The sequence below is a fragment of the Acinonyx jubatus genome, chromosome C2 (genome assembly GCF_027475565.1).
Source record: "Acinonyx jubatus isolate Ajub_Pintada_27869175 chromosome C2, VMU_Ajub_asm_v1.0, whole genome shotgun sequence".
NCBI classification, from domain to species: Eukaryota; Metazoa; Chordata; class Mammalia; order Carnivora; family Felidae; genus Acinonyx; species Acinonyx jubatus.
In genome coordinates, this window is record NC_069384.1 from 2,431,277 (window position 1) to 2,572,644 (window position 141,368).

At 58.1% G+C, this 141,368-nt stretch overlaps 1 protein-coding gene across 4 annotated transcripts; it reads right to left on the reverse strand.

Moving 5' to 3' along the window:
* Positions 1-4,170: 4,170 nt before the first annotated feature.
* On the reverse strand, positions 4,171-87,413 carry AGPAT3 (1-acylglycerol-3-phosphate O-acyltransferase 3). 4 transcript variants are annotated; one of them, XM_027041486.2, is made up of 9 exons: positions 87,261-87,413; positions 26,248-26,474; positions 18,876-19,045; positions 16,337-16,498; positions 15,072-15,225; positions 14,397-14,499; positions 11,795-11,870; positions 6,872-7,070; positions 4,171-6,268 (listed from the first exon to the last, which is right to left on the reverse strand). In XM_027041486.2, the coding sequence occupies exons 2-9, from the start codon at positions 26,423-26,425 to the stop codon at positions 6,180-6,182; spliced, it is 1,131 nt and encodes a 376-aa protein (XP_026897287.1). In that variant the 5' UTR covers positions 26,426-26,474; positions 87,261-87,413; the 3' UTR covers positions 4,171-6,179. The 4 variants fall into 4 exon arrangements, with proteins under 4 accessions (XP_026897287.1, XP_053076467.1, XP_026897289.1 ...); XM_053220492.1 differs by lacking the exon at positions 87,261-87,413 and adding an exon at positions 69,842-70,830; XM_027041488.2 differs by lacking the exon at positions 87,261-87,413 and adding an exon at positions 50,932-51,144.
* Between the last annotated feature and the right edge of the window lie 53,955 nt (positions 87,414-141,368).

Consider the following 141,368-nt stretch of genomic DNA (forward strand, 5'->3'; position numbering starts at 1 on the left):
CACTCGGCACACACTCCGGGCTTTTATCCTGCCCACGTGTCACAGAACGTGCTCCTTGGCGTGACGTGCCTACGGGCGTGACGTCCTGCCCACTAGCTGCCAGGGCTGGACCTGGATCTAGTGACCTCACCTGCAGCCTCGGAGATGTCACAGGACAACTTTGTTTCCTCACTGAGTTTTTAGCCTTTAGGGAGCACTTTCTTCAAGACGACTTTTCTTTCTTTTTTTTAAATTTTTTTAAATGTTTATTTTTGAGAGAGAGAGACAGAGCATGAGTGGGGGAGGAGCAGAGAGAGAGGGAGACACAGAATCTGAAACAGGCTCCAGGCTCCGAGCGGTCCGCACCGGAGCCTGACGCGGGGCTCAAACTCACGGACCGCGAGATCGTGACCTGAGCCGAAGTCGGACGCTCAACCGACCGAGCCGCCCGGGCACCCCTGGGGTTGTTCTTATATGAGCACCCCGTGTTTCCCCTTACAGTCCGGGGTGAGTGTATACCTCTGCGTGTTCACATACATGTGGTGGCCCGTGCACGGAGGCACACACACACGTGCACAAGCTGACATATGTGTGCACGCATGTGTGTGTGCTGGCACACGTGTACAGACGCGCGTGTGTGCTGGCACGTGTGTGCACACGTGCTCGTGCACACTCACTCACACTTCTCATTGCCTCCGGCGGCCAGCGGCCGACGCCCACACACGGAGGCTCCCCCACAGAGCCAGAGCAGAGCTGGGACGCGGGCCCGCAGAGCAGGCGGGGCTCATGGTCGAGCAGGGCCCAGGTGTCCCAGGTGTCCCTGAGACTCCAGGGGAGGAGCCCGTGGGCGCATTCCACAGCCACCCGTCTTCGTCCGTGGCCAGTCATGTCCAACAGGACCGAGCACACGGACAAAGCAGAACCGCGCGCGTAGGTGACAAGGGTCTGGCCGGACCCTGTCGTTCCAAAAGACCAAGCGGAACGGGTTTTGCCTCCTGGGAAGATAGCATCGTCCCACCCCAGGTCCTGCGCCTGTGTTTGTGTACGTGTGCACGGATGTGCGTGTGTACATGTGCGTGTGCACAGGCTGGTGCAGGGGTGCTCTGGGGACCAATTTTTTAAAAACGAGTGTAGACGTGGGGCTTTTGGGAGAGCCCGAAATGTGAGCCTGGCCTCGGGTGGCCTGAGCGGAGCGTGGACGTGGACGTGGCCCCACCCCCACACAACAGAAAAGCACACCGCCGGGGGGCCGTTCCGGAGAACAGGGGACACCGTGATTCTTTCAGCTCAGTTTATTTCCACAAGACAGACACATGAGAACCTAGAATAGGTTCTAACAAGAGTCCGTTTCTTTATAAAGAAGAAAAATTGTTCCTTGGTTTTCTCCACAGAATGAATTTGTTCTTACAAAAAAATAATTTTTGATATATACATGCCTACATTGGAAAACCTTTTGTTCTTGATGGCTTTTGAGACCCCTTTTGAGGCAGAGGGTCACTTAGCACTTTATGCACCTGCCGACTTTCTCCTTTGCCCTTGCCAGATGGTCACCCTCCTTTGCAGTTTCCCCTTCCAAAAGCATCTTCTATGAAATGGAGAAGCTTGAAAAGTGCAGCCAGCAGGACAGCCTCAAAGAGAGCGGCCCCTCAGGGGGTGGCGTGTGCGGGTGGCCGGCCCGCGGGGAGGTCCGCCGCTTCCCCCCGGGGCGACCCGGGCTAGAGGCAAAGGAACAAAAGGAGGCCGAGGTCGCTCTCATCTCTACTGTGGAGGTTTCGTCCTTCTCTGGGACAGCAGCATGGCGCCTGCAGCATTTTCTCTAGAAGGTACCATCACTCAGGCAGGTTCGCACATGCCTGTGTACAAAGTGATCTTTACGGAGCGCGGCAAACACAGCCAGCTGTTTTGGGACACACGCTTTTAAGATCTAAGGTAGCTCCCCCAAGCCCCACCCCACCCCCACAGGCTCCCAGAGGCCAAAAATACCACTCTCCTCAACTACATACAGCTTGTGAGTAGCAAAACTTGTAAAAAAATGAAGTGTACAAAAGGAAACATTCATATAGTACATTTGCACCCTGTATATAACGTATCACTCTTCGAAACTGGCCGACAGTCAGGTGTGATAGGTCATCGGTGATGGAAGAAGAACCCTAGCGCCCGTCGCCTGCACGAGTCAATGGTTTGCGTGGTTTTTCCCGAGAGAGAGATTCCCGTCACAGTTACAGTGCTTATGGACGGTCTTTACGTTCAAGAAGCCAGTTGAATTTCCCGGCATCGAGGCAAGTCACGTCTGATTGTCACAGCGCACGATTCTGAGACAATAAATACAAGCCGAGCAGAGGTGCGTCTCCACTGAATCAAGTCGCTCTGGCTCAATTCAACCAGCCTAATTCACTCAGTGCCTTTCAGTGCCTCGTTCGCAGTGTGACTTCTGTCCCCTTTTGCAACAGAAAGAAACTAAAAGGTTTATGAACAAAGAGACAAAAGGCTTAGAACCGTTGAGCAATCGTCTTTGAAAAGCATATTCGGCTGGTGGCGGGGCTGACCAGTGTCAACTCCTCCAGCCACCTCCTGGGTCCCCAAAAAGTGCTCTTGTCCTCTCACGTCCCCGAGCAGTTTGTGGGAACGTCACCGGTTTCACCAAACTGGACGGCGGCAAATGCCTGCGGTGACACTCGGTGCATGTGTGTCCATCCCCCAGCCAAGCGGAACGGAGCGTCACATCCTCCGCCCCAGACCCGACCCTGTGTGTGTGCGCGCGTCTGGGCCCCAAGAGGCGAGGACGTGGAGCCCGGGGGGTGACGTCCGCGTGCACCCTGGTGGCCCCGGGTGCTCACGGAGGCTCGCTTTTCTTCAGGAGCTACCTCACGAGAGAAAGGGGCGGCACATGGGCCAGGGACGTGCCGTGTCCAGAGGAAGCAGGTAGGCGTGCGGGGCCCTCCGTGTTGGCCCTAAGCCTGGTTACACCGCGGAAGGGTTAGAAGCCACATCACACCGCTAAACACCGAGTGCCGCATGCCGGGGAAAGCATGCAGGTCTGGGTGCAAAATCTGAAGCGTGAGTTTACACACGAGGTTGAACGGTGCGGCTGAAAACCAGCAGGCTGGAAAGATCCTATTTGGCTGGTCCTAGAGGCGTCTCGGGCAGAGACAAAGCAACATGCAGAGAGTTACTTATCCGTCACCCCAGAGAGGACACAAATCGGTAGCCACGTGGGCCCGGACAGACGGGAGCCTCCCGCACCGCACGTGACTGAGCCCAGTGCTGTTTCTTCAGATCGGCCTCAACCCTCGGGAACTACATGGGCGGAAGGAAGGGTTCCCGAGCCACGGTGCACGAGGAGGTGTCCCGGGGACGGACAGCTAGAGACCCAGCACGCGTCAGTGAGCATTCCTGCCCTGTTTACAATGGAGTGCTGCTCACGCCGTTTTCTGTTGCTCTTTAGCGGTCTGCGGATGCAGAGCTCATGTCTACGAGAGGCTGTGCTTCCTGAGGACGGGCTGGAGGGGACACAGGAAGGACGCGGCCACCAGGCCCAGTACGGCCGTTGCCACTTCTTCCTTCGGATTAATCGCAAACGAGGACAGGCTCTCTTTCTGACCGGCGAAGCCCTTCCCCAGGGCCTCCTCGCCTGCATGCAGTGGGGACCATCACTGATGCCACCAGAGTCCCCGGGTGCTGCTAGCTGCCACAGAGTCACCAGGAAGTGCCACAGGCACCTTAGAAGCCCCTGGAACTCGGGGGGGGGGGGTGGCGGGCAAAGAATCTGTGGTCCTCTCCCCAGCTGGACACGGGGGGGGGGCGGGGGCGCCCACAACCCAAACTCCACTCGCCGGGCGGGGCGGACCAGACGCGGCACCTGGTGCCTGAGAGGCAAGCCGCCCGCGGTCCCCAGGCTTGGAGCTCAGCCTGTGGGGTGCTCGCGGGGGGCCTCCCGCCGCGCCTCCAGCGAGGGGGGGCAAGGGCTCCAGAGGCGCACGGAGCGGCAAGCTGGCCCGGCAGAGGGGGTCTGCCCACGTCGCCCACGCTCCCCGGCCCACCGCCCCGCGTGGAGGGCGCCAGAGTCCGGGCCCTGAGCCACCCCCCCCCGCGGCCGGCTGGCACCGTCCAAACACGTGGCCTCCACGTGGATGTGACGTCAGCCACCAACGATGTTGAGTTGTGGGCGTGAAGGAAAAGAAAAGAAGAAAATCACTATTCTGCGATTTATTAATTTTGAAAATTAAAGGAGCCCCCTCTCCCTCTCCTTCTAAAGCGGACGTAAAGCAAAATCCATCCCCCTCCAAAAAGAAACAAAAAACAGAAAAACAAAAAACACCCCCCCCCCCCAAACGTCCATGGTGAGGTTTGCTTGCTCTCAAGTTCTGGGCACCAAATGCACGGGCTCATCTGTGTTAGATCAGAAGGGAATCACCGAGACTTAAGACCTATGCCCGCCCTCAGCCTCCATCGTACCCGGACCCCGCACGGCCCCTCCAGTGGCTCTGGGAGGAGGGTGCCCGGTACGTAGTCATTTCAGGGGGAGAGAACTTCTCTGGCCAAGGAGAACCATGAATTACAAGGTACAAGACCTAAACCTGGGCCTTCTAGGGACCGCATGCACACAGGAGTGCCCTCCCACCGTTCTCAAGATGCTTTAGGTGTTAGTGAGTTAGCACAGGACACAAACACGGAAGCCGGGAGCAGCATGCCACAGGAGAGCAGACTAACCCGCGGTGGCCCCCCCTGCAGCAGGGGGAGGGCGGGGTGCTCTCACCCAGAACCCAGCAGCGTCCTCGTCCTAGAGACCGCGTGCTGTCCCCAGAGAGCCTCCCAGAATACACACTTAGGGCTGATGCAGAGGCACTTGTCCAATTTAGTCTATATTTTCTCCATGCCTCTTTCCTCCACCTTTTCTCCTAGAAAACCCAACCTGCCTCTATTCGGCACGCTGGCTCCAGTGCACCAGGGCTAACACCCGTTACTTTTCCTTCCTTTGCTAAAAAGAGGGGGAAAAAAAAAGGCGAGGGGGGTGTGACTTGAAAACAGCACGCGGGAGGTTTAAGAAAGAAGTCTGATGCAAGCGAGTGGACAGCGGGATGCTTGAGCCGAGCCTGGGGAGAGGCCTGCTGGGGAGCCCCACGCCCAGGGCTGCAGCGAAGTCGGGACCCTGGCAGACACCCCCCAGCAGGGGGAGCTGAGGCGGGGCAGTGCTCCCAGGCTCCCGGGCGAAGCCTGTGCAAGGAGGTGCCCAGCCCCACCCCGGGCACCCAGGCACCTGCTCGGGGAAGGGAGGGGGGGCCACCACCTCTACTTCTCAGGGAGACGAGAGCCACGAACAGACCAACAGTAAAAATAAAACCCCTAGGAGCCGACGAGCTCCCAGGGAACAGTCTCCAACCGCCTCCAGAAGAGAGGAGGTCTGGTGGGGACGTTCTTTGAAACCAACATACAAGAGGCCCGTGGGCTGCAGGGCAGCTGTCCCCGGGGCTGGCGGCAGGGGTGTGGCCCAGTAGAGGGGCTGAGGACTAAGCAGGGAAAAAGAGGGACAGAGGTCTCAGGGGGCGGATCACTTTAGAAACAGATGTAAAGTGCTTCCACACAGGCTCAGGGAGGAGCCAGGCAGCCGGGGTGGGGCGTCCCCACCACCAGCTGAGGGGCACCTGCCCGGCCACCTGGCGCTCGGCCCGCCCTGGTCACCCGAGAACACCCGTATGTGAAGACAGGATGGGCAGGTGCTTTGTGGGCCTGGGGGCTGACATGTCCTCATTCCCGAGAGGGCTGGGGAGGGTTTGCTGGGGTCAGGGGAGGAGGCGGGGGGGGGGGGGCAGGGGGAGTTCCCAAAATAACTGGTAAAAACCAAAAATGGATCTAAGTTTAAGAAGAGAAAGCGGCCGAAGGCTCCCTCTGGCAGGCAGAATTCTCGCGAGGTCGCGGTGGGGTGGGACCCGGCCCCCCGCAGCGGTGGGCCCGCACGCATGGCGCCCTCGGAGCCTGGCTCGTGGGACCCTGGGACCCTGCCCGGGGTGCCGCTGGCGTCTTCGTCCGCAGGCCTTCCGACGGCTTTGCTCTTGGCTCAAGGTTTATTGGTTGATATTAGTCACCAGTTAATAAGAAAAATAGTTTCTAAGTGTCTTTTCCTCCGATCTGGGTGTGTGGTTCTGTTTTTGAGTTAACTGGACACAGCCGTCGGGTTACGTGTGCACAACCGCAGCCAGGAATCACTCCTTTTTCTTAAATTCTTGGTTTCCGTAGCTAGAGCCTTTTTCTATTTCAGTTACTCCTATTAGCCGGCGGACTCCAAAGGAAGCTTTGAAATAGGAAAGAGGCAAGGTCAGACCCATGGCTTGGCCGTCCCACGAGGGAACTCGCTACTGGGCAGGGTCCCGAGGGGATGGCAGGCCAGCCCTCTCCCCTCCCCTGGCCCCTCCCACTGCCGTGCTCAGCCCGTCTGGGGGGGAGTGATGGCCTCTGCTCCTCCAGCGACAGGAGGTGGGTGGGGGCCTGGTGGGGGCTGCACTGCCCTGTGAGGTGCCCAGGGGCAGACTGGGTGCCCGTCCCTCCGACAAGGATACCTAGGGAGTCCTGAGCGCCCACGATTCTGTTCGGGACAGTAATGACCATGTCCTCAGAGACCCTCAGACCATCAAGCCCCCCCAAGCCTCCCAAACCCGAACGCAGACAGAGTAGCTCAGGGACTCCCCACAGGCGCCTGCCCAGTTCAGCACAGGATGCCACGAGAGCACGTGGCCCCGGGACCTGGCTGTGGTCTCCACGACCCTGTGGCTTAGCGGACAGAGCCCGCTCTCTGAGGCCAAAAGGGCTCCAGGCGCACCCAGCTCCCTGCGGAGCTCTGCGGCTGGCGCTCAGAAGATCCCCGACCCTGAGCTGTGCTATCATTCGCGTGCGTTACCTGCCCCCACAAACCCCAGGAACGTCAGGATCAGGAGAGGGGAACCACTCGCAAAGACGCCGAAGACACAGCTGAAAAGAGGAGACAGCAGGACCGTGGCCCAGAAGAGGAAATTCAGAAGCGTCCACGGCCTTCTGGCAGGTTTGAACTGCTCTCCTGGAAACATGCCCTTCTGGTTATACATCTCCTGCAACGCGTCCTGAAAGAGTCAACGACAGTGGCCGCTGTACTGACCGGTACTGACCACGGAAACGGACTCAGCCTAAAACAGTTCCTCGTAAAGAAAGCGGCGAGCCGTGAGCGCGCGGCAGATGCAGGACGGTGTGTCCTTTGCGGAGCCCCTCGGCTGCTTGTGTCAAAGCTCAAAGCCAGCCAGGCACAGGCAGTCACCTCCGCCTTGACCTCATCGCCTCCTGCTACCTTCTGAAGGCGGGGCGGGTGGGGCACGGCCTTGACCTGCCTGGAACCCAGTCGTGCACCTGCCACAACGCATCCCCCTGCCCCCAGGTCTCCCAAGGGAGGGGCTCCTCCCGTCAGCGGCATCCTTTCCTGCAGGCACCTGTCTGCTTCCCCGGGGAGGGGGCGTGACTCCTCTCTGGGCTGCTGGTCCCGCCCACTGCCCTAACAGGGAGGGCTCAGGCCCACCCCCTGTCGACACCCACCCGGGAGTGGTGGCAGGATCCTGCTTACAGGGGTGGGGGAGGGGGAGGGAGGCGGCCAAGCCTGCCCGCTGTCCTGAGGGTGGACCTCTACAAAAGCCCGGTGCTCGCGGCCCCGCGGCACGTACACACCCGCTCCTCGCACCGTTCTGAACGGCCTCCCCTCCCCCCCCCCCGCGGGAAGCGTGTGCCAGTGTGCACATGCACTCGGCGTGTGGCCCTGGCCCGCATTTCAGGGGAAACGGCACTCACCCACGGCACACGGGAGCATTCAGACTCGGTCACATTGGGTCTGTCTCACTGAGACGAAATGCTGGGCCCGACCCGCCGAGGCGGCCTCTTGGAGCTGGCTCTCAGAGCTCATGCCCTCTCCTCCCGACCCTCCCCTGCCCCGCCTGCTCCCTTCCTTGCAAACCTCTGCTCAACATGCTGGCGCTGGCGAGGATCCCAACCGCCAACGCCTGCAGACCCCTGACCTCATCCCCCCGAAGCCTGGCGGCGGAGGGGCCCCGGGGCCACGGGCCCAGAGCGCACATTCTAGGAGGGCTCGAGTGGCCAGGAGGCAGGAGCGCTGGCCTCAGGGTACCACTTCCTGACTGTGCAGCAGGCGCGCAGACGGCGTGAGGGCAGGAGGCCAGGAGGCCCAGGGACGGCTCTGCCTGGCACCCGCAGCCCCGTCTCCACATCTGCAGAATGGGGAAGCCGCGGGGCACGACCTCTGTACTCCGCCGGTGAGAATATGGTCCGTTCCTAGGTTATGACCGGAGGTAGCCGTGTAGGGTGTCAACGTCTCTCGAGGCTGTTTGTAGCATCGGGATCCAAGTGCTGAGTCTGGTCGCTGCAGGGGGCCAGCCGGACCCTCTACTCACACGACCCGGGGGGCAAGGGGCCTCTCACGCTCAGCGTGAACTGGACGTCTCCTCGAAGCACAGCTTAGAAACATTTCACAAAGTGAGTGGGCTACGCCAACGGTGACAGCACGAGTCCGTGTCTCCAAGAAACGCGCAGCACAGAGCGGGACACGACCTGACTGTCCGCAGAGGGGACAACAGGCCATCACCCATGGCACAATGCCAGAATGGGGCATTTAAGCGGAGTGAACTGGGGTGCCCGGCTAGCCCGGTCATTGGAGCGGGACTCCTGATCTTGGGGTGGTGAGTTCGAGCCCCACATCGGGGGTGGAATCTATTAAATTAAAAAAAAATTTCTTTTCAAAGATCTTCTAAAAGAAAAGGAGTGAGGGGCGCCTGGGTGGCGCAGTCGGTTAAGCGTCCGACTTCAGCCAGGTCATGATCTCGCGGTCCGTGAGTTCGAGCCCCGCGTCAGGCTCTGGGCTGATGGCTCAGAGTCTGGAGCCTGTTTCTGATTCTGTGTCTCCCTCTCTCTCTGCCCCTCCCCCGTTCATGCTCTCTCTCTGTCCCAAAAATAAATAAACGTTGAAAAAAAAAAAAAAGAAAAGGAGTGAATTAAATCTGCGTACGTCAACGCTGACAGACATAAAAACAATGGTGACCGGAGAAAGAAAAAACAGACAGCACACGGTATGCGGTCCTTACTGTAAAATACATGTGACAGGAAGGACAGCCAGCCTACCGTATATGTCTCGATACTCGAGAATATAAAAATACCCCAAAAAGTCGCGGATGTCAAAACTTGTCGCTTGGTGCATTTGCACCAGGTGATCTGGGGAGGTACACCTGGGAGCCGGAGATGAGGCCCCCGCTCCGTCCCCTCCGGGGTCACCATGCTCCCCCCACACCGATCACACACACGCTCAACGGGCACGCGTGCGAGACGCGCTGGCAGCCTCCCGTGAGGGGCGTCATACGTCCCCCACACACCGCGGCCGGCTATCTCCGTACACCACATCCCCAAGGTGTAGCCGTGTTGATGGTCCGCAGTTCGTTCACGCGGATGGAATTTTAGCGAATGGAAGCACACACACGGGGTCCCTATTTTCCAGTAACGCGCCACCAGGTCATGGCTCATCTCGCGCTGCGCAAATGCCGTTGCTCACAAATGTCTGTGGCAAGAGTTTCAAACTCTTTGATGCGGACCTAGATTCAGGGACGCGTTCCCCGCTTCCAGCTGGCGAGTGCCAGGTCTGCCTTTCCACCGACCCGAGACACACACGCCGTACGGATTCTGCACATAGGCTGCGTTTCTCTTCGGCAGAGAGCGGTGTTCTTGGAAATCCCGCGTTCCGTCTAAGTTTTCAAATGTAGGGGCATTAAGTGAGAGATGCTGCTCTCACCATTGTCCTCTGCTCTCTGGTCAACTCACCTTTCTGTCTCTACTGATGCAATTACGCTTCTAACTGGTCGGTCTTGCCCGGGGATTTCTAGATCATTAATATTTTCACAGGAAAAGCATGCGGTACAGCCGACTCACTCCCGTGGCTTTGCTTTCCGTCACTATGACGTATGCTGTTTTTATTATTTTCTTTGTTCTATTTTGTGTGTGCTCTCTGTTTTTCTACATGTATTCACGTATAATGTATGCACCTGCCAGAGTGTTGTGTGCGGTTGCTGTGAGGACAAAACATGCATGAGACATTTAGAAGAGGTTGTGACACATAGTAAGACGTGTGTCTAATGTCAACATGACGGTCATTCCCTCCCGGGGAATCGGTCTTTTCTCTCTGGTTGTTCTAAGAGCTCCTGGTTGTCTTTGGTGTTGTGCAATTTCAGTGATAATTGGGGAGTGGATATCTTTTCACTTACGCTGTTCCAGACTTGTGGCTCTTGAACCTGACGAGTGCTAGAAGCTTGACGGCGGTCTTCTGACCCCTGCTCCTCACCACTCCTGTCTCTTACCCACCAGCAGTTCTTTTCTGGACCTCTCACTTTGCCCTCCGTGTTTTCTGTACTTCCTTTTCTGTTTGTACTCCCTCCTGCTACCTTCCCAGGAATTTCTTCTCCATCTTCCACTTGACTAATTGTGTCTTCAGCTGTATCAAATCTGCTGTTCAATCTATTAATTAAGATTTTACTGTCAACAGCTAGATTTTTCCTGCCTACAAATTCGACTCGGTTTTTCTTAAATCTGCCTTTTTTTCTGCAGATCCTTCCCTTTTCTTTTCAGTTCCTTCTTTCTGCCCCATCGCTTCGGACGCACTGATTTTCGTCTCTGACAGTTCCACCGGCTGCAGTTTTTGGAGAGTTTACCTCTTTGGTTCTTTGTGCGCCCTGCCCACGTGGTCTGGTTATGAGCTCCTCCCCGACAGAATTTTCCCCGTGGAAATCGTGAGCAGCTGAGGTTTGGAGGAACGTCCCTCCGGTCCTGCGTGGGCTTCTCTCAGGAACTCTAGTGATTTGCCAGAACCACTTGTGTTGATATTTTGGTTCTATTCTCCTTGAGCTGTGTTGCTAGCATAGCCGTTCGAGGGCAGACGTGTGGTTACGTGTTATCAGGGAGCCCTTGTTCAGACCAAGAGGAGAAGGGGGAGCGTCAGAGCCATTTCCCTGCACTGGAAAGTAGGTTTCTCTCAGTTCACCGTGCGAGGGAAAACTCTCGGAGGGTCCTGAGGCCTGGATCTCAGGATCTCAGGGACCTGGCATGAGATCAAACCCTGATCTTCTGTTCCGGGTAGGCACTAAAAATCAAGACTCCAGGTTAAGGGGACTCGCAAAACCCGCTGGTGGAGCGTGGCATTCCCGGGTCACAGGCTCGCCACCTGCTTTTCAGCTCAACCTCCTTTTTTGACCCTTAGAGATTTCCCAGATTTTCTTAAGAGCTCGTCAGTGCCTTTAAAAGGGTACTTGTTGAATGCAGAAAGGACTTTCTCATTCTCTAAGCCTCCCATGATGCTGAAGATGAAGATCTAACGTCCTGCCCACGTACGGAAACCAAGCTGGCAGGGCATTCAGGGCAGGGCGTGCTACAGGGGAATGGAGAGGGAAGGACCGGGGTGGGTGGCATAAGGATAACCTCATTGTCACCTGTGGTGTGCACACGTGCGCGCGCGCGCACACACACACGCCATGTATATATGTGGAGGCTACAGATCGATACCTTGTTTTACACAAAAAAAGGAAACAAATGTGACAGAACGTTAACCAGCTGCGGTTGTAGAAGCCCCGTGTTATCCTTTGCATTTGTCTCCAGCGTGTTGATTTCTCACAAGAAAATGGAAAGAATAAAGAAGGTAGAAATGTTCGAGGACTGCAGACGCCCCGCCCCCGTCTCCGGAAGGTCCCACCTGCCCTGCGAGCCGCCCCTTCCAGACCTCTTCACGAGCCCCCGGGGAGGAAAGCTGAGTTACCTTCTCCTGGTACAGTTTGTGGAGCCACTGAGCTGCTTCCTTTTCATCCAGCGGGATCTCTTCCAGAGGGAATCTCCTGTTTTGTTAAGATCGAGAGCAAAGTGGCTCACTGTTGGATGGCATCGCACAGAAAAGCGGACATAATCGTGGCACAGCTCGGTTATTCTCTGCCCCCTCCCCCCGCCTTTTCTGGTCACGCCTCACTCTCAATTCCTAAAAGCACACAAATGTCGAAGGCGTCCACCCGGGCACAGTGGAGCACCTGGAGCCCTGCGGGACCGCGGGGGCCCCGGAGGGAGGGCCGGGAGACCATTCACCTTTGAGGCAAAGCCAGCGACTCTCACGAGGGGTTCTCCTGGGCAGATGGTGCCCCGTTCCCACTGTGGAGGGCGGGCATTTGTGGGCTGCAGCAGGAGTTTGGGTCTTAATGGTTCGTTCTTTGGAAATAGAACTGAGAGTGTCTTCCACTAGGCCAAGAAAATTACGTATTTCACAAACGAAAGCTACGTGCTCCAAATACGAAAAGCGATAGAGATTCAGGACTTCAATCTTCACTCACAGACAGCTGACTCCAGTGAAGACACGAACTTATTTACGAAAGTGATCAGCAGCCGCATTACCGGCCCGGGAGCCCGGGTGTCCAGGGGGGAGGGGAACCGGGCAAGGACGGGGACCCGCGGCAGCCGCGGCACCTGAGATCGCCAGCAGGGGGCGCCGGGGCCCACCCAGCAGGCCAGAGTAAGGGCGGCCCTGGGAGAATCTGTGGCTGAAGGCATCCCAACCCTGTCTCTAAGAAAATGGAGAACTTTGCTTCTGCGGATTAGACCTCCCGATCTTCCCCGTATTTGAAAGGAAAACAGCAAAGTTTTATAAGCACATGTGCTGTCAGACATGGGAGTGACGCGGGGGCCACACGACACGCAGCCTCTGGGTGGCTCTGTGGACCCCCAAAGTTCTTGGGAACTGGTGTGCCACAGGTGAGGACATGAAGTTCAGAAGGGGGCTGTCTACAGAGGGATGGCTGCTAAGGGCTTAAAACTCACTCGACTGCCCTCCCTGGCTGTACATCCACATCCCAGAGTGGATGCCGCAGCCACGTTCTATCACAAGGTGGCCACGTGCAGTATGAAACGTATAAAATAAGGACTCAAAATGGTGCTAAAAATAAAGATAAAGACTGGCACCTATCTCCTGGCGTCGACTCAAGCCTCTTCAAGGCTTCTGCCCCAAGGGCCAGCACAGACACCGGGAGCTCGGGCCACCACCACCAAATGCCCCTGACCTTGCCCCCAGGACAACTTCACCGGGAGGGGACAGGAGGTGGGGTCAAAGGGGAAAGCCCCCTTGGGCCAGAACTTTGGCTGGATTATAAGCATGTTTTACACTCGTCGGAATCCTGCTTTTATTCAAACTACCCCATGGCAAGTATCACAAAACAGGAAGTTGAAACCTTTAGAAGCTCTAAGCACATACCCATTATGAGATTAGGTAAAATATAACTCCATGCCTTCTGCAATAAAGGGCACGATGAACAGAGGAAGGAACGGGTCTCCTCCTGCTGGTGGGGAGGCGGGGGGCACCGTCCACTCGGAGAGGTAACCGGTGCGGCGGCCGTGGGCACCGGCCTGGGGCTGGACCACAGAGTTCCCCCAGCTCCTTCACCCGCCAGCTCGGACCCTGGTGGCCGAGGCGCACCCCTGACTCCCCGGGGACCGGCTAGGTGAGGGAGGACACAGAGCCCGCCACTGTTGTCACTGCCCTGGACCACGGCATGTGTTCTGGTCGGAGTCACGGCCAGGGTCAGGTCAGCCCCAGATCAGCCACGCAGTCCCTGGTGGTTCTAGAGGCCTAAGGGCAAGGATCCCGGGCTCTCTCCCCACCCCAGGATGCAACGAGGCCTTACACCTACTTCGAGCCAGTCTGCTGCAAACTTCAGAAGGAAAAAGCCTCCCGGCTTACTCTTCACATTCACAAAGTTACTCCTGGTGGGGAGACTAGGTGTTGTCGTTTCAAACATGTACCTGCTCACGTTCTCCACACTCACCGGAGGGGGGGCCTCTGACGAGGGCCAGCGTGACCGGCTAGACACCCAGCCGGTGCTGGCGGGTGTCAGACACAGGAGCTAAAGGCTCCACGGGACCCGCCCACACGCCGGGGAAGGTCCTGCCCTCCCGGGCATTTGAAGGGACGGAGGGACGGACAAGTCTCCCCAGGGATATTCGGACAGAAAGCGGAGCAGGATGGCACGCATGGAATCATGCTCGAGCTGGCCTCACAGTCCCCACTAAGAGCATCGGCCCCTTGAGCTGGGACAGCTCACCCTTCTGTTGAGAGCAAGCCTGGTCACTGTCCAAGCTGAACCTCACTCAGCCCCTTTTAAAAAGAAGGGGTTGCTGCTCCCCCAGAGCTTCCAGAACATTCTGCCTTTACCCCCGCACCCACCCCTCCACCCTGCAGGAGGGGTACTTGTGTCTGTCCCCACATCTGCAGTCCTGGGGAGAAGGCTGCCTCCACTGGGCGCAGGGAGGGCCCAGTGCCAGGGGGTGGGGAGGTGGGTGGGGGGCGGGGGGTGGCTGCCACTGGCGGGGACCCTCCCACTCACCTCACGCACATGTCTGCCTCGTACTTCTTCCCGTAGAGGATCCCCAGCAAAGACGGGTTCTTGTTTCCGCGGAAATTCAGCGTGACGTCATACACGGCTGCGACTGTAGGGAGAGGTGGGGGTGAGCCCTGGGCCAGGGCCGCAGCGCACCTGCACCTGCCCCTGCGCCCGCATCACTCTGCCCCCACATCCCTCAGCGTCCACCCCTGCACCACAGCATCGTGCCCACGCCGCACGGCACGCACGCGCAGCTCAGCACCCGCACAACCCCGAACCCGCCCCGCACAGTCCTGCGCCCCACCGCAGGCTCACCTTCCTGCCACGTGGGTACGCGGGCCGAGTGCAGTTACTGACCGTTCGTGTCCAAATTTACTGTCTGGCTGCCTCCTACATGCCCTGCTCTTTGTCCCCTCTCTTTGATCTTGCCTCCGTTGGGATTAATCAGGAACACATACGGTTCCCCTCGTAAGGTTTCCGGTTACACGCTTTCCCATCGCTTTGCTGATTCCCCACTAACTAGCGTTCCATCGTGTCAGAAAGGACACGACAGCCTCACACACGTTAACCCCACCCACTTGCCTCTGCCTGTATCTCACATGTCATTTGCGTGGCTCGGGGCAGGTCACTCTCCCGTCCTGCTGCTCGCAGAGCCCAGGGCAGGTGGCGGCCGCTTACCTGTCCCCCGGAGGCACTGGACCGCCGTGGTGAAGCCCTTGGTTCGAGGCAGCAGGTGGTACTTGAGGGCGGGCAGCCCCTTGGAGGCGGCCACCTCCATGCTGACGCGGTGCTTCTTCTCTGTGAAGCGGGTGCCCTCGCAGTACAGGAGGAACTGGGACACGAGCGAGAGCGGGGACGGAGGTTACCCCGGCGACAGGCCCCGGGGAACGTTCCCACCCACAAAGCGCGCGTCACCGAATCCGTCAAACCGACGGAACACTCTAGCGACCAGCACGTGGCATCGCTGAAAACGCCGTTCTGTTCAGGGCTGCGATCCACGCTCCAGCCACACAAAGCCCCTCACCCAACGGCTAACGGCATTTCACTCGTTCTCAAAGAATGCAGAACGCAACTTCCCGGAAGCAGGAAGGTGTCCCTGCAGCCTTCCGCCCCCTGAGCGGAAAACAGGCTTTCATCCCTTTGCCTTAACGTGAGGGTCAGAGGTGCCGAGAGGGGAGCCGCTTCTCAAAGAACTACTCTGCCAGAGACCGGAAAGAAAGATTAGAAAGAGAAACGCCCTTCGGGCGCCTGGGGGCCCAGTGGGTCAAGCGTCCGACTCTCGTTCTCAGCTTAGGTCATGATCTCACGGTTCCGGAATTTCCGGCCCCACGTCAGGCTCTGTGCGGACAGTGCATGAGCCTACTTGGGATTCTCTCTCTCTCTCTCTCTCTCTCTCTCTCTGTGCCCTTCCCCTGCTCACACGCGTGCTCTCTCTCTCTCCCTGCCCCGCTCAGAGTACACGCGCACTCATACAGGTGCGCACAGGTGCTCTCTCTCTCAAAAACAAACTTAAAAAATAAAAAGAAAGACACCATCTTCAAACCGACTGATATCTGTAATTTCAGATGGCCATCCCATCAAACCCAGGTGCCTGAAGGGTGGATGTTGTGAACAGCAGGGTAGATCTTCTTGGGGCCGAGGTACAAATGTATCCCCCAGAACCACGGGGTCCCTGGGGTTTGCTCCGCAACATGGCTCCCCCCGCCCCGAAGCTGCTCCCCGCAGAGAAGTCTCCTGAGGGGCCCTCAGGGCAGCTCTGGTCCCACAGCCCCGCTGGGGACGCAGGAAGGGGCTCCCGTCTGGGCTGCAGCAGGTGGAGGAGGCGGCCCTGGAGGGACGCCCCGGCCTGCAAGTTCAGGTGCAGGAGAGCCCGTGGGCTGACAGCGGCTGGCTCAGGCCCAGGCCGCGGGGGTTCTGGGCACGGGTGGCCGACGGGCACTCACCCACATGTACTCGGGGTAGTCCGCCAAGCGCTCCAGCCCCCGGATGACGGTGTCCCGGTCTTCCTCCCACCTCCGCTTGCAGAACACGATCTCCAGGAAGTACCACGTCCAGCCGATGAGGGGGACGTACAGCAGCTCCCTCTTCGCCAGGACTTTGGAACTCTGGGGGCGGGGGGGGGCAAGTGGGGAGGGTCAGAACCCCCTCAGGCGCCCCGGACCGGCTGGGTGTCTGGGGACTTCGCCGTCAGGGAGGAGGCCGGGCTCTGAGCCTGGCCGCCGGTTTCAGTGTGACCCCAAGCACGCAGGTGCGATGTCCCACAGGCGAGGAGGCTGGGCGAAGGCCTGGCGGAGGGAGGGCACCTGCCGTGGCCGCCGGGCCTGGGACTGCCTGAAAGTGACCCGGGGCCGCCAGGTAAGCGGCTTTCTCAGCATCGTGCTCCTCGACCTGCCACGCAGGGCCCTTACCTGACACAGCTCAGCTGGCAGGGACTCTGGGTAAGCCTTCCCCAGAGGAAATGTCAGAAACCTGAGCTCAAGACAAGCCCCAGGAGCTGTGGGTGCCCGGACCTCAGACTCTGGGAGCAGAGGGACCAGGGGACTTCCTTTCCTGGGAAGGAAAACCCAGACACCAGGGACCCCTGCGTGGCTCACCCCCAGCACCTACCCGGCCCACCACCACTCACCCCCAGCACCTCCCCGGACCCCCATGCCTCACCCCCAGCACCTCCCTGGACCCCTCATCCCTCACCCCAAGCACCTCTGCGGACCCCGCATCCCTCACCCCCAGCACCTCCCAGGACCCCTCACCCCTCACCCCCAGCACCTCCCCAGACCCCCATATCCCTCACCCCCAGCACCTCCCGAGACCCCCGCATCCCTCACCCCCAGTACCTCCCCGGACCCCCCATCCCTCACCCCCAGCACCTCCCTGGGACCCCCGTGTGGCTCACCCCCAGCACCTCCCCGGACCCCCAACCCTCACCCCCAGCACCTCCCTGGGACCCCTGTGTGGCTCACCCCCAGCACCTCCCAGGAACCCCCATCCCTCACCCCCAGCACCTCCCCGGACCCCCATCCCTCACCCCCAGCACCTCCCAGGAACCCCCCATCCCTCACCCCCAGCACCTCCCCGGACCCCCATCCCTCACCCCCAGCACCTCCCAGGACCCCTCACCCCTCACCCCCAGCACCTCCCCAGACCCCCATATCCCTCACCCCCAGCACCTCCCGAGACCCCCGCATCCCTCACCCCCAGTACCTCCCCGGACCCCCCATCCCTCACCCCCAGCACCTCCCTGGGACCCCCGTGTGGCTCACCCCCAGCACCTCCCCGGACCCCCAACCCTCACCCCCAGCACCTCCCTGGGACCCCTGTGTGGCTCACCCCCAGCACCTCCCAGGAACCCCCATCCCTCACCCCCAGCACCTCCCCGGACCCCCATCCCTCACCCCCAGCACCTCCCAGGAACCCCCCATCCCTCACCCCCAGCACCTCCCCGGACCCCCATCCCTCACCCCCAGCACCTCCAGGACCCTCACCCCTCACCCCCAGCACCTCCCAGACCCCCATATCCCTCACCCCAGCACCTCCCGAGACCCCCCATCCCTCACCCCAGTACCTCCCCGGACCCCCATCCTCACCCCCAGCACCTCCTGGGACCCCCGTGGCCAGCACCTCCCGGACCCCCAACCCTCACCCCCAGCACCTCCCTGGGACCCTGTGTGGCTCACCCCAGCACCTCCCAGGAACCCCATCCCTCACCCCCAGCACCTCCCCGGACCCCCATCCCTCACCCCCAGCACCTCCCCGGACCCCCAACCCCTCACCCCCAGCACCTCCCCAGACCCCCGCATCCCTCACCCCCAGCACCTCCAAGGAACCCCCACTCCTCACCCCCAGCACCTCCCGGACCCCCATCCCTCACCCCCAGCACCTCCCAGTACTCCCCCAAACCTCAACCCCAGCACCTGCCCAGACCCCCCATCTCTCACCCCCAGCACCTCCCAGGACACCCCATCCTTCACCCCCAGCACCTCTCTGGACCCCCCACCCTCACCCCAGCACCTCCCCGGAACCCCCCACCCCTCACCCCCAGCACCTCCCCGGACCCCCCACCCCTCACCCCCAGCACCTCCCCGGACCCCCACCCCTCACCCGACCCCCCATCCCTCACCCCAGCACCTCCCTGGCACCCCCGTGTGGCTCACCCACTGCACCTCCCAGGACCCCTATCCCTCACCCCCAGCACCTCCTGGGACCCCCGTGTGGCTCACCCCAGCATCTCCCAGGACCCCCCACCCCTCACCGCCAGCACCTCCCCGGACCCCCAACCCTCACCCACAGCACCTCCCTGGGACCCCTGTGTGGCTCACCCCCAGCACCTCCCCAGACCCCCGCATCCCTCACCCCCAGCACCTCCCCGGACCCCCATCCCTCACCCCCAGCACCTCCCAGGAACCCCCCATCCCTCACCCCCAGCACCTCCCCGGACCCCCCACCCCTCACCCCCAGCACCTCCCTGGGACCCGTGTGGCTCACCCCCAGCACGCCAAACCGCTCGCACATGGTCCACCCACAGAGGAAGTCGATTTCGAAGTTGTGGTTGAGGATGACGACCACGTGCTCCTTGCCAAAACGGTCCACCGTGGCCTGGTCAGTGAAGAGCGTGCACTCCGTGCAGGACCACCACTCCAGAAGCATGACCAGCTCTGCGGACACACGGGAGCGGCGTGAGCGGGTAGGGGGCTGCGCTCGGAGCCGGGCCCCCACTGTGGGCGGGCACAGGCCGAGCCTGTGCTCCAGGGGACGTTTACAGAATGTCCATCCAGAGCGGGATTTCCTGCTGGAAATGAGTCTTGACGGTTTATGTTTCATAAGTTAGATTTTCCAAAATTATAATTACCTTTTCTAAACAGAAGTCAGGTAGGGGCGCCTGCGTGGCTCATCGGTTAAGCGTCTGACTTTGGCTCAGGTCACGATCTCACGGTCTGTGAGTTCGAGCCCCGCGTCGGGCTCTGTGCCGACAGCTCGGAGCCTGGAGCCTGCCTCCGATTCTGTGTCTCCCTCTCTCTCTGCCCCTCCCCTGCTCATGCTCTGTCTCTCTCTCTCTCTTTCAGAAATAAGCAAACATTAAAAAAATTTAAACGTAAGTCAGGTAGAAGACAAACCAGAAAGCGGAAGTAGAGAGAGCCAGTAATTTCGGAGGAATGTCTTCGTGTCCAGTTGTGATTCTCACACGTGCTGTGATTTGAGGAACTGTCACATTGCAGCCGCCGACTGGGAGGGGAGAGGGGTGGGCACACGCGCACAGTCAGCTGCGGGACTGCTGTGGTCAGCAGGGTGGCTGTGCTGAGCCACGGCCAGCCAGCGCGGGCCCACCGACCGGGCCAGGCGTCCCCAAAAAGGTGACCTCACAGACCAGGAAGCCCGACTTGCGGGCTCAGGGTCTCCACCGGGGCAGCCCCATTCTTTCTCGGTACCAGCCCATCCGTCTTCTGAGGGGACCGTCCCTTGAGGATGGAGGGCAGGGCCTGGAGACTGGGCTCCAAGCCTGACTTCCCAGGCCTCAGTGTCCCCATTTACAGACAGGAGAAAACAGTAGCTTCCTCACAGGGGCCTCTGGAGGACTCAACGGGCTACAGCTTGTGACGTTAACACTCAAGAAGCAGAGAACCGAGGCCGGTTTCTCCTTCTGATGGGCGTCCCCATCAGCCCGGCCTAAAGTGGGGGCTTCAAAAGTTCTGCCCCCCGCACGCTCCCGATCGTGCAGCCTCTGGGGTCTCACCTTCCTCCGTGATGGGAGCTGGATGAGAAGTATGCCCCTCGGATGATAACCTGAACTCACCAGCCGAAGTCCCTGCCACCCAAGGCAGGGTCAACAGAAGAGGCCACCTGTCAGAGGCTGACTCAGCACCCGTGAACCCACCAGTCGTGGCCACGTCTGTCCCACATTAGACTGCACTGGAGAAAGGCAGGGGCATGGAACGACAAAGGATCCGAACACACACTTCTCCAAAGGTTATTCACAAGTGGCCAACGAGCACACAAGGAGACGCTCAGAATCGTCAGTCATCAGGAAAACGCACACCCGGGCCACAGTGAGACATCCCTTCCCGCTCATCAGGACGGCCATGGTCACACACAGACGGGGGCAAGTGTAGGCGAGGGCAGGAGACACTGGAGCCCCGCACGGCGCCGGCGGGGACGCAAAACGGTGCAGCTGCCGTGGTTGGAACAGTACTGGGCGCGATCTCGGAACAGACAGGTGGGAAGACCCAACGACCCCACCCGGGGGATCTGCCCGGGGGACACGAATGCAGATGTCCACGCAAAAGCCTGTGCACGCACGCCCACAGCCGCACTGTTCGTGACAGCCAGAAGGCAGAAACAACGCGAGCGTCCAGACTGCTGGACGGATGGGACACGATGTCTGTCCGCACCAGGTAATGTCATCCAGCTGCGCCGTGGACGGGTCTTGAAAACATCGCGCTCAGTGTGAGTCTGTCTTCAAGGACCACCTGCTGCAGGAATGTCCAGAATGCGCAAATCCATGGACAGAAAGTAGCGTACTGACCGCAGCGACGAGGGGAGTGGCCGTTGGTGGGTCGGGGTTCCTTTCTGGGCTGAACCCCAAAACCGCTGGTTGGTATACTTTAAGTGGGTGAATTTTATCTCAGTAAAGCTGTTGACAAGAAAAGGAAAGAAAGAAGGGAGGCCACAAGGCCACTTGTGCATCTGGAAGCACATCCCCTGTGGACCGGGCTCCCCTGGCCCCCCCACCCCCGGAGAGCCGCACCCCACAGACGCCCACACCAGGTGACGAGCCTTGCTCCTGCCCCTCCCTCTCCGGCTGATTGTCATTTAGCGGATGGCAGCAGTCCGGCAGGGCCTGGGCAAAGTTCCAGGTGCACGCTGGTCCACGAGAGACCGTGGATGAGACCGTGGCTCCGAAAGCGATCGGCTAGGGCACCAGGAAGCGGTTTCCTATTACTCTAGTAAGAAGACTTGGGGTCTGTCCTCTTAACAGACCTTCAGCGCACAAGCCAGCATCGTTACACATGGGCACGGTGCTGGTGGCCACGGACCTCTCGGACCTTCTCACCTCGCACGACAAGAGTCTACGCCCCTGTGCGCCTGTAGGGTTTGCCGACCTTGGGTCCCTCATATGAGCGGAGCCAGGCGGTGCTTCTTCTGTGACCGGCTTATTTCGCTCAGCACGAGGTCCGGCACTTGCCTGCGTGTGGTCACACGTGGCAGGAGTTCCTCCTCTGTTTTCCACTGTACGCGGACCACATTTGCTCCATCCGCTTATCCATCGATGGACACTGAAGGTGTCCCACTGTCGACTCCCGTGGACGACGCCGCCGGGAGCGCGGGCAGACTCTGCAACGCTTCCTCATCATCAGCTTGAGAGGGGCCACTGATGCCTCGACCTCCAGACTCAGAAACGCCAAGGGCAGCGAGCGCAGTGCGCCAGCTGTGGGGTCCGCCACGCGGTCAACGTCCCGCAAATGCCGGCTTTCCCGGCCATCGCTGCGTTTCACAGAGGCATCCGGAACAGAGCGAGACAGTGCTCATCTAAGACTGACGCAAGACACGGAATTTTCTAAAAAGGATCTTTTTCAAGGCCGTGTCTTCACTTAGGCTTGACAACATGTGCCTCGCTCACGCTGGCACTTATAATGATGTCTACACACCCCTTGTGGCCACGACCACTTCCCAGGACGGGCCTGGACAGCACACCGTTGGAAACCACGGCGCGGGCTCAGAACAGCCACCGGCCCTTCGTGCTGGCCGGTGACAGCGGTGAGGACACTGAGGCCCGGCCCGGCCGCACTCTGCAGGCAGGCAGAGGATGACCACGTCCCGCCATGCATTGGATCTCAAGGCGGCCACAAATGCAGGAGCACTGCATCAGAACGAGGGACGCGAGCACATCACCACCGCACGTAAGACTTCTCCGGGTCCCCACGACCGCCGAGGGGAAGCACAGGGCAGCAGCCCGGATGCACAGAAGAGCCCTGTGGGGGGTGGCTGTGCACGTGGCACCGGCGTTTGCGCGCAAGGACACGGGTGGTGTCCCCCAAGCAGATGTGCGCTGGCGGGCAGGCTTCCCCCTCCTAACGCAGCCCCTCGCCGTGGCCAGCACTGGGGACCTCCGCCTTTCTGATGGAGGGAGAGGTCTGACCCGGGAGTGACCAGACGGATGGACACCGGCTGCCCCGTCGCTGTCCTGGAGATCGGCCCTTTCAGAGGGTCGCCTGACCGAAGGCCGCTCTTTCCTGCCCGCCGTCGGTGGGCGGAGGGTCCCTGCCTGTGGTCCCGGCCGAGCTGGGGAGCATCTGGAATTAGCAGTTCCGCTGGTTGGCTCCTGAGCCCTCACTAATCTTTTTGCGATTCCCTCCGTTCAGGTACATGCTTGCCCTTCCACGGCGAGCGAGCGTTCCCTGCTTACCCCAGCCCCGCAAGGAACATCGCGGCGCGTGTGCTCCCTGCATCAGCTTCTGCTGTGAGGCTGGCGGTTTTCTCCTTTGCAGCCGGGAAGCTTCAGTCTCGGCCGGGTCGGCCCGGAACAGGCCATGCGGCTTCACGCGTGTGCCCCTAAGCTCTGTGGCCAGACGACAGTCATGCTGGGAACGCGGAGGTCAGTGGGAGGGCGCCAGGCCTGACGGGGCGGGGACAGGACCACACATCCGGTTGAACAGGAGGCAGGTTCGGGGGCACTGAGTTTCCAGGGCTCACCGTGCGCCCCCGGAACGTAGGGGAGCCTCCCACGCGGCCCTAACATGAGGAGGACTTGCCCCTGTATTTCAGGGTAACGTGGAGAACACCCCCAAATTCAGCAGGTGCCCTGGGGGCTCCCATGGCCTGGCACTCAGCAGCAGAAGGCCGGGCTGCTGGGGGGGGGGGGTGGGGGTGAGGGGCCCCACCCAGCCCGCTTCACCCCTCCAGCACGTTTTCTCCTCGCCACGCTCTCCGCTACTTTGTTTTGCAAAAAAGGATTTGTGGTTGCTTGTTTAATCCACCTTGTTCTAATAGTTCTGAGGTTGGTCTGAGGTCTGTTTCCCACCCTGCCCTCCCTTAGCCAAGTCCAATGGTGACATGGCCGCTCTCTTCCTGGCAAATATGAGAATGGAGGGCTGGTGGGGGTGGGGGACCGGAACACTGCGCCCCCCCATCCCCACCCGGACCCCTGTTTCAGCCTCACAAACCGGGCATCACTATGTAATAGGATCGTTCAGAGGCACCTACTTGACGTTTTCTCTGACTTCTTTCTTTCTTGCAGCTCAGCCCCTGTCGTGCTGTCAGCTTTATTCTCACCAGAGAGAGTTTTCAGGTGCTTGTCCGTGGGCTGTGAGGGCCGCCACTGTGCGTTGGCCTCCGGCTGTTCCTGACTTGTGCAGGCAGCTGGGCCAGGGTGCCCTGCTGGGCACGCGCTGTCCCCCTAGAGCCACAGAACCACGTCTCCGTCCATCCGGGGGCGTCCTCGGCCATCACCGCCCCCGGCGCTGCCTCCCCGTGTCCCCCCACAGACCCGCGCGTCCCCCCCTTCCTTCTCGTCGCTCCCGTGTCACACTTCCCTGGCGGGGCTCCGCCGCACGTGTGCGCCCCGCGTGCCCGTTCCCTCGTGAGCAGGGTCCAACGTGACAGAACACGCGTCTTCTAAGCGTTCACTTTAAAAACTACAATTACGGTTTTTATTTATAGAAGTTCTATTTGATTCTTTGTCACACCTGTCGCTGTCTGTCAGTCTTTTGTTCTCCTCGGACCTCGAATCCCCATCTTATCTGTCTTGACAGATTCCTCAGGCCTAACTCGGAGCTACTGATCCCAAGAGGTGCCACGAACCTGCTCCCCGCCGGCCACGGCTCCGGGTCCTGGTTTAGACCCAGCGTCCCCCCTCCCCTGCAGCGGGCCCAGCGGGGGCCCCTGGAAGGCAACCTCGAGATTCAGTGAGCACCCCGCTTTCTGCTGCGTGGATGGGGCGGGGCTGAGAGGTTCCCTTACTTCCTGTGAACCCAGCCGGCTTTCTCCGGGACTGAGCTCCTCAGGATCCTGCTGGAGGCGGAGTCTACAATTTTGTTTTTATCGATTAGCATTTGCCCTTTGGGTGTGTGCTCACATCACGTCTTACGCTCATCAACAACTCATTGTATTTTTCACGTCAGAGGAATTCTGGTTCTCCCCCCACCCCACCCCCACGCACAAATCGTGTCTCATCCAGAAAAGAAACCAAACCCTGGGCACTGAAGCTGTTACGTGTGTAAGGCAAGAGATAAGCCACAGGCCGGTGTGCTGGCCTAGGCAGAGGCAGCGGGAGGTCACGGCCTCCTCGACGGGGCTCCCTTCTCTGCCCCGGAACCGGGAGGCAAATGGAGACCCACCATCCCCCACACGGCAGGCACACGGTGGCTATTACTCTCTCTTTAGTGGAAAAGAAACATGGTCTTCCGCGAAAAAATGGAAAAGGCACAAAGGCAGACGTGTAAATAAATAAACGTAAACCATAAAAAAAATAAAAGGCAAAACAAACAGCAAATAAGGAAAACAAAAAAGGAAAAAAGTAGAAGGCCCTCCTCCCTGCACTCCCTGACACTCAGTCTCCCGTTGACCCCTTGAGACCCTCTGGGCACGAACGGCCGTGTAGACGTGCACACACCTCATACACACGGTGTTCAAATAAACCAGCACGCCACGTACTTTGCGGGAGACCTTCCCTTTGCGCTTAAAAGTGTGTCTTAAGCAGCGCCAGGGTGGCTCGGTCGGTCGAACGTCCGACTCTTGGTGTCGGCTCAGGTCACGATCTCACAGTTCATGAGTTCGAGCCCCGCGTCGGGCTCCGCGCTGACGGTGTGGAGCCGGCTTGGGATTCTGTCTGTCTCTCCCCGCCTACCACTCCCCTTGCACATGTTCTCTCTCTCTCTCTCTCTCTCTCTCTCTCTCTCAAAATAAACGAGTAGACTTTAGGAAAAAAGGACGTTGAAGATGGTTCTCTATCGAGAGACGGTCCCCGGTCCGTAACAGCTGTGCCAGGCGGACTCACCGTAGCCGGCCTCCACTCATGGGCACTGCAGCTGCCGCCACTTTTATGCTAATATAGAAATGACAAGACGAGAATGTCCGTACGTATGTACTTCTGCAGACATCTCCTTATTTTGTGGATTAATCGTCAGAAGTTGCCGCTGTTCGAGCTGTGGACGCCCGCTGGCGAGCTGCCCTCCTGACACGTGCCTGGCTCCCCCCCACCCCAGGCCCCCGTGCGGCGTTCACCTCTGTCAACGGTGGGCTTTGTCGTCGAGGTCTGAACACGCACACGTGCATACAGGCCTCAGACACACACGTCCACGCGCGTCTGTTTAACCAGGACGCAGGCAGGAGCCCTTCTCTTCCACAGAGAGATGCTCAGATAGGTACCAGAGGACAGGCCACCCGAGGGTTGCCTCACGACGCTCCGGTGACGGGCTGGCGGAGCACACGGGGGCCGACGCCGTCCCGTGTGCTGGCAGGGACGGGGCTGGGGGGTGCTGAGCTGAGTTGCATTTGTTCTCAAATATCCAAAACCCCACGTTAAACCTCAGGAAACTGGTCTCTGCGGGTCCGAGCGGTCAAGTGCGGCAACGTCACTTGGGTCAGCCAGACCAAGAGTCTGGGGGGTGGGGGGGAGCGTCTTTCTGCTCGTGTCCTGGCCAGGAGCCAGCCCTGAGCACCCTGGAGCACCCCCCCCCACCCCCCAATTCCCAGCCCGGGGGTCGCCAGCCAGGCCCCCGCCTCCCGGTCACGTCATCGGAAGCCTTCGCCACCCCCGGGGGCCCCTGCCCGTTACGGAGCGGCGTGTGTGGGGTTCATCCGGCAGAAAGAACCCCCCCCACCGTCACCCCCCCCCCAGCCGTGCGGCGCGGGCCACACTCACGGCTCCACAGGGAGTAGGCGAGACGGCAGTTCAGCCGGCGGTATAGCTGCTTGCTCAGGGGCCAGAGGACCAGCGTGCACAGCTGGACGGAGTTGATGAGCAGCCCGCTCACCACGAACACGAACCCGATGAGGAGGTGCACCGCGAACTGCGTCTTCAGGTAGGCGAGCGGGCCCATGGTCGCCGCTCAGTAGCGAGTGCAGGGTCCTTCAGCGAGAACGGCCGTCCTGCAAAGGACAGGGGGCAGCGGTCAGGAGGCTGCGGGGGCCCCGGCGGCCGCAGGCCCCGGGGACGGATCCGCGGTGCTCACGGCACGGCCCCGACCTGGGGCCCGACCCCCGGCAGCTCACGGGGGCCGCACCCCGCGACCCCACCCCGCACCCGACAGGCCCACACGCGGACACCCCTGGGCACACAAGAGAGGCAGAAAAGACTAGAACCAACGTCCCCGAGCATTACCAGTGATTCCCTCTAGGAAACTGCATGACAGAGAGTTTTTATTTTAGACTTTTCACCACGCATTTACCGTCGTCAAACTGCACACGAACTCTCCAGGAAAACAGATCCACGATACCGTAACTAATGCCTCCTAATTCCCAAACAGTGGTGTACTTTTTAAGCTAAAAGCCTTTGTTTTGGCTCTAACACAAAGGCGGTGACTCACCCAGGAACCTGACCAGTTTTTGTCCCCTTTTCACGTGCATTTCTTATATTTTCAACGGTGAAGACAGAAGCTCACATTTCTTGGTTGAACTTGTCCCGTGAGCTGCCCCGTGACCCCCTTGTGGGCAGAGAACCAAGCAGGAAGTCGTGACCCAAACTCAGGGCTGTCCGCGGCCGGTGCACCCGCAGACCTGGTCCGTGGGAAAGGCGCCCGCGCCCTCTTTGGGGGTGGGGCGTGGAGGGGGCTCTGAGCCACACACCGGGCTCCCCGACCCTCCAGGGCAGGCCCTGCGTCGCTTTACAAGCTGAGCACACCCGCGGGCACACGGGAACCGGCCACCCCCAGAGAATAAACCAACTGGGCCAGAAATAAAGTGCAGTGACTTTTAAGGCCGAGTCATAAAAGCACAACTCTGCCCGGTCCCCGGTCCTTACGTAGCTGGCTCTGGGGGACCTGGCCGCCCTGCCAGGAGTACATGTGAGCGGCAGGCTCTGGACGCGGAGGCTGACTGTCCAGCTCCAGCCAGACCTTCGGATGCCCGCAGCCCCACGAGCAATCCCGACCCACCCAGCCCATTGTGTCTGAAGTGCCCACCCTGAGAAGCATCTTACTGCCTCCTAGGCGTCACTGCAAACCCCCCTCTGGGCAAACAGGAGCACAGACAGGCTCAGTGCCTGGCTCAGGGTCACAGCGAGAGAAGGAGCAGGACCCAATTCCAGAGTAGGCAGTCAGGCCGGGTCCACGCTCCTCCCACGGGCAGGGGCCCTTCGGTAAAGCAGTCTCAGACACACCGGCCGGGCCTGACCACACGCTTCTTCCTTGCCCTGGAGGCAATGGCTTTGGCCAGACCTGGCATTGCTGTCCGTCCTCCGGCACCGAGCCCGGCCCGTGGCAGGCTCTCTGCACCCCACCGCTCCAGCAGACCCGGCTCTGCCCGCACCCCCACCATCTCGGATTCGGGCCACGTGGGCCAGAATAACCAGGGTCCCCGGAAGCCAGCTCAGAGATCGGCACCTCAGCCGTCATGCTTTTTCAGGCAGATTCCTAGGTTCTGTGGCCGACCTGCTGTTTCCATCACTAGGGCGCGAGGTAGCAGAATCTGATGTTAAAGTCAACCTTATCGAGGTACAACTCACGACAGCTCAGACGCGCTCACTGCTGTGCGGCGGGACGGCCTGGAAAGCCACTGCCGTGGTCGAGTCTGGGAGCCTCCCCTCGCCCCTGCCCCAGCAGCACCGCTCCACGCCCGGCACCGTGAACCCGGCCTCCTTTCCCGCGGGCTCACGCGAGGAGACCCACATGGGACATGCCTGGTGGCTCAGTGTGCACCACAGCTCCTTCCATGGCGTGGGGGCCCCGCTCCACCCCTGCACCTGCCAGCGGGCCTCGGGCTGTGAGCAGCGGGGGGCCCCACTCCACCCCTGCACCGGTTTCACAACAGCCCCCGAGGCTGTGAAGGTAAGTAGCCAGTCCCTTGTCGCCCCCCGAGGCTCTGGTCTAAAAGTCCATCGGCAGAACCCCCCCGGAGAGCTGCACCCACCCCTTGGCCCCATCGCCAGCACCACACCCTCCTGTCTGGGTCCAGCTGGCCTCCCGGCCTGCGTCCCCAGGGCTAAGTGGGGGACCTGACAAGGGCTGATGGACGTGGCGTGGGGCTGGTAGTGGTCCTGGGGCCTCGTTCCGATGACTGCCCTTCTTTGTGAGCCTCGGCCACCACCTGTCCTGCTGCAGCCACCCTAGGTGGGTCCTAGCTGCTGTGTGCTGGGCCCTCGGGCACCAGAAAGTAAGCCTGGCCCGGGGCTCTGCTGAGGCTGGCCGTCTTCCGGCATGTTCCCCTGCTGCTGGTCAGCCGGGCTGTCAGGATCTGGCCCGGATACCCGAGAAGTGGGGTCAAAATGCACGACTTCACCTGGGGGCCAGACTCCACCCTCAGGAACGTCACCCGCTGCAGTCAGGGGTCCTCCCTCCCACCCCGCGAGAGTACCCCGTGCCTACTGTCTGCTTGGACGCTGGCGCCCCAGCCACAGGCCGCCGACACCGGCATCACAGGCCTTCGGGGACAGGCGGCAGGGGTCCCCTGCAGAAGGGTGGGGGTGGGGCGACGCCCTGTTCCCACTGGGCCCACACGCTCCCAGCCTCTCCCCGGCCTCGGCCTCCCACTGGAGGGGCAGAAGCACGGCCGGGGGAGCCCTCGACGCAGGCCGCCAAGACCGCTGGCCTGTGCGCCCGACAAAACCGGCTTAACTTCTCACCAGACGAGTTTAAGTCAGTGTCTACGTTTTTAAACCCGACTTTAAATATGCGAGCGCTATGCACTCTGGCACATTGTGAAGTTCTACTTTCTAAATATGACTTCGTTCTTTTAGATGCAGCCAAGGGGGTCTAACGCCTCACTGCTCAACAGCCTCTGTCACCGCCCCTCTCAAAACGCGGGGCACCACCCTCCTCTGGGAGGCCAGGGAGCGTCCTCCCTCCCGTCTTCCCCGCTGGGTTTGCATCTCCCGTGCCGCCTCACGCGACCTCGCTGTGACGAAATACATCATGAAGTCTCTCAACGGCCTCCCGACCCAACATTCTCGAACAAGTTTACATTTCTTACGCGCAAGGCTTTAGGCCAAACAGTTCCTCCTGGATGGGTTACTTGAAGACACTCCATCCTGAACGCTTGGTCTGCGTCTCGTCTTGGCTACGGCCCCAGCACCACCGGGCGCCCCTGTGGCCACTGTTGGTGCCCGCTGGAAACTGAGGACCGGAAGGGCCCAAGCGGCTTCAAGGCCTGCAGCTCAGGACGACGGGGGCAGGGCCTGGGCCTCGGCCATAAAGCTGCTCCCCGATTTGCGCATCCAACAAAGGAAGACGAGGAAAGGCCCGGAACTCGGCCCTTCACCCGTCCGTGACCGTGACCACGGGACACCTGGGTGAGCCCCCCGCGCCCGGGCCTCAGAAGAGGCCACCTGCTTCTCAGGAGCGGCCCCTGGGGCCTGTGGCAGGCGGCCGCCCCGGCCCGTGTACCTGGTACCCCCTCACTAATGCTCAGACGCCGTCACCGACAGAGCAAGGAAGCCTGGGCCTGTCTCTAAGCCCCTTCACTAGATAATAGGTCTAGATCGTTCCGGAAGCCCGCATCTGCACAACTTGATCCTGACAGCGAGGTGGCTGCCTCCTGAGTTCGCACCCCTCCTCAAGGGGGGGGTGTGGGGTGCAGTCACCCCCTCAGGGCTGGAAGGCAAGGACAGACCGCCGGCCTGTCGGGAGGGCAGTAAGCCAGGCGACTGAGCTAAACGCGGCCTCACACGGAACTCAGGGGCCGCCGGCCACCACAGACGCCGACCCGGGGCGTCTGGGGACGCCAGCCAGCCTTCCCTCCAGTGTGGCAGGAAGGACTGGGAGCCCAAACCAGACCCTCCTCCCAGCTCTAGCGCCCCACCCCCGAAGAAGGGGGACCCCTGGTGGGTCTGACACCCTGTCCCTCCCGGTGCTTTTGCTGCTACAAGCCTGTGGTGCCCACGGCCGAGCTGTCTGTGGCTTAGGGCCACGAGGGGAAGGGAGGAAGCACCTTGCAGCACTGCGGCACCTTACCGCCATCACGTGAGGCCCCTGGATGCTCTCAGAGCCCACTGGGGCACCTCCCATTATGGGCGAACGGTGTCCCCTAAAAGACATGCTGGGGTCCTAACTGCCAGCACCTCAGAATGTGGCTGTATTTGGAGACGGGGTCTCTGAAGAGGTGATCGCGTTAAATGAGGTCACTGCGGTGGGCCGTAAAGCAACCTGCCTGGTGTCCTCGTAGGGAGAGATTCGGACACGGTCTCTCCGTGTCTGAGGAGGACCATGTGGGAAGACACACACGGCGGGGGTGACGCTGTCTACAAACAGATCCCTCCCCCACAGCCCTCACGGGGATCCAGTCCCGCCCACCCCTGGATCTCAGACAGCCAGCCTCCAGAACTGCCCGCCCGAAGCTGCCCAGCCCGGGGCGCTCTGTCCTGGCCGCCCTAGTGGAGTGACACCCCTCCCACAAATACTCGGGCCTCGTCCCCAGACCCCAGGCCCCTCCCACGTCCTGCCGGGAAGCCTGGCCCCGCCTCACCGCTCAAGGGCAGAGCGCTCCGTCCCCTACACCTGCCTCAGGGCCCGTCCCCAGACGCCCAGGGCCCCTCTTTCCCGGCACTGGTCCCTGGGTCCCTCTTGTTCATGAACTAGCCAGTCAGGTGGTCTGACCTTCAGATATCCTCCCAGGCACCCCGTCCCCCGTCTTCGTGGAAACTCCCACGTTTCTGACAAAGCCTTTGCGTGGGAAAGAAACCGAGGCCGGCAGGGCGGCACCGGGCGTCTCCATCACACGGGCTCCGTGCAGGGAACCACCGCATGGGGACCGACTGCACCTCATTTACACTCAGACTCGGTGCCAGTCCCTCCACCCACGTGCCTCGCGTGCCTCCGCCCAGGGTGTCCCCAGCACACAGCGGGGACGCGGCACGGGACCCGAACCAATACCGCCGCCCTCCGACGGCACCGGGTGCCCCTTCGGCCGTGTCTCCTGCTCTGCTCTGGCTGCCTCTCCCGGTGACCTGCTGCCCGACCCCGGGGACCAGAGGAAGGTGCAGCCGTGGGACCACCCCTCTGGGACCGCTGCCCTTCCGAGCTGTGGCCTCAGCTGGCCCTGAGTGTTCTCTGTGAGCCGACAGCGGCTGGCGATAGGAGAAGACATTCAACACGCCAGAGGGCAGCGTTTCTGATGTTCTAGATACGTGGTCTGCATTACAGACAGAAAGAGCCGCTGAGTTTCATGCGGATTTCAGTCATCCGAATTCAAAGCCCGCGATGAAGCAGAAAAGCAGAACCGTTACCTTCCCTCCTTCCCTCTGTCCCGTCCCACCCGTGAAGGCCTATGCGTGAGGCACGCACAGTCCCCCGGAGGCACCACAGAAAGGCCTTGCCGGCTGGCCGCACAGAGGACACCCCGGGAGCGAGCCTGGGTGTTTGGTTTGCACGCGGGCTGTTCTGTTGTTTCTGAGTCAGGAGACACCGAAGGACAAAACCCATGAACAGGGGAGAGTCGAGAATGAACACTGTCTCGAATATTCTCGAGCTACCCCGAGACACGTAGACGCAACGTTAACTGCCCAAAACGCAGCCCGGAGCCAGGAGTAAGGCTCGCGCTCCCCAAGCGGCCAGCCCGGGCCACACGGGAGCAAATCCACGTCACTCACAGTGGGACTGTCTAGCCCCTTGACTGGTCCCTGACCGGCTGCTCCTCCCTCTGGCTGTAAATGTGGCAGGGGCAAGAGGGACTGGGTGGCTTCCTGGCCCACGGCCCACCTGGTGTGAGCGGGGGCGGGAGGGGCGCTGGTGGCAGACATCCTTCTGACAATGACACGGAGGGGCAGGCACCAGCCGGGGGCCGGGAGGCACCGCCTCAGAGGGTGACCCTGCGCCCATCGATGACATCACGAATGAGAGCACAATGGCCACTGTTGTCCACGCTGACCTGACCACGACGCCGAGAGAAAGGCTGTATCCTATCATCATGTTACTGACAAGGCCAGGAAGCGGAAAGGGTATTTTTATGAGGCCAACTAAAATTGCAGATCAGACAAACACGATCCTATTTCTGAGTCTTTAAGGGACTACCTTTCGTTCTTGGGTAAATTCACTGGCAGGGACCATCTTATCCTTCTACGGGCCAAGAAGTAGGACACGTTTCTTTGCTAACAATCGTCTGTCGCCTCGTCAGATTCCCAGAACCACCGAGAAACTGAAAAGTCTAGGAGGAGGAACAAAATCATCCCTATCTGCAAATGACAGGTTTGTATCCCGCAGACCCCAGAGAATCCACTGTGACCAAAGTGCCACTATAAACAACAGATGACAGAGTGCCGAATGCAGTTAACACAATGTACAGAGATCGACATTCTCAGAACGTTCAGTAACTCGCTCTGACTGAAGTCATCAGAAGGGACCAAGACAGCAGAGAAGTTTAGTCATTTCTACCCAACAGCCCCAGGACACTGGCCTCAGGTGGTCATCCGAGACCACAGAGCAACCTCGGAAGCCATGCACGGAAGATGGGGAGCTCCCGGCCGCTGGTGGCTCTGCCCCCACCCCCCGATCATCTGGGGCCCCGGCCGCTGGCGGCTCCCGGGTCGCTCCACTGTCTTTCTAGCAGCAGAAACAGAAAACCTGCACGTCCAGGACCAGGGGTTTCTCCTAAAGCAAGTGGGGAACAGGCTCACAGTCCAAGCACTTAAGGCAGGAAGATAAGCCCGGGGACCGCCATCCAGTGGGCACGCCTGCACGCGGACACACAGATGCAGGAGGCACACGGTAGACAAGACCCCACGTGTGTCTGCAACGAAACGATCTGACGGCAGAGCCCGCACAAGGACACGGCAGAACATCCTGAAAGACAATAAGCAGGCCTAGCAAAGGGAACAACACTGCCCTCCCTGTGCCCCGCCCCTGGCAAGGCAGGCGTCAGGACGTGGGGTCCCCTCTCCGGCGCTGGGGCCCCGCTGGCTTCAGCAGGGCTCTGCACACGGAGAACACAAGGTCCTTCAACCCCAGCTCGGCCCTCAGGGCCTTGCCGCCTCCCTCGTGCCGCGCGCCACCGGGCGGGGGTCCCGGGGCGGCCTGTGGGGGGCGGGCCCCGCGGAGCACGGTGGACCCACAGCCCCAGGCGGGTGCCAGCCCACTGCAGCCACACTGACGCCCCTTCCTGCTGGGCCCGGCCCGGGCTGCTGACCCGCAGAAGCCGGTGGTGGCCACAAGTGCCACACCGTGAGGGCGTGGGTTAGATGGTGATACGCGATTGACACGCAAACCGTTCTAAGTTACAGATGCACTTGAATCCTAATTAAAACACCAACCGGTCCCTCAGCTTCACCGGGAACTAGACAGGCGGGTGCTACAGCTCGTGTGGAGAACCAAACAAGAAAGAGAAGCCGAGAAGACCGCGCACGGGACCAGGGAACGGCCCACAAGATGTCACAACTACGACAAAGCCTCGAGCGAGCCCCGGCCCGCGCGGACAGACAAGCAGACCAGTGAGCTGGACCGGAGCTGACGGCCCGCGGGCCCTCGCGCCCGAGCAGGTGCACCCCTGCTGGACACGCCAAGTGGGGCTACTGGCTTAGCAAACCCCACGCCTCACACATGTGTTGACTTTCTGCTGTATTTGTATTGAGGCATGTGTGTATTTCTACTGTGTTTAAAATTTCTTATTTTTTTACATTTATTTATTTTTGATAGGCAGAGACAGAGCGCAAGTAGGGGAGGGGCAGAGAGAGAGAGAGAGAGAGGGAGACACAGAATCCCAAGCAGGCTCCAGGCTCTGAGCTGTCAGCACAGAGCCCGACATGGGGCTCGAAGCCACGAACCGCGAGATCATGACCTGAGCCGAAGTCAGACGCTCAACCGACTGAGCCACCCAGGCGCCCCTCTACTGTGTTTAATACGTTACAATAAATAGAATAGGAAATTAACTTAAAACCATTACGGGAATCAGGAGGCTCTTTTAGCATCACATATCTCCTCAACCAGTGGGTGAAAAGAGGCGATTAAACAACAGGCCAACCTCCCCTCCGGGCCCATGAGTCCCGTGCAGCCACCGTGGGCTCCCTCCCGCCACGCCGCTCCTGGTGAGAATCGAATCCCAAGATGGGATCTAAGGCCCCAGATATAAGCCATAAAGGAACCCCATCCCCTCTTGGAGTGACTGGTGTGGGCCATGAGGCCCAGTTCCAGGCAGGGGGACATGGGGGGGACAGGGGAGACGTCCATAGGTACTTGCAAGAAGGCGTCTGTTTTAGGACAAGAGACAAATCCCTCTGGGACGCCCCCTGCCCTTCTGCCCCGAGTGAGGAAGGGTGGCTCAAGGTCAGCATGAAGCAACACATAGGAGGCCTAAAGGCCCAGAGTGTGGAAGACGCGGGTCCTCCGAGGCCGAGACCTCGCAGGCAGAGAGGACGAGTCGCGCGCATTTAAGCCACCGTTTCTGGGACGCCAGCACGCGGGTCTGGATGTCATACCCAGGTGCTCCATCAAAGCCTGCTGAATGCATGATGTGTGTTTACCGCACGTGCACTGTGACAGGCGTCACCCAGTCCCCAGGAGCATCCAGGCCGGAACCCTTGGGTCAAGAGCGGCGGAGCACCACAGATGTCCCCCAGAACCTCATGCTTCGGCACACTCCGAAATGTGGCCACTTTACAAATTTCACAGAATTTCGACCCTGGGACCAAGAGAAGTCAACTTGGACTCCGCGATCCTCCGACTTTTCCGTGGGCCCTGCCCTTCCCCGCGCAGCTCTGGCTGGAACGAAGTACGTTGTCAGTAAGGATGTGCCGACTCTAGGGTTTTCCCCTTCTCACCGCTCCCCAATCCCTGCTGGCCCCTTTGTAAGTAGCTCCTGTAGTAAAGCCCCCTCCCTCTGAATGCCATTTCTCCTCCATCAGGACCAGAGAGACACAAAGAATGAAGACGGAAATCACGGCAGTCCTGAGATCGACCAGGTTTCAGAAAATGGAACTTCTGCTGATCCTTTGTGAAAAGATTACTTGAGGGTGTAGTCCAGCGAAACAGGAAGGAAGGAGAAAGACATGGGATTTAAGACAAAGAACTCACCCCGTTACGCAATGGAAGGAAATGCCGGGATAAACACCTGTAGGTGGCCCGGAAAGAAACTGCTCCAAACTAGAACCCGAGATCTTTCAAGAACAAAGAATTTGTTCCACAAAGAATACGATTAAGGAGCTAGAAGATTTTGGGATTGAAGGAGAAATAGGTTTCTTTTCTTAAAAATAAAAACAAAGCAATTAACATTTTCAAGTAACAAAAAAAAAAAAAAAAAAAAAAAAACCCCTGCCAGGAAACTGTGGTGCAGACAGAGATCGCACTAACACGGGGCGTGGGTGTCTACGGTTGGCTTCACGAGCGACTTCCTCCTCCAAGCAGCACAGACTTAATGACGGGATTCTCGTGCCTTCTCTGTGGCATCGGCAGGAGCTAATTCATTAAAAGTTTTATTGTGAATGCTGTTTCTGGACTTTCAATATTTGAAATCGACCTACAAAAGAAGCGTGGAGAACTCCATTATAACGACCGCAGATACGAATGTCGTGAACCCAAGTTATTTTACACAGAGCAGGTCAGGAGGGCTTTGCTCCAGGTGATTCAACACAAAGTGAAAGTTCAAGTATACTGAAGTATTAAGGGAAGAGCAAAATAACTAAAAATAATACTAACCCAGCAAACTCGGGGGCGGTGAGGAGTGACAGGTGTCTGTCACACTCGCAGAGAAGCAAAAGTCTAGAGCCGCGCTGGGCGCGCGGTGGACGGACACTTGGTGAACATCGGCGAGAGAACTGGGTGGGTTAGTAAGTCACGGAACGGAGCATCAGCAAACGGTCGGGAGTCAGCGGCCGGACGGCTTTGGAGCCACGACCCTGAGAACCAGAGTGAGGAAGGGACGGGTGGGAGCTCACTTTCCTTTAAACCGGGCAGGCTGCCATCTCCGAGAAATGCAAATATAAAGCGATTTAAGGTCTGGGTTAATGCTGATCGCGAAATACGGCACCTTTAAAGGTGAAAAGAGTCCTCGTGTAACTCGGTCAAGGGAAAATGACCTGCAGGTCTCAGCTCAGCGGACACGTTGGAGGGGCCCCCACGCCCACCGTGGGTTTCTCCACCGAGGAACGGGGGCAGGTGTGCACTGGGCCCAGGGCTCGGCCAACGGTTCTTGTCCCGTGTCTGTGGCCTCAGCGCATGACGTGATCATTCTGAATTTCGGTTTCTGACTTGAAAGTGAGGGTAAGAGGACCTTTACTACCAGAACCACGGGCTGGCTCCAAGGATGAAATAAGGGCATGTAGGAGTGTCCCTGAAAACTCGTCAGGGTCTCATAAACACACCGGATTCTGAAAGAGCCTTCGTAAAAGTTCCGCTTTCCGTACCAGTGACAGATATTTAAATCATCGCGAGCATTGGTAAAACTCCGTAACTGAGACACTGACGCCAGGAACCGACCCGCTACGAGAGGGCCTCACGGTCACATTCGTTGGGGAAACTGCACGGCGCACCCCACGCTGAGGAGGCCTGATGCACACCCAGGAGAGCCACGCCGAAGCTGCGGTCTGACCCGACGCTTTGTCAGTGAGCCTCTGAAGCTTCTGTGATTCGGACCCGCTTTCCCTCAGGCAGCCGACATCAGTGTGATTTTAATTCTTTCTAAATTCGTTCTTTTTTAAGTTTATTTATTTTGAGAGCAACAAAGACAGTGTGAGTGGGGAAGGGCAGAGAGAGAGGGGGAGAGGGAGAGAGAATCCCAAGCAGGCTCCACACTGTCAGGGCAGAGCCCGACGTGGGGCCCGAACCCACGAACTGGGAGATCATGACCCGAGCCGAAATCAAGAATCAGACGCTTAACCGACTGAGCCACCCAGGTGCCCCTAATTCTTTTTTTTTTTTAAGGTTTATTTATTTATTTTGGGGGGGGGGGCAGGAGGGAAGAGAGAGAAAGAAAGAGAGAGAGAAAGAGAGAGAGAGGGAGAGAGAAAATCCCAAGCAAGCTCCAAGCTGTCATCGAGTCAGAGCTCGATATGGGGCTCCATCTCATGAACCGTGAGATCATGACCTGAGCTGAGGTCAAGAGTCAGATGCTCGACTGACCACCCGGGTACCCCGAGGTTTTGATTCTTTACACACACCCACACCTTGAAGGCCATGGTAGAAATCTCTATCGGACATGGTTGTAAGTCACTAACTTTTAAAACTAGCTACTGTTGTAACTTCAAGTAAGGGCTTTGGTGCCAGTTTGTCTTTCCAGAAAGAGCCCAGAGAACCCAGAGCCGTACTTCGGCTGCGATAACGGGGAAACTTATCAACAAAGCAGCGTGGGGGAACCGGTGATCGGGGCGCTGCCTACGCCGACGACGAGCTTGCAGGGACGGGACCCGCGGGGGTGTGCGGGCAGCGCTGGAAGTGAGGGCGCCCCAGGCCTCCCCTAAACGTCTCTGTCCCTCGTAAAGATGTAAAACATCCTTCCCCTGTGCAGCTGGTTCTTCGCGGCAGGAATCTGCGCTCCTTAAAATGAGGAAGATCCCTAAACCAACATACGAAATGCCACTTAGGCCAGTGAACTTGGTAAATATTTGAGATACAGAGGAAGGGCGGCCCAGCTCTTCCTAAGGTCTCCTCAGAGGGCACGAGGTCAGCCATGGCCCCCAGGTCATGCCGGGTGACGGGCGGGGAGGCGGGGCCCCGGCCCTGATGTCATTCAACAATTTAAAGAAGCACAGACGAGGTCCGTGTGCGTTTCACGGTGAGCGTGACGTCTGAAAGGGGGTACGTGCCGGCGACGTTGCCGAAGAGAAGTAACGGTGGGCGACCAGAGGCGGTGAGTGTGTGCTTGGGGGAACCCACGCCTCCCTATGTCTGTCTCACAGGTGGGTCCTGGGGGTCTTACACCCAGAAGCAAAGCCAGGCTTTCTCAGAGAAGCACGGTCGCCTCCCTGGCTGCTGTGCCCCGACGTCACTCTGCTGACAGACCTGCAGGGGGGAGGAGGGGGGATGCTTCCGAAAGCGGCGCTCCAGCACAGGGCCGGGGCCACGCTCTGGCCGCATCCGGCCTCTTGCTAGTGATGGGCTCACCTCCGGGCACGTGGAGAAGCCCACCATGGAGACAGTTGTCGCCGGCAAGAGGGCAGTGGACGAGAAGGTGTCTCTCCTGGATGCCGTGACGTCTGCAGAGGACAGCCGGGCCACACGGCAGAGCCTCGGAAGGAAGTGGGTCTCTGATGGCATCTTGGAGCCCAGAGTTCTACTCCGTGCAGCTCAAAACTCCCCCCTGGAGACCCTGAGCTTCTCCTGGAAGTGCTCACAAATTCGCACGGCCGGAGGCATCTTGACCAGAACAGAGCACTCCTCTCCAGCACCTTCCGGGGAGGGGCTCCCCCTCGGTGCCGGTCACAGCGCCCCAGAAGCCCAGGCTGGCTGAGCGCACGCCAGTCTGGGTGGGACTCCGGGCCCGGGGAGACTGGCGGCCGAAAAGGCAGCACCTAAGCCCAGCACAAACTGGGGAGGAGACCGTTCTGTAGACCCAGGGCAAGACAACCTCCATGTTTTCTCCCAGTCCTGAGTGTGGGGGACAAGGACGGGGACGGGGGCGGGGGGAGGGGGGCACAGCTGGGGCTGCTCGACTCTGCCAGCCAGATCACAAGAAGCTGCAAAAACATTCTTCCATCTGGGTTTCTGTCCATGTGTGGATGGAGCGACGACTGAGTGGCTGGGTCAAGCGTCAGGACCGAGGGGACCCGGGGAGCCCATGCCCTCGCCAGCACACCGCAGCTGGCCAGCCTTCAGAGCCACACGAGCTGCCTCTCCTCTCCTGGCCTCCACACGCCATCGATTACCAGGACAGGGGTGGGGGGAGGGGGGCACCTTTGCTGCGACACGCCCCTGGGCTGGTGGACCCCTCCCCTGGCCGAGAGCATCTGGAAGTTTATCATGAAAGTAAGTGACCACTCGTCCCCTGGGGGCCCCAGCGGGGTCTGGGGAACCACCTGGCCAAGACTCCTTCAATAGGGGACAAAAGTCCTTCCTTCCCTCACCTGGGCCAATTCTTCCCCTGACTCACCCCTGTTACCTTTCTGTGGTCCCGTGTAACTCTTTGTAAATTCTATCAATCGTTTCACGTAAGATCTAAAATGCAAATAACTCCCGGGCATAAATTCATTCTGCACGGTAAGTGATACAGAGTTGCGGAGGAAGGGGCTCCCAGCTCCCAGCTCCCAGCGGGCAGGAAAGGGCCTTCGTGTCCTGGACGGCAGGGCAGGGGCCGCGCAGGCACGGAGCCCCCGAACACACCGTGTGCAGCGCCCTCCGCATCGTCAGAGCAGAAGTGATAATCGGATCAACAGAAGGGAAAGCCTCGGGCAAACAGAATTCCCAGCCAGACCGTGTGCTGAAGAAAACAAAACTAATCTGGGCCAGAACCTTCACAAGAGCCAACGTCTCAATGTCTCTTCACCGGAAATTACCCCATTTTCTGGCCCTAAAAAATGAAGTCAGCCACAGACCTGGGGTTTTGGGTCTCCCCACGGCCACCTTGACCACATCCAGCACCGGGCGGGGGCCGGCTCCACCCGATGGCTCCCATCCCTGTGCCCCGGCTACAGACGGTCACGTGCAGACAGGGCACGCGGTTTCCCGTTCTACAGATGGAAACAGGTGGCCTGGAGCACACGCGCCCCATTCACCATCGCGGCCTGGTGTGGGGTCGGGCTGGACCTGAGTCTCGGGAACCCCAGGCCGGTGGGGTCAGCACCACCTCTCGGACTCCCCACCTCCCAGCAAGAACCAGTACGCGCACGGGTCACGACAGCCAGAAACAGTTGCGAGTGACTCACCGCAAAGCAGCTCAGCCTGCCAGGGTACAGCGGGGTGGCCTCTCCGTGATGGAAACTACCACTTTCTACTTCATCGACGGACCACCCCGCGAGCCCCCCGCGCCCACCGCGGGGTAAGAGGTCGGGGAGCACCAGGAAGCTGACGGAGCTGCTCCTGGCGCCAGGCGCCCGGCCCCAGAACCTTCTCCAGGAACGTCCCAGAACGTTCCAGAGACACGTTCGCGGCGGGGCGAGGTGGGATCTCCCTGGGCCGAGCCCCGACACAACCGGCAGGACTGACACTGACTTCCCTGCTGACCGCGAGGGCCCCTTCCCAAGCGGGAAGTTTGTGGCACACGGAGAACAGGACGGGAGGCGGAAGAAAAGCGAGGCCCGGGACCCCTGCACAGGGACGGCCCAGAGCCCGCCAGGCCGTACTCACCAGTAGAAGTAATAGGCCAGGGCCACGGCGACCAGGGCCGTGCACACGCCCGAGAAAAGGCAGGCGGAGTAGCTGGACAGCATCTTCGGACCCCTGGAAGCCTGTGCCCGTGAAAGTCCGACAGAAGGAGACCAGCGGCCTGAGCAGCGTCAGCCCCTGGCCGGCGGATAAGGAAGAGGGATTACGTCCAGACTATGGGGCCCGTGTCCGATGGGCCGGGGCCACCAGGACCATCTGCTCAGCCCCAAGGGGAACACACACTTCCAGGCGCCGCCTTCCCCCCGCCCCAGGCCCCTGCAGGCCTCACAGAGCAGCCCAGACGAAAACAGGACTCCCTAAATGCCAGCCTCCCCCCACCTGCTGCAGGGGCCCGCGGGGCCACTAATCCAATAAGCAGCTTTGCCGGGAGCCACCGGGAGCTGCTGGTGTCACGGGGCTGGGCCGGGACGCAGGTCAGCGGCCCACAAGCACACACCATCTCTCCCCCACCTCTCCGAAGCCACAATGGCACGACCCCAACACAGCGCGGCCTGGGGCGGGGCCGTGGGGTCAGCTAGTGATGGGGAGCCCGTGCTTGGGCCACCAGGTGATGGACAGACGTCCTGTACTCGGGGCCGGGTCCCAGCCCACAGCTACCGACAGAGGAGGGTTCCTGGGGGGGAAAGCCACGCGTCTTACTCTTGGGGAGTCTGTGCTGGAGGAACTGAGGGAAGGTGGGGGTGTGTGTGCGCCTCTCCCCCGTCTCCCTGAGACTTGGGATCTGTGACAGGGCTGAGGCGAGATCAGGTGGCCCAAGGACAGAAGCGTCACCCCACAAAACCCACTCCCAGTGAAGAAGGCCTCAGCAGACACCTGAGGAAGCGGGGTGGGGGTGGGGTGGGGGGTATTTGATCATGAGGGCGTCTTGAGGATTCTTCTGGCCGGGGAACCTTCCTCGGGGCTAGGGCGCGGTCCCAGGGGGAAGTGAAGTCACTACTGTCACTCTCCTACACGGGAGACTGGGCCAGCGCTCCCACCCTGCACCTCCCCGGCCCCCCCCCCCCCCCACCCGGGGCACCACAGTGAGTCTGCAGCACAGGAACTCCTGTGGGACCCTGAGGCGGCAGGTTCTGGGGCTTCTGGACGGGTCACTGCAAGGCTCCTTCTAGAAGCATCTGTCATCTAGCTTCTGGCCTGACACGTCTCAGGAGAGAAGGCGGGTCACTACCCTGCACTCCGTCCACTGGAAGGGGCTTCAGAGGATTGTCCTGAGCACCGTCTTGCTGGCTGAGGCTTTTCCAAGTCCTTAATCCTGGGTGCTGGAGGCCTTGGTGGACTGGCTCTAACGTAGCCGTGCCCGTCCTCCCGGGATGGCGGGGCCCTGGAGGTGCCGCTCCCTGCCAGGCGCCCGGACCGCCGCCTCTCCAATGGGTCACGGAAAGAAAGCCCTCCTCTCCCAGAATGCCGTTCAGGACGTGCGTCCGCAGAACCAGCCCGTGGGGGACCTCGGTGTGTGACGCGTGAGGACACGGGCCTGGGGGGCCGTGAGGCCCACCCCCCAGCCAAGGTCTCCGTGCAGGGCGGCAGGTGGCCCTGACTCGTCCTGTGAGGACCTTGTGAGGCCGGACGGGCCCTGCCCTCCTTGAGAAAGGCTTCCGTTGGGCGCTCCGGCCTGACCTCCAGGGCGTGGCCGCGATGACTCGTCTTGAGTGGAAAGTGGGTCACAGACCCCTCCCGGCTGCCACCGCAGCCCCCCAGACACACCTCCCAAACTCCAGCCCCTGAGACCGGGGGCCGCGCCGTCCAGGCCCGGGAGCTGCCCCCCAGCCCCCCTCCCCGCACCCTCTCCCCACCCTCACCCCCGCCACCGCCCTCCCTCGAGGCTCTCGTTCTCCACACCTCCTCGTTAGGTTGAGCAGAACAAAGCTAATTTGAACGTATCGCACAAGAAAGCGTCACGGGAACGTAGTCTCCGGATTATTTCCCTGTGCCTGAACATTAGTGATTTCCGCCAAAAGGGTGAAAGAGCGTGTGTTGGCAGGAGTTCTTGGCGCTGAGAGCAGCCACGGGAAAAGTATCCTTTAAAACTCTGTAACACTTCCTCAAAAGAAACAGTTTCTCCCCGTGCAGTCAGTCGGCACGCTCCAGTCCCCCTGCTTGACTGGTGGTGACCACACCCTTGGGACGGGGCCACGCGCAACGGCAAGCATGTTGCGATTGTTCTCGTGTGGTCCCAGAGCAGGTTCTCTGCTACCCCCGCTGACCCTGGGGCCATCAGGGGCCCAGTGAGGAGGGGGCCGGACAGCCGGAGGGGCCCCGTGGAGCCCCGGGCGACAGCCAGACGCTCCTCCGTCCGGAACCTGCTGGGCTCCGGCAGACAACCTGCTGGGCTCCGGCAGACGAGGAGCCCACCGACCGCAGCCCGGACAGAAAGGAGATCAGAGAGCCGACCGCCAGAAAGTTCGCCAAGCGCAGCCACAGGGAGGGCAAGTGGCGGGCAAGCCGGGGCGCACCGAGGGCAGTGCCTGCCTCCATCCTCCGGGACGGACCCACGATCCCCCCGTCCCTGCAGGGGAGGGGCGGGGGCGGTTGCGGCACAGCCAGCCCTGGGCTCCCCGCTCCCCGTCAGCCTCCCCGTCCTGTTCTCTGTGCTCGCCGCCAGCAGAGCTCTGGCCGTCCCCGGCCCACCCTGGCCCCACACAGAAACCGGGAGAGCCCCTGCCACCAGCTCCTGCAGTCCTGGCCCTCAGGGGGGACCCCACGTGGAACCTGCCGGAATCAGGTGCTTGCTAACAGTGTCGTGTGACAGAGGCCACACGGGCCACGCCCAGACACACTGGTGAGGGGCCACGGGGGGCCCTGCCCACGTGCCTGAAGCCACACCCACACACACGCCGAGGCCACGCCAAGCGACAGATGCCACCGCCGACCAACCATGCGGCGATCCCGGCGGCTCTGCCCTCGGCACGACTGCAGCCCTGAGTCCCTCTGCCCCAAATCACCAAAGAGCTGGCAGCCTGGGGTCCGAAACGCGGCCCTCTGAGCGCCCCGCTGCCCCCAGTGTGGCCAGTTCCACCCCAGGCCCCCAGGAGTGAATCCGGCCGCTCCCAGGGGCAGGATGGCACATCCTGGCGCTTGTCCTGATGTGTCCACGCCTCGACGCGAGCTAAATCACGGCTGATCACTATTTCCCACGCGTCACCAAAGACACTGCTGATCCTCTGGCCGTGCTGCCTCCACACCCAGTAGAGCAGCCACAATGTGCAGCGTCCGGAAGGAAAGATGCTGGGGACCAAGCACTGTGCTGCGGGCCCTGCCTCACAGACACGCTGGCCCCGGCAGTGAGACTCCCCGCCCCCCCCACCCCACACACACACCGTCGTCCGCGTGTTAGGTTAACGAGGTGCTCGGGGAATGCACCACCTCACCGGCCCGTCTTCCAGATCTCCCTCGGCCTCAGACCCGGGAAGAAGCCTCTGGATGCCAGCTACACAGCACTCTAGAGCAACAGGGAGAGAAGCCGCCAGAGGCCCTCACTTAAGACTCCCCACAAGGCCTCACCGGGCCCCCTCCTGCTGACAGAGTCACGACCCCGACCTCGTTCTCATGCCCGGAGCGTCGTCCTTCCCGCTGACCGCTTGGGCACGGGCTCCCGCCGCTTTCCGCAGCCCTTCTTCGGAAAGGCTCTGAGTTCCTTGAGCTTTCTCTGTTGGTCCCGGCACGACGCAGGAGGAGGCCGCGCTGTGGCCCCAGCACCAGCCAGCCAAGTGCCCTCCAGTCCCTCGCAGGACACGACCGACGGATGCCAGCTGCTCCACAGGGACCTGGCCGCGGGCGCCTGGGGGGGGCCGGCGGGGCCGTGTTCAACCTGGTCTGCCTCCCGCAGCTTTAAATACACGAACAAGTCGCGGGGGGGGGGGGGGGGAGCAAACATCAAGGCCCACTCGTGACAAGCCTCTTTGCTTCGACTCACCCTGGGGTCAAGGAGCCGGCGGTGGCGCTTCCGGGAGTGAGGCTGGTGCTCCCCGGGAGGCTGACAGTGTCCTTCCAATCCACACCGGGACGCGTGGGGAGCACGGGTTACCATGCAAACCAAACACGGGTAAACAGCCTGAGGTGTGCACACAGGGAAGCCAGCGGCCAAATCTCAAGTGCTTTGAAGCACATTCGGAAACTCTTGTGCCGGACGCTGTGCAGCTCGTGGTCACCGCGCGGTGTGGACACAGGCGGGTCGGGGTGAACACGCACAGGGGCGTCCGGCAGCAGGTGTCCTGGGGCGGCGCCTCACTCTTGGGAAGCGCCTCGCTTGTGAAGGGTGGGCCTGGAGGGGACCAGCCGGTCTGAGACACGGGGGTCGCCCTGCTCAGCCTCCCGGGGACACGTGACCCGGCTCGCTGGCCCTGGGCCACCTCGGGCACCGGGCATCAGGATAATGAGAGGGCACTCATCTTTTCAAGACTGCACTTGGGACTGGTTGCCAAGCTGTGCTCGTAACGGCAGCCTCTGAGATGCAGCTACAGGCCAGGGGCGGGTGACGGGCGGAGAGATGTGCACACGGCACCGAGGCACCTGCCGGGACAAGGGGTCTGGTCAACAAGCAACGACACCCCGGCTGGCACAAGGGAGGGGCTGGCCCGGCGTCCCCTCCGCACACCGCGGACACGGGCGTCAGCGCACAGAACCGGGAAGCGCCCGCGCGGGCAGTGCCCAGGGGCTCCGTCTGTGTGCCCGACGTGCCAGCTCGGTCTCTCTGACACGCGGCGAGCACGGGAGCCGGTTTGCAGAGCCCCGCTGTTCCAGGCGATGGTGGCAGTAAGGACAGGGTTGCATCGAAGGTGCCTATTGTTCCCAGGGGTAGAATAGCCGTTGGGGGCGTGGGGTGGGGGGAGGCTCAAAGGGGACGAGAGAAGCTGGGCTGGACCCCGGCCTCCTACCTCTCTAAGCCAGCCGGGGGCTGGACGGTGTGGGGCAGGCCGAGGGCCCAGGGGGAAGGGCCCCAGGCTGCTCTGCTGGGTGGCAGGAAGGCTGGTCTCCTGAGCTGGCTCCTGGGTGTCCTTCCCATTTCCAGAGAGGTGTGCTTTCCTGCTGTCCCATGTCCCTCTCAGGAGTACGGAGCCGGGGGGGGGGGGGGAGGTGGCCGGAGCACCCGCGAGCACCCAGGTCTGAGGCCCCCGACCCTCCCTGCCCCTCCCTGCAGAGGACTTGACTCTCTCCTCAGGGAAACTGCCACGCCCAGCTGCCCAGAGCAGGAGCCCGAGTTCCGGAACTGCAGTCGAGATGCTCTAACGCCAGCTGGAGCTCACAGTCCCGTGCAGGGTGACAGCTGTCTATAACTGTCACTGTCACGGGGCATCCCGATGCCCCCGTGTCCGTCTGCTCGTTCAGTCTTCGTGGCACCCTCAGGAGGTGAGCTCTCACGAGAGTCATTTCACAGATGAGGAAACCGAGGTACAGAAACGCTAAGCAACCTGCCCAGAGTCACGTGGCGAGCACGTAGCAGAATCAGGATTCTAACGCAGGCCAAGTACCCGTCAAAGCACCGCTTCCACGAGCAGGAATTGTGTCGTCAACAACCGAGACGCCAAGCCAACCGGAAACGCCCATTCTCCCACCGCACCCACTGAAAGGCCGGTCTCCCCCACGGCTGAGAACACGGGCTCGAGGCAGGAGCGGCGCCTGCCACGGCTCACGACGAGGGCAGTGGAGGGCCCCGCAGGGAGACCGGCCGCGGGAGGGGCGCTCCCTGGAGGGATTCTACAGCCAAGCCTGCAAATAAGACGTGTGAAGTCACAACACCCCCGCTCTGGAGCCCTAACGAGATTCTGTAAGTTGGCGGGGAGTAGGACATTCTTGCTGTAAAATGTGAAACCAGGCAGAGGCAGGGCGTGAAAGGGAGGTCAGCCTTCGTCCCACGCCAGGCCCGGGGCCGACGGCTGGTCTTCTGATGTCTGTGCTTTCCCAACTCTGGCTCACACTTGACACAGTGGCCCCACCCCGGTTTTCCCGCCCGGCGCCACCTGCTAGGGACTGAGGGTTTGCGCCCTGGCAAGCGCACGGGCTGGAACCTGACCACCGAGGTGACGGCACAGGGAGGTGGGGCCTTCGGGCCTCGTGATCAGGTCACGAGAGGGGAGCCCCCGTGGTGGGGTCAGTGCCCTTCTCAAGGAGACCCCAAGAGCTCCCCTGCCCCTCCCCCACATGAAGATACAGAGAAGCTGCCGGCTGTGAAGCAGGAAGGGGCCTCCCCAGACACGGAACCTGCCGGCACCTTGATCTTGGACTCCTCGCTTTCAGAAGCGTGAGAAACTAATGTCTGTGGCTCACAAGCCACCTGGGCCGCGGGATTCTATTCAAGCGGCCTCCAGCGGAAGGTACCACCGGCTGTGTGGCAGGTGACGGCAGGGACGATGGTGTGACAGCCGGCACGAGGCAGGGACTCACGGCTGCCCAGGTCCCCAGCTGCAGGGGTTCTCAGAGACCCCGCTGAGCACCCCACCTCCCGCAGCCCCCGCAAGTGCCCCTGTGGCCCTTCCCTGTTCCAGCTGCCCGGGCCTCGGATGCCGGGTTGCAGCAGAGAACCGGGGAAAGAAGTCAAATTTATTCTGGAAAATGAGTTGATTTTTGTAAGTCTTATGAGAGACGGTATCTTCAAAAGAGATTATTCTCACGGCCCTGCCTGGTCTGCCGAGCCCGGCAGCACCCGGCACCTTGTCCTTGTGCCACGCGTCTGGACCGACACAAACCGTGCCCACAAATCCCGTTGGACCCGAACAGACCAGCTGTGAGCACAGAGACTGGCAGTCTCGCCCGACGCCATGCTTGACCGCGGCCACCCCTCCTGTGCCACCCTTGGGCTCTTTGTCGGGAGCAGCCGCTGGAGGCGGCTCACCTCTGCCACCTTCCCAGGACGCCAGGTGACCAGGGACCTTCTCTCAAGCACATTCCTGCCCACCTTTGCTCAAAAGATGTCTTTGCACCCACTGTAAACGCCCCACAGGCAGCTGACTCACCCCTATCTCTGGGGCCAAAATGCAAAGCCTCCAGCCCCCTCTGCAGACTTCTGATTGTGGGTGTCCCCGGCCCGCCCTGCTGCCTGCTGGTCTGAGGGACCGGCCATGGCACCTGTGCAGGTGGACGCGCATCCTCGGACACCCGGGGGCTGGCATCTGGCCCTCCTGTCACCTCCCAGGGCTGCCGTTCACCACCACCCTCTGAGCCTCCCCCAGCGTGTGCTGGGGGCCGCGGCTGCCCCCGCCGGCAGGAACGCCCGCCCGGTCTGACTCTGGGGGTTGGGATCAAGAAGCATTGGGACACTGAAGCATTGGGACATTCTGCAGAATGTTGGTGACAAACTGGCTTTTCACCTCATCTCCTGGCATTGAATTCAGCTCCCCCCCCCACCCCCTCCCCCCAGACAGCGTCGCTAGCTCACAGCTGGGGCTGCGTCCAGGTCCCGTCTTGTCTTAGCAGGTGAGCATCCGAAGCAGCCACGCCCTCACAGGGTCCCTCCAAAGTGCTTCCCCAAACAAGCTTCATCTAGAGGGAAGCCCAACTCCGGCTGCAGGCTGCCCCGCCTTCTCTCGTCACCCTGACCGTGAGCCTTCTCTGCCTCCGTGCAGCTGCACCCGTCTGGCCGTCCGAGGCCCTCGCTCTAGACCAGGGACAAAAGACTTGAGGCCCTTGCTGTGTTGTGATGTCGGGAACGCGCAGCTCAGACAGAGGGCCAGCCGACGGCCAGGCTCGTCCCGCAAGGTCGAGAGGCTGTGTCCTTCCTGCCCGCTCGGTTCCTCTCCTCAGCAGGACAGCCCGCGCCAGCCCCGGGTTCCCAGCACAAGCCGGCCGCACGTGTCTCCGTCTACCACGGGGCACTTCCCTCCCTGGGGTGTGTCCTTCAGTGCCATTCCTGGGCGGGGCAGCCACCTTGGTCTGAGCTCATCTGTTGCTGGTGGGGGGGAGTGGGGGGCGGTGGGGACACGTGCTCTCACATTACCTGCCGCAGCAGAGCCTCTGGGTGGCCCGTGTCTTCACCGACGGGCCCCATGTGCTTCCGGCAGGCAGCAGAAACCCTTCCTGTGGCCCCCTGCCCCAGGAGAGCCCGGCCCAGGCACAACCCTGCCGTCTCCCCGCCTGCAGTGACAAGTTCAGGGACAGCTGGCTCTTTGGGCCCAGACTCACGCCGGGGAGCTGCCCCTGTAGCTGCACAGACTCACTAAACCGTGCAGAGCTACGCAGACATCTGTGCAAAACAGGGAAGGAGAGGCCGTCATTCCTGTTAGCGTCGGGCTGAGTCCTCCGCCAACACTTGTAAAGACAAGGGGCCGGCGGTCACGTCACATAAGGGAAGGAACACGTGAGAAGGGAGAGAACAAGCACCCCGAGTCCCAGGGAGCGTGAACGCTCGCTCTCCGTGAAGAAGCCAGAGCTGGGGTCACCGATGCCGTGCCCCCAGCTGTGCGTGCCATGGGTGACGCAGACGACAGCCCTGGGCCGGCGACCCCTCCAGCGAGGGGGCCCCAGGGCAGGCGCGCGCTGACCGCGAGGGCCGACCCCAGCACCCCCAGGCCCCTGCTCTACTGGGCCCACACCCGGTCTCCCACGTGCTGTCGTGCGGCCCACTGGCCACAGCCGCTTCTGGACCAGCGCGGCGGCCCGCATCCTACAGTCCCCGCACCCCCTTCCCACCCCAGGCGGCAGCAATAGTAATCGACGTCTGGTGGCAAAATAAACAGATCGATGTAAGGGGGCAGGCAACTTAATTCGTGAGCAAATGTTTTCACTTCCTGCCTCCTACGCCTGGGGTGAGGCCTGGTGAGGGTGAGGCCGGCGTCAAAGCCCCGGACCCCTGGCCGGGCCGTCCAGCCCCCACCCCACGCCACCCGGGGCCCCTGGCCAGGTACCGGCTCTGCCTCTGCACCACCCGCCCCTGCTTCCGACGGACTTCGGCTCCCAGAAACTGACCCCAGGAGGACCACGACCGCTCTTCTCCACAAATGAGAACTTCCGGCCCACGTGGGTCCCGCACACACACTCCCTGTGTGGGTGTCTGCTCTCGGCCAGACTGGAGCCCACCCGCAGGCATCCCAAACAAGATGGTACCTCGGGTCCTGCCCCGAGCTCCAGCGCCCGCCCCCCCGGAGCCACTGGCTCCGGCTGTGTGTGCGCAAGCCTGTCGGTTAAGGCAGCAGCCTGCTCGGCTGACGAAGGCAGAAGTGACAGTTAATTACCCCTCGTCTCTCGGTGAGCATGTTACTTAAGAATTCTCCAGATTTCACAACCGCTGGCGATCAGAGCAAAGAGGCAGTGCAATTCGGGCCAAGTTTACAGGTCACCCTCCTCGGCGCCCCGGGGGCAACAGTGAGCTGTGCAGGTTGTTTAAACACTCTCGTAGCTGAGTTAGAAAGTGACAGGACAGGGGAGCCTGGGTGGCTCGGTCGGTTACACGTCCGACTTCAGCTCAGGTCATGATCTCGTGGTTCAGGAGTTTGGGCCCCGCGTCGGGCTCTGTGCTGACAGCTCCGAGCCCTTAGGGTGCCATGTCCCCCTTTCTCTCTGCCCCTGCCCTGCTCGCCCTCCTTCTCTCTCTCTCAAAAATAAACAAACGTTGAAAAAAGTGACAGGAGAAGGTGAAGTTAACGTAATGGTGTGACTTAACCCAATGCGGCCAAAACACCCCCCTCTCCACCCGCGATATCGCCCCTGCCCTGCCGGCCTCCGGAGTCCATGTACCGGCTCTCAGCGCCTCTCAGTTCAGCCCCTTGCTCTGAGGGCTCAGCGGCCACGTGCGAGCCGTGGCATCGGACATTGGACCGTCGCGCTCTGCTGTTTGTTACTCCAGCGACGCCTGTGGCAGATAAGAGCCTCTGGCCACCCTCACCGGGGAGACAGCACCGGCTCAGAGATCCCCCCGTCTCGCGGCCTGACCGAGCCCAGCGTCGAGTCTCAGGCACCGGCGGGGGCCGGACGACGGGTCGCATCCGAACATCTGTCTGCCCTCCCCTGCAGCTCAGGGTCAGAACTTGGCCGCCAGCTCTCCTGCAGGAAGGGCCAAGGCGGGGGCTCCCCGGGGAAATAACCACGCCCCACCCCGCTCTTCGGGGAGCCCACAGGGTGCAGAGGCGGAGATGGAGGGGTCTGAGGTGCAGCCCAAACGCCGGCTGGTCCCCGGCAGCCGCGGCACCTCCTTCCAACCAGAGAGCAGGGCGCCGCGCCCTTACCTGTGACCTGCGGGCTGGCGGACGTGCAGGGCAGTCCCTGGAAAGCGGCGGGTGTGCACGGAGCCAACGGCTTTTATCCTGCCTGCAGCCCCTCCCCATCAGGAGCCTCCGGGAGGCGGGGTCTCCAGGGATGTCCTTTTCACCCATGACCTACACTCTGTAACCAGAAAGGCAGACTCAGCCAGCAGGGTGGCCCGGGGCTGCCGCTGCCCACGTCCAGCTGGACCTGCACCAATCGGGGAACAGTCCTGCTCCAGACGGTGGCTGTGCCCTTCTCCTTTTTCTTATTTTCAGAGACACTGAAAGCCGGGACCGGGTGCGGAGCACGGCGAGGAGGGAAGGGCCGGGATGCCCCTTCCTATCAAACCAGGTCAAAGGTCCTGGAATACTGACCACGAGGCAAGAGGTGGGAAGGAGTGGGCTGCCCCTCCCCCATTCACTGTCCCTCGCCTCTGTACCAACAGGACGGCCCAGGCAGGTCACCAGCGGCCAAGGAGGGAAGGTCCCAGTCCCCTGGGACAGGGGACGGGGAGGCCACTAGGTGGAGCCTGGGGAGAGCTTTCAAAAGGCAATAAGGGCCCAGGTGTGCCCTTCTGCTCCTTCCTGCTGGAATGCAGATGAAATGGCCAGGAGGAAGCAGCCCCCAGGAGACTCTGCAAGCACAGAGGCTGCAGGCTGCGAGTGAGGTCAGAGGGAGCCTGCCTGGCCCCGGGCTCGCTGTTAACGGGAGAAAAGCTGACCTGCGTGGATCTGTTACCACACCTGCTGAACGTGTGCCTAACACGGACTGAACGTGTGCCTAACAGACAGCACACGCGTGCAGCATCATCGGTGAGGATGACCCTGAGCTGTGTGGGAATCCCCCCTTTCGTGAACATGGAGACGCTCAGAACCCCAGGTCCTTTCCAGAAGGACGAGGTCCACACTGGAACAGATCCTGGGTCTGAGCTCCTGTCCACAGACAGCCAAGGAGGCTGTGCCCAGCATGGCCCCCAGGGACAGTGGACCCCTTCCCTCCTCCAATGCACCCCTGCTCCCTGCCCCCTCCTTTTGCACCAGGTAACACCGCCAGGAGGTGGCTCCCTCTGGAACGCACAGGCACGCAGGCAGAGTCTCCCCCCACCCTCAGGGTGTCCTGGGGCCCAGGTCACGCCGACAAGGGACAGGCTCCTCCACACACGGCCCCCCAGCACCCCCCTGCTGGTCGTGCGAGAAGCCACCGCACCCAAGGTCCGCTGGCACCGGGCGCCGGGCTGGCTTTGGGCCAGAACCCCCAGCAGCCCCTCGACCACGCAGAGGGCTCCGCCCCCAGGACCGGAGCCCTCAGTGAAGCTCCCCTCTAGCAGCACGCGTGCATGTTTTCCATTCCGGAAAGTGCAGACGCGGAAATGCAATGTCTCACACGCCCATGCAGCCGCCACTGAGAGGAAACGTCCACCGAATGGTTTCAGATCTCTGTTCAAGCTCTGGGTGTCGTGTCGCGTGCGCGTGCGCGTGCGTGCTGTGTATAGTGCGCTCTGTGAGCGTATACGGCCGTGTGTGCTTGTGTCTGCGGGCATGCGTGCGGCATGTACACGTCACATCTAGGACACACAAGACGTCGGCGTCACAGCCCGTCTGGCTCCTCCCGGATGCCTCCCTGGAGCTCAGGACCCTTGCACGGCCCTGCTGACAGCTCGCAGCGGGGGCCACCGCACGCGTCCGTCTGTGCACAGAAAAGGGGGCTCCGGCCCAGCCTCCTGCCTTCGGCCGCACGTCACCCGGCCCCTGACTGGCCCCAGCTCGAGGGTGCACGTGCCTCTTGTCTGTGCCTCCCACCACGGGCCCAGCCCCGGCGTGAGGCTGTCCTCGCTGCGCCACAGGAAGGGTTGAGCCTGAACGCCCCTTCACCCCGACAGCGCCGCGGGGACAAGTAAATCCGGGCACACCAGCGGGGCCGCCCACCGTCGCCCCCGGGGATCGTGGCCGAGTCTCCGCCAGGCTCCCACGCTGCCCAGCCGCCCACTGGGCCCTTCGCCCTCAGCCTCCCGCACCCGCTCCTCCCCTCCTCCCTCTGCAACCCATCCTCCCGCCACCGGACGTGCCCCTGGCCGGCTCTCTAGAACCTCTCTAGGGTGCTGTGCCGGGCGGCCTGGGGGCGGCACACCCGCTGGGGCCTAAAGGTCCCTGCGCCCGCAGACCCGTCCCTCTGACTTCCCTGCAGAGCCCAGAGAGGCCCGTCCCGGTTCCATCTGCACACGCACGCATGCACCGTGCGGCACGCACACCTCCCACACGCACGACACACGCGGTCACACATGGGCACGTGCACCCTCTCAAACCACGGCAAGCCTGATTGTGAATACGAAATTTGGGAAAAACTATCAGCAAACCAACTCTAGCACATTAAAAATATGTCATGACCATTTGTTCCATGAATGCAAGGGTGGTTTGAGCTGATGAAATCTATTCATAAAATTCTTTATAGCTCCTGAACAAGAATGCCGGGGAGGTAATTTAACAAAATTCAACCTCACTGCTGACAAAAATACCCAATAAAGTAAGAGCCAATTTAAAATATCCTACATACAGGGGTGCCTGGGTGGCTCAGCCGGTTGAGAGTCCAACTTCAGCTCAGGTCATGAACTCGCGGTTCGTGGGTTCGAGCCCCGCGTCGGGCTCTGTGCTGACAGCTCAGGGCCTGGAGCCTGCTTCCGATTCTGTGTCTCCCTCTCTCTCTCTGCCCCTCCCCCACTCACGCTTTGTCTCTCTCTCTCTCTCAAAATAAGTTTTTAAAAAATCCTACATACCCATTACATGCTTCCCTGCAAGGTGATCATGTCTCAGCCCCCAACCCAGCACTGTGGTCCATGGAGAAACGCTTAGAGACGTTCCAGCAAACCAGGAACGAGGCAAAATGCCCTCACCCAACAGGCTGAGCGCATGAACACAGGTGGAGTGCTCCCTAGATACACGTCAGCAGAGCAGTTCCTGCCGTGGCGTCACAAAAGCACACAAAAAAACATCTCTTGACCAAATTTGTGAATACCAGGACTCAGGAACGGTTTACTATGGAAAATCAGTTGATCTAACAGTTGACAATAGAGGTCAAGGAAGAAAACCACGTGATAATTGCATGAGGTTCAGGAGAAGCAGGTGATGAAGGTCAGCACCGCTTGCCGTTGCTTAAGGACACCCGCCATCGAGGCTCCGACCCCCAGAGGAGGACACCCGCCATCGAGGCTCCGACCCCCAGAGGACACCCGCCATCGAGGCTCCGACCCCCAGAGGACTCACCTCAGCTGCCTGTTCACACCAGTAAACAACAAGGGCCGTACCCAGAAAGAGGGAAGTGGCTTCCGTTGTCCAAGATGATAGGAGCCTCAACTGGACGAGCCGACAAGGCCCCGGGGCCGCTGCCGGAGGTACAATGTCTCCCCTCCTCCCCGGCTCTGCTCCACGGCCCATGCGCCTCCCTGAGGGCTGTCCACCTTCCTTCCCGAGGGCCCAGGAGGACGGCAAAGCACGCTCAAGACGAGGGGCGGCCTCACGTGCATGCCATCTGCTCGCTGGGACGCGCTTCAGCATCTGGGGCTGGAGAGGTGAGCCCGGCCACCCGCCTCCATCCCGCCACGTCCGAGGATTCATGTGGAGGTGAGTGGGAGACACCCTCGGGCGATGCTGGGAGCCAGGCCGTTTCGAGGCCACAGCCTCCACTCCTCCCAGCAGCCCCGGCCTCATTCCTTCGGTCTCAACCAGAAGCCCTTGGGGTAAGCCAAACAGCTGCTGCTCCCTCCCACAGCAGCTCACGAGGTGCTCTCAGTGTTTAGTTCTATTCACTAAGGGACAGGGGTGGCCCAGCAGGCCAGGTGTCCCGACACGGTGGCCTCGTGGTCGACAGCCCCGTTTCCGCGTCTGCTGCACTGGAAGGGAGGCAGCTCAGCGAACAAACGCTGTGACCCAGTCAACAAATGCACGTGAACCTGTACACCTTCCCTTCTGTGCGTTTCAACAGGAGGAACAAGGTGTGGAATGTTCCAGAAAACAGGCACTGCTCAGCAGAGTCTCTGTCCATCTACAGCCTGCCTGCCCATCTCTGCCGACTCACAAACGGCACCAGCCACGGACAGGAATGGAAAGCCCGCTCATGGCAGCAGGGGACAAAGTCCACTCTCCGGGGCGCCAGGCGAGGGGCCACGCGGGGCTCAGACACTGCGGAGCGCCGAGGCCCGTCGTCACCCTTCACGGACGCTGTCTCCGCTGCGGTCACCTGACCCCTAGCCAGCCCCTTGGTACACCAGGTGTGCCACGCCTTCTGAGCCACACACACACACACACACACACACACACACACACACACACTTCAAGGCTCAAAAGCACCCTCTGGTCCTCATAAGCTGATAACGGGGTCACTGTGCTCTGAAACCGTCACGCAGACGTTTTCAACAACGCGTGAGCGCGTGCGCACGTATGTATATGCACACACGCCCAGAACACACATAACAAGGAAGTTTTCTAAACAAAGTGCAGCTGTGTAGAGTAAGACTTCCATTGGTTTACATCACGATGCATAAACCTGTCTGCGGAAACTGCATATGCGTGTTTTTGCAAGAATGGTTACAAGTTCCGGAAGGGTCAACCACAAGCCAGGGAAAAGAGGGGGACCTGGGGTGGAGTAAAGAATTTCGTTCTGTGTTAGATTTGGTTCTGTGTTCATCTTTTCCAAGCACATACTACTTTCAAAATTAGAATTTAGAGGCTAAAGGAAAAGCTACGTTGCTTGCTTATTAGGCTCCAACCTTTTGCCTCTATGGTGGTAACAACAGTCTAACTCATTACCCTGGACGCCGATAGGATCTGGTTTTTTCAGGAAAAGAGCAGAGCTTGCCTGCTATCTGCCTCCTCTAGACACAACGTGGCCAAAGTCTGAGCCCTTTGCTTGGCCCCCTCATATCACCTTCAGGGTAGAGACAATTCCTCCTCACCCAGCAGAGGGAACTGTTGCTAGAGCCCCGGCACCCGGAGCCTCGCACACCTGGAGCCCACGTACCTGGAGCCCACTCACCTAGAGCCGCAGGCACCTTGGTCTTCCACCTCCCTTGCCCTAGGAAGTCCCCTCCCCACGTTAGGGCCTTGGATGCGTTCACAGTACACACGGGCCACGGCAGGGCTGAGGCACCCTCCGCTCTCTCTGGGGTGCACCTCACATACCGCGATGGGCGAGCACCGCACGGCTGCACCCCCTTGTCAAGCCCGGCACTGCGCGGACACTACACCGGTGGGGTTTCATCTTCCTTCCTCTGATGACTAAGTTGCATACCCACTTGCGTGTGTCTATCAGGTATTCGGACGTCTTTTGAGAGGGTGAAGTCAAGTCTGCTTTATTTCGATGTTGATGCTGATTAGCTTTGTGGGTGGCCGTCGCTGGAGCACATCGCCTGTACTGTGTTTGGTTTCGCTGTACCTTTCCCACCCCTTCAAAGGGGTACGCTGTGTGTGCATGTGTGTACGTAAACATATACACATACATGTGCATACACACACACACATACACACATGCGTATATGCACAGATACGCATATGTGCACCGCGCCCCTGACGGTTGTTTTGTTTGTGAATGCTGAGTTAATCTCAGTCTGGCTGACACCTGGTTACAAACCCGACCCGGGGACTGTCTCCGCCATCACAGTCCTAAAAACACAGTGCTTCCGATTTGCCGCCCTGCCCCCTTTCTTTCTGCCAGCCCTCATTGTTTCTCGTGGTCCCCGTCCCCGGAAATGAGGGAGATCAAGGTGATTTCCATCTGCGACCTCCCTAAATTTCATCTTTCCGGGAGAGGTCTTGCAGAGGGCTAGTGACCCTTGGCCCCTCTCCCCCGGAAACAGACCGTCATCGGGGACACAGGCCTGCCGTGTGCACAGTACAATACGCTTCACAGATCAAAGGGCTCCTGCTGCCACGCACGGGCCGCACGCTGGGTCCAGCCCTGCCGGCCGGAGCGCCCATGAGGGAGAGGGGGTCCCAGGCCTGAGAGAAGTACAGCCACCGCCAGACGATAATCAAAGCAAAGGAACATGCCGCGCCCCCCGTTGGGGCTCAGCCCGGTCTGATTTTCTTCCGAGACGGCAGCTTGCAACGGTTTCACAGCAGAGACCGCGAGTGCAGCAAGAAATCAATAAAGAGCGAAGAAAAGCAAACGGCCTTTTGGGGATTCAGAACGCTGGAGCTGAGCCGCTCGGAGCAGCGGTCAGCGTGCACATCACATTTCTATCACCACTTAGCAAATCAGCCCTCATAATGAAAGACTCCACTCTAAGACGACGGTCCACAAAGTGGCTCAAGTCTGAAAACTGAAGAGGTGCGGCCGGGCCGGCGTATTTCAGCGACAACGTTATTTTACGCAAGCCGTGACGCCAAGCGCAGACGGTTTGGGGCTGGCGTGGGTCTCCATCAACCCCGCTCATACCCTAAAAGTGGTTTGCTTTCACCCCATGGTAGCTGTCGGCACACTTGAAATCACCACTTGGGAGGTTAAGCTGCCTTCCCGTGGCGGCTGGACTCGTCTGTGCAGAAAGCACCCGCCAGGACAGCCGTCTCCCAGGCACAGAGAAGGCGGGGCGGGGGGGGGGGGGCCGTCTGGTCGTGGCTCCACTGATGTAAAAGGAACCTGTCACTCAATCACCCCAAGAGTGCGTGCGGATGCAGAAGGGAACCCGAAAGGAAGGTCCCCGACCACTGGGAGTTGGACACAGGGGGACGGGAGAGAGGCCAGGGTCACTGGAGGCCACTCTGTGGCACCAGCTCTGTCCTCAGGCCCGGATGGACGAGTGCCCTTCACCAAAGCTGCCGGTTATCCCTGGGATTCCTGGGGGCGCGGGGGGGCGGGGCGCAGGAGGAGACCACCCGACGCAAACACGGGCTCTCTTCACGGGCAAACGTGCACGCTGACCTCCAGGTCACATGTCCACCCCTGGGCGTCTAAGCCGGGGGGCCTCCGGTCTGTGTCCTGACAAGGACTCCTGGACTCCAGGTCTGCTAGCGAAACCCAGATCCAGCTCCCCTGGGTGACGCCCACAGCTGCACCCACGGAAGCTCCTGGACCGCACGGCGTCTTCAGGTCGGCCGCTCCTCAGCTCAGCTCATCCCTCTCAGGAAAGAGCAGAAGGGAAGGCACGTTACCAGAACTTCATCCTTTGGATTTTGGACAAACAGGGACTGAGTATAATAAATGCCCCTTTGGAAAACCGTAAAGTACATGCCTCCTTAAGAAAATTAATCGACCACGCAGTGAGGCCTGACCGCGCCCCACGTGGTTCCTTCGGTGTCGTCGAGGCTGGACCACCAACTGTGGCACTCGTGGCTGGGCCCCCACAGCAGCCAGAAAGCGGCATGTCCAGACAACTGGGGCGGGCCCGCTCCAGGGCTGTTCGGGGGAACAGAAATAACCACACACACACACACACACACACGTGCACACGCATGCACACCCATGCACGCACGCGCACACCCGGGCCTCCATCTCCTGAGTCACCAAAAGGGACAAGGTCGGCAGAGCCAGCGGGGCAGCTGTCCCCAGGGTCTCCAAGTTGAGGGTCTAAACGGAAGAGACACAGGTGCGCTGTTCTTCTGCAGGACTGGAAACCCACGCGCTGGCCAGAGCGCGAGCCGAGCTCCCAATCAAAAGGAGCCCGTCCCAGAGAAGCCGAGGGCTGGGGACACAGCCTACCCCGGGGCCCTTCCATGTGCCGTCCTCCCTCCCTGCTGCCGGGCAGGGAGGCCCAACAGATGGCTCATTAATGAACAGACCCGGAGGGGCCCAGAGGTCACACCTAGGAAAGACCAAAGCAACGTCCCTGTCCCCTACAGACTCAGGGACACCTGATGGGGGAGGGGTGCTGACCCCGGGAGGTGGAGAATGGCCACCAGCCTCTGGCCCCTCTGGACGCACAGGTTCCGCATCGGCCGGTATGCTCGGAGCCCGCTCACGGCCCCCCGCCGACCCGGCGGGCGCTGGGCTCCTCTCCGGGGCAGTCCCCTCACCCGCACCCCGTCAGCCCGGCATCCACAAAGCGAAAGCCCAGGCTCGCTGGCTAAGTGTGGCCCTTGTTTTTGCTTGTTTTAAACGGTGGTCACACAAACAAAAAGTTACCACCTTAACCATTTTAAGTGGGCACCACTGACCTCCGTGGTGCTAAGTTGTGCAGCCGTCCCCGCCCTCCGTCCCCGGGACCCTTCATCTTCCGGAACAGGAACTCTGTCCCCACGAAACACCGACTCCCCAGCCCCGCCCCAGCCCTGGCACCCGCCGTCCTGCCTTCTCTATGCGCCTGACTGCCCCCCGGGACCCCACGTAAGCGGACGCGTTACGGGATCTGTCCTTCCGTCTCTGGGTTAGTTCACTGAGCAGGATGTCCTCAAGGTACATCCACGCTGTGGCGTGGGTCAGAACTTGGTTTTTGAGGCTGAATAGCATTCCATCGCATGAATGTCCCACACTTTTTCTTCTGTAAATCTTAACAATGTTAGCTTTCACACTTAGGTCTGTGATCCATGTTGAGTTAATTTTTTAATAGGCGATGAAGGAGGGCAAAGGGTCATTGTTTTTGCATGCGGGGGTCCAAAGTCCTGACACCATTTGTTGAAAATACTATTATTTCCCCATTGAATTACAATAGCACTTTTGTGGAAAATCAACGGACTATAAGTGTGGGGGTTTATTTCTGGGATCTATTCTTTCCCACAGATCTTCACGTATACCTTTTTTCCCAGTTCCACAATGTCTCTGTTGCTACAGCAATGGAGAAAGTCTTAAAACCAGGTAGGCTTTTGTTTGTCTCTTCAAAATTATTGTGGCTTGGGGCGCCTGGCTGGCTCAGTCGGTTGAGCGTCCGACTTCGGCTCAGGTCATGATCTCACAGTCTGTGAGTTCCAGCCCCGGGATGGGCTCTGCGCTGACAGCTCAGAGCCTGGAGCCTGCTTCGGATTCTGTGTCCACCACCACCCCCCCCCCCACCTCCACCCCTCCCCCACTCGTGCTCCATTTCTCTATCTCTCCAAAAGAAATAAACATTAAAAGGTTTTTTTTTAATTATTGTGGCTGTTCTAGGGCATTGGAATTCCAAGTAAATTTTAGAATAAACTTATAAGTTTCTAAAAAAAACCCTTCCCAGGATTTTGATTGTAACTGCACTGAATCTGTAGATCAATTTTGGTAGAATTAACATTTCAATAACATTGGGTCTTCTAGCCCATTTTAGTTTTTAAATTTCTCAGCACATTTTTTGCTTGTATTTATCTCTAAGCATTTCATATTTTTGAAGCTCTTGTAAATGTTTTATCAGAGCTTTTAATTGTTCAGTGCTATATGGTATAGAGAAATAAAATTAATTTTGTTAGAGTGACCCTCACCTCCCAAAATTCACGAAACCCATCGATAGTGGCTGTTTTGTAGGGTCTCTTAGGATTTTCCACAGAAACCATTATGCCACCTGTGAATAAAGACAACTTTACTTCTTTTCCATTCTGTACGTCCTTTATTTCTTGCCTTTTCTAGCATAATGTTGAGCAGAAGTGGTCAGAGAGACCTTGTTCCCAATCTCAGGAGGAAAGCCCTCCGTCTTCCACCGTTAAGTATGGTGCTGGCTATCGGTTTTCATAGATGCTCTGAGGACGCGCACTTCTAGACTGCTGAGACTTGGTGGGTTTTTTGGCATAAACGAGTTTTAAAGTTTGTCAAATGCTCTTTTTTTGCACTATTAGGATAGTTATATGGTTTTCCTTTTTGTCTGTTAATACAGTGAATGACAGTGATTGATTTCAAATGTTACACCAACCTTGCATTCCTGGGGTAAATCCCCTTGGTTGTGATACAGCGTCCTATTTACAAACTGTTGGATTTGATTTGCTAAAATTTCCGAATTCATGAAGGATTTTGCTCATGAGGGACACTGGTCCGCAGTCCTTGTCTGCTTTGGTATGAGGGTAACGCTGGCGTCATGAAATGGGATGAGAAATATTTACTCCTCTTCCAATGACAAGAGGACCTTGCGTAGAATTCGGATTATTTCTTCCTTAGATGTCCGATAGAGTTCATCAACGTAGTCCCCTGGACCAAGGGTTTTCTCCGTTGAAAAGTGTTTACGTGGAAGTTCATTTTTCAGGGGCACCCGGTGGCTCAGTCAGTTGAGTGTCCGACTCTTGATGTTGGCTCGGGTCATGATCCCAGGGTCGTGGGATCGAGTCCTGTGTGGGGCTCCACACTGAGCATGGAGACTGCTTGGGATTCTCTCTCTCCCTCTGCCCCTTCCTGGCTCACACTCTCTCTAAAAATAGTAAGTAAATAAATAAATTCAGTTTTCCAATAGACACAGGATTATTTGGGCTATTTTGACTTCCGTAAGTTTTAGTGATTTGCATCTTTCCAGGAACTTGTTCATTTCATCCGTGTTCTAAACTTTCCAGCATAAAGTTTTTCACAATATTCCCTTGTCGTCATTCTAACACCTCTAGGACATGTAGTGATTTCTCGTCTCTCATTTCTGATTTTGGTCGTTCTTCTCTCTTTCTCTTTTCTGATCAGTCTCACGAGGGGTTTATCGATTATAACGATCCTTTCAAAGAACCAACTTTTGGGGAGTTTTTTTCTATTGTTTTCTATTTCATTGATTTCTGCTCTGTTATTTATTTCCTTTGTTCGCTTTTTAAGGCTGAAGCTTAAATCATTGATTTGAGAACAGTTTTTATGCTCTCATTTAATGCTTACAAATCTTTCCCTAAGCACCGTTGTCCCTGCATTCCACAAATTGTGACACGTTATACGTCAGCTTTCACGAATTTCAAAATGTCGTCTACCTTCCTCTTGGAACCAGGGGCTACTGAGAAGGGTTATTTTGTTTCCAAATATTTGGGGATTTTCCAGATAGCTTTCAATGACTGATTCCTAGTTAGGTCTCTGGTCAGAGAAAATGCTTTGTATGGCTGACTCCGTCTCCATTTACGGAGACTGGTTTTATCATCCAGAATGTGGGCTTGGTGAGTGTCCCACGCGCACCTGAGAAGGGCACCTGTCCTGCTGCTGGGCGGGGCACTCGTCCATGAGCACCAGGTGAGTCACGCTGCCTGACGGCACTGTCCACGCCTTCTGCGTCTGTCCTGATTTCATGTCTACGTGTTCCACTGGTTGCTGGCACAGGAGCACTGTGTCTCCAACCGTAACTGCGGATCTGTGTGTCCCTTCAAAGACATCACAGTTCGCTACTTGAATCTGGAGGCTGCTTTCAAGGGCACACACATTCAGTACGTTATGTGTTCTTGAACGAGCTGACCCCTTTTACCGCTGCGACACGTCGTTCTTATTCTGGGAAACACTTCTGGTCCTGAAATTGGACTTACCGACTCAGACATTTCAGGTTCACATCTGCACCGTACCTCTTTCTCCAACCTTTTCCTTGAACCTGTCTACGCTTCATATTTGCTGCGAATGGCACTCTACTCTGCTTCATCTGGTCTGGAACCTCCGACAAAACGTCTCGTATCTAGTCTTCAAGCCGTCCACATTCGACGGGCTTGTCCATAGGGTTGGGTTTACCTCCATCCTCTATTGTCCTGAGTTTCTTGGCTTCATTTTGTCCTTTTTTCTGTCTTCATCCGGACTCAGGAGTTTTCAGATGATTCCATTTTGTTCTTCCTCCCGCTTGTCAGCTGTACCTCGTTGCTGTTTTTAGTGGCTGCCCGGTAGGGTTTACAACACATCTTTACTACACCGCTGCCCACCTTCCAACATTTTAACACTTGGTGTGTATTTTAACAACTTTACAAGAGTTTCCAGTCGTTTCTCCTACGCTTTATGCTACATTGTTGCAGACCTTTCACATCTAATTACATCGCCAACTCTACAAGACATCGTTACCATTTTCACTTTAAACAGTAAATCCTCGGTCAAAGGGCTTTTTTTTTTTTAATGTGTATTTATTTTTGAGAGAGACACATACAGAGCGTGAGCAGGGGACAGATCAGAGACACACACACAGAATCCGAAGCAGGCTCCAGGCTCCGAGCCACCAGCACAGAGCCCGGTGTGGGGCTCGAACTCACAAACCATGACCTGAGCCGAAGTCAGACGCTGAACTGAGTCACCCAGCCACTCCTGATCAAAGGGCTTTTTTAACACAAGGGGACACAGTCTTTTTTTTTTTTTTTTTTTACATTTACCTGCATTTCGGCTGCTTCTCATTCCTTCAGACCCACATCCCTCCCTCGTGCCATCTTCCCCCTCCCTGAAGGGGCTCCTCCAAGGCTCCTGGGGGAAGGTGGGCAGGGGTCAGTTCTCTCAGCTCTTGAATTCCGCAAAGTTTATTCGGCCTTCACTTTGGACAGATGATCTGCCGTCCACACAACTGCAGTCCAAGATCTTCCTCAGTTCGGAAGATGTTCCCCCACCACCGGGCACGCACAGCCTCTCCGGAGATGTGAGCCCTAATTTTATCTTTGCTCCTCTGTGCATGGTAGGTTTTTGCCTCTGGCTGCTTTTAAGGTTTTCTGCTTTTAAAATTTCCAGAAATTTGGTTACGATGTGCCCTGGGGTGGTTTTCTTTGCGTTTCCTCTGCTCGGGGTTTGTGCAGCCGGAAGTGAGTTTTCATCAGACTTGGAAAAATTCTAGCCATTGTTTTCTTCAAGCGTCTCCCACCGCGCACCCCTCCTCTCGGAATTCAATTCCATTCATCATGCCACTGGACACGGTCCCACCGATGTTCCGTCCCTCTCCTCCGCCAGCTGTTCTCGGTGCTTCTCAGGCTCGTCCTCTCGCGCACTAAGCTGGTCTCCGAAAAGTCTGGCCTGCTCGGAGCGCCAGCCAGCGTGTTTTCCAGAAGACTTGTTTGGTCCTTTCCAACATCTTCCACCTTCTCCTTGCTCACAGTCATTGTCATTGAACACACGGAGCGCGTTTGTAACTGACACCGTGACCCCCTTGTCCGCTAGGCCTACGTCGGGACCGATGCGGTTCCGCCCGGGTCTGTTTCCAGCGGCTGATTTCCCTCCTCTCCTGGGTTGCAACTTCCCCCTACCTGCAGACTGGTGCCGGACTCTGGGCTCAATGCCGTTGAGGCTGCGCTTGCCACAGTCCCTTCAGGACAGTGAGCTCTACGCGGGGACGCGGCTAACTGACTTAGAACCAGCCTGATGCCCTCAAGGCTTGCCGCGAGCCCTGCTGGGGAAGTCCTGAGCCGGCTGTGTGCAGGGCTGAGGCAGTGACCTTCCGCGGACTCTACCCGAGGCCCTTTGAACTGTGAGGTCTTCCCGCCTATCTGGTGAGAACACAAACTTCCTTCCCCGCCCTGTGTGGACCGCAGGAGTGGTCCGGCCTACTCCTCTCCAGCACCCCCTCTCCTCGCCGTGATGGTCTGTGCCCAGATCAGTGCTCAACCGACGACCACGAGGACCCCTCCTGAGCTCTCTAGAGCCCTCTCTTACACAGTGCCCTCACCCCCACTGTTCTCCCCCACGAGTTCCAGCCGTGCTGCCATTCCACGCCATCCCCTAATTCCACACTGTCTCCACCTGGCCCTGGGCTCCCTCCCCCCGGGCTCAGCGGGACACCGCGGGCAGCAGGCTGGGAGGCCAGGGGCTCCCTTCACAGGGACGACTGTCCTGTGCCCTGCCGTGCAGCATCGGAACCTGCAGCCGCACGCTTTGTGTGCTTCCCAGCTGCTTCAGGCGGGATGCGAAATCTAGTTCCTGTCACCCCTCACGTGGCTACAAGTGTGGGTTAGATCCTCGTATTTCTTTTAAGTTTATTTTGAAAGAGGGAGAGTGCACGTGGGCACATGTGTGTATGAGCAGGGGAGGGGCAGGGAGCGAGAGGGAGAGAGAGAGAGAGAGAGAGAGAGAGAGAGAGAGAGCGCGCATCCCAAGCAGGCTCCACGTTGTCAGCACAGAGCCCGACGCGGGGCTCGATCTCAGGAACCGTGAGATCACCACCTGAGCAGAAATCAGGAGTCGGACACTTAACCCACTGAGCCCCCCAGAAGCCCCCCACCCTTGTATCTTTAATTCAACTGTCCTCTAACCCGAAGTGCACGTGTCTAACGGGTTTGGACGACACAGCTCACGTGAGAAGCACCGGGCTGTAATCGGAGGCAGAGGCTCTGTCCCCAGGAAAGGCCTCACGGCCACGCGGCTCGCGTAAACCTGTCTCTTGGAAAGAACGAAGGCGTTTACCTTTTTCTGTTCTCGGATCCCTCACTCTCGATGGAAGCATCTCATCAAAAGCACGTTCGCTCTCTCAGAAAGGAGCGCTTTCTGGAGCGCTTGGCCGCCCGTGTTCTAGAACAGCAAGCCCGAGGCCAATTAGCAAACAGACAAGCCGGTGCCCAAGGGTAACCACGTGCCCAGAGCGCATCGAGACACTCGCGGCCCTTCCTCTCCGTCAACGACCACTTCCCAATTTATTCAGCGAGGCCAACGGCATCACTGACATGTGTCACCAGCAGCTCGCCGCCGGAAGTCACCCTTTTCTCCGAACCCGAGCCGGAGCTGAGGCAGGAGAAGCTAGAGACGAGGCGGCCCCTGAGAAGGCTCCAGAACAGCGGCTGATTCTCCGGCACGCAGAGTGGATGGGGCTCTGCTCCACACCGTGGGGGGCGGGGTGGGGGGGCCCAGCCACAGGAAGGTGTATCTCAGGGCTCGGGGCGCCACCGGGTTTCGCCCCCGTGGCCGGAGCCGACACTGCAGGCAGCAGGGCCTCCCACCCCCTCCTCGTCCCTCGCCACCCCCAGTAAGGCCAAGAGCCCAGCCCACCCTCATGACAGCCCTCCTTCTATTCTGGCCGCAAGACCCCAGTCAAGTACGCGATTTGAAAATATTCTCTTCCATTCTGTGGGTTGTCTTTTTTGCTTCCTTGATGGTGTCCTTTGAAGCACAAAGGTTTTTTAAATTTTGATCTAAAAGCAGCCACAGAAAGGACAGGTTACCTTCGCAGAAGAGACAGCCGGGCCATGGTTTCTCAGCGTGCGGAGGGCGTCGAAAGCCCGTGCATTTATCACCTACGTGCTGGAAGGACCCGCCCGCCGGCCGACAATCCCACCACCGGCAGTGCATCCCTGAGGGGCAGGGCAAGTCACCACTCTCCCAGACAGACAGACAGACAGTGAGACAGACACGGGAAGGGCTTGCCGCCCGCCCGCAGAATATAACAAAGCAACCTCCAACGCACCCTTCAAGCAGGAAGTGTTCTCCCCTGGAAAATCCCAGATGCCAAACAGAATAAAAACCAAAGACAGTGGCAAATGTGTCTACAAATTTGAAACAAAAGAGTAATGCCAACAATACAGCAACAATGTCTGGTGAGGTTTGCAAAGTTTAAACACACCGCAACACGTGCGCCGGGAAGGGACTCTGGGGTGCCCCGGGGAGTGGACCTCCCCAACAGTAAAGCACTTGTTAACTTTAGCTAACTGACAAGTAAGAACGTTGCAATTTCTGGGAAAATCATCAAAAGAGGAGTCTATAACTTCCAAGCCAGTGGGGGGGAAGGGGGGGGAGAGAAAAAAAAGGATCAGTAATCATCTAAAACATAAGCAAGGAAGGATGAGGAAGAGGAGACAGAGCAGTGGCAAAGTACACGATGGCGAATGTAAACTCCAATCCATTGATAATTATTACCTTTAAGGAAATCAGATAAAGGCTCCAGTTAAAAACATTTTAATTGTCAGGGCGCCTGGGGGGCTCAGTCGGTTAAGCGTCCGACTTCCGCTCAGGTCATGATCTCACGGTTCGTGGGTTCGAGCCCCACGTCGGGCTCTGTGCTGACAGCTCGGAGCCTGGAGCCTGCTTCGGATTCTGTGTCTCCCTCTCTCTTTCTCTCTCTGCCTCTCCCCCGCTCACACTCTGTCTCTGTCTCTCAAAAATAAATAAACATTAAAAAATTAAAAAAAAATTTTAATTGTCAGACTTTAAAAAAAAGGACTGTCAAATTTCAATTAAACAAAAAAAAAACTTTAATCAGACGCTACCTCTGAGGCACCTCTAAGACACAGTGAGGGACAGAAAGGTTAAGAGCAGGGCAACCCACGTAGCCGGTTCCGCGTGCGAGCCTCAAAGCATAGGTGGGGAGCACTGTAGGAGGCGAGGTCACATCACAGGGGCAGACACTCCATCCACAAGGACAGAAACCGTATCACCAGTAACATGTCCCGCAAATACATAAAGCACAAGTGTATGTTTGTGCAAGATTAGACAGATCGGCAACAGTGACCGGAGATTCTAACAGACCCTCCGGTAACTGACAGAACCACAGATCTAAGAAATCAACAAGGATGTGGGAGTCGGCACACCTTTCTGGAAAGGGCCGGAGAGTCAACAGTGGAGTCTTTTAGGCCAAATGGTCTCTACCACAACTACTCAACCCTGTCCTGGTACAAACCAGCCACAGGCGACAGAGACACGAAGGGGTATGGCTGGGATCCCACAGCATTGTATTTACAGAAACAGGTGGCAAGCCAGAATTGCCCCACAGGCTGTGGTTTGCCGGCCTGATAGGGAAGGCTTGGACAATAGGATTCATAAAGTTCATGAACCCACACAGAACACTGTCCCCACCAACTGCAGAACACAATCTTTCCAGAGACACGCACACCCCTTCTGAATGTGACCATATGCTGGGCCACAAAGCAAGCAGGAACGAGTTTCCAAAAACAGGCACCAGTCAGAGCACAGGCTCCGACCACAAATAAACTAACAAATAACAATAACTTAAAAAGGCAACAGAAAAGATACCTGGCAAAATCACCTCACGTTTACAAATCCAAAGGAGTTATCAACAATAACAACAAAAGACAATTACACGTTTAAAAACCCACTGAACGGAATAGTAAGAAAAGTATCTCCTATCACAGCCTACAAAGGCTGTGGCCAAAACAGTCCAGGGATTGAAGGTCACCCCTCAGGGCGCAGTGGAAAATTTTAAAAGGCTGAAAACAAATGACATTAAACACAACTCAAGAAGTTAGAAAAACAAAAAGCAAATCAAAAAGGAAGGGAGGAAGGAAATCATTTAAAAAGCAGAAGTAAAACCCGTACAGAAAGCCAGAAAGTTGGTTCTTTGAAAGGATGGAACGAACCGACGGCTTGGACAAGAGAGTCAAGGTAAAGGGAGAGGCGGCCTGAACAACGCTGGGAAAACAACCCGATACAGCAGTTCTAAAGCCAAGAGCAGCTTCTGAACAGTTTTCCAGCAGTAAACTTCAAATGCAGCTAAAAGGACAAAAATACGCTTCAGAAGATGCAGAAAACCCAAATAACTGAACCAGGAGTCCCTGTGCACCTGAGACCCCGCACCCTGGGGGCACGCCCTCTGCCCGCAGCCAGGCCACCCGACAGGATGATGCTGTGGCCTCGGAATCGGGACGTGGGCGACAAGTGCGAGTGGAGAGGATCACAGACCTGGGAGTCGGTTACTCGGGAAGCAGCCAGGAGCCCGGGAGCCGGAGGGGCTCTGCCGGCAGCCGGTGCTCGGGTCCTCTGCTCCAGGGGCGTCACCGCCGCCCTGGTCACTGGGCCCGAGCGCGCCCCTCGCTTCAGGGGCCCATGCTGCCGTGGCACCAAACCTGTGGTGGGGCCCCTGCCACACGGCGTAAGGACAGAGCGGGGCTGTGACCTGCGTGTTGAGGGTCACAGGGGAGGCAGAACACGCACCGTCCACACCGCCTGGGGCCCGCACTCGCGGCCAGGTCCTTGGGCCCGCAGTGCCCGGCTCACCGTCCCCAGCCAGCGGCCGCAGTGACCACACCGGCCACGCAGTGACACAGGAGCAGGCGGTGGCCACGCTTGCTGCCACGGGGAAGCGCGTGTGCTCTGTAGGAACCGCAGAAGGGGCAGCGAGAATGAACAGGGGCCACGGAGGGGCCACGGTCACTCATTACTGCACGTTCTCCGCCTGGAACCAGCGAGGTGGCCATGAAAAGCGCATTTATCGAGAAAGGTGTTACCTATAGCACCTGAGCTCAGATGTCTCCGTGACACAGGAGAGGGGGACGGAGAGAGTGGGGGGCGGAGGAGGGAGGGAGGGAGGGAGGAGCCCCCCGGCTGCACCGGGACCCAGCCCCCAGCCCTGGAGACTATTCTGAGACTCTCAAGGAGGCTCTGACACAGGGTGACACAGGGTGACAGAGGCCTGGTGACGGTGGTGACCAAGCGGTCAGAGGGGCCCCTTTCAGGAGACACATACCTGCATCCACGGTGGACAGATCTAAGGGGTGATAGGGAGAAAGTCCCGAGGACTCACTGTCCCTGCGGGAGGCTGCTTAGCAAAGGACACGGTAGGCGGACTCAAGAACGAGGCCAGGGGAGTGACGGGCACCAACTGACCGCCTGCGCCCTCAGGCCACAAGCTCGTGGTCCCTGGCCCGGGGACACCCCTGACTGCAGGGTCCCAGCACTGGCAGGAGTAGGGAGGTGGGAACCCAGAGCCACCTGTTCTGGGCCTCGTCCTTCAGAGGCCCAGGCGCCCGTGAGCACAAACAGTGCTGCCCTGAGTGCCACCCGGAGTCACCAGCCGGCACGGAACAAGACACAACCTCCTGTAAGTCACCGCTTCCCAGAAAAGAGCAACTCGGCGCTTCCCCCTGAGAGGCCCACTTGCGAAAACGTCACAATAAAGGCAGGCAGGCTCGCTCCTCGCGCCTCCAGGGCCTCCGTGGGGGCGCGGTCCCTCGCCCCTGGGTGTTTGCTCCGGTGGCACGCGCGCACAACGGAGAGCCTGTGTGCCAGCCTGCCGGGCCCAGGGCCCCAAGGACAGAGGGGACAGGATGGGCTGTCCCAGCCAGGGCACGCCACAGAGGCGGCCTGCACCACGGCAGACCTGTGGCCCTCCGGCCCGGGGACCTCGGGATGTTGCCGCGCGCTCCCCAGGGACCCCTGCAGAAATAGGGGTACCCGTGGTCACAGCGGCGGGAAGCACAGCAGGTGTTTAGAGGGCCGGCCCTGCAGCACTCCTTCCACCCAGACGTCCGCGCCAGAGTTCTGAGCCTGACTCCACTTGGACGCAAACACCGCGAAGTCTGGTTTCCACACACACAGAATGTTCCGGGAATGCAGCCGCCCGCGAGCTACGCCCGGGAAGACGTACCCCGCCTCGGGAGCCCAACACAACACCTGGGAGGGATGGGCCTCCTACCCACCTGCGTCTCTCGGCCGCACCTGGGACAAGAAGGGCACTAGTTGTGGGCCGGCCCGCTCTGCCAGTGTAGACACGCCCAAGCATGTCCACATTGGAATACAAATCCTTTTAAAACTCTGGGTGTGGACAGTCGACGAAATCCATTTCCACCCTGTAAAAGAGCTATTACAAGATAATTTATGAGTGATGATATCAAACACGCTTGGTGGCTGCTGTTTGCCAGACTCTGCCCTAAGCACTTTATGTGTGGCAACCGCACTCCACAGAGGCGGCATCGGGCCCGACAGGGAGAGACTTACAACGTGAGACCCGCCTGACTCACTCTCGGGGCTGCAGGATCCAGAGATGAGGGGCTCGCCCAGGGCCACACGCTGCCCCCGCCCCATCCCGCAAAGCTACTTGGATCACGACCAGCACCGTGCAGTGGAAACGTGACGTTTCCACGTCGCAGAACAAGTCCCATCTTCAGTTTTGTATTTTCTAGCTGCCGCATCAGAAAGCAACAAAAGCCAGGCAAAATGATGTGGTAATATTTTATTTAACCCAATAAATCCAAAACATTATCATTTCAACTCCTAATCATTACAAAAGAACACTAACGAGGCATTTTACATTCTTTTTTTCATATTACGTATTTAAACAGATGCACCTTTCACAGTGAGAACACACCTGAATTCAGGACAGGCACACCTCAAGCGTGGCCCCCGTGAGCCGTGGCCCTGGGAGCCGTGGCCCCGTGAGCCATAGCCCCCGTGAGACGAGGCTCCCCATGAGACACGGCCCCTGGAACCCATGGCCCCGTGAGCCGTGGCCCCGTGAGCCGTGGCCCCGTGGGCCGTGGCCCTGTGACATGTGGCCTTAGGCACTGTATCAGGCAGCACAAGCTCAGAGAGGGCGCTTTCAGGATTGTTTTCTTCCCATTTTCCTTTTCCATTTACGTGGTTTTTAGAAGCTTTTAATTTCACTGATTCTCTCGCTTCAAATGTTGTCTATAATGATCAATTCCTCCACCGGATGGTAGATGCGGGGGGGTTGAATATTTTACGTGTCTTCATTTACTACAGTAATTCCTAATCTCAAAAAAAGCTGACTCATTCTGGGAAATCCAATATAATCACAAGTTACACAATAAAAAGTATGATAAAATTATCCAGTACTCCCGGTTTCCTTTGTCTTCTATAAAGTTTGGAAGAAGAGGAAGAAACCAATCTCTCTAGAAATAAATACACAATAAATGACTGAGAATAAATAATGAGTAGTTATCATCACTTCCTTTTTAATTTTCCTGTTTTCCTAACACTGTTCTTTTTGAGGCCCGGCCCTCGGCCGCTGGACACCTGCCGGGCAGGGCGCGCGCTGGGCCGCCGTCCCTCCGCCGCCCAGGGGCCCAATCCCATGGCGCCAGGGTCGCTGTCCGGCACGAAGCTTCTCCGTGGCGACTTCGTTTGGTGGCAGGACGGCAGGAAGGGAACAGAGGGGCAGGATCCCACACGGACACCACTGCTCGGGGAGAGGGAAACACAGACACTCGCCCGGATTGGCGCCCACGCGAACTGGAAGGCTGCGGGGCCGCCCACGAGTTTGCGCTGGGCACCACACGCCTCAGCTCGAACGCACTTGGCAACACGAGGCCGAATGGTCACCTCTTAATCCGCCCCAACCCGCTGATAATCAGGACTTTGCGAGGCGCCTGCACCCGGGTAGCTCGCTACTGGGGGCGGGGGGGAGTCACGTTCCCCCCCAACTCACACACTGATGTCCTGGCCCCTGGGACCTCAGCGGGGGGCCACCTCCGGAAGCTGGGGCCCGGCAGATGTAACCTGTGACGATGAGGTCACCAGGTGGCCCTACTCGAAGGACGGGCGTCCTTATTTAAAGAGGACACAGAAACACACACAAAGGAAGGGCCCCACGTGGGGAGACAGGGAGAAGGCGGTCGTCTGCCCGGACGCGTCCCCCCCACCGGCCCCCAGAGGAAATCAACCCCACAGACGTCTTGAGTTGGGACGTCCAGCCCCCGGAACTGTGACACAACATTCGTTCCTTAAGCCACTTGGTCCGTGGCACTTTGTGATGGCCGCTCTTAACAAACGAATGCTCCCACCCTTAAGAAAATCTTATTTATAAGTAGCCTCTCTCTTAGTTATGTTCTCCCCATGCCTCTCCCTGCCCCCTCCCCCCGCCATGTCAGGAGAGCGAACCCTGTCATTTCCAGCCCTGTAACCCAGCTTCCCAGCTACACACAGGCAGCAGGCTGCTGTCACCGGCGTCCCAATGTCAGACAAGGCGCCCCTGAAGCCTGCAGGTGACCGCCGTCTGCACACGGGGGGGCTCGGGCGCCTCTCTCTACCGCGTGCTACTTCCGTGCCCTGGTGGAGGCACGGGAGTGGGCAGAAAAGGGGTGATTGGAAAAACTCACCGCCGTTCAATAAAGCTGGCCTACCTCCGTGTGTCTGCGAATGTGGAGGCTCGTTGTCAAAAGGCCACAGGCACAAACGTGACCCATCCACAGCCGCGAACGGCAACAAACAAAATTGGCGAAGAAGGGAAACATCCCCACCGAGCCCAGGAGAAGCCGTCCACACCGCAAACCGGCCGCCCCGGGAGCCTGAGGCCGCGCACAGCACCAGACCCTCGGGTCCGCATGGCCCTCAGCTTGCACACATGGCACCCAACACACTGGGGAGGCAGGCGGCATCCCGTCAACACAAGAGCAGGTGGTCGGGGCCCTCCGCGTCCCCTGCAAACAGCCACGCGACCGCCACACAGGAACTCAGCAGCGAGCAGTGCCCGGTGGCTTTAGGGAGAAGGGGACGCTCCCGTCAGACGAGCTGAGCCGTGAAATGACTCAGCAACAAGGAGAACCCGGAGTTGGCGCGGGTTGGCGGACCGGCCAGCGTCAGCACCCCGGCCTCTGCCGCGTTCCAGAAACACAGCAGGACACGGTGAGCCGCTCCGCCATGATGCCACCACGCTTCCTCGGGCGTAGATGGCAACAGACACGGACAACGGTCACCCTGTCCTTCAGCTCCGCCCCAAGGGGAAAGGCAGGGCGAAGCCAGCGCCAGAGGACAAACACGCGGGGACCCTTGCCACGCGGCCCGTTGGGGACGAGCCCGCGCAGAGCTCAGCCCTCCCTTCTCTCCTCGCTCTCCCTCCTGGGTGGGGTGCCCGCTGGTCCGCAGCACCCTCCTCGGGGCGCTCTGGCCCGGCCACGACCCACCGCGTGCGGCCGCGTGCGACGTCGCCTCCCGCACGCCCTGCACCAAGTGCGGTCACGGGGCAGCCCGGCTGCACAGAGCGCAGTGGAGACCGGCCTTCAGGGCCTTCCCCCGACGCCAAGGGCAGAAGCACAGCGTGAGCGGGAGAAGCCGGGCCACAAAGACGGTAACAAGGCGGCACCGTGTGCTGAGAGTGTGCGTGCGTGTGCGCGTGTCTTCACTCGGACTCATGACGGGGGTGGCTTCCCCAGCAAAGCGACAGCCGAGTTGAGGGTGCGTGAGAACTCACCAGGAAGCGGGCGCCTGGCGGCTCGGTTGGTCGAGCGCCCGACTCTTGACTTCGGCCCAGGTCACGATCCCGGGGTCGTGGGATCAGGCCCCGCATCCGGCTCCACGCTGAGTGGGGAGTCTACTTGGGGTTCTCTGTCTCCCTCCTCTGCCCCTGTCCCACCCATGTGCGCCCCCTCTAAAATTAAAAAAAAAAAATTTTGAAAAGAAAAAGAATTCACTGGGCAAGGAGGGCAAGAGTGCTGTTGAGGAAGGTGTGTGAAGGGACGGGGAGGAAGGGGATCCCAGGCAGGACCCAGGGAGACACAGGAAGGGCGGCGGTAGAATGGACAGAAAGGCACCCACTGAGACGGGGAGGCCCCCCTGAGAGGTGATGGCCGTGTGCCACAGGACGTGGAGGCCTGGGGACCCGCACTGGGGGGGCTGGTCAGCGCACAGCACAAAGACAGCCTCAGACAAGCCCCGAGAATCACCTCGTTCTAGATGCCGGTCTTTCCATTTATTTTCTGGCTCCAACGCCTACGTCCATGACCTGTCACCTGCTCAGATGGAAGGGGTCCCGCTCTCGGGCCAGGCCTGGCGAGCTCCCTGTGTGGCTCTCCTGTGACCGAGCAGGCCTCACTCGAATAATAACAGCTGTCGAAACGTGACTCTGAAGCAGCAGGAGTCACCTCGCCTGGACGCAGAGACGCTGATGGAAAGCAGAGGCCGCTGAGGACAAAGCCCGGTGTCCCAACCTCGCTGAGGCACTTGACGAGGACATCTTCTCAGCTTCCAACTCCCCGACGGCACACCGGTCTCTCCCCGAGCGACCTGCGTCCACACCAGTCTTGTCCCTTCCCCTGCGGTCAGAATCCCGTGTTGGCATCACTCTTCTTCCGACTGGTCAGTGGCGTCGTTAGAAGTCCCTTTGTGGGTGCAGAAAATTAACCTAAACCGGTCCCAGGTCAGTGCCGCTCCGGGGTGCCCGGCAGGAGCAGAGCCTCCCCGTGGAGCTCACGGGGACAGAAGCCTGTGTTACCGAGCACACCAGAAACCGGGGGCAAGAGGCAGCAGCACCAGCGGTGGGACTGAACCCCGAGACGCGTCGAGTCGGGTGAGGACCACCATGATGGTTAGTATTCTGCTATTAGCTGCTGCATACAGCGTTTGCACGTCGCAGTGGAGGTCGGAATACGCAAGGAAGAAAATACCAAGTCAGAAAAGGGGCAGCCTGGGAAGGGACTAAAGAGAACTTTTAAAAGCAAGAGCTATGATCAGTGGGACGAAAAGTTTACCAGGCTGGTTGACCGGCAGACGAGACGACACGGAGCAGGTGGCAGGGCCAGAGGCCTGGGGAACCGCCCCGGGGCAGCACAAAATGACCGAAACGCAAGCAGCTCCAACAAGAGGCCACAGGACGCGCCACGAAGTCAAGCGTGAGGTAGACGCGGGGTTCAACAAACTCGTGGCCAGAATTTTTCCAGAATTACTAAAAGGCGCAACACTTTATCTGCAGGAAGCACACGGAATCCACAGCAGGATAAGTGAGAAGCAAGCCTCCCCACCCCCGCCCCCACCCCGCGCCAGCCGTGCCACAGTGAGGCTGAAGGCCGCCAGAGGGAGGGGGGAGGAGAATGGCCCCGAGAAAACCGGAGACGGGCACAGGAAGGCCAGCTGGCCCCACAGCCGACGCCAGGGCGGCCACCGCGGCGGCCAGAGCACAGGGCCGTGACGCAACCCAAATCTCAAACACTGGGCAGAGTCAGGCCACACGGACCGTGTCCTCTGAACGCAGGGCTTCTGAGCCAAAGTCAATAATAAAAACACAACCCAAAACCCCCGTGCGTTGAGGAAACAAAAGTGCTTCTGCATCACCCACGGGTTGCGGAAGAACAGGAATTTAAAGTGCTGACACTGAACAGTGAGAGCATCGCAAACCAACTGCAGAGGACAGCAGAGCTGAGCCAAGAAGAAAGTTACAGCCCGACAGTCTCAGGCTAGAAATAAAGCCTGAAAGTTAAGAAGCAACGCTTAGGAAAAATAATAAAGAATAAACAGCGGTAATGAGTCAACTCGGTAACCTAGAAAGAGAACACCGGAATCAGCCCGGGGAGCACAGCCAGAAACGATGACGCGGAGAAGCAAAGAAACAGCACCAGTGAGCCACAGGACGGAACGCCGGCTCTCTGTGAGCACTAAGGTATCAGAGAGAAGCCTCTGCTAGGATGAGTCAAGAATAAAGAAGGGCAGCAGCAACCGTAGCAGGGAACAAGGGAACTTCACGTCGGATACGGCAGGGACTTAAAAACAAAATGTTCCGACCTTCGCACCAAGGAACCGAGAAGGCTGATGACGCGGACGGCGTGGTGGGCAGCCTGAAGACGGTCCCCCGGTTCGCACCCCCGCGTGATCCCCTCCCCCGACGGCGGGCTGCTCCTCGCCACGGGCTTCCAACAAAAACAGTGCAACAAAAGCGAAGATGGGCCGCGTCTGGGATGAGGCTTCACCGCCCGTGGCTTCCGTCCCGCCGGCACGTTCTGCCCCTCGCTTCCACGCGAGCGGCGTGTTGGGAGGCCCTCAGAACGACTGGCAAGGAACTGGATCCTGACCGCCACGCGGGAGCGAAGTTGGGAACAGGTCCTTCCGCCGAGCCTTCAGCGACGACAAGCGGCCGGTGAGAGTGTGGAGCCTGAGGACCCGGCCGGGCTGTGCCTGGGCTCCTGCAGCACGGAAATGGGGAGCCGACACGTGCTGCTGTTTAAAGCCAGCAAGCGCTGGGGCCGCCTGTTACACACGCACATCCCTCCCCAGAACAAGGGTCGGGAAACCCGAACAGATCTGCAGCCGAACCAGGGCGTGAACTCGGATCTATGCAGACCAAGGATCCACGTAAGACACACACAGTCTCGAGCTCATGTGGTGTGTCTTACTCAGCACAGAAAGGGGCAACGGTGCCCGACTCCGGTTAGGAGACCGGCACAATCCAGACGCCGGGCCGGACGAGGACGGCGTGATACGGGATGATCGCCGGCCAGACTCACTCTGGTGACGGGCGCAGACAACCCCAAAGGAAACGTCACGGACCGACCAAACACAGCAGCGGAGCAGAAAACAGCGACCCGCGGCCCAGACGGGGTGTCCAGGAAGGCAAAGAAGCTCCTCGTGGCTTCACCAAATTAACAGACGGATGGAAAAATCTTATGTGATCAGCTCGACGCTCGCAGAGAGGGTCTTTGTAAGACAGTTCCAGCAAAATACACTTCTGGGCATAAAAGCGAACTTCTACCCCGAAAGGGGGCATCTGTGCGGAAAAATAAGCATTCTCTGTTTCCGTAATTTCACTGTCGAACGGCTGACGTCGTCCGAGGAGGCGTGTCAACGTCGGCACCCCCGCCGCGCTGCCCCACCCCACGCGGGAAGGAGCCGCGTTCCGCTGGAGTCCCTCCTGGGACGTCATCATCGGACACAAGAAAGCTTGAAGAGGGCTCCCACCCCTCCCCCACCCCACATGCGTTCTTCCAAACCCGGGGAGCCTTCCTGGGGGAAAGGAAGGCTGTCCCCGTTTCTCGGCTGTGCGGCGTGAGGGCCTGGGGGCCTCTCCCGGCTCAGCCAACCGGCCCCCAGACTCGGGCCCCCGGTGGGTGCCGGTGCACGGCCCCACCCGGGGCCACCTCACACCTGCCAAGTCACCTGACCTGGAGCACGCGTCCCGGGAGTGTGGTCACGTAGGACCCTGAGGAGCCCCATCGCTGCCCCGAGCCTCTCGGTCAGAGCCGTGGGCCACCCTCCTGCCGCCACTGTGGGCGCGTGGCGGAGCCGACCGCCCTGAAGTCCAGCGCGGCCGGGCGAGTCTGCAGCCCCCGTGCTCTCTCCCGCAGCACCCCTGGCCCGTCGTGGGTTGTCCCGTGGGAGAGTCCAGGCTGCCCGCTCTCGTCCCCCGGCCAGGCAACCGTGCGGCTGCACGCAGCACGTGTAAGTGGGACATCTGCCGGGAGGGTCTCTCTGTGGCCCCGTCGGGCTAGAGCCCCGCTCACGAGCGCGGCCGTGGGCTGCCGTCCCGGCTTCCTCACCAGGCTCTGGGCTGCGGACAACACGTATGCTGGGTTCCCTGGCCCGTCTTCTGTATCGACAGCTCTCTCTTCCACCTTTTCCGAACTTTTAATTTAAACCTACGGGACGTGTAGAAAAGGGCTCACACCGCAGGTGTGCCGCTCAGACTTCTACAAGCCACACACGCCCGTGTGACCCACACGTGGCTCTAGGGAGGGGATGTCGCCGTGCCTCCCTCCCCCCCAGAGCGGCTGCACACCCCTGCCCTCCCAGGAAGCCCCCTCCCCACGCCCAGCAGCGCGGGCTGCCTCGCTGGCTCCGTGTGGAGCGAATCAGGGCTCAGCCGCCCTCCGGGCCTCCCTCCCTCCCTCTGCTCGGCTGACCCACAAGACGCACACACGTGCCTGCACCTGTAACTGCCTCCTTCTCTCTCCCACCGCGTGAATATTCCAGAAGCTACCTCTTCATTCTCTTTGGAGACGGGCAGGTAGAGCGATCCCGGGGTTTGAGCGTCAGGACCACAGCGGCCAGGACACTGAGCGCACGGGCCCTGCCGTGCGCTCACTGGTGCGTGCCCAGGAGTGAGGCCGCCTCCCCGGCAGGTCCCGCCACACGGTCTGCCCCGCGGGCGCCCCTTCGCACCCACGGTGGGGCTCCGTACGCTCCACACCGGCCCCAGCGCTTGGTCTCTGCACCGTTTCTGGCCGTGGCCCCTGGTGTGCGGGCCAGGGCCTGACCGGGGCTCCGTCCCCGCGCCCCCCCATGACCACGGTGGGGCGGTCTCTCGCCTCTGTCTGCTTCTCTTCGTCTTGCCACCTGTGACCCCAGGGGGAGCAGGGGAGGATGCGGATCCAGGATCAGAGTCGCGTCACTGTTGCCCCGGTGCCGGGAGGGGAAGCGGTCACAGGGCTCCCCTCAAATCTGCAACAAGGCAAGGACGCCCTGTCGCGCTTCCATTCAGCACCATCCGGAAGGCCCCGGCCCGGCCACAGGGCAGGAGGGCATGAGGAGGAAACAAAGCCCTCGCCACCCCGAGACGTCAGGGACGTCCACGCAGAAACTCCTGAATATTTACGTACGGATGACGGAACAGACCGGGAAGGCGGCTGGCTGTCCAGGCAACACCCCAGATCAAATGCGTGCCTGCTCAACGCCAACACGGAGTTTGAAAAAACTTTTAATAAAAAACAAAGTTTAAACGTGCCACTTACAAAAGCAATAGAAGCGATAAGGGCGCCTGAGAATAAATTTGACCGCAGAGAGTGAGACAGGCCGTGGGACATGCCGGAGCCTCACTGAAAGCCACGACTGTCGCCACAGACGGAGGCAAGGCCAGCTCTACAGCAGGAGGACAGCGTCAGTGAAACAGGTGACCTAGAGAGTCAGTGCCACTGCGGTCAAAACCCCAACAGTTTTTCATGAGACTCAGAAGCCGACTTTAACGTGCACCACGGAGCAAAGAGCAGGAAGGACGTGCAGAGAGCGGGCGGCTGAGGGACAGGGGGACAGAGGACCAGACAGACAGGGCCACGGCGGCACGACGTCAGCAGGGAGAGGGGCCCGCACGTGGGACGACCGGGATTCCACGTGGGGACGCCAGAGCCCCGGGCTCCCTACTCCTCCCCACAGACAGACCGCTCCGGAGGGATGGGCACTTCGGTGGGGCAAACTTGAGAACTCCCACGAGGAAACACAGGATAGAGCGTGAGTGCCCCCGGGGACCCTTAGCGCCACGCAGAAGGCATGGCCCATAAAAGGAAAGATGGAGAACACGGACGGTACAGACCTACAGGTGAGGCGCTGAGCGGGAAACCGGGTGAAGGAACTCAGGGAAACACGCGGGACCGTGAGTACGAGGCAGGACTGGAGAGGCACGTCAAGGCCCCCGCCAGAGATGCTTGCATCCATTCTCTGCACGAATGGGATCCACCCGCCGGCTGCTGGTGGGCGTGCGGTGTGGGGCGGGTGTGAGCCACAGCCCAGGACCACCGCGCGGGCCCGCGGGCCTGAGCCCCGCCACCTCAGGCCCCGCCACCGGGCGCCCCCACCTGCGGACGCAAGCGCGCACGGCTGGCGCGGGTCGGGGTCAGTTCTCACAGACCTCATCTCTGTGTAGACCCGAGGAGGGCCTCCCGGTGCCTTCGGGGACGGACAGAGTTCCCGTTTCCCGCAGGACACCGGCTCTTCTTGTGCCATCTTCTCTTGTCCTGCCCCTGCCATCAGACAACCCCACCCGCTTCCAGCAGCCCTGCTTGAGAAGGACGGACCATCCTTTTGGTCTCCACCTGCACGTGGAGGCTTGGGCACCTGTTACCTGTGTTTTTGCCTCTCTCACGTGCATTCAGGAACTGCCCCGTGGTGTCACCTCACTAGCCCAGTTTACTCCAGTTCAGAAATCAAACAAACGTTTCCGACCAGGGGCTGTAAAAATTACCACCTCAACTTCTCTACAGGCTGAATTCAGGCAGCAACATTTTTTATTTGGTCTGCAGTGTGTTAAAAATAAATAACCGTATATGAAAATCCAGATCGCTAAAAAAAAATCCCGATTTCTGGCTTGTCCCGGCAGACCACAGATCTAGTCCCTCTAGTCCTGCGCCTACCTGGCCATGTTGGCCAGGGATCCGTGCTGGGGGACACACTGGCTGGGGGCTCAGTGCTGGAGCTGAGTGCTAACTGCTGAGGCTCAGTGCTGGAGATGAGTGCTCAGTGCTAGGGGCTCAGTGCTCAGTGCTTGGGCTGAGTGCTCAGTGCTGGGGCTGAGTGCTCAGTGCTGGAGCTGAGTGCTCAGTGCTAGGGGCTCAGTGCTGGGGCTGAGTGCTCAGTGCTAGAGCTGAGTGCTCAGTGCTGGGGCTGAGTGCTCAGTGGTGAGGGCTCAGTGCTGGAGCTGAGTGCTCAGCGCTGGAGCTGAGTGCTCAGTGCTAGGGGCTCAGTGCTGGAGCTGAGTGCTCAGTGCTGGGGCTGAGTGCTCAGTGGTGAGGGCTCAGTGCTGGAGCTGAGTGCTCAGTGCTAGGGCCTCAGTGCTAGAGCTGAGTGCTCAGTGCTGGGGCTCAGTGCTGGAGCTGAGTGCTCAGTGCTGGAGCTGCGTGTTCAGTGCTGGAGATGAGTGCTCAGTGCTAGGGGCTCAGTGCTGGAGCTGCGTGTTCAGTGCTGGAGATGAGTGCTCAATGTTAGGGGCTCAGTGCTCAGTGCTTGGGCTGAGTGCTCAGTGTTGGGGCTCAGTGCTGAATGCTGGGGCTCAGTGCTGGAGCTGAGTGCTCAGTGCTGGAGCTGAATGTTCAGTGCTGGGGCTGAGTGCTCAGTGCTAGGGTTGAGTGCTCAGTGCTAGGGGCTCAGTGCTGGAGCTGCGTGTTCAGTGCTGGAGATGAGTGCTCAATGCTAGGGGCTCAGTGCTCAGTGCTTGGGATGAGTGCTCAGTGCTGGGGCCTCAGTGCTAGAGCTGAGTGCTCAGTGCTGGAGCTGAATGTTCAGTGCTGGGGCTGAGTGCTCAGTGCTAGGGTTGAGTGCTCAGTGCTAGGGGCTCAGTGCTGGAGCTGAGTGCTCAGTGCTAGAGCTGAGTGCTCAGTGGTGAGGGCTCAGTGCTGGAGCTGAGTGCTCAGCGCTGGAGCTGAGTGCTCAGTGCTAGGGGCTCAGTGCTGGAGCTGAGTGCTCAGTGCTGGGGCTGAGTGCTCAGTGGTGAGGGCTCAATGCTGGAGCTGAGTGCTCAGTACTAGGGCCTCAGTGCTAGTGCTGAGGCTCAGTGCTGAATGCTGGGGCTCAGTGCTGGAGCTGAGTGCTCAGTGCTGGAGCTGAATGTTCAGTGCTGGAGCTGAGTGCTCAGTATTAGGGCCTCAGTGCTAGAGCTGAGTGCTCAGTGCTGGGGCTCAGTGCTGAATGCTGGGGCTCAGTGCTGGAGCTGAGTGCTCAGTGCTGGAGCTGAATGTTCAGTGCTGGGGCTGAGTGCTCAGTGCTAGGGTTGAGTGCTCAGTGCTGGGGGCTCAGTGCTGGAGCTGAGTACTCAGTGCTAGGGGCTCAGTGCTGGAGCTGAGTGCTCAGTGCTAGGGGCTCAGTGCTCAGTGCTGGGGGCTCAGTGCTGTAGCTGAGTGCTCAGTGCTGGGGCTGAGTGCTCAGTGCTGGAGCTGACTGCTGGAGCTGAGTGCTCAGTGCTAGGGGCTCAGTGCTGGAGCTGCGTGCTCAGTGCTGGAGCTGAGTGCTCAGTGCTAGGGGCTCAGTGCTCAGTGCTAGGGGCTCAGTGCTGGAGCTGCGTGTTCAGTGCTGGAGGTGAGTGCTCAGTGCTAGGGGCTCAGTGCTCAGTGCTAGGGGCTCAGTGCTGGAGCTGCGTGCTCAGTGCTAGGGGCTCAGTGCTCAGTGCTAGGGGCTCAGTGCTGGGGCTGAGTGCTCAGTGCTGGGGGCTCAGTGCTGGAGCTGAGTGTTCAGTGCTGGAGCTAAGTGCTCCGTGCTGGAGGTGAGGTGCTGGGAGTCTATGCTGGGGCCATGCCCGCTGGGGTAGTGCTGGCAGCCGGTGGGGGAGGTCCGGCGAGCAGGCCAGAGGAAGAGGCACTAGGCCATCACTCCTGTCCACAGAGCCACCCCCAGTGCCTCACGCCTACGTTTCCACTGGCCCCCCTTCCTGCCTGGCCCCTGTCAGAACCGGTGTTCGCAACTTTTTATGGACAGTTTCGTTTACGGAAACAGAAATGCTTACGCCCAGTAACCCCCTAACACATAAAGGAAAGTAAAGGGTGCAAAGCAGCTGGGGCCCCAGGAACATGCCGCGCTGGCCCAGAGCAAGAGAGAACGGCAGGCCGTAACGCATCTTCTAGCAGTTTCTGGGACTCAAGTAACCGTGGTGTGCACCCCGCCTCAAAACAGGGAACGCACCACCGCGTGCTGATGTGTGTGCTCTAACCACTGCCCGTCCGGAAGCGCCTGGTGGTCCCCACTAGCGGATGGATACTCCGCTCACGCGCAGGTACAGGGAAGCAGGTACGGATCAGCCTCAGGACACCTGCCGCGGCCACACGGCTCCTCCTGAAACAAAACCACAACGCTACCGGTCCCGCGCAATTGTTTTTACCAGGCCATTCTACTTCTGCTGATTACCAAGTCACTGAACGTCGCCTGTGAGGCAGTCGTGCAGCTTCGACGCCCCCGAGAGAGAACCTGCCACACAGCAGGAGCGTGCCTTCCACAGGCCAGTGGGACCTGAGGGACGGGGGTCCCTCCCCCGGGACCCCAGGCCGAGACTTGCTCAGGGCTGCGCCAAGGTCCTTCCTCCCCAGCCCGTCCCTGTCTCCTCTCACCGCGTCAGACCAGCACGGTGGCCCCAGGGTTCCCCCCCCGCCCCCGCACTGATGCACCCCACGACCTTCGGCCCCCACGGGCATCTCTCCCAGCACACCTCTACACTGCTGTTTTCACATCTGCTTCCTGCATAACCCAAACCGTGGCAGCCCTCGTTTAACACTTCTTATCTGGGCAAAACTCGCCACAACTAAACCTTATTTTGCAAGGTCTGAACACAGGGATATGTGTATCCTGATAAATGGCACGATCATCCAACGACTCCAGTTAGACTTGGACGGTGTCTAAAGGAGAAGTCAGTCTGTAGAAGCCTGACCCAATCACTGCCCATTCGATACGTCCGTCCTCAGACAGTGCCTCATTCTACTCCTGCTGCGTGCATAATGCCTCCGAGCACACATGAACTTGATGCACTGAATTCTTCCCCAGTGCAACACCATATCCAGCGTGTATCCGTTTCTATCACCTTAGATGGGGATCTCTGCTCCCCGGCCCACCCAGCGCAGCCTTCTGTAAGCAAAAAGTTGTTAAAGGACTACTTACGTGAAGCCAACCGCTTAGTTTCAATATGTCGATTTTTTTTCATACATTGAGTTTTCTGAGCATCAAGGCGCCTTGGATGCAGTAAGACCTTTGTTTGAAATCTAGATTCATCACTTGCTGGCTGAGCAACCCCAGCCATGCTCCCCCGACTCAGTTTTCTCCATCTGCGAACAGGGACCTGCCACGGTCCTTACACAGCTGTTTCAAGAATCTAACAATATAATCTGCACATAAAACACCTCACAGTAATTATAGCTGCCGTCACAGAGCAAGATGCACAGCCCAAGTGACAAGGCAGGGGACACTTTTTAAGTCAGCGTATGCTCATACGGTCTTCAGGTCGCCGATGACAGAAGAGCCGCCGTCTCTGGAACTCTAGGACTCAGCTCCCCGCCCAGGTTTGCAGCTCTCGGGACATACAAGTCACCGCTGAGCGACAAACCTGGGGAAAGGTATGTGGTCGCAGCACACAGCTTTTTACTACCGCTCCAAGTAGAATTCGTTACTATCGTTCTTTGTTACCGATTTCACTCCCCACCCACTTTCAGAAAGGAATCGAGAAGATCCACATTAATAATGCATGGCCTCCCGAGTCGCCTGGGGACAGGCCTCTCGGCCAGCTGCTGGCTTGCTATTCCCACCCCTGCGCCAGGCCTCAGTCCCGAGTCCTGTGTGATGCAAAAGCACTCTGGCCTGTCACATACAGATCTGCTCAGACCACATCTAAGATGCATCCTACCTGCGACCCTTCTGGGCACCCTGGACCACAGCCTCCGGGCCAGTCTCTGAGAGCCTGGGCCCCCCTCCCAAGCACACAGATGCCCTCCCAAGATTACCAGCTCTCATACTTTGCTCAACAAAGATAATCAAAACACGGGGAATTCTTCCAATATCTGAAAGGAAGTCTGTCCGAAGATAAACCACTGATGCGTTTGCCTAAAATGCAGCATTCTGAGATTGGGAATTTGCGATTAATGTTAAGATGATTACGAGGTAGTTTTAGAAAGAGCAGATTAAGTGAAAGATGTTTCGCTTTACAGCTTGAGATAAGTCATTTAAAGCCTCAAACATTCTTTGGTTAACCAAAAGTAAAATGCACGAAGTTTCTGAACAACTGCTTTACAAAATTCAGTCCACCCTTACTGTAAGTCAATTTCTCAATAAGGCTGAGTAACTAAAGATCTTACCTTATACACATCAAGAAAAAGGAAACGGGCAAATGTAGCCGCTCACGACCAACGCTGTGCTCTATAAATACCAATGAGCCGCAAGTTGTACCGATAAACTAGCAGAGTTTTGATAAGGCGGGGGGGGGGGGTGGTAAGAAAACACTGCTTTTGCCAGAAGTGTGTTTTGACGGTGATAGGGGCTCACTGCTAACAGTGAGGGCACCTGGTCTACACCACGTGTGCCTCTCGTGTCTCCCATGTTCAGTCAGTCTGCAAGTCAACAGCCAAGTGTGCATTTCAGGGGCGAAACGTGATTGGGCAAGGGAACCAGACCCTCCCCCTCCAAAAATCCAGTAAATTTGGCTCTTCTCAAACACAACGTCTACTCTACATTTTTCCTATTTATAGGGATCCCGGTATTTCCCTTCTACCTCTGATTTGACCGCAGGTAAACACATACGGACTTTTAGCAGATGGTGGGGTCTCAGAAGATGGGAGCCAGGGGATCTTAGTTTAAATCTGGCCATGCTGATCTGTGACCTACCCTTCAGCAGGCAGCAAGGACTCTGTTTTCTCAGACTACTCTTTTCCAAGGTTGAAGTGTGATCCGAGGTCACATGTCCGGAGGGCTAACCCCGTGTATCAGGGGCAACCCTAATTAACATGGGAAGCCGGAGTAAACACGGACAGACCAGATCACTTCGGTGGATGCACTTTTTCTACCTTTCAAAACAAAACAACTCCTTTGTTCCCCCAGTGCTGGCCCACAGACCTTCACACAGGCCCGGAAGCATTTGTGCGGGAGCAGAGCCGGCCACATGGGCCAGTCCAGGGGCAAGGGCACCCTCTCCGGAGGCGCTGCGAGAATCCCCACTCTGCCCACTGAAGCACCCCTCCGGCACCTTCCCTGACCATCCATCCTACGACACGGACTTCCACCTGCTCTCCCGCGTGCTCCAGGCCATTGCCAGTTCACAGACCTTAGGTAGAGATCCCCCAGGTGGGGCCCCACCCACGTGGGGTGAGCTTCGAACTCCCACCAAGCACGGCCACTCTGCGTGCACACGACATCGGGTTCAAAACATTAAGGCAACTGCACCTTCCAGGGCCGAGAGGCCCTTCCCGCTCTGCACGTCAATGCCACGTAACCTCTCTTTTAAACAGTGTAATCAAGACCCCTAAGCGTGGTTCAGAAAGGGGCCGTAACAGGCTAATTCTGAAACTTAGAAATGAGCTGTAACAGGCTAATTCTGAAACTTTGAGGGCGGCCGGGGGGATGTGGTCACGATGGTCTAGAACAGGGGGAGGGAGCAGCAAGGAAGGGGGCATATTAAAGAATGTTCAGAATCAGCCCAAGACCCCTCCTGAAACTTTTAAACAGACGAAACACTGATGAGTAATCCCTACATGAGTACAATCAGGCTGCGGAGCAGGAACGGGAAGCAAGGAGGGGATCTCTGGGTTTAGCCCCGCCACCCCGAGCCCCAGCAGCACCCCGGGGCCCCACCAGCACCAGCACCCGGTGGTGGACTGGGGTTCTCTGGGATAATCGTCACTTCCCACATGGCCAGCTACTTCCCAAACCAGCCTCTCTCAAGGCCAACAGCCCTCATTTTTCCTTCTCATGAGACTGTATTTCCTACAAAAAGGAACCTGCCTGCTCAAGTATTCCCTTAGACAAGACTGTTGGTATTGTGCTTTAAAAAAAAAAAAAAAAAAAAAGGCCAGGGAAGCCATTTAGGAAGGCATCTTCCCTACCGCAACTGAACTTCTCTCAAAGTTAAAAAAAAAAAAACTGCACAATTTTTCAAGGTAGCTTCAACTGCTAATAAGCCTCCTTTCCGACAACCTTGACGTCCAACGTTCCGGGGTCCTCCGGGTGGCCGTGGGGGTGGAGGCGGCTCTTGCCCCGAATGGCTCTGGCGTTACTGACTGACCCCATCACTGAACGGTGGAAATTCACAGTCGGCCTTGTTCCAAACGCCAAAGTCAAATCGGAAAACTCAGCACCCGCCACCCCACCTGCAGCCCGCCCTCTGATTGAGCAAAGAGTGAAACTAAGCCGTGGCCACGGGGCGAGCGGGGTCGCGGGCGCCCCGCGGGGTCCCAGGTCCCCTGTGCCGCCCCCCCCCCACCAGCCCGGCAGGGGCCGCCTCGCGTCGGCAGGGAGGGGAGCAGAGTCCGCGGGGAGACAGGGGACAAGGGACAGGGGGTCGCGCCCTCCCATAGCCCTGGGCCGCCCGTCCCCTCCCGGGGCGCCCCGTCCCCCAGCGCCCCCCCACCGCCAGGGCCCGCGTGCCCCCCCACCCCGGGCTGCAGCGGCCTGAGTGGGGGGCGGACGGGGAGGTGTCCTGGGCCTCGGCCGGACCAGGCGCCGGGAGGCCGGCGGTGCGGGGAGGACCCGGGCCCGCGGACCACCCCCCGCCCGGCCACCCCGTCCTCCTGCAGGCCCCACGCCGCAGAGGGCCGGCTGCGCTCCGCCCGGCGCGCGGGGCCAGGGGCCGACCTCGGGCGGAGGGGGGGCGGTGCGGGGGGCGACCTCGGGCGGGCGACGACCTCGGGCGGCGGGGAGTGGGGTGGGGGCGACCGCGGGCGGCGGGAGGGGGGGGCCCGACCTCGGCAGGGGCCGCGCCGCTCACCTGCAGCCGCCGCCACCTGCTCGTCGCGCGCGCGCGCGCGCGGCCTCGGCGTCGCCTCCGCGGCCCCTCCGGCCGCTGCGCTCCGGCCCTGGGCGCGCCCGGCCCTGCGTCGGGCCTCAGCTAGTGCGGCGCCCGCCGCCCCCGGCCCCCATCCCGCCCCGCCCGGCCCGCCGCCCTCCGCCCTCGGCCGCACCGCCCCGCCACTTCCTGTGCGCGGCGATCCCACAGTTCCGCCGGCGCGCGGGGAGGGGGGACACGCGGGGGGGTGACACGCGGGGACACGCGGGGGGGGGCACGCGGGGGGGGACTCGGATGAAGGCGCGGGGGGGGGGCCCCGGGGTACACGCTGGGTCACGTGGGGGACGGGGGACACGTGGGGGACACGGGACACCAGGGAGGGGGGTTGGGGGGGACTCTGGCAGAGGTCGGTAACGGACGCCCGTGAATCCGAGGCAGAGATGGGAGCCGGCGGCGCACGTGGGGTGCAGGACCAGCGAGGTGGGGCAGGGGGGCAGGACTGACACAGGGAGGGGACCGGGCGGCACAGTATGATGGGGGGCAGGGAGAAGGCACCTCAGGTCAGGAGACCACCCCCCTCGTTTCCCCGGCTCCCTGGGGGTTCCCCCCTCCCCCGGGGCACTGGGGTTGTTTCCGGGCGGGAGCTCCTCCCCTGGTCCGGTCCGTGTGGGGTTTGCTGCCCCATGGGGTTGGATGGCCCGCGTCAACGTGGGGACCATCCTGGGAGCCGGGGCTCCAGCTCCGCGCAAGGATACATTTCAGACCCACGTGCAGCGCCCTTTGACTTATTTATAGTTGGCACCAGGCTGGCAACATTGTATCCGCATTTGACCCGGGAGGAAACTTCCCGGAACTGGTTGGGGGAGCCTGACTGTGACCTGCCTAGATAGCCACACCTCCAGGCCCGGTCGCAGACGGCTCTGCCCTCTTGGCCCCAAAGCACCCGAGCGAGCCCCTCACGGAGCACCTGCTGATGTCTGAGCCTGGAAACTGCCTGGGGGGGGGGGGGGGCGGTCATTTCCACTCTGCTTTCTCTGCGTGGTACCTCGCGTGACTTGCCGCCTGTGGAGGTCCTCAGATCCCACTGGACCTCCCTAACTTGGACCAGTTTCATTGGAAAACTATCGAAAATACCAGGCGCCCTTGCCGTCAGCTGTGCCTTATTTTAAACTTCCTCCAATTATTTCAGAAAACACTTGGACTAAAAATAAAATAAAATAAACACACGTGCACCTGTTCTACTCACAGTTCCCTTATCCTTGAAAAAGAGTTCTGGTTTGCGGTGTTGGTGGAAATGTAATACTTGTGAAACCCGGGAGCCCACACCGCCCCTTGGAGTTGTCCTCTTGTCCTACAGGTGAATTCCCACAGGAACTCCCAGATGTGGACATAAGCACGTTCTGTCGCACAGCACAGAATTAGAGAAATCTGAAAGCAACTCACGGACACCTGGTTAAATAAACTCCAGCATACTCATTTAATACTTCTTAGAACATTGAAAAATGTATATGGTAATTCTGTATATGCTAATGTTACACAATTTCCAAGATTTGTAAAGTTAAGAGAGAGATGGGGCGCCTGGGTGGCTCAGTCTCTTAAACATCTGACTCCTGATCGTGGCTCAGGTCATGATCCCAGGACCATGGGATCGAGCCCCCTGTGGGGGGCTCTGTGCTGACAGCCCAGAGCCTGGTTGAGATTCTCTCTCTCTCTCTCTCTCTCTCTCTCTCTGTCCCTCCTCCACTCACTCTCTCTCTTGAAATAAATAAACTTAAAAAAAATTTTTTTTAAATGGGAGTGAAGTTTCAGGGCAATGGCTTACAACGATCCATTTCCTGTATTAAAAAGCAATATATGCATATATACATCCAGAACACTCCTGGAAGGGTAAATATGAGACTGTTATCTGCTGCGCAGGGATTAAGTAAACTTTATTGTTGATGGGTGGTAATCTTTAATCATATACACACATTTTACAAGTACTTTTTAAAAACTAATTAAAATATGTACCTCATCACTTAGACACTTGATGGCCACTTAACAGTTACTTTGAACTTTTAGATCAGCTCAAAGATACTGTATTTGTCTCAACAGAACAAAGCACCATCAATATAATCTATATTTGGATAGAATCTGTGATCATACAGACCTTAGCTAGAAGGAACTTTTATCTGGAAAAGCTCAGCTGAACAGACGAGCAGAGTAAACATTTAAACAGAACTTGGAAGTCAGCCAGCCAGCTCCTAAAGGCTTCCTGGGCCCTACACAGGGCACGTGCTCAGATTGACAGGCAACGCGGTCACCACTAGGATTTACGAGTGTCCCATCCGTGTGCATTATTTCACCTGCTTCTCCAAACAAAGCCCTGAGCCGGCACAGCAAAACTCCGCGTCTCGTCCGCCAGGATGCAGCAGCCTGGCTCCAGACCCTGACCCAGCCTCAGGGCCCGTGCTCCTCCTGACCCCACAAGTGATGGCTTCTGTGTTGGGAGACAGACTCGGGTCCCCAGCTGCCCAAATTAACATGGGAAAGGAAAAGTCTTACCTAGAGGAACAGAGTTGGCACAAATGTGCAGGGAGAGGGGCTCCCTGCACGAATGAAAAGAAGGGAAGTGGAACGTGAGTACCCACCCTGTGTGAGGTGCGTCCTGGGAGAGGGACTCCACACTCATTATTTGCTGTAAATCTCAGAACCAGCTTGCTTGATCCCATTTCACAGGTAAGTAAACCAGAGCCCAGGAGGCGATCCTAAGACCAAATGGCGGACAGCTGCCTACCCCCAAGCCTAGAAGCAGTCTTTCCAGCTGGGAGATTCTCTCTTGTTGGTGAACTGCCCCCCGTCAAGCCCTGCCCGAGGCCTACTCAAGCCTGGATGGCAGTGTGGGTCCAGGTGAGTCCAGACCGAGGAAGGCTTCCTGGACCAGCTTCCTGTGCACGGGCATCAGGTTGTTGCCACTGCCGGGGGAACCGAGGGCCAAGGCTCAGAGCTAGCCTGTGACCTCGGACAAGGACACAGCACACTTGGGTCTTAGTTCCCTTTCCTGTGAAACAAAGAGGTTCCCACGCCGGACTTCCCTGTTCCCAAGAGTGTGCCAAGAGGACCAAGCTGGGGCCAACTCAGGCATTTTTCAAAAGTCTAAGGCAGGGGCAGCTGGGGTGGCTCAGTCGGTCAAGCGTCTGACACTTGATTTCAGCTCAGGCCACGATCTCACGGTTCATGGGTTCAAGCCCCATGTCGAGCTCTGTGCCGACAGCTCGGAGCCTGCTTGGGATTCTCTCTCCCTCGCTCTCTGCCCCTCCCCCGCTCACACACCCTCTCTCTCTGTCAAAAATAAATAAACTTAACTTTAAAAAAAAGGGCTTCTACAGGGCAAAAACCCTACAAGGGATTTTTCCTGGCAGAGAGACTGGAAGTCCTGGGGTGCACTAAGCCCCTGTTCCGAGGTGGTTGTTGAGAAACTGTCCCGTCTGGACGTCCTGAGTCAGACAAGACGGTTGACATCCATCCTCCAGACGTCGAGTGTCACTAGAGAATACAAGTCGGGGCACTGGAGAGAAGCCTGGCCTGATCAGCCTGGAGGTCAAAGTCAAGGTCACAAGAGCGGGTGAAGCCAGTGCCTAGCCAAGGACCAACCTTGGGCCAACGTCCAGCACGTGGGGAAGCCCTCCGTGCAGGGGTGAAGCCCTGGGTTTGGATCCAGCCTCGCCCCAGCTCTGAGGGTGGGTGCCTCAGTTTGCCACGTGGGGACGATAGTAACTTCTGGGTGCGGTGGCCGAGCTGTGGGCCCTGAGGACCTGTGACCTGAGCGCAGGGCCTGTTCTGACAAGAGCCACCCAGCTGACAGCCGTGCACTGTCACCAGCATCCTTTCACGAGTCCCTGGGTAGAGTCAGGGGGTGCCAGACCGGGGGGGCAGCTGGGCCAGAGGGTGGAGTGGGGCGCACAGACGGGGACACCAGAACCAGGCCGTGAGGCGCAGCCTGAGGCCCCCTCCCCGCGCAGCCCCAGCCTGCGGAGCGGGTGCGGGTCCGAGGCACGTCCGTTCGTGGCCCCACGCCCCTAACGGGCCATCTGTGCTCCAGGCCTCGGTCAGCGGCAGCGAGGTCTGAGACCCGCCTGCCCAGTCCTGCCCCCCTTCGTCTCGTGCAGGCATCACAACACCCCTCAAGCCCCTCGTGCCCTAACCCCCGCTCGCTGTGTTCTGCCTGGGGGCCCCACCTGACACAGGCACCTGCAAGAGACCTCGCCCTCGCCCCTTAGAAATGCTGCCTGACCAGGGCGCTCCCCGGGGGCTGCACCCAACTCTGCAGGCAAAGGCGGGCGTCGCAAGCGTCCACGTCCTGACCTGGAGGCCCGCGGGTCGCCAAGTCAGTAAAGTGGTCCAGGCTCCTCGTAAAGGTGGGAGGCTCTGTGCACAGGGTGGGCGGGCAGGAGACGCATGGAAGCATGACCTCTCAAAGGAAGCTCTCCCTCCCTCCCCCAGCACCCCCACCCAGCCACACAAACACTTTTTTTCTTGGCGAGAAATCAGTTTCCAAATTGCTCTCTAGAGTTCAAAAAAAATAAATGAATAAAAACAAGTGAATACTATTTCTAAAGCTCACCTGTTCAGTTCTGGTATTTCTAATGCACGTAGGCGAGCCCGAACCCAGCTCACAGACCTACTGTGCCGTCTAATTCCTGACAAGTAGGAGAAGGAGGTACCCAGGACTGTTGTTGGTGGGCTCAATGAAATACTTCCAGAAGAAACACCCCAGCGTGTCAGTATGAAGGGGGGAGGGTATGACATGCCTCAGGCATAGACAGAGATCATGACATGATTTGATGGGGAATAAAATATTCTTAACACCCCAGTACTCAGAGTAACAGAGGAAGAGTTGTTTCTGGAAGAAGAGAGGCACGGGTAAGTGCCCCTGGCCACGGAGAAAGAACGGGCCTGCACACCCTCCAGGGCGTTAAAAGCGAGCTCAATGTCACTTCCTGGAAACGCTTAGCCAAGACGTCGTGACACATAAAATAAACGCATCCTTTAGCACGGGGACGGGCCGTGGACGTGCCCTGTGTAGTCACAAAATGAATCCGTGTGTGTTCCTCCTTTTCCTCACGGCTAGCTAGGGCGTGGGGGTGGGGGCCGGGTTCTCAGGTGCCCTCCACCCTGTTAGATGCAGCGACTTCTATCTTGCAAGCCCCCTCTGCGTCTGGACCTGGGGACGGGTGTGGGGGCGTGGGGACGCGAGTGGTCGTCCCGGACAGGACCCGTGAATGCACTGTCGCAGGCGTGGCTCAACGGGGGGGACAGGGTTCTCGCCTGGCTGAGCGGATCTTGCTGAAACGGGGCCTCAGTTCCCGGCATGGTCCATGGGGAGTACCGGTGCCCCCTCCCCGCCCCGCCCTGCCCACCGCCCCGTGAGGTCTCTGGGAGGACCGGGTGAAGGCACACAGGGAAAGCCGCGCTCACAGTTTCTCTGAAATCCCTCCCCTGGTGTCTCCTCCGCCAGGCCTCCTCCCGGCGGGCTTTCCCTGCCCCACCGCCCCCTTTATGGGCCGCTGCCCCCCCAGGCTCTCCGGCAGCACCCTTCAATGTCCTCTTGGCTCCTGTCACTGTGTGACTTAGCCGGCTTGTTTCTGCCCTGGAACCCCGCCGGGCCGGGCAGGGGTGCGTCGTTGAGAACAGCGCCCCACCCGGCCCCACTGCGCCCCAGCCCCTGTATCCTGTGTGCACAAAAGGCCGCAAATGTGCTTTCACAGGTGGAGGTCTCTGAGGCCGGGCACATCCCCGGAGACTGCTGGAGGGGCCCGCAGGGATGGACACTGTCTGAGCCCCACTTGCCGTATCAGTCGGCGGGGACGGCCCAGGTGACAGAGTCCACCCTCTCATGGTCTGGAGGCTGGACGTCCAAGGTCATGGGGTCGGCAGGCTCCTTCTGAGGCCTCTTTCCCTGACCTGTAGATGCCACCTCTCCCCTTGTCCTCCCGTGGTCGTCCCCTGTGTATCTGTCATCTCTTCTTGTAAGGACACCAGTGAGTGGCCTCTTTGATGACCCCGTCTCCAAACACAGTCACATTCAACACACGTTGGATACGAGACTTGACGTATGCATTTGGGGGTGTCGGCCCCTCCCACAGCCCATGCGTACGCTCTCTCTCCTTTTTACTCTGTGCCACAAACATGTGGTTCTTATCAACGCTGGAGGGCATTCTAAATTCACCTGCGCCTCACAAATCCCAGGATGCCGGGGCAGGGGAGCCGTAAGGGGCACGCCATCCGTGAAAGCGAAAGCGGGCTCACGTGGAGAAGCGGGGTGCTGGCTGGCCGGGTCGGTGAGCGGCCCTGCTCTGCGACACCCACCTCCGCTGGGGCTCGGCGGGGGCTGCCACCTTTGAGGAACGGGACCTAAAGGGAGCTTAGAGTCTGGCAGGAGAAAGAAACGAGATCAAAAGTAACAACTATCTGCTCCCACTGTCCTGGGATCATTGTCAGCAGAGAGTCAGCACCTGCTGACCCAGTGAATCAGAAGAATGATGCGGCGATCGCAGGGTCAGAATAACGATACGGCGGGGGCGCCTGGGTGGTTCCGTCGGTTGAGCATCCGACTTCAGCTCAGGTCATGATCTCGGGGTTCGTGAGTTCGAGCCCCGCGTCGGGCTCTGTGCGGACAGCTCGGAGCCTGGAGCCTGTTTCGGATTCTGTGTCTCCCTCTCTCTCTGCCCCTCCCCTGCTTGTGCTCTGTCTCTCTCTCTCAAAAATAAATGAACGTTAAAAAAAATTTAAAAAAGAATAATGATACAGTGACAGCAGGGTCAGAATAATGATACGGGGGTCACAGGGTTGATGATGGTGGTGACAACAGCCCGCACCTGCCGTATGTCCTCCACATGCCCTGCTGTTCTAACAACACTATGAGGCAGGGACTGTCATCCCATCTCTAGGGGAGGAAACCGAAGTACAGAGAGGCTAAGTAGTTGGCCTGAGGTCACACAGCCTGGGAGGTTCAAGGCCCGGTGGCTGCTGGTCAGGCTCATTCCTAGCGCATCAATGGGATCCCTACTTGGGATACAGTCCGGACCCGTTTCTGACCCCCTCTCCTGGGGACACACATGCTTCTGGCTCCTTCTGCAGCCCCTCCCACAGCGGCCAGATCCCTGCCAACTCCCAACCTCACAGCTTATGAACTCGGCGTGTTTGGCCTCTGGAGCAACATGGGGACCCAAATTCCTGGTGCAAAGTTGTCTTGCACGTGAAATGAGAGGCTAATGGGAAGCACCCACCACTGTCGCTGCCAAGAGCCCTGGGCTCACAGCGCCTGCCCCCGCCGGCCCCTCCCCCCGCAAGTCCCTCGGGGCTCCCAAAAACGGACGGAAGCTCCCTCCTGGGGACCCAGCAGCCCCAGGCTCCTACCACTGCCAGCAGGTGCGGACCACTCCAACACCAGACAATCTACAACCAAGGTCCCGCTAATTAGATGGCAGGTGGATGGCTGAGAGCGGGGCCCCTCTTACAGCCAACCCACAATTGAACCGATGACCTGTGTCATGGCAGCATTGTGGTCTCAAGGACACTTTTGCCCTGACGAAGATTGGGTTTGAGTCTGTAATACCTGCCTGTGGACCAGGAACGTGGAGCCTACCCAGGGTAGGACCCTTATCTCCACGGAGACCCCCCCACCCCCCACTCTGACCCCTGCCTGGACTCCCAGGCGGGATCTTCTCACTGGCTGCCTTCTGCCCGTCTCCTCCCATTCACCCAGCACCTGCCTGTGCTTTTGTGCTCGGCTTTGACTGTCATCATTCGAGAAAACATGGGCTGAATAGACACTCTTCCAAAGAAGACGCCCAGATGGCCAACCGACACGTGAAAAGATGCTCCACATCACTCATCATCAGGGAAATGCAAATCGAAACCACAATGAGACACCACCTCCCACCTGTCAGAATTGCTAACAATAAAAACAAAAACAAACAAACAAACAAACAAAAACAACCAAGAAGTAACAAGTGTTGGCGAGGATGCGGAGAAAGGGGAACCCTCATGCACTGCTGGTGGGAATGCAAACTGGTGCAGCCGCTCTGGAGAACAGCATGGAGGGTCCTCAAAAATTAAAAATAGGGTCGCCTGGGGGCACCTGGGTGGTTCAGTCAGTTGAGCGTCTGACTTCAGCCCAGGTCATGGTCTCACGGTTCGTGGGTTTGGGCCCCACACTGGGCTTGCTGTCAGCACAGAGCCCGCTTCAGACCCTCTGTCCCCTCACTCTGTCCCTACCCTACCGGCGTGCTCTCTCTCTCTCTCTCTCTCTCAAAAATAAATAAACATTGAAAAAAATAGGGGAGCCTGCATGTTTCAGTTGGTTAAGCATCCGACTCTTGATTTCGGCCTAGGTCATGATCTCAGGGTTGTGGGATCAAGCCCCATGTTGGGCTCTGTGCTGAGAGTGCAGAGCCCGCTTGGGATTTTCTCTCTCCTTCTCTCTATGCCCCTCCCCTGCTCATTCATTCTCTCTCTCTAAATAAATAAACATTTTTTAAAAATAGAACTACCCTACTATCCAACAATTCCACTACTGGGTTTTTACCCAAAGAAAATGAAAACACTGTTGGGACGAGCAACTGGGCTCTACTCCTGAAGCGAGGACTACATTGTATGTTAACTAACGTGAAAATAAAGAAATACTAAGAAAAGAAAAACAAAATGAAAACACTAATTTGAAAAGACATGTCCACCCCTGTGTTTATAGCAGCATCCTCTACCAGAGCCAACTTATGGAAAGAGCTGAAATGTCCATGGAGTGATATATGCCCACGATGGAATACTACTCAGCCATCAGAAAGAATGAAATCTCATGTATGGAATGAGAGTTCACTATGCTGAGCAAAGTCGGAGAAAGACAAATACCATATGATTTCATTTACATGTGGAATCTGAAAAACAAAAGAAGAGGCAAAAGCAGTAACAGACTCAGGAACCCAGAGCGCAAACTGGTGGTTCCCAGAAGGGAGGGGGCCGGGGGGCGGGTGAAATGGTGGCGGGAAGGAAGAGGCGGCGACTTCCAGTTCTAGAATAAACGAGCCACGGGGAAGAAAAGCACAGCGTGGGGCACAGAGTCGATAATACTGTGATAACGTGGGGCAGCGACGACACTTATCGAGAGGAGCGACGCTCCGTGTGTAGAATTGCCCATCAATGCGTCGCGCACCTGAAACCAGCAGACCGCTGTTTGTCGATCACACTTCAATAACCTAAGCAACAACAACAACAAGCAGGGCTGCGTTGCGATGCCTGTGAACCGCCTGCTCCCAAACAGGCTGGGGAGCCCCCCCAAGTCCCAGGCTCCCCCATCCCAGTCCCGGCCCCGCCTCCCGGTCCCAGGCCTCCCCTCCTGGTCCCCGCCCCCCGCCAGTCCTCAGGGCCCCCCCCTCCAAGTCACAGGCCCCCCCTCCCGGTCCCGGCCCCGCCTCCCAGTCCCAGGCTCCCCTTCCCGGTCCCGGCCCCGCCTCCCAGTCCCAGGCCTCCCCTCCTTGTCCCAGGCTCCCCCTCCCGGTCCCGGCCCCGCCTCCCAGTCCCAGGCTCCCCCTCCCGGTCCCAGCCCCGCCTCCCAGTCCCAGGCCCCCTCTCCTGGTCTCCGCCCCCCGCCAGTCCTCGGGCCCCCTCAAAGTCACAGGCCCCCCTCCCAGTCCCAAGTTTCCCCCTCCAAGTCCCAGGCCCCCCCTCCCAGTCCCCGTCCCCCGCCAGTCCCCGGGCCCCCCCTCCAAGTCACAGGCCTCCCCTCCCGTCCCAGGCCCCCCCTCCCGGTCCCGGCCCCGCCTCCCGGTCCCAGGCCTCCCCTCCCCGTCCCAGGCCTCCCCTCCCGGTCCCCGTCCCCTGCCAGTCCCCGGGCCCCCCCTCCAAGTCACAGGCCGCCCCTCCCAGTCCCAGGTTCCCCCCTCCAAGTCCCAGGCCCCCTGCTGCTGGGCCCATTCGCCAGGACACTGGAGCGGCGTCCCCACCTCCAGCACTGGCTAAAGCACCCGCATCCACGTGCCTGCCTTCTGCCTGCGACGCACCAGGGCCCCTGTTGTCCTGTCCCATCAGACATCTTCGCTGTGCAAAGCAACACCGGGAGGGCCACCCTGGGCCACATTTCCCCAGTGGTGGCCTTCAGGCCCCGGGCGCACCCAGCCCCTGACAGCTGGCTCCCCAGCCCCGCCCAGCCCGTGGCACAAAGAGCCCCAGGAACGTTGCTCTCCTCCACCCAGAGGTGGGGGCTGGGCTGCTCTTGCAATTTGCTTTGGCCAACGAGACGACGGCAAAGGTCGTACAAGATGAGAAGCTAACTTAAATGCCACTTGAAAATGGCTAGAATGATCCATTTTATGTTATGTGTATTTGACCATGATTAAAAATAAACCAATCCGTTGTTTAAAAAAGAAGTCGCTTTAAAAGGACCTGCTTGTGGTCCACCACATGAACGACAGGTCTGTGGCTGCTGAGGGGCATAGAGTCCCATTGGGGCACCTCGATGGCTCAGTTGGTTGAGTGTCCGACTTCGGCTCAGGTCACGATCTCGCGGTCCGTGAGTTCGAGCCCCGTGTCGGGCTCTGTGCTGACGGCTCGGAGCCTGGAGCCTGTTTCGGATTCTGTGTCTCCCTCTCTCTCTGACCCTCCCCCGTTCATGCTCTGTCTCTCTCTGTGTCAAAATAAGTGAACATTAAAAAAAAATACATAAATAAAATAGAGCCCCATCATCCCTGTCAGCCACCGTGAGGAAAGCGAGGCCGCTGACCGCCAGCTGGGTGCAGAGGCTGGTGACCCTGCCAGAGCCAGAGAAGAACCGCCCAGCCGAGCCCGGCCTCACTGCCAGCCGCAGAACCACAGGCCAAATACGTGGTTATTCTCTGCCACTCGGTTTTGTCTGTCACACACTGAGTACCCGCTCTCCACCAGCTCACACTGGGAGGCGTCTCGACACATTCTCCTTCCGACCTCAGGGTGGGAGACGCACGAACACGCGTTTCCAGGAAGGAAGAAGCACGCTTTGTCATTCGTGCTGTGTGTGTTGTGTGTGTGTGCTGTGTGTGCTGTGTGTGTGCTTTTGTGTGTGCTGTGTGTGTGTGCTGTGTGCGCTGTGTGTGCTTTGTGTGTGCGTGCTGTGTGTGCTGTGTGTGTGCTGTGTATGCTGTGTGTGTGTGTGCTGTGTGTGTGTGCTTTGTGTGTGCTGTGTGTGTGTGCTGTCTGTGCTGTCTGTGTGTGCACTGTGCTGTGTGTGCTGTGTGTGTGTGCACTGTGCTGTGTGTGCTGTGTGTGTGCTGTGTGTGTGTGCCGTGTGTGTGCTGTGTGTGTGTGCTGTGTGTGTGTGTGTGCTGTGTGTGTGTGCTTTGTGTGTGCTGTGTGTGTGTGCTGTGTGCGCTGTGTGTGCTTTGTGTGTGCTGTGTGTGTGTTTTGTGTGTGCTGTGTGTGTGCGTGCTGTGTGTGCCGTGTGTGTGCTGTGTATGCTGTGTGTGTGTGTGCTGTGTGTGTGTGCTTTGTGTGTGCTGTGTGTGTGTGCGTGTGTGCACTGTGCTGTGTGTGCTGTGTGTGTGTGCACTGTGCTGTGTGTACTGTGTGTGTGTGCCGTGTGTGTGTGTGTGTGTGCTGTGTGCGCTATGTGTGTGTGCTTTGTGTGTGTGTGCTGTGTGTGCTGTGAGCTTTGTGTGTGCTGTGTGTGTGTGTGCTCTGTGTGTGCTGTGTGTGTGCACTGTGTGTGTGCACTGTGTGTGCACTTTGTGTGTGTGTGCTGTGTGTGTGCTGCGGTAAGAACAGAGCTCACGCCTGGCGGTCTTGTGTGTCTGCACAGGGCACAGTGGCAAGTGGGGACTGGGGAAACGAGGGCAACTCAACGTGACACCTGCCCCACGGTGGCCTAGTACCACCCGGAGCGCCTGCCCCACCGACCAGTGTGAGAAGTGTCACGACGGTGGCGGAGTGCCACCACACAGCTGGGTCGCACCCAGGGAGCAAGGCCCCGACTTGCTGCAGAGGCCAGAGTGTCAGAAGAGGCCAGCGGATGCGGGGCCAGTGTGTACACACACACACACACACACACACACACACACACACACAGCTCCTGCAGAAGGTGCAAGAAACACTCCTGGGGCCAAAGCCACGGCCCCGTCCGACCCTGACCTAAGTGGGGCCCCGCAGCCTCACCGAAATCCCAACTGCAGCCATAGCTGCACTCCAGAGGGGCAGGTGACACCGGTTCCCGGCCAGGCCCTGCCTGCCATCTCCCTTGTCCCCCGAGCCTGCGAGGTGGAGAGGCCACCCCACGTCATAGGCGAGAAGGGTAGACAAGCACGTCCTGTCCTCACAACCAAGGACCGGACCAGGGCCTCGTCTGAAGGTGACGCCATCTGACGTAGAAGGGCCGTAAAAACGCACGGAATGCTCTCCCTCCGCGTCAGGCCATCTGGGCTGAGAGTTGGGGACCAAAGCCCGTAGTCTCCATGGAAGATCGATATTTATCCCTCAGTCGAGGGGTGCGTTACAGAGCGCTCACTGGCCCCCTTCAAGGACACGGCCCCGTGGTCTGTAACTAACTCCCCGAGCCGCAGGACGTCTCCGTGGCCCCCACAGATCCCCCTCGCCCGCGCACCACTAATCCTGCCGGCCCCCGACACCGTCCCCAGGCAACCTCAAATACACCTCCCATCTCTACAGACGTGTCTCTGCCACTCAGAGCACTCACATAGGCGGTGGCCGCACCGTGTGGGGCCACGTGCGTCCCAGACCCCGGACCCTCTGCGTGGGGCAGCCATCTCCCTCCCTCCCTCTCGTGTCACCAGCCGCCGGGGAAGCACCTGCGGACAAGGGGCCGTGGGAAGGAAGGGAACCCTCCCGATGCCCCCGCCCCCTGCTGTCCACGTGGCCACCCAGCATCGCAGGCTTTGTGAGCCCACCGGGCCCACGGGCCCTGCGGCCACAGCAAGTGTTCTCTGGGCGACCGAGGTTTGGGGAATGTTGGGTCTGCGTCTAGCCCACAGGGAGCACTTCAGGAGCATGGGATGGGGAAGGCTGTATCTCCTGAGGACGTGGCGGTGGCTGATGTGGCTCCAAGGTCCCCTTCCCTCCGCCTTTTCGGTCAAATGCGACAGCTGCTCAGAGCCCTGTCCCCTGCACGTGGTCAGACCCCGCGTTAAAATCTCCCCTGTCACTGGGGAGGCATCCCGAGTAGTTTCATCTCCGTGGACTTTACCGAAAGGTAGGTAAGTTCTCACTGACTGATTGTGCCCTCTGGACACACCACAGGTGCCACGCTGTCTGTGGCGGCCACAGAGGAAGTGGGCAGGAGGGTCCAGTGCTCCAACTCCAAACCCATCAGGGTTAAATGCAGGCCCTCTGTTCCACTTCAGATGACAAGTCACATGGCACCTCCATGCACTGCACCTGGCACCTCCCACCTGCCCCTGTGTCCCGCCCAGCGGCCATCACCACCCCTGTGTCCCCGCCCGGCGGCCGTCACCACCCCAGTGTCCCCGCCCGGCGGCCGTCACCACCCCTGTGTCCCCGCCCGGCGGCCGTCACCACCCCTGTGTCCCCGCCCGGCGGCCGTCACCACCCGTGTCCCCACCTGGACGCTGTCAGTCCAACCTGGCTTCCATAACGACTGCTGGGCCTCCCTGCAAGGTGCACTCCGGCCCTAGGCGCCCACCCTGGGTGCGGCCACCATGGGAGGCGACGGCTGAAGCAGTGACCCCGCGGCCTGCTCTGGCACCAGCTCCACCTGCCTTGCGGGGCTGTTTCCGGACTCGGGGCTCGTCTGCCACCAGCTCCTGTTCCAGACTTTCACGAAGCCCACAGTGAGGGTGTTGTCCCTGTGGGAGCGCGCATCTCGTTTTATTGTGGAATTTGATATGAAAGTGGAATTTGTTTCTCAGAACTTAGAACCCAGACAATTTGCAAACTGCCTTTAGAAAAATGAAATTACAGCAAAATCACATTTGCTCTTGAAAACACCACCTTTTGTTTTAATGTTTATTTTTGAGAGAGACAGAGCGTGAGCAGGGGAAGGGCAGAGAGCGAGGTAGACACAGAATCGGAAGCAGGCTCCAGGCTCCGAGCGGTCAGCCCAGAGCCCGACGTGGGGCTCGAACTCACGGACCGCGAGATCGTGATCTGAGCCGAAGTGGGATGCTCGACCGACGGAGCCCCCCAGGCGCCCCAAACGTCATTATCCGTGAAGTGATTAACGCCACTTGTACAACCAGAGAGGGAATCTGGTGCAGAAGGAACTAGTGTGCCCTTTCTCATGGTGGCACTACGTCCGGGTTCGATGACAAAATGTTGCGATAAAGTGAAAAGGCCTTTGCTCTCCCCGACATGTGTCTGTGGACGTGAGAAGCGGGGAGGACTGGCTTCTGAAGGTGAGTGCTGCTCTTGTCTTGCGGTTGGCGGTCCCTGATGTCTGCTGGACGTCAGTGCCGCCGGCTGTCCTGGGACCGGGTCAGGGTCACGGCCCTCAGGTCCCGCCAAAGCCCCTGGGGGCGCTGAGGTGCGTGCTCCACCCGAGGGTCTGTTTCGGAAGGGGAGAGGCCTGTGTTCGCAGGCTCCTGGGAGCCTCGGGGGGAGGGAGCCCCTTAGCGAGGGCAGAGGCACCCCATCTCCGACTCTGCCTCCCTTCCCCACGCCTGCGGGCCACTTGGCCCCGGGCTCCCTCCCAGGGCCCCCGAGGGACTGGAGCCCTGGCCCTGCACTGTGGGGCTCCGAGAGGCCTGGCCCACCTGCAGGCACGCCCCACGTTCACCTGAAGGCCAAGGAAATCGCCCTGACAGGACAAACGTGACCCAGCTGGGCCTGGGCTTTGTGCCGGCGGGGCCAACCAGCCCAAGGAGACCCAGGGCTCAGGTCAGCGGCTTGGATGGGGCGCCCGGGAACCCAGAGGGAGAGACAGGTGTGGACAAAGGTGAAGCCGTGGAGACAGGGAACTCCGATGGGTCCCTTCCATCAGAGCCGGGAGGTGGGGGCACCAGGCTTCAAGGAGCTTCGTGAAGAGGCTCACAGAGGAGTCTGTGGGGTCCGACCCATCGGAGGCTCAGGAAGGTCACCGAGCAGGAACTGCATCGCCAAAGCCAGGAGGAGGGCCTGTTGGAACTGTGTTTACACCCACACTGCCGTCCACACCTCCGGCTTCCTATTTCCTTAGCTGCTTCCAGGGCACTCTGTGTACATCCCAGTGGCCTTGGGGGAGGCTTTACGGATACGCTCATCCAGTGCCTCTCCATTCCCAGGAATGTTTGCGGGATGGGGACGGGTCAGGATATGCCAGAAAAGTCATTTCCTCAAGACAAATTACCTGGGGTCGCTACACACACACGAAGGGGCAGTTTAGAACAACGTGGATTTATTCTCTCACATTCCGGAGTCGGGAAGTCCAGGGATCAAGGCATCGCGGGGGCGGGGCCCCTTCTGAAGGCTCCGGGAGGATCCGTCCTGCCTCGTCCAGCTCTGGTGGCCCCAGGGCCCCCTGGCTTGTGTCACGTCACCCTGCTCTGCCTCCATCATCTCGTGGCTTCTCCCTGTTTCTGGGTCATCACTCGGCCTCCACCCGAGCCACTGGATTAGGGCCCACCCCGCCCCAGGGTGAAATCTTCTTAACTAATCACACCTGCAGTGACCCAGATTCTAGCTAAGGCCACAGTCACAGGTACAGAGCTCAGGACTCCGACGCATCTCTTTGGGGGACACCACCCAACCCACAACACCCGACAAATCTAGACTTGGCAGGACTCAGGCCTCATCCTGGCCTGGGCGTCATGAGCCAGGTGCAGTCTCTGTGGGTGGCGACAAACAGGAAGTCCCGGGGTTTGGGGCCTGTCTAGGTCTCAGGGCCAAGCAGCTGGTGCAGTTCTCAGCCTGGGGGAGGGGCTGAACGGGACCCAGTCCATCAGACGGACGCACGAACGCCTCACCCCTGAACACACGCCCATGACAAGCTGCACAGGCCCTCGGACTCAGGATGATCTGTGTTCTTGTGCTTCCCATCCTTCCTCAGTGTGGGGTGCTGGCACCATGCCACCGGGCTGAGCGGTGCCCCTGTCCCTCCTGGTCCCACCCCCTGGCCTGCAGCTGCCACTCTCGAGGCCCTCCTCAGCCCCAGGTCTCTGCCTTGCTGAATGTCAAGTCTCAGGGAACCTCAGTCTGCTCGCGGCTCCCGAGCCTGGACACCCTGATCATCATCAGACGCAGGTTAGTGAGCAGAGACAGCCAGCGGGTGCTGGCCCTGTGGCCCACAATTCGGAGCCCGGGAGGGGCACGCCGGCCACTGGATGGGTCAGGCGGTCAGAGAGGCCCTTCAAGGTCAACCCCGAATTTCTCAGTAAGTGTCAGCTTGCTCCTGCTATGATCGAACACTTCTTCCAGATTCAAGGAAAGCCACCGGATTTAGCCAGCATCCTGGTCCCCAGAGAGCACGATCCCACAGGAACACACACAGAGGGCAACAGGCAAAATAGAAGCCTTGGCTAGATTACATCACCCCCCCCACCAGGAACCCCTGCACACGCGTTAGCAGAGGAGGGGGCAGCAGGGGGCAGGCAGGAGGGGTCAGTGACTCTGGATTAAGTCTGTTGGCATGACTTCAAGTATGATATTTGACATCTGGAAAGATCTCCAAGGCACGGGGTTGAATACGAGGACAAACGCCTACGTGACGTTGTCATACGGTGCCATTTACGGGAACCCAACCTGCAGAGCTCTGCACGCGCTCTGCGGGCACATCCGAGGAGGCCTGGAAAGACGCAGCCCCTCCCCCCTCCCAAGCACGGAGGGAGCGGGACTGGGAGGGGGCGGAAAAGGCAGGGCTTGAACTCTCCAACCTCCAGATCCTGAGCTGAAGTCAGACGCTCAAGCAACAGAACCACCACCCAGGTGCCCCTCGTTTTTCAACTGTTACAAGAATACATTTCTGTACCACTTGGGCAATTAAAAATTTTTATTTTTTGGTTTTGTTTTAAAGCCACAGCATTTCCCAGAGCACGATAAACCAACAAGCACAGAACCAAGAAGAAAAGGTGCAAGGCAAGCACACAGAGCGCGTTTCGGTTACAGACGCACGAGGAACGGGAGTCGACATGATCCGGCACGAATCTGTGCTTTCTGGAAGCTAAGGTAGAGACACCGACGGTGTGTCGGGCGGCACGGGTCCTGGTTCGAACCACGTGGTTCCATCTAAAGAGGAGAAAATGCTTTTCTTCTGGAACCAAACCAGCGAGAATCCGTGGTTGGCCCTGGGGAAAGACGGAGCCAGCTGCAGGTCTCGGCCCCGCCCGGAAGCCGAGGACACCCCGCAGTGACCCTGGCCGGCTGCTCCCTTGGGCGCCCGGTGCCAGGACGCTGGAGGCTCAGGAGAAGCTCTACAGGGCACGGGGCCACATGAGGCGTGGACTCGGCCAGCAGCGACACACATCCGTGTCTGTGTCACATGACGGGTCCGTGTAGACGCACACCTCCCGCAGAAACTCTAGCAGATATTCCCAGGTCATTACCAACACACTCTCGTTTTATGCTTGAGGAAACCACGGCTCGGCGAGTTGATGTAACTCGCCTAAAATCTCACTCGCGTGAGTGGACAGACCGGGATCGCTTGAGCCCAGCACTCGGGAGGTTTCCCCGGCGATCTGTCTCCCACGAGTACACCTGCACACGCCATGTCTCTCCTCCCTGCCTGGGGCGCTGCTCCAGGCCACACGGCAGCTGTCTACACCGGGGCCACCTCGATTTTTCAGCACTGCTCAGGGACTCGGGTCCACACCGGCCACCAGCATCCTGTGGGTGGAGGGAGCCTCTCACACCCAAGTGGGAGGACAAAGACTGGGGGGCTTGCTCCAGGGGGCCCCAGCTGCAACCACAGGAAGAATCCCGAAGGAGCAGACCCACACCAACAGGAAGAGGGTGCGGCCGCTGGGGCAGGTGCAAGGGGGGTTTCTGCCCCATGGAGAGGCACCCTGTGCCCGGTCACCCTCGCCGGTCCAGGTGTGACAGCAGAGCAGGCCTGTCCCCTCCCTGCCTCCCCGCCCAGAGTGGGGGACGCAGCAAATAAATGCTGTGCTCCATGGGGGGTGGGGAGGCAGACTATTCTAACCCCGGGGCCAGAATACCATCCACCCCAGGGAGAATGCTCATTGCGCACAATGCATACAACATTTGCCACTTGAATCATCCCAAAGCATGCGGTTCACGGCAGGGCCAGCCTGTCCCCTTCCCTGCTGCTGCCCGCGTTGGGGTCCTGACGCACCCCGGCCGGGGGGCTGCACGCTGCGGGGGCCGCACTGGTCCCAGCGACAGAAGCTCCCGGTCACTCCTGCAGCGTTACTCACATTTGCCCACTGGACTCCACACAAGCCCTGACTTTTGCACCCATGAAGGATAAAGCACTAATTTCCAACACGGAAATATTTTGTTATTGATGAGAATAACACCAGATGGTAAAAAACTAAAATCCTGCCAGAGACGAGCAAAGCCGACACGAGTTACTCCTACTGGGGGAGATGAACGGTGTCCCTGATCTGCGGTAGGGATGCAGTTTTGGAAGAGCTGAGCCCCGGCTTTGCCCAGAGGCCACGGCAGTGTTTCTCCCAAAGGAGGGGGCGGGGGGCAGGGCGGCGAGCGTCCACTAGCCAGGATTCCACTCCGTCCCAGGGCTCCGTGCAAGGGGACGGCCTTCAGGTCCTGGAGACGCACAAGCCTAGCCCTCCCCTCTCGGAGCGTCCCCGCGTGGGCCCACGTTTGTGAAAGCTTCCCGGTCTCTCTGACGGGTGTGTGTATGTGCGCTCCGTCTGTGTCCACGGAACATAAACGTGACAGGAGAACCCAACGGTCCTCGATCTCGTGGCGATCTCCCACCTTCTCGCCTGTCTCGCAAGCATCCATGAAGCGCCTAATGTATACAGGGTGCGGGAGGCACAATTCTGAGATGGACCCAAGAGTCCCGCCCTGGGGTGCACACCCCCTCCCCCCATGGGTCCCGAAACCCTTCGTGTCGGTGCTGCGGGTGTCATCAAGGCCCCGAACCACTGACCTCTGGCTGGGGAGATGACCGCAGCGGCCTGGCCCAAGCACAGCGCCCTTTTCACGTGAGTCTGGAGCCAGAGCAGAGAAAGCAGAGACCTGGAGAGGAGGGGACAACTTTGTGGCTGGCTTTGAAGGGGGGAGGCCTGTGGAGGGCATGCTGAGCTGTACCATCTGGAATATTCTGCGGTCGGGGCAGAGAACTGAACCGTGCCGACCACCAGAACAGCCGGAGGGAGTCCCGACCTGGGACGAGAACGCCACCAGCTGACACCCGGATTTCAGGGGCTCGGCTGCCCCAGCCCCCGCGGCACGGGATTCGGTCCCCATGCCTCTGTGTTAATCCAAATGGATTCAAATCAGCGAAGCCCTCGCAGGGACCTCGAGGAAGGCACGTTCTCTCTAGGCTGGAGCCGAGTCTGAAGAAGCCAGTTCTGTGAGGTTCCAGGTAAATTCCATCCTCCGGACACTGAGACCCTTGGGAGCAGGGAAGCTCGGACTCGGGCCTCCTCCGGGGACAGCCGGCACCCAGAGACTGACCAGGTCACCTTTGCTGGACTGAGGGGGCAGGGGCTAGCCCCAGGGCCTCCCTGCATGCGGCAGGCAGAGCTGAATAAACCCACATACGTGCTGATTCATTTTCTGGTTTTCCTCTGTTTTTGTGGCAAAACACAGGTAACACGAACGGTCGCAACCACCTCCAAGTGCATACAGCTCGGTGGCATTAGCTCGTCCACGCTGTTGTGCAGACGTCCCCAGACTATCCCATCTCCCCACACTGAGACCCCGTCCCCACGAAACGCTGGCCCTGCTCCTCTCCCCGGGACCCCCGTGAGTGGGCCACCCAGGGCTTGTCCTTCTGCGACTGGCTCGCATCGCCGAGCACCACGGCCTCAAGGCCAGACTTCCCTTCTGCGATACTCCGTTGTCCAAACAGACCACACCTCCTTTCTCACTTCCTCTGTCGACGGGCCCTCCGGCTGGCACCCCTCAGAGGCCAGAAGGACCCCCACCCAAATTCGGTTCTGATGCGGAGGCTGGTGAGGTCACACTTGCACCGAGAGGGGACGGGAAGGTCGTTCCTCACATGGTGGGGCTTTCAGGGGCGAGCAGAGGGCTCCTGGAGGGCTGTGTGCAGCTGGAGGGTGGGAAGGGGCTGAGGCTGAGGGCTCCGCGATTGGCGGCTGGGGTGGGGAGAGGGTCTCCACTCCGGGGTGGGGGCTTGTGGTGTGGTTCAAAGCTCTGCGTGGAAGCCGGCAGTGGGCAGACCACACGTGGACTCCCTGATGCAGCCAGAAGCCGGCAGGTCTTGGGGCCCCCACGGGGCCGGGGGGGGGGGGTGGCAGGTCGTGGCGGAGGGCACAGGATCCTGCCACAGAGTCTGGCGGAGGGGCTCTCTTCCTTCTTTCAGGCCTAACAACTCACTTCCTGCTGTCTGTTCTGTTCTCTTATTAAATTTTTAAAAAATGTTTATTTTTGAGAGAGAGCTCACTCACAAGCAGGGGAGGGGCAGAGAGAGGGGGACAGAGGATCCAAAGAGAGCGTGGAGCTGTCAGCACAGAGCCCGATGTGAGGCTTGAACTCACGAACCGCAAGATCACGAACCTGAGCCGAAGTCGGACAGGTAACCAACTGAGCCACCCAGGTGCCCCTGTTCTTTTTTTTTTATTATTAAAAAAAATTCTTCTAATGTTTATTTATTTTTGAGAGAGAGAGAGAGACAGAGCGTGAGTGGGAGAGGGGCAGAGAGAGAGGGAGACACAGAATCTGAAGCAGGCTCCAGGCTCTGAGCTGGCATTCCCAGCAGGCGTGCTGAGCTGTGCCATCTGGGAAGTACTCCGGCCGGGCCAGCACTGGGAGGCAGGCCCCGCCATGCAGCAGGCCTTAGAGTTGGGAGCACCTTTGAGCTGCTGTCCAGGCCGCCCCCCAAAGCCAGGGCGGGTGGGAGAAGCCCCCGGGCCCCGGTGCTGTGGCCGTGCAGGGCTGTGAGAGTGCTCTAAACCGGAGGGTTTGGGGCTCAAAACCTCTATCTGCTTCTTTTTCACCTGGGGTGGCTTCCTGACACTGTAGACCCTAAATCTAGTCCATCAGTCAGAGACCATAAGGAGGACAGGTCAGAGCTGCCACCAACACCCCCATCCCAGCCCTGAGCCCACAACACCTGCCAGCCCTCAGCCACAGTGGCCGGGCGGCGGGCCAGCTGAGGCAGCCTGTCCTGTTTATCTCGTCTATCTGCCACCTGAGTCCCTGGGGCAGGGCAGACGCCGTCACTCTCTCCTACGTCCCTCTTTGGAGTAGGAGAGCAGAGGGTCCAGCTGGAAGCAAGAGTTGGTTCCCAGGGAGCAGGAGATGGCTCCGTGTGGCCGTGGGAGCTGAGCCTGCTGGGGACCAGCCGTGCGTGCCACGGGGACCGCCCGGAGGTTAGAGACCCGTGCTCCGGGGGCAGGCGGGCCAGGGGCACCCACACCATGGCCGCCCTCTCTGGGCCTCAGTTTCCTCCTCTGTAGAATGGGACAGAACAGCACCTGCCTCCGAAGGTTGTTGTCAGGAGCAAACAAGTTGACACGGGGGAAGGGCTCAGCCAGGGGCCCACACGGATGCTCGGCACGGTCGCTCCTTCACTCTGGCCCGACAGCGCTTTCTCAGACGGGCCACGTGATTAAAGACCCAGGCACAGCCCCCAGCACCGCCAGGTCCCGGCGCCCGGTCTCTGTCCCAGCTGCTCCCCGTGACACATCGGGCCCCTGGCTCGTCATTGTACTTCTCCCAGGGTGGGGAGGAGTGTGGACCCCGGGGTGCCAAGGTCCAGTCCGACTCCGACGAGTTAGGAGTCTGGGGTCCAGGTGTTGGCGGTCAACAGGGCACGAAACACCTGGATGCTCCTTCCTCCTTCCCCCTCTTCCACTCCAGACACTCAGAGCGTTGCCAGCTGACCTCGCGCACTCTGAACAGGGCGGGGGTGTGTCCCTCCTTTTTCATCCTTGAAGCCTGTGCTGGTGGGTTGTACCATCTGTCCCCAGACCCTCCCCTCCCAGCCTTGCCAGGGCCTCCCTGTGGGCCTGGGCTCCACCACAAGGCCTGCGGACAGAATGGGGGAAGAGCCAGCGAGCGAGCGGGCTCTGAGCTGAGGCAGCCAAGTCCCCCCCCCGCCCCCCACCACACACACACCCGGAAAACGAGGAGATGCCCCAGGGAGCCACGGCTCCTCAGCAGGGGTCTAGAATGAACTAGAGCTGAAAGCCGAACCTGCTAACCCAGCCAACATCAGCCAGACATTTTTTGCACAAGTACGCAGCAAAGAGTGACCACACCTGCTCTCCCCGCTGAGGGAAGCAGTGCACGTGGAACCGTAGAGCGGCCTCCCCACTAAAGAAGGTTCCACGTGAGGAATGCAGCATTCCCAGGTAAGACGTCAGCACGAGCCCTCCACGCCAGCTTTTCCAACAGGACCCTATCGGCTGCAGGAACGAGAAGGGTGTGGGTAGGGATGTGGGCAGGAGAAGGGGACAGCCATGGTCAGGATGAACTTTTCCAGGGCCAAACATGGCTGTCTAAAGACCTTCACATGAACCGATCCACTCAACAAATGCTGGCTGAGCGTCTGAGCCGGCACCGGGGTTTGGCAGTGAATGAAGAGAGCACAGAGCCTGAGCCCCTGTCGGTGGAGCTGACCCTCTTCCGGGGGAAGGAGAGCTGACAAATAGATACGCAGATAAAACACACAGGACATCAGCCTGCGGTAAGCTTTCCAAAGGAGCGTGAGCTGGGGAGGTGGGGAGCGCCCCTGGTGAATTTGGGGGGCAGCAAGGAGGCTAGCGTGGCTCGTCAGGGCAAGCTCGCAGATGTGCAGGGCCTCATGGGTCAGGAAGAGCTTCTGGCATTTACCCCGAGTGGGCCAGGAGCTACTGAAGGTTCTGAGCAGCTGAGGGCTACGGGTTAAATATCTGAAGAAGCGTGTCCCAAGACGAGGCTCCCCTAAGTCGGTCCCCATCATGAGTATTCTTTTCCCATTTTAAAGGTTGTCAGCCAGTGGACCGAAGGAAGCCAGTCACAAAAGGCCACACACGTTGCATGACTCATTTATGTCAAGTGTCTAGAACAGGGACAGCCATGGAAACATAAAATAGATCTGGGGTTTCCTGGGGTGGGGGTTGGGGGGGGATAAGAAGGTCAATAGCCAAAGGGTGCAAGCTTTCTTTTTCTTCCCTTGAAAAGTGTCCCCCTTTATTTCCCCTTGTTCACTATGCTAATTTTGTCCTTTATCATTCTCCAAATATGAGAGTATTTTTAGTAATATCAAAAAATACAGGATCTTTATACATTTAAGCCTTTTCAAACATTAGTCTGATGCTGAAAACGTCTCTTTGTTGTATCCATGGAAGAGGTTTGTTTTGGGGGTGATGAAGATATTCTAAAATTGAGTGTGTGTGGGGCACCTGGGTGGCTCAGTTGGTTAAGCGTCCAACTCTTGGTTTTGGTTCAGGTAGCGATCTCACAGTTTCATGAGTTTGAGCCCCACATTGGGCTCTGCCCTGACAGCATGGAGACTGGGATTCTCTCTCTCCCTTGCTCTCTGCTCCTCCCCCATTCATGCTGTCTCTCTCTCTAAATAAATCAATAACTTAAAATTTTTTTTTTAAATTGAGTGTGGGGATGTTTACACGTATTTGTAAATATATGAGAACCCACTGAATTGCACACATTAAACTGATGATATTATGGTACATGAATTATATGCCAACAAAGGCATCTTTTTAAAAGTTGGGGCATATTTTAATGATCAAAGCTGCAGAGTTAAAAATCCATGCTCCTCAGACATACTGTGACATCCACCTCTCCCTCAAATGTGGTCCTGGCCCTGAGTCCAAGTCCCAGCCTGGCCCCCTCCCAGTGGACCCAGGACAAGACTGACCAAAAGGCACTGCTCTCAATCCTTGCAGACCCCATAGGAGCAGGCAAGGGGTCTGCAGACCCCCTCCTGAGGCTCAAGGCACAGAAGAAATGATTCTGAATGACAGAATAGATTTCATGGCTGCTTTAAACTGTATCTTCCTCTTTATTGTATCCTTTTTAATTAGGCAGTTTTGGAAAATCAGGTGTCAGGAACCTGGGGGTGCTTCTGAGCTGTTCCCCAAATTACTGTGTAACTCAGAAAAGTTTAACTAGTTTAGTTAATTCCATGTGATGCTCTGAGCTCCTTGAAGGGAAGCTGGGAAGGTGCTACTTAAATCCAAAGTCTAAATTTTGTCCTTATCTGAAAGAAGCAGCTGTGAACAGTACCTGCTTCAGACAGCTGCTGTTAGATTTAATTGTTTCTCAGCTTATGAGTTTTCCTGTAGTGCGATTTGGTGGCAGCGCTTGTGATGTAAGTAAACATGTAACAGGATGTCAGGGGAGGTAAGAAGATGAGGTCTCATGTATTGACTGCTTCCTCAGGGCTGAACACATCTAAAATGCCTCCTCAGTCCCCTGGCCTGGTCTGGCCCCAGTGCAGCCCAGTCCTGCCGCAGGTGTCCCTACACTCTGCTCCCCTTGGCGGCCTTAACCACCAGAGCTCAGGGCTTCAGCACCACGGCCAGCTCCAGGCTCTCCCAGTTGGACGGGAAGGGTCCCGCCCGGCTCAGCCAAAATTTTCTTGCTCCATTCCCACATTTTTTTCCAACTCACACAATTAGAGCCTGGCCCAACCACATTCCTGTAGGCTCCTGCACGACCACCTTTCACCAGCTGACTAGATGACATGGCCAGGAGGTGCCAGGTGGCCTCTAGACACACACAGTTCATCCATGGACCATTTTCTTTCCTGGAGCTGAGGGTTCACCAGAGCTGGACTCCTGACAGGGAGAGCCAGCCATGCAGCAAAATTAGAGAGCGAGGATACCTCAGACAGAATTTAACACTGTATTTGATGTTTAAAAAGAAAAGCCTTCAGGGATAGCCACTTTCAGAACAAGACTTCCAAAACTCCGTTCCTCCATAAAAGCAATGAAATCATTGGCAAACATTTATTATAATTAACCTTTTCAGAACTCTGGAAGTTCACAGAACTCTAGAATTGCTTGCAACAACCTGAGAAACTCAAGACATTCAAGAAAGACAGCTAAATCTCAGAAAGAACAATGAGCTTTGAGGGCCTCTTGGCTGCCCCACTCCCATCCACCTCCTCCTCTCTGCAGTGGTCTTGAAAACTAACAGCTTCACAATGCCAGTAACCATAAACACCAGCAGCCTAACACCCACTGGAAGGGTCAGAATGGTTTTGGGACTTGCCCAAAGCCCCATCTCCTGATAACTGTCATTATTTGGCCTGTCTGGTAGCTCCCTGGAAACCCCAGAAACAAAGACAAGCAGGGCTTATCTTTATTTGACCTGACTCAAACCTTACTTCTTGGTGAACAGCTTTTTTCTTAGGACGATTGTTAAGAACAATCAGTGGCAACTGTTTAACATCACAGCTGCCTAAAGCAGCGTTACCAAAATTGAGGTGAACAACTTGAACAAAAACTTAAAAGGAAAAGCTGAGGAATGAGATGTCCACAGGAGACCTTGAAAGGCCCTCACACTCTCCTGGGAATCTGGAAATTAGAAATCATTCACAGAAAGAAATTTGGGAAACTCACAAATATGTCAAAATTAAACAGCTCACTCCTAAATCATCAATGAGTCAAAGAAGAAATCACAAGATAAATTAGAAGATACTTTAAGATAAATGGAAATGAAAATACAACACACCAAAATGAATAAGATGCAGTGAAGCAATGCTTGGAAGGAAATTCGTAACTGTAAATACCTAATGTTAAAAAAGAAAGATCTCAAATCAGTAACCTAAACTTCCACCATAAGAAATAAGGGGAAAAAAAGAGCAAAACTAAACCCAAAGCAAGCAAAAGGAAGGAGATAACATTAGAGCATAAATAAGTAAAATACAGAATAGTAAAATAACATAGAAAATTAGTGAAACCAAAAGTTAGCCCCTGAAACGATCAACAAAATAAACTTTTAGTTAGACTGATCAAGAAAAAAAAAAAAAAAAGAAGACTCAGATTACTAGAATTAGAAATGAAAGAGGAGACATTCCTACTGGCCTTCTAGAAATGAAAGCATTATAAGGAAACTATAAACAATTGCATGCTAAAGAGTTAAGTAACCTATATGAAATGAACAAATTCTTAAAAAGACAAACTACTAAATCTGATCCAAGAAGAAAGAAAATCTTGGGGCGCCTGGGTGGCTCAGTCAGTTAAGCCTCCAACTTGGGCTCAGGTCATGATCTCACAGTTCACGAGTTTGAGCCCCATGTAGGGCTCTGTGCTGACAGCTCAGAGCCTGGAGCCTCCTTCAGATTCTGTGCCTCCCTCTCTCTCTGCCTCTTCCTTGCCTGTGCTCTATGTCTCTTTCTCTCTCAAAAATAAATAAACATTAAAAACAAGTTAAAAAAGAAGAAGAAGAAGAAAGGAGATCTTAATAGATCTATAACAAGTAAAGATATTAAATTGGTAACTTTTTATAAAACTGCCCTCAGGGATGCCTGGGTGGCTTAGTCGGTTAAACATCAGACTTCAGCTCAGGTCATGATCTCACAGTTTGTAAGTTCGAGCCCCTCATTGGGCTGTCTGCTGTCAGTGCAGAGCCCACTTTGGATCCTCTGTCCCCTTCTCTCTCTGCTCCTATCCCCACTCTCACACATGCTCTCTCTCTCTCTCTCAAAAATAAATAAACATTTAAAAAATTAAGTTAAAAACTACCCACACACATACACAAAAACAGGCAGGGGCACCTCGTGGCTCAGTCAGTTGAGCATCTGACTGTTGATTTCAGCTCATCACGCTCTCACAGTTCCTGAGTTCTGGCCCCACTCTGTCAGCACAGAGCCTGTGTGGGATTCTCTCTCTCTACTCCCCCCTCCCCATCCTGTTCACACTCTCTCTATCTTAGGATAAATAAATATATTAAAAAAAAAACTATGCCAAGATTACTACACTAAGTTTTTTATAAATGTTTATTTATTTTTGAGACAGAGTGTGTGTGTGAGTGGGGGAGGGGCAGAGAGTGAGGGGGCAGACGATCTGAAGCGGGCTCTGCGCTGATAGCAGAGATAGTTTGAGCACGGGGCTCAAACTCACAACTGTGAGATCATGACCTGACCCGAAGTTGGACGCTCAACCGACTGAGCCCCCCGTGTGCCCCTACACTAGCACATTCTATCAGACATTTAAAGAATAAGGCTCCTCTACCCAGCACCAGACCTGGTGGTCGAGAATGGAAGGTAACCGCCGTTGGACAAGGGAGCCTTATTTTTGATTACGGCAGCTTGCTGTGTTTGTAACCTTGTAATTGAGTTAAACACAAAGTACAGTAACTGATGATGAAATATTGATGTCCACACCCTTGGACATCCCCAAGTGGGCAGAGTTTGGCTAACTGCTTCTGTTTGAAATGACGCTGTGTTTTGGCTGTGGCCCAAAGCTTTGAAGTGCTACTTGGTGCCTCCTTTCTTCCATGGAGTTCTTACCATTCAAACACGACAGATTGGGTAGAATACTAGTTAGGTTGAGTCTGGCTTGCCTCCACTCCGTCATCTTTGTATGAATCCAATGAGGTTTGTTGGGTTTTGGTTTCTTAGCGGTTTTCAGCTGATGTTCAAGAGCAGTGGACACCTAGACCTGGGCCCTTAATGACAGGAAATCCTACCTGAGAAGGTGCGTTTCTTTACAAGAGCTGTGTCACACCATTCTTCGGGCCCTCTGCTGGAAACGGAACGTCAAGTCCTTTGAGTTGTATCCTCTAGTGTTATAGTTGTGGAATGGTACCGTATCATACCTCTGTGAATGTAAAATATCTTGTTCCTGCTTTATGATACCCAGTAGTGACTATGCTTTCTCAGAGCTATTTTTAATGACGTTATTCTAGAATATTTTCTTTCCAGATGATGATTGAGAAGCTAATAAAAAAGTGGCACTGGGTACCACAGCAGTAACATAACTTTGCTGTTTTCTGGGGCTTGTTTTTTTTTTTTATCTTTTTTTAATCTTTTTTATTAATGGAGTGCGCTGGATGTGTCTATCAATTTGTGCAGATGACCACAGAACCTGGAAACGCTGTTGTTGCTGCTGATGCATAACATACTCCTACTGGTCTTTTATGAGTGTGTGTGTGTGTGTGTGTGTGTGCGTGTGTGTGTGTACCATGATGGGCTGACATTGTACAGAAATTAACAGTCATATTGGTCTAGAAATATGAAACACAAATGTGTTTTTCTATTTGTACAGGGGTAATGTGCTATATTAAATGTGTAAGGAAGGTCTTATCTACATGGGTTTGATTACAGAAACTAATCAAGTGTTCTCTAAATGATGAAAAAAAACATTTAAGGAATAATCAATCCTTTACAAACTTTTTCAAGGGATAAAAGTAAATACTTCCCAACTCATTCTATGAAGTCAGTTTTACCCTGATGCCAAGCCAGGCAAAGACATCACAATCAAAGCAAACCACAGACTAATATCCCCTATGAATATATATACAAAAGTCCTCAACAAAATACTAGCACACCAAATCCAGCAGTATATAAAAAATTATAGGGGTTCCTGGGTGGCTCAGTCAATTAAGCATTCAACTCTTGATTTCCACTCGGGTCATGAGTCTCACAGTTCATGGGTCAAAGCCCCATGTTGGGCTCTGCACTGACAGTGTGGAGCCTGCTTGGGATTCTCTCTCTCTCTCTCTCTCTCTCTCTCTCTCTCTCTCTTTCCCCAACCCCCCGCTTGCTCTCTCATTCTCAAAATAAATAGTAATAAATAAACTTAAAAAAAAAGAATTATATACCATGACCAAGTGGAGTTTATTCCAGGAATGCATGTTCAGTTCAAAATATGAACATCAATCAGTGTAAGACACTGTATAAATAGAAAATATGCTCTTCTCAATAAATGGAGGAAAAATATTTGACTAAATTCAACACTCATTCATGACAAAAACTCTAAAACACCAGGAATAAAACCTCCTCAGCATGACAATGGACATCTGTGAAAACTCACAGCCAAAATCACATGTAATGATGAAAGACTGACTGCTTTCTCCCTAAGATGAGGAATTAGGACAAGGATGCCCATGCTCACCAATTCCATTCAATACTACACCAGAGATTCTACCAGAGCAGTTAGGTAAGAAGAGAAATAAAAGGCATTGATTGGCAGATGACATGATCTTGCATATCGAAAATCCTAAGGAATCCACACAAAAAAACTACTATAGCTAAAAAGCAAAACAAAACCCTATTATCGCTAATAAACAAGTTCAGCAGAGTTGCAAGATACAAGATCAATATACAAAAATCGATTGTACACTAGCAATGAAGAATCAAAAACCAAAATTAAGGGTACAATTCTATTTGTAATAGGATAGAAAAGAATAAAATAGGAATAAATTTGACAAAAGACGTGCAAGACGCATGCACTGAAGACTATGAAATATCATTGAAAGAAATCAAAGGAGACTTAAATAAATGGAAAGATATCCACGTTTATGGACCAAAAAACTTAGCATCATTAAGATGACAGTACTCCCCAAATTGATTACATATTCAACTCAATCTCTATCAAAATCCCAATTGTCTTTTTTTTTGCATAAATTAACAAGCTGATACTAAAATTAAATGGAAATACAAAGGACCCAGAATAGCCAAACAATATTGAAAGAGAAAAACAAAGTTGGGGGCCTCATATTTCTCAATTTCAAAACTTATACTAGGCTACAATAAACAAAATAGTATATTTGGGCATAAGGATAGACAGATAAACCAACAGAATAGAATTGAAAGTACAGAAATAAACACATTTACAGTCAGTTGATTTTCAAAAAGGGTCCCAAGTCCATCCAATTAGAATAGTCTTTTCAATAAATGGTGCTGAGACAACTTAATATCCACATGCAAAAGGATAAAGTTAGATCCCTACCCCACACCATATACAAAACTTTACTCAATAGGGACCAAAGACCTAACTGTAAGAGCTAAAAGTATAAAACTGTAAGAAGGATCTCTCTGCCCTCCCCTGCTTGCACTCTGTCTCTCTCTCTCTCTGTGTCAAAAATAAATAAACATTAAAAAAAATTTAAACTATAAGAAGGAAACATAGGTGCAAATCTTTATAACTTGAATTATGCATTTTTTTTAGATAGGACATCAAAAGCACAAGCAATCAAATACAAAAATTAATTGGACTTTATTAAAAACTTGTCCTTCAAAGGACACCATCCAAAAAAGTAAAAAAAAAAAACAAAAACAAAAACCTACAGAATGAGGAAAAAGTATTTTCAGGTCATAGATCTCATAAAGGACTTGTATCCAGAATGCACAAGTCAATAATAAAATAACAACCCCATAAAAAATGGGCAAAGACTAGAAATATACATTTCTCCAAAGAAGACACACAAATGGCCAAGAATCCCATGAAAATATGTTCAACGTCATTAGTGAAAGGGAAATGCAAATCAAAACCGCAACGAGGTTATCATTTCACATCCACTAGGATGGCTGTAATAAAAAAAAGACAGATACTAACAAGTGCTGGCGAGGATGGAGAAAAATTGCTGCTGGGAATGTAAAACGGTACAACCACTTTGGAAAACAGGTTGACAATTTCACAGAAGATCAAGCTGAGAGTTCCCATGTGACCCAATTCCACTCGTGGGTAGATACCCAAATGACGCGGAAACAAATTCACAAAATACCGTGCATGAATGTTCTTAGCAGCATGATTCGTAACAGACATAACAACCAAAACAAACAATGCCCACCCGCTGACGAACAGATCAACAAAATCTTGCGTATCGTACAGCGGACCGTCGCTCCCCACGAAAGGAATGAAGTCCCGACACAGCCGTCACATGCGGCACGGTGACAGAAGGGGAAACACGGCACGGAAAGGGCACGTTGCTGAACGAGGTCAGCGGATTTGTAAACAGAAGGCCCTGCACAGGGAGAGATCTTTCTACAGAACGCAACCTACCTTCCTGAGAGCTGACCCTGGAGGCGAGGTTACCCGCATGCATTCCCACTGGTGAGGTAGGTGTGCCCCCAGGTGTCCACCAGAGCATGGGGGGGCCCTGCGAGGCACCTCATCACTGCACTGCCACGTGCAGGGGTTCTCAGGAGAGTTGTTCCCTGAGCAAGGACCCTCCCGCATGTGGATCGGTCCCTGGACCTCTTGGCGGCTGCTTTTGGGGTTACCGCTGTTTGTTCGTCTGCGGCATGGAGGCAGAGGTCTGTGTGGAGGAGGCAGGCACACTACGTTCTGGAGCAGGGGACACACTCAGCCAGGCCAGTGTTGGGGGCCTGGGGGAGGTGGGTGCCATGGAGACACCAAAGGAGGCTCCCTCCAGGCCTGCTCTCCCAGAGTGGTGGCATGGCCTGGAGTGGCCTCAGGGGGCCCAGCGACACTAGGGACTATCTGTGGCCCTGCTCTGCCCCGGGGCACTCACAGTGGCCCGCCTCCACGGGACATTTCCGGAAATGTCTTCCTCCCAGAAGGGGCTAGCACGACACGCCAATGTGTGGGGGCAGAGGGCGAGGAGAAGAGAGGAACCTGGTGTTTCAGCACAAATACTGAAGGCAAAATCTAGCGCAGTTCCAAAAGTCCAAAAGATCACACCACGTTGGAAACCCTTGGCTCAGCTTCAGGCGCCCCAGGAGCCACGTCCTATGACACAGTTGTAAAAACAAAAAACAAAAAAACAAAAAAAAACCTCAAAAACGAAAAGCACATGACCCCTGAGAGCCCAGAAGATTCTGTGCCTGGAAGGACTGGCGAGAGGGAGGAGGGTGGCAGAGTGGCAGCACAGAGCACAGTGTGGGACCCCAGCGGGGGAATGTCACCAACATACACCCAGCCCGGCACAAGGGGACATGGGGATCCGCTGAGCTAGAGAGGGGCTAGTGTCTGGGCAGGAGAGAGGGGGCTGGGCGCCCTCTCGTCAGAGAAAAGGCCGGTTCTAGGCCAGGGGCAGGCAGAGACCAGGTGGGCCTGGGGCCCCTGGTCAGGCCAGAGAGCGAGGAAGCTGGCAGGGGGCGTGGGGCTGGCGTGGGGGGGGAGAGAGAGGGAGGCAAGCGTCACCTGTCACCGGGAGGTGACATGTGGATTCCTCACCCCGCAGACTGGCATTTAAAGGGAACAGTCATCCTTTCTCTCGTGCTTTTCCAGGTGATGGGGAACGGCTAAGAAATGTGGGAAAGCGGTCAGCTCGGGACCTCCGATGACGCAGGTGATTCGGACAGGGCACGGTGGCGGTTATTCGTCCTGAGAAGCAGGAGTGACACCCGGGATATCAGCAACAGCTCTGCGGTGACACGCACAGATCCGTGATCTCACACTGCACGTTACAGTCACAGGCACAGCAGTGCGGCTGCAGTTTCCTGCTCAGACCACATCCTACAAAGAGGTGCCAGGTGTTTGTCCGAAGTCAGCCACGCTGTGACTTCTAATGTCTGGCCCCCGTGCTTTACATGGAACTTTCCACTTGCAGGTAGCGCTGGAGACGGAGGATGGCGGCGGCGGCGGGGCGGGGGGGGGTCCTCTGAGGAATCAACCCCCCAAACCCAAACCGTGGGCCTTCCGCATGAGCCTGCGACCCCAAACTGTCTTCCACGGGGGCCGCGGGCCCTGACCCCACACCCCCACATGACCCACGAGCACAGCAGGGACGCCTGAGGCGGGCCTGGGTCTTGCATTATTGTAATTAACGCACAATTACTGTGAATCTCCTTGAAGAAACGCACAGATCCGACACGGCCAGTGTTAGCCACCGCCACCAGCATGCCAGAAGTTTTCAAGACACTCGTTTTTCCGACTCCGTATCCGTGGGAGGCGGATTCTGTGCCACCGCGTGTGACAACAGGTAGATCACAAAGGCAGGCCGAGGATCCTGCTGTCCGCAATTAGGCCAGAAGTTAAAGACATCTGCAAAAATCATAAGCCAAGAACCTGCTTCTTGTTCAATTTTCGGTCTTCGGGAACATAGTTTGTTGGGGTCCTTGTTGTTGTTGTTTGTTTTCCATGAGAATGTGTTACGTGTGCTAACGTGAAATGAGTTTGTCGGAAGAGGCCGGAGAGCTCGCTGGCTCTCTGTCCTCGAGGTGAGTGCGCAGCGAGAAGCTGGCAGCCGGGAAGAAGCCCTCACGGCCCCTGGCTGAGCTCGGACTCCCAGACTCCAGAGCAGAGAGAAATAAACAGCAGTACTGATCTGCCAGCCGGCCTGCGGTGCTTGGCGACAGCAGCCCGAGCCCAGACAAGCGGCTACACAGATTCTTGTAAACGTCTCTTTGCAGTGGGGAGCCTGGGGGCTCGGTCAGGTGAGCATCCGACTCTAGACTTCCGCTCAGGTCAGGATTCCAGGGTCGTGGGATCAAGCCCTGCGTTGGGCTCCGTGCTCAGCACGGAGCCTGCCTGGGACTCTCTCTCTCCCCCTCTCTGCCCCTCTCCCCTGATCATGCATGTTATCTCTAGAAGATCAAAAACAACAACAAACAAAACTACCAAATCTGTCTCCAAAGGGTTGTGCCATTTCACACGCCCCTCAGCAGTGCTAGGACTTCTGGTGGCCTCATGTCAGTGCTGAACACACCATCTTCTTTTTTTGTTTGTTTGTTTTACTGTTTATTTATTTTTGAGAGAGAGCACAAGTTGGGGAGGGGCAGAGAGAGAGGGAGACACAGAATCCGGAGCAGCTCCAGGCTCCGAGCTGTCAGCACAGAGCCCGAACCCACAAGCCTCGAGATCATGGCCTGAGCCGAAGTCAGACACTTAACCGACTGAGCCACCCAGGCGCCCCCCCACCCCGCCCCGACACACCATCTCCTTAATCTTAGCCATTCTGATGAGTGTCACAGTGGGAGCTCACCGTGGTTCCTACGTTCAGTTCTCTGGTGTCTAACAACGTGGAACACTTCATGTGCTTATCGGCCATTTGCAGGTCTTCTTTTGTGAGGTGTCTGCCCAAATCATTTGCCTGTTTCTTAAATGAGCTGTTTGTCTTATCGTTGAGCTATAGGAGTTCTTTACATACACTAGACTCTAGTCCTTTGACAGATATGTGTTTTACATATTTTCTCCCAGTCTGTGGCTGTCCTATTTCTAAATGATGTCTTTTGATGAACAGAGCCTTCTAATTTTGATGAAATTCAATACTGTGTGCTTTCTAAGTCATCTTTGCCAACCCTCAAGTCAGAAAGACATTCTCTATGTATACTTCTAAAAGGTTTCTTGCGTCAGCTTTCACATTCAGGTCTGGGACCCAACTCAGTTTAATTCGTGAGTATAGTGTGAGGTAGGGATCAAGGTTCATTACTGTCCATGTGAATATCTAGTTTCCAAACTATTTATTGAAAAGACTTTCTTTCCCCTAATTAGATAGCTTTAGTGCCTTTGTTGAAGCGAATGATAGCATGAATAGGGGACTATTTCTGGACTCTCTATTCTGCCCAACTATCGATGCATTTGACTTTCTTTGCCAATATTATACTGTGTATACTGTAGTTTAAAATTTTTTTTAACGGTTCATTTTTGAGAGACAGAGAGACAGAGCATGAGTGGGGAAGGGGCAGAGAGAGAGGGGGACACAGAATCTGAAGCAGGCTCCAGGCTCTGAGCTGTCAGCACAGAGCCCGATACGGGGCTCAAACTCACGAACTGCGAGATCATGACCTGAGCCGGAGTCGGACGCTCAACGGACTGAGCCACCCAGGCACCCCTATACTGTAGTTGTATAGTGATACTTGAAATCTGCCAATGTGATTTCCAACTGTTCTTTGTCAAGCAGCTTTGGACATTCTAGGTCCTTTGAATTCCCATACAAATTTTACAACCAGTTTGTCAATCTCTCCAACAAAAGTTTGCTGGGATTATGGCTGGGATTTTTCCTTAAATCACTAGATTGATTTGGGGAGAGTTGATTTTTTTGGTAATCCTGAGCCTTCCAAAACACTGAATATGGTATACCCCTCCAATTATTCGGGTCTTCTTTAATTTACCTCGCCATGTCATTTTTTTTTTAACGTGTGTGGCTTATTCATTACTAAAATAATAAAACGTTATTGCAAAAAGCTGGAAAATGAAGAAAAGTAGATATAGTAAGCAGAAAAGAAAAAAGAACTCCACAGCGTCCCCCACCACTCAGGGAGCATCACTGCTAACACCTCAGTGCACTTTCTTCCAGCCCCTTTTTCATGCATAGTTCTTGTGTTTTACGGAGCTATGCTGACGGTGTGTATAAAATTGTGTACCTTCACGTTTATGACTTGAGCGTGTTGTACCAAACGTGGTGCCTGGCCCATGTGCCCTCAGTCCTCTCCAAAGGTGATTCCAACACCTGTTTCTTGCATCTCGGCCCAAGGGGGGCTCCGGCCGTGGGGCCTGTGTGGGTGACACATGGAGCTTCCAGAAGCACTGGGGAGTTCGTGTCATAGGAGCGACCGTCAACCACAGAGCTCGGCTGCCTGGCTCCTTTGTGGGATAGTTTCCCTGGGCTGCTCACAGCCTCTCTGGGTTCCCACCTGGCTCCCTGCTCACTCTCCTCCCTCTCTCCCTCCCCATCTCACGCCCCAAGGGGATCCATCACCTCTGTGCCTTGAGTTGGGTTTGGCGGGAACCCACACTGGGACACATTCCCACATCCCGTTACCATAATTCTTTGGAAACACCAGTTTGATTCCCTGCATGATATTCCATCCAATATATTCACTATTGTTTTCTCAACCCCTCTCTCTTTCTGGTGAGCTTTTTACTCTCACAGAAGTGCCATGAAGACCAGAGTTCTGCATGATGCGTTTTTCGTATCTGGAGTAAATTTCCGCAGGATCATTTCCCAGAACAGAAGTTTCTTTAAGGCTCTGAATTCACGCTGCCAAAATGCTCTTCTGAAAGAATTAAACCAATTTAGAGTCTTTCCAGTAGGATACATCTTATCATATGCTAAGTGGCCCATATTTTCCAAGAGGAATTAGCATGTACTCTTCGTTTCTGTAGTGGGAAAATAAAATCTGCGTGATTTTTTTTTTTTTCCAGTTCAGGAAAAAAACTCTTCCCATTTGGGAAGAAAACAGGCACATGACTGATTTTCATGGGGTCCTTCCACGTGTCTCGTGTGGCAAGTAGCTGTGCTTTTCTATCAAGGCGGCTGATGTGGACACCCACTCGGGGGAGCTGCAGTGCCCACAAAGACAAGTTTCTGGGCCATGAGCTGGGTCTGTCCTATATTTGGAGCGACTCAAGAACACTTCACTGAGGGCCAGGATTTGAGAACAAATTGCTTTTTCGTTTTCAAGTGTTTTTTTCATTTGGCTGAGAAAATGTAATAAGGTGAACAAGCGTGTGTAAGTCAGAAATGTGGTTTAATGGATAACAGGTTATGAGAAACGAGCCTTTTATCTTGGTATCCAAAGAATCCCATCAGCTGGAGTCTCTCGGCATTGACCTCACCCTGGAAGAGCTCAGCCCGAGGGTGTCACTTCACCTTTTGGTGGTTCCCACAGTATAGAGCAGTGACCCCCACACAGTACTCCCCGGAACCTGGGAATCTGTCACTTTATAGGGCAAAGGGCACTCTGGAGACGGGATTAGGCTGAAGGTGGGGAGATGTCCTGGGCAGGCTGTGTGGACTGGGTGTGACCGCAAGGTCCTTGCGAGAGGGAGGAGGAGGAGGACGTGTGGTGTGGTGGCAGGGGCCGAGGGCAGAGGGACGGAGGTGTGCCGGTGACCTGCTGGCACGGGGAAGGGGCGAGGAAGTGACTTCCTGTGGAGCCACCAAGAGACCTGCTTTGTCAAAGCCTTCAAGTCAGGACTCCCTACGTCCAGAACCGTGAGGACAAATGTACGGTCGGTCATTACAGGAGCCACAGGAAACTAACGGTTACTTTCCGCTCTCGTCTGCACATCAAGGACTCTCATAAAAGTTTCTCAACAGGAAAATCTCTTACACAAACACCACTTTCTTCAAGCGTCCACCATATTAATAGATTTTTCAATCAGTCAACCAGCTTCCCCAACCCTGCAGAGCGTGCACACAGACCACTGGCCCAGGACAGTCCGAGCCGTCGTGTGGACTTGGTATAGCCGCGGGAAGCCGCTCCCTGGACAAGACTGGGGACGAAGCTGAAGCTGGGGGTGGGGGTGGGGGGTGGTGCTGGATGTTTAAAACCAGCCATAAAGTCGTTATTTTTTAAATGCTTACTTATTTTGAGAAAGAGTGTGAGAGCAGGGGAGGGGCAGAGAGAGAGGGAGAGAGAGAGAGAGAGAGAAGCCCACTGACAGTGCCGAGCCCGACACAGGGCTCGCTCTCACCTACTGGAAGCTCCCGGCTTGAGCTGAAATCCAGAGGTGGCCACTCAACCGACGGAGCCAGCCAGGCGCCCCAGCCACAAATTTAAGAGAAAGGTTCGCTCCACTGCACGTTGGATCGGACAAGAACCAGACGTCTTTACAAAGTTGCCCACGAGCTCACCTGCAGGTTTCCTTGCGCAGCAGGCCCGCTGGGTGCTGACGGGGGCCGCGTAGATGACACTTCCTCCCGAGTGTCCATCCAGACGGGCACCCCTGCCCCCTTCCCTCGGGAGGAGGAGAAAGGATGGGACACACGGTGCCCGCGGCCCCCTCGAAGGAGCTCAACGCGGCCTCGTGCCCGCGAGGTCGTGTTTGCCAGAAACTTCCACTCACTGTTCCAAATATAATTCCTTTGAGATTTCCAGTGAGCCGACATCAAGCGCCCACTGCGTACAAAGTGTGGTGATCCCTATTCCTTCCAGCTCAGGGCCATTCAGGGGAGACTGGAACTCGGACACACTGCCAATCCGGTGATTTCATTCCCGCTCTTTTCTTTTCAAAACTATGCTTTAGGGGTGCCTGGGTGGTTCAGTCGGTGGAGCACCGGACTCTTGGTCTCTGCTCAGGTCACGTCACACCCTGTACCTGGCTACACGCTGGTGTGGAGCCTGCTCGAGATACTCTGACTCCCTCTCCCTCTGCCCCTCCCCTGCTCTCGTTCTCTCTCAAAGTAAATACACTTTTTAAAAAAAATTAAAAAAATAAAATAAAAAATAAGCTTTAAATTGCGACGCAGTCCTGTCCCGCGTGCCCCGCCTCTGTATCCACACTGACACCCGTGAATCTGCCTCGTGTCTTTTCACTGCTGTGCAACAGTCAACACCACTACGTGACCGCTCCTGACTTCGGCCCCCGTTACACTCAGAGCTGCCCCCCCCCCCCCGTGTGTGCACCTGTCCCCGCCCCGAAGTGGGACAGGCCCGCCTGTGGAGCCAGCTGAGCCTGGGCCAGGCGCCCCCTTGCCTCCCCGTCTGCTTACCGCTCTCATGATGCCACTCACTTGCTCGTAAACCATGGAGGCCTCTCCTCGATGGTTCTCTGTGTTTCCAGAGTTCTTCCTTTTGTACCAATTCTAGCAAAAAACTGGTTTGGGTTTTTTAGGAATGGGTCTTTTGTCCACGTTTTTTAATATATGGGTATGAAGTCATTCGTGAAGTTCTCCTTGAGGTTTGCCTTCTAAGTAGATCCCTTTCTTGGTTCATATCATTTGTTCAAAACTTGGGGGCTTTTTCCCTTGGTCATTCTTGCCGAAGGATTGTCATTTTTGTTCTTGACTGGTTTTTAAAGAGTGAGGTGTTGGGGCACCTGGGTGGCTCAGTCAGTCGGTTAGGCAGCTGGCTTCAGCTCAGGTCACGATCTCTCGGTTCGTGGGTTCGAGCCCCACATCAGGCTCTGTGCTGACAGCTCGGAGCCTGGAGCCTGCTTCAGGTTCTCTCTGTCCTCTCTGTCTCTCTGTCTCTCTCTGTCCCTTCTCCGCTTGTGCCCTGTCTCTCTCAAAAATAAATAATAAACATTAAAGAGTCAGGTGTTGGTGGCATTCGTCTGTCTTACTATATTTTCTGACTTTCTGGTGCCTGGTCAGCCCCGCTGGCCTCCATGCTGCCCCTTATTCATCAGAAGATGAACAGAGCCACGGGGAGATTCAGTCAGAAAACAATTTTAATGGATATAAATTGCCCGAATGGTTTAAATGCTACAGCGAAAATGGCCTTCTGTGTCGTTTTTTTTTTTTCAAGAATGATTTAAGTTTATTTGGGAGGGGGGGGGCAGAGAAAGAGGGAAACCGAGGATCTGAAGTAGGCTCTGAGCTGTCAGCACAGAGCCTGATGCGGGGCTCGAACTCACGAACTGTGAGATCATGACCTGAGCCAACGTCGGACGCTTAACTGACTGAGCCCCCCAGGCGCCCTTGAGTTTTCACTTTTTTCACGTGAAATGTGTTTTATGACCCGAAAGGGGCGGATGGCCTTCCCACTCGGCACCTGCCACAGCACCCACGAACAACAGCTCACTGACAGGGCCGTGACGGGGACAAAGGCTGGTGTCTTCATCTAAAGAAAGAAAGGGGCAGTGCTGCCTGGAAGGGCCGGCCACCCCTGGAACCACAGGACCAGGACAGCACTGTGCCAGGTGACAAGACAGGCTAGGAGGGACCATCCTGCCCAGGGACAGAGCACCTTCCAAGGTGGCCCACCGTGGGGGGGACCTCCCAGAGCCCCTCAGCCAGTGTCCAGCAGGCTCAGAAGTCTTAGGAGGCCCAAGGGGCAGATCAGAGTGTGCATTTCCTTTCTGTAAGCAGAACCCCTTCTGGTGGGCGTGATCAGGACCGTTCGGGGGGCTTCGCTGTGGGGAGCAGGCAGAGGAACATGCAGGTAAGCGTGCATTTCGGGTGTAGGCAGAGGATGCGCTCAGCCCCTGAGGGCAGGGGAGTCCCCCTCGAGTCGCAAAAACACCCAGAGGGGGTGGGTCACCCAAGGCCAGTCCCGACCCAGGCCGCACACCCCGGGCCGACGACAAGGGCATTAGGTTTTGAAATCGGGTCACGACATTCTACAGAGGCAAGGCTGTCTGCTTCCTCCAGAATCCAGGAAGCCCGGCCCTGGGGCCGGCCACGCAAGGGCACTGTGGCCTAGTGAGGGTGACCAGGTGCGGGTGGGGGGTGCAGGGGAAGGGCAAGGCGTCCTGCAGGCAGGGCACTTCCTTTACCTGGACCGGCTCCCTCCTTAATCCCCACTCCTCACAGCCCCTGGCATCCTGATGGCCAAGTGCATCGGGGAGGGCCAGGTGCACCCACAGCCCTGGGAGCCCCTCCAACAGGGCTACCCGCTCCTCTGGCCTCGTTCCAGGGCAGCGCCAAGCCGGGGGTGAGGCTGGGAAGGGGCACGAGGCAGATGGCCGGGGAGGGCCCACTGTGAGCCGCGGGCGGGCAGGCTGGTGGCCCTGCTGTCTGGTTCCATGCTCCACAAGTGAGGGACCTGAACGAGATCACAGGGAAGATGAGGCACCCGCCTAAGGGCAACACAACCCGGGGGACAGAAAAGTTACCACTGGACAGCATGACCACAGAGCCCGCTGTTGGGACGGCCGGCGCCGTTTGACCGAAGAGCTGGCAGCCACAGGCCCAGAAGAAAAGGGGGCGCCCCCCCCCATACGCCGACGCTCTGCTATCCCTGCCCCCGACTCCTTTCCGCTTAGTGAACAAGGCTGTGCAGACCACACACCCGACCCGACCGCACCTCACGAACAGTCAGGTCTCGTCCATCTCGTCTGTTCTCACGGGACCAGGGCCCCAGAGGGACCACTGGGAGGCAGAGCTCACGGAGGCCACCCCTCCCCACTCGGACCCAGCACCCCCTCCACCCTCCCCGCCCTCCCCGCCCTCTGGGGAGGGTTAACCAGGTCCACAGCTCTGTGCCCTCTGGGGTCCCCGCTGAATCCCCCCATCATTGCTCAGTAATCGTCTTGGGCCACCGTATTCCATGCACCACCTTTCCTTCCCTCTGGGCCGTCAGGCACCCCCGGAGGCAGGGCCTCAGTGCCCTCACTGCCAGCCCTGGGTCTTCCCGAGCACAGACCTTCACACGTGGGCAGTTTCCTGAGCGCGTCCTCCCACCGTAAGGCCCTCTGCCCTGAAGGGCCTGGGACACCAGTGTTTGGATGCGTGGTCTCGTGCCATAAATTCTGTGATACAGCGGGCCGTGGGTCGCAGCAGCCGCGGATGCTAAGGACAGACGCTAAGGACAGAGCACTCACCGTGGGTGGGGACACTCCCCTGAGCCTGAGCCTGCAGCCCCTGCACCAGGAGGCTGACCGGGGCCCCTGGGCGGGGTCTGTGACCTCTGACTGCCACCTCCAGATGACAAAGTTCTGCCCTGACCCCTGGGCCACGTGCTCTGGAGGCCTCTGGGACCCCCTCCTTGGCCTCTGGAGCAGAGGGACAGGCAGGGGGGCTGCTGGTGCAGAGCCGGTCTCTGTGTGGCCACCGGAGGGCAGGGAGAGAGCAGACAAAGGTCTAGAGACAGCAAAGCCAAGAGTCTCGGAAAGGGCACATGACGTCACGACCCCCCAGACCGGGCAGGGAGGCCCCTCCAGTTAGAGGCTGAGCCCCACCCCAGAGGGCAAGGCATCTGCAGGGCCGAGGTGGGGGTGACTGGATCTCACCCTGGCCTTCCAGGCCCCATTCCAGCTCTCCAGGACCTGGATCTCTTGCCCGGCGACCCCCCAGCCCGCCTCTGGGGTCCACATCCTACGAGGGAGGGCCACCCCCGGCCCAAGGGGCTGCTTGCTGAAGGGTGAGGAGGGCAGGAGGAGGGGCAGCAGAGAACAGGGTCAGTGCTCCCCACGTCACCACCTTCCAGAACCACCTCAGAGGACCAGTTTCCAAGGTCTGACCTGGCTGGGTCTCGGCAAAAATGTGTCAGGTGGGAGGAGAGAGCAGGTCTCGTTAACTGACCCTTAGCTAGTTTACGGCTCTCAGATACTGAGTGCACTTGCCCCGCCACCGAGCCACCGAGCCGGGAGGAGCTGGGCCCCGAGGGACGTTCCAGGGCCCCAGGGGCCAGAGCAGTGGAGCCGCAGTCCCAGCAGAGGGAACAGCGGGGAGGGCGCCCTGGAGACACCCACAGGTGCAAGGAGGGCCACCCTGCTGTGTGTGCTCAAGGAGTCACCTTCACGATAACCCCTTCAAAACAATCCCCAGAGATAAGCTATATTATTGCAGGTGTCATTCTCTCTGCCTCGAGGCTGAGAAAATTGGAGCCCTCTGAACGGAAGAGCTGGGAGACCCCCTACTCTCTAAGCCAGGTGACCACTCGGACCCTCAGTGTCCTCATCTTTGGGGCAGGGACGACGACAGCCACCGTGGTCTCCCTGTGAAGGTGCCAGAGACAAAGCGCGCACGCCTGGAAACAGTGCCTGAACGTGACACGTTGCTGTTATTACCTCCAAACTCCAATCACCTAAGAATCTCGATCACCCAGAAGGCACATCGGCCGTCAGGGACAGGGCTGCACCCAGCCCACTTTGAACTCAGGACCAACAAACGGGGAGATGGACCGCCGTTAAGAAGGTGACGGCGGCTTACGCAGGTGTTCGAACACCGCTTGCCACCCAGCTGGCTAGAAACAGGCCCAGCGGTGTGGGCGCCACGGAGGGAGACACCAGCTGAGACGTGAGTCATCTGCAGCTCTTGAAGGCCAACACTTCTAGAAACAGATATTTTGGGCTCCTTTGCAAAGCGCACCACGGATGGAGAGGAAAAACCCTCAGGGCCTGAGGCTCAGGAAGGGTGGGGAGGGAGCCGTAGGGATGGTGGGGATCCTGGGGGGGGTGCTGCTGCAGGGAGAAGGGGTGCGGTCCTGAGCCAGTGCCTTCCACTCAGCCACTTGGGGCCAGTTTTGTCCCGAGTCTCAGGACAGGATTGGGAATGGGTCCCTGATGGCGAAGGATGGCATTTTTGAGGGCTCTGCAGGGCTCAGGCGGGGATGCACCCCTTGCAGGACTCTCTGAAGGCCTCCCAGCCGATGCCAGCATGTCACCCAAGGTGAAGCAGGGGGCCAAGGTCACCTGGGGATAGACACAGAGTCAGGAGTCCCCAGGGGGCAGTGGACCCACTGGGGCCCCTTGTGGGTGGCAGATCCGGCTGGTGTCAACGGGGAACACCCGCCCCCCCAACAGCTGTGGGAGGGAGGGGACCAGCCTGTCCCCGGTGACCTGAGTGACCTCGGACAGTTGGGCACATCTCTCTGGGCTACTTCCTCGCCTGCACAAAAGACGTCAGAAACAGGAACTTGGGAGGATTCTGAGAGACTGACAGCAACATGCTGTCTGAGACCAAGGTCCTGGGTCAGGGGCGGTCACACCTGATGCTTCGGGTTGGAGGCTGAGGCCCTGGACCTCCCTCTGGGGTCCTAACAGCTTGAACCCATACAGTTAGGACAGCAAGGGTCTGCTTTCCAGAAAACAAGAGTTCATTCCCCCAAAACAACCAAAGAACAGAAGAGTCAGGGATGGGGTGGGGGGAGTCCACGACCATGTGAGCCTGCTTGGGATTCTGTCTTCCTGTCTCTCTGCCCCTCCCCCCCTCGTACTCACAGACGCTCTCTCGAAAAATAAATAGGGGTGCCTGGGTGGCTCAGTCGGTTAAACGTCCGACTTAGGCTCAGGTCATGATCTCGTGGTTTGTGAAATCGAGCCCTGTGTCGGGCTCTGTGCTGACAGCTTGGAGCCTGGAGCCTGTTTCCGGTTCTGTGTCTCCCCCTCTCTCTGACCCTCCCCCATTCATGCTCTGGATCTGTCTCAAAAATAAATAAACGTTAAAAAATAAATGAATGAATGAATGAATGAATGAATGAATGAATGAGACCCCAGTTGGAGGGAGCATGTATGGATTTGAAGCCGGTGGGGTTCATTCACCTGCCCAGAGAGGCAGGGCTCAGACCCCCTCCAGCAAACACCCACGCTGTGCTCCTCTGTGGACCAGTGGCCGGAGGCAGAGGGGGCGGGGAGGGGGCGATGGATCAGCCCAGCCCCTACACTCACAGAGCTTGTATTCTCATCGGGACACAGACAAAACCCAGAGTTACAAACTGTGGTTAGTGCCATGGACATATAAAGGGGGGCTGAGAGAAGCAGACCGAGCAGGGGAGCCTCCTTCAGCAAGTGCCCGAGGAAGACCACTAACCACCTGTTCAACACCCACTCTCCCTCCCCTCCCTTTTAACACAACCCCAGTATTGGCTGTGCAGCCCTAAAAATGTTTGTCACCTCCCCCTTGCAGCAGGGGTTTGCCAATGAAATAAAAATGATGGGCTGGGACTTCTAGGAAAGTTCCTTCAAGAGGGCTGCCTCCGCTGAGAAATGAGTTCTTTTCCTCTCTTCCCCCCTTCATTCTCCTTGTTCCTGACTGGAATATGGTTGTGATTGCTGGAGCTCGAGTAGCCATTTTGTGACATGATGTGACCCTGAGTTTGGGAGGCCCAAGTTTAAACAGCAGGTAAGTTCTAGAGGCACGCATTGGACTTGTTTGGTTTTTTGAGAGAGAGCACGAGTAGGAGAGAGTGGGAAAGGGAGAGAAAGAATCCCAAGCCGACTCCACACTCAGAGCAGAGCCCGATATGGGGCTCTATCCCACAACCCTGGAATTATGACCTGAATTAAAATCAAGAGTGGACACTCAACTGAGCCACCCAGGTGCCCCTGGACATTTGATTCTAAAACCTATATTCTTCACCCTTTGTAACCCTTCCCTCCTCAAGATACACACACACAGAGCTGAAACAAAACAGGGAGCCTTGTGGGGTTAAGTAGGGCTTCTTGCGGGATGGAAGGCCTCCATGAGTGCAGAGAAGGTTCCTGCCACATGAGCTCAGCCCCACACTCAGGGAGGAGACAGGCCAGATGACATCAATTCTCGTTCTACTGATGGTCCTAAAATCAAATTCTCATTTCTTCTCTGTGACTGCAACCAGATAAAATTACACAGTGCTAGCAACTTATAAATAGAAGAAAATAAATGGGGAGAAATGAACACATTAAGCCATGAGCCACCAGGAGAACTCAGAGGAGGGGATTTGCTTTGTTGGTATTTCTTTCATTCTGCCAACACCATGGCTAAAACTCTCTGTGCTCTGCACCTGCTGTGCGTGGTCCCGGTGACCCCTGGTGCCCTGCACCTGACGTGTGTGGTCCCCGGTGACCCCCTGTGCCCTGCACCTGCTGTGCGTAGACCCTGGTGACCCCCCCGTGCCCTGCACCTGCTGTGCGTGGACCCCAGTGACCCCCCCATGCCCTGCACCTGCTGTGCGTGGACCATGGTGACCCCCCTGTGCCCTGCACCTGCCGTGTGTGGTCCCCGGTGACCCCCCGTGCCCTGCACCTGCTGCATGTGGACCCCCATGAGCCTCTGGCTCCACCCCTTTCTCACCTCAGCTAAATCCAAAATGAAAATGCAGAGCATCTTACTCTGGAACTTGATCTGCACTTGGGACAGTCTGCTCCGATGCTGAGTCTATAAAGTGACACACAAACCAGGAGACGCGTGGTTGCTCTGATGGTATTGGCTGGACACCACGGGGCTGCAGGTGAGGACCCAGGCGGGGGCCCAGAGAGCAGCCCCTGCTGCAAGCCGGGTAGCGGGACACCAGGTCCACGGCCAAGGTCAGGAAGGGGACGCGCTCCCCTCCAGCACGGCTCCCCCGTCCTGCTATCGTCTCAGAGCCACGTGCCCCCCCCCCCGCCTTTGCAAACATGCTCAAAGTCCAGTTGAAGCCAACACAAAACACTGGCAAACCAAAGGGAGGAAAGGGTTGAACGCAAAAGATTTGGTGGGTCGTCTCTGCAGCTGCCAGGACTTTGGGGTGTGCGAAAGAGGCACGGCTATGATTTCTTCAAGGTGTACCCATTTTCCAGGGGGGGAGGAGTGGAGAGAGGAGGGGAACAGAGGATCTGAAGCAGGCTCTGCTCTGACAGCAGACGGCCCAGTGCGGGGCTCGAACCCACAAACCACAAGATCACGACCCGAGCCGAAGCCGGACGCTCAACCCGCTGACCCACCGGGCGCCCCAAGATTTTCCTTCAGGGTTGACTTCTACTCACCTAAATTCTCTGCAGACTTGTCCAGCTGGCTTAGGTCACACACACACACACACACACACACACAACCTGTGGTCACACTGGCTCACACACACACGCTCAGACACATGTACACACACACTCACACCAGGGGCTGGGCTCACACTCCGGGCCCTTTACGCTCCTTGGCTTATGCCGCTCCAAGATGAGCTCGAGGCAGGAGGAGAGTCAGACCGTCTGTTGTCGGCCGCTGCTCCCCTGCTTCGTCTGCGCTGCTCTCTGGCTGCCCTGGTGACGCATTCCTTGGGGGTTTGTTTCACTTTATTTTTACTTCTTCGGCGATAAAACCCATGAGCCTGCGCTGACGCCGGGACAGGTATCTGAGGGCAAGCTCTAGGCCGCTCCCTGGGGCTGGGGTGACCGCACGCCTCCCCTGCCTGCCTGTCCAGGCCGCTCCCCATGCCTGCAGGGCTGGGGTCCCGCTGGAGGGCCCCCTCTTCTGCCTCTCCCACCCCCCCAAAGCCCACGGGCACTGCCATATCCAGGGCGGGCTGGCCTGGGGAACCCGGGGGAACCCTGCACGCAGGGCACGGCTGGGCGGGAGGGCCTTTCTCACCTGAACGAAAAATTTAAGGTGGTGCCAAAAACTCAGCGGTTTAGATGAACAATAACTTTATTTCAATATTTTAGTGAATCGAATAGATGTCAAAAAAACCGATAAACGAAAATAACAAAATTTTAAATAAAGGCACTGGCCTGGCTGTCTCTTCTCACTCGCCCCACCCTGGTCCTTGTCCTGGGCACCATCACCATCCATATGGGGAAACCGCATTTAGAACGGAGTCTGGGGGCCACGGGGGTGCTCGCACATCCCACCGCTGTCTTTACCGGCGCACCTGACGACAAAGGTAGCTACTGTTTTAGCTACTGTATCACCCCAGCAGAAAGAGGAAAGGTTTGGGGGGCGCCTGGGCGGCTCAGTCGGTTGAGCGTGCGGCTTCGGCTCAGGTCACGATCTCGCGGTCCGTGGGTTCGAGCCCCGCGTCGGGCCCCGTGCTGACCGCTCGGAGCCTGGAGCCTGCTTCTTGTTCTGTGTCTCCCTCTCTCTCTGCCCCTCCCCGGCTCATGCTCTGCCTCTCTCTCTCTCTCTCTCTCTCTCAAAAATAGACATTAAAAAAAATTTTTCTAAGAAAGAGGGAAGGTTTTCTCTTCCCCTAGCAGCAGCCCAGCCAGTGAGAGGCAGTCACAGCCCAGCCACCGAGGAGGGACACTCACAGCCCAGCCACCGAGGAGGGACACTCACAGCCCAGCCACCGAGGAGGGACACTCACAGCCCAGCCACCGAGGAGGGACACTCACAGCCCAGCCACCGAGGAGGGACACTCACAGCCCAGCCACCGAGGAGGGACACTCACAGCCCAGCCACCGAGGAGGGACACTCACAGCCCAGCCACCGAGGAGGGACACTCACAGCCCAGCCACCGAGGAGGGACACTCACAGCCCAGCCACCGAGGAGGGACACTCACAGCCCAGCCACCGAGGAGGGACACTCACAGCCCAGCCACCGAGGAGGGACACTCACAGCCCAGCCACCGAGGAGGGACACTCACAGCCCAGCCACCGAGGAGGGACACTCACAGCCCAGCCACCGAGGAGGGACACTCACAGCCCAGCCACCGAGGAGGGACACTCACAGCCCAGCCACCGAGGAGGGACACTCACAGCCCAGCCACCGAGGAGGGACACTCACAGCCCAGCCACCGAGGAGGGACACTCACAGCCCAGCCACCGAGGAGGGACACTCACAGCCCAGCCACCGAGGAGGGACACTCACAGCCCAGCCACCGAGGAGGGACACTCACAGCCCAGCCACCGAGGAGGGACACTCACAGCCCAGCCACCGAGGAGGGACACTCACAGCCCAGCCACCGAGGAGGGACACTCACAGCCCAGCCAGTGAGAGGCCACTCTGCTTCCGGCCCCCAGTCTTCTCCAGGGGACTTTGCGTCGACAACAGCCCTCACAGCCCCACTTTCCTCTGCAGAAGAGCCTCCTTGGCCTTGTTCTCCGACTGGACTAGGGTTCTGCCATGACCTAATCGTTCTGGGTTGTGATCCCCTACTATTCCGAAAGAAACCCATCGCTGTAAGACTGGACAGTTTTATTTTCAAGGTGAACAGCAGCTTGATCCCCGGAGCAAGGGTGGAGGATGGGCCAGGGCCCCCCCACCTCTGCAGCGGGTGAGGCCCTCCTGTCACCTGTGCGGCAGGGCCTTTCCCTGGATACCTACGGCCATTCGCTGCGGGCATCCCCCGACACATGCACGCGTGCACACACGCACACGGGTGCACCCAGCAGCAGCTTCCTGGGAGCTCCCTGCTTGCCGTCACAGCGCACGGCAGCACGGGGAGAGGCCCTCACTCAGCCACAGCAGATTTCTGAATCCAGGTCAAGCCATGGGGGCAGGAACTGGCAGAAGCCAGAGTCCCAGATGGGGTGGAGTCGACGAGATGCCCCCAACGCCAGGCCTCTGCTCTGGACAGCACTGATCCCACGGGGGGCTCCACCTCCGTGTGTGTGTGTGTGTGTGTGTGTGTGTGTGTGTGTGTGTGTGTGTGAGAGAGAGAGAGAGAGAGAGAGAGAGAGAGAGAGAGAGAGAAAGAGAGAGAGACAGTGTCTCCTCCCCCACCTGGACTGTCACCTCCACGGGGGAGAGAGAGAGAGAGAGAGAGAGAGAGAGAGAGACAGTGTCTCCTCCCCCACCTGGACTGTCACCTCCACGGATGCAGCCCTCCTGCACTGTCCACACCCTGACACTGCCCACGGCTGCAGTGTGCGAACGACATTCGGGGTGTCTCCGGGAAGCTCCCATGCTGTAGGGTGGCTGTGCCCTGGCACAGGGCTGGACGAGGGCCACATGCCAGCCACGTGGCTCCTTGGGCAGTGGGGAGGGCCCGGCAGCTGGGGTCAGAACTAGGCCCCCTGAAATGGTCCAAGGCCAGGGAGGGTTTAGAGAGCACAGGGGGCCCGTGGAACCACCTACACTGGTTTGGCCACTGCAGCCGGGAGGCTGGACGACCTCGGGACAGAAGGGCTCTGCTCCTTCCTGTCCCTTTCGGCAATCAATCCTCTGCCGGGATTGACCGTGCCAGTTGATTGCCATTCCAGGCACCGTCGCTGCTCCTTGCTGCTTCCAGCTCAGTCTGCCGCACTATTTATAGTGGACTATTTAAGAGCCACAAATCACTATTGTAATACTGCCTTTAAATTTCAGGAGACTAAAGGATACAACGGGCTGGAACATTTGCTAATGGACTTCATGTCTCTGGCGGGTTTGTAATGAAACTGCCTCTTTTCTCTAAAGCGATGAGTGTGCTTTCAAGGCCTCTACCAAAAATGTACTTTCCTTTAAATAAACTGCTCCGCTGCATTTCCCGAAGGGCGGGCGCGACCCTCCTCCCTGCCAACCGGTGGCCAGGGGAGGCGGGCCGTCCCTCTCTCACGGCTCTAGAAAGCTTTCCCGACCTTCCCCTCGGCTCCGACCTCGCTGACTCCGTGCCCACCCGCCGACATCCCCCCCAAGCCTGGAGATTGGCCTCCATTCGGCACCAGCAGGCCGGAACAACCCACAAACATCATGCTGCCCACAGCTGCTCTGCGCCCACACGCTTCTCGCCACTTTGCTCGTATTAATGTATCGAATCCTCAAACAACCTGAGGCGGGTGCCGCTGCCGATCCCTGTGCGGCAGGAGGGGAGACGGCCCGGCTCCCTGGACCCCCCAGGCCAGCCTCCCCACCCCCACCCTGCATGACCACGCGGCAAAGCTCCTCAGGGGCCTGGCCGCTCCAGCAGCTCCCCTACTTGGGCCTGAGCTCTGCCTCACCCTTAAGACACTTGTAGGACGCGCCGGGGTCAGTGGAGTCACCACAGACATAAGAACATCAAACTCGAGTGGTCTCTCCTGGCAGGGATGAGAGAGCTCCTGAGAGGAGCTTCTGAGGACTCCCGACAGGGGAGGGCCAGGAGGCAGCAAGGTGGGAGGAAGCCAGAGTCTGAGTCGGACTGTGGGGGTCCCAACCCCCGGGGGGCCTTTGGAGAGGTACGCAGGATGGCCCTCGGGGACACCATCTTGCATGGGCCCAGAGGAGGAGGAGACTTGGGATTTGCCCACCCGCAGGAGGCGGAGGTTGGGCTCGTGCTGGCCAGGAAGGCACAAAAGGAAAAGCCTGAGCTTAGAGGTTGCCCCTGGGGGCGAGGTGTCCTCCGGGAGGGTGGCTAGCTCATCCTGGAGACGGGAGGGGGAGAGGGACCGTGGGGGCACAGGTGGGCAGCCCGCTTCCAAAAGGCCAGTGGGGCAGGGGTGGGGGAGGAAGGCCAGACCAGACACTCATGCACCCCCCCACCCAGGCCCGAGGCCCCAGGGAGCAGGGCGGGGCCCCAGGGGGGCCCCAGGCTGCTCTGCCCCACCCCCCTCCCGTCTTGTTCTTGCTACTGGTTTTGGCAAACGAGCGCCCTCCCCTCTGCCCGAGGCCTGCATTTCCACACAGAAGCCAGGATCCTGTGAGACAGGTCTGGCTTTGGGGGACTCAGCTCTGCTCGTCCTCCCACTGGCGGCCACCAGCCCTTCCCTGCCCTGCCCCCTGACCTGCTATGGGTCAGCAACATTAGGAACGGGTGACACGAGGCCAAGGGGCACTGGGTGCCTCCCCATCAGGGTTCTAGGGCTGCCTGCTGGGCAAGTTTCCGTAACCCACAGCCGAGTCATCGTAAGTGTCCACGGGGCCTGATGGCTGACAAGGCCGCCTGGGGCTGGCTGTGCCTCTCTGGCCCAGGACGGAAGGGCCGGGCGTCGGTGCTGGGGAGCCTCCCTCCCGCCCTCCTCCCTCAGAGGCTGGAGAAAGTGGTCTTTGGAGCCGAGCCTGTGCCCGCAGGCCCGGGGCGGTTCGGCAACCCAGGACGCCGCCTCCAGGCTCTCGTGCAAGGAGGTGCCCTTGGCATGTGCCCCATTTTTACACGGACCTCTGCTTCTCGAACCCAAACCTTTCCAGTGCAGTGGGACGTTCAGACCCTGAGAGCAACGGGAACCTATTGAGGACACCACGCGGGGCTCGCGGTGGCTCCCCACTCCCAGCTCTGGGGAGAGCCACTGGACCACAGGAGTGGACAGAAGCGACTCAGCCATGCACGCCATCCGCCTCCTGCCCCCCCCATCTCACAGCACGCGTGTCCTCGTGCAGGAGCGCCTCCCCTTTGTGCCTATTTTTTGTAAGCAGAGAAGAGAACGCCCTGGAGACTCCAAGGCCCAAAGGCTCTAGAGACGCTCCAGGGACGGCGGCCCCCATGACAGCAGGGATGAGGGAGCCGCTGCCAGATCACGCAGCCCAGGGTGACTCGAGGGAAGAGGAGCAGCGTGGGGAGACCGCGGGAGAGGGACTTCTGGCACCAGGGCCCACAAAGGATGGCACCCATTCCAAGTGACCAGGAGCGACAGGGTGAACCCGGGCCGGCCGGGGCTCAGGAGCCACTCAAGCCGTGTGTCGGGGACACGGCCTTGAGATGCTTTCGGCTTTCGTGATAAAGTCCCTGAGTTACGCAGGAGGCACGGTGGCAGGGGCAGGGCACTGGCACACCCTCCAGGCAGGAGTCTCCTGGCCACGGGGTCTCCACGGTGAGTCCGTACAGCGCCTCCCACAGGTCTGGCCGGGAATGGAACAGCCCCCTGCCCCCGACGAAAGACTCCCCCCCACACGGACAGGAGAGAGTGAACTTAGTGCGCGGCACGTCAGAGCGCCAGGCGTGGCACCGCGGACGCGATCGCGAGGTGTGGACAGAATCTCACACGAGGTCGTGAAGAAAAGCAGCAGAGAAAGCACTGAGAACGTCCTGGAAGGAGGTAGGGGTGGCGGTCGGGCAACATGGTGGGCGCACCCAATGCCCCTCGGCTGTGTACTCTCGTCGCTTTCATCAGCTATCGTGCGACTTCTGCCTCAACTGAAAAAGACGACCCACATCGTGCTCGTCTCGGGGGGGCCTGAGGGAGACCCCGAGAGGCTCGGGTGTTTACAGTCCCGACGGCCGGGCCCCAAGATGCCGCGCTGCCCGCCGGAGGGAGGGTGCCTTTGCTCCGGCTTCCTCGCGTTCTCAAGGAGATGCCTGAAGAGCCTCTGTCACCCCAGCCGGACACGCCACCCCGCCGGAGGCCTCAGTCCCTCCCGGCCCGCCCCCGCCCCACCAGGGCTTCCAGGCCCTTCCGTGGCGGCCAGGCGTGAGTGGGAGCCCTGTCATGTGGGGCCCCTTTCCAGAACTCTTACACGTCTCACCGGTTTGTGCCGACTCCAGCTGAATGTCAGCTGCCTATCACGCGTCTCCCTGGGGCTTTTGTCTGGGTGCTGGGCCGGAGCCCTGCGTACTACAGGCCCCAGGGGACCAGCAGGCGGCGGCCTCTGCGTCCCCCCCACCACATCCACCCCAACGGGAGCTGGGCGATTTTAGGGCCACCCCCGGGGAAGCCCAGGGCACGGTCGGTGGCTACCGCCCGGGTCTGAGGGACGCCCAGGCCGCACATCTCCCCCTCCCGCTGGGTCACGGTGGCTGCGGGACGTCGTGTCCAACGCGTGCCCCCTGGGAGACGAATCCACCTCAGGCTCCCGAGCAATGGGGGGGGGGGGGGCAGACGGCACCGCCGAGGGGAGACTCAGGGACGCCAGCAGCTCCCGTGCACGTGAAGGAGGCTCCGCTTCACTCGAAACACAGCAGGCGCCACGTGGACCTCGCTGAGGCCCGCCCTCATGTCACCAGCACGGTGTCCCAGCAGGGCAGCAGCCAGGTCCACCGTCCTGGAGGCTCCGGGGCATCCGCACTCTGGGAGGGAACGGGGCAGACGCCGGGCAAGGGGACAGCGAGTGTCACAGTCAGGAGAGAGGGCAGGCCACATTCACCACGGCAGACCGACCGTGAGCTGCCGTGAGAGGTGGGGCCAACTGGCCGCCACCTGCCACCGAGACCGTCGGGCGGGCACGCGCAGGGTGGCCGGCCATCCTGCACACACACGTGCACACTTGCACACGCACACACTCATGCCACACAGATACACACACACACATACACACCACACGTGGCTTTTTAAACATATCATCTCCGGGGCACCTGAGTGGCTCAGTCGGTTAACCGTCCGACTTCAGCTCGGGTCACGATCTCACGGTCCCTGAGTTCGAGCCCCGCGTCGGGCTCTGTGCTGACCGCTCGGATCCTGGAGCCTAGAGGGCAAACCGTCCAGCTCAGAGCCAGCGGCCAGGCCCCCTCGACACGCCGCAGCCTCTTCACACCCGTCAGCAGCCATCAGGCATCAACACCGTCACACGCCCAGACCGCCACTCGTCCCTGCTGCTCCGGCCACATCTGCACTTTCCCAGTCTGTTTACTGGAATGACAAGGTCAGTCCCCAGACGGAGGCCGGCGGGGGTCTCCCCACCACCCCGTTCCCTTCTTACAGTTTCTCTGCCGAACCAGGTTGCCTGTCCTGGGGCGGTTCCCCAGACTGAAGGACGCTGCGCCCCCACCGTGTCGGGTGACGTGTCCTTCTGTCCCCAGTGTCTGTGAACCGGTATCAGCTCCACGGGCTCAATCCAGCTCAGACTCTCCTTCTGTCCTCCTCTCCCGGGGGGAGGTCCTCAGAGGCCGGGGGGTGTTCTCCCACCGGAGGCTCATTCACCTGCTGGTTTCCCGGTTCTGGGAGGTGACACCCACTGGTCTTCGTCCCCTGGACCCGACTCAGTCAGGGTCGCACGACGGATTCACTTTTTCTCTACAGAAACTCGCCCTCATCGAGCCCGGACCACCCCTGGCAGGGACAGGTCTGGGAGCATCTGGAAGGGCAGGGTCGGCATGGGGCTCTCACCCCTCAGCCATTTTCCAAAGAATGAACGGGATCCCCAGCACCGCCCACCGGCCCACAGTCCCGTGCTTCCTCACCACGTCACGAGACACGCACGCCCGACCACATCGCTCAGCCACAGCCTGTGTCCCCACGACGCTCCTCACCGCGTGCCGAGTGTCGGCAAGAATCCGCGCAGCGGGACCCCACGCGGCACTAACGCCACACTCCGGGCCAAGCATCCACGTGGGACCTGAT

Excerpts from the sequence above, each read along its gene's own strand:
- AGPAT3 (XM_027041486.2), bottom strand. The coding sequence starts at position 26,425 with ATGGGCCCGCTCGCCTACCTGAAGACGCAGTTCGCGGTGCACCTCCTC. Across the intron at positions 15,226-16,336 it reads ACTACCCCGAGTACATGTGG|TTCCTCCTGTACTGCGAGGG; the intron begins GTGAGTGCCCGT and ends CTCGTGTCCCAG. Across the intron at positions 11,871-14,396 it reads GAGGCAGACATGTGCGTGAG|GAGATTCCCTCTGGAAGAGA; the intron begins GTGAGTGGGAGG and ends TTAACAAAACAG.